The 144,179-nt window shown below is 35.9% G+C and overlaps 4 protein-coding genes across 4 annotated transcripts; 2 read left to right on the forward strand and 2 right to left on the reverse strand.

Annotated features, from left to right (window-relative positions):
* Nucleotides 1–29,988: 29,988 nt before the first annotated feature.
* On the reverse strand, nucleotides 29,989–32,173 carry LOC128870490 (tigger transposable element-derived protein 4-like). The gene is made up of 2 exons (XM_054113168.1): nucleotides 30,380–32,173; nucleotides 29,989–30,322 (listed from the first exon to the last, which is right to left on the reverse strand). The coding sequence occupies exon 1, from the start codon at nucleotides 31,656–31,658 to the stop codon at nucleotides 30,537–30,539; it is 1,122 nt and encodes a 373-aa protein (XP_053969143.1). The 5' UTR covers nucleotides 31,659–32,173; the 3' UTR covers nucleotides 29,989–30,322; nucleotides 30,380–30,536.
* Nucleotides 32,174–44,837: 12,664 nt separating this feature from the next.
* Nucleotides 44,838–84,365, reverse strand: LOC128870491 (voltage-dependent calcium channel type D subunit alpha-1-like). Its single transcript, XM_054113169.1, has 5 exons — nucleotides 84,161–84,365; nucleotides 83,084–83,409; nucleotides 82,892–82,950; nucleotides 82,401–82,527; nucleotides 44,838–46,016 (listed from the first exon to the last, which is right to left on the reverse strand). Exons 1-5 carry the CDS (start codon nucleotides 84,257–84,259, stop codon nucleotides 45,788–45,790), a joined length of 840 nt encoding a protein of 279 aa, XP_053969144.1. The 5' UTR covers nucleotides 84,260–84,365; the 3' UTR covers nucleotides 44,838–45,787.
* Nucleotides 84,366–121,513: 37,148 nt separating this feature from the next.
* LOC128870400 (uncharacterized) lies at nucleotides 121,514–125,071 on the forward strand. The gene has a single exon (XM_054113014.1). The coding sequence runs from the start codon at nucleotides 121,514–121,516 to the stop codon at nucleotides 125,069–125,071; it is 3,558 nt and encodes a 1,185-aa protein (XP_053968989.1).
* Nucleotides 125,072–126,965: 1,894 nt separating this feature from the next.
* LOC128870401 (uncharacterized) lies at nucleotides 126,966–128,006 on the forward strand. The gene has a single exon (XM_054113015.1). It carries the CDS (start codon nucleotides 126,966–126,968, stop codon nucleotides 128,004–128,006), a length of 1,041 nt encoding a protein of 346 aa, XP_053968990.1.
* Nucleotides 128,007–144,179: the final 16,173 nt, after the last annotated feature.

Genomic DNA, 144,179 nt, shown 5'->3' on the forward strand with positions numbered 1-144,179 from the left:
ACACGTTTTACGATTGCGCTAAACTATAATTACTAATGAACTTTTCTATATCAGTCATTTATTCGATTCGCAGTTTTATATGCACATATTCTGCGTTAGTTGAAAGTTTGTATGCGTAATTATATGCATGTGAATGTGTGTATGCGCGTTTGGCTTTCTGGACGGATATTAGAATGATATTTTCTCATCAATATAATTTGGATTTGATGAAAGAGATTAAATACATATGTACATATTTTCTGTTTTGATTGATTTACATACATAAAAATCAGGTCATATCCAGTATGAACTATTTTATACCGAAAAGAAATTTCCATTTATGAAATACAAAAAAAAACAGTATTTTAAAGAAATTTTAATTAAAATAAACTCAAAAATTTTACCAAACTTTCCTGGTTTGAATTGTACAATAAAAAAAAAAATGTGCAAGAAAAAAAATATGACTTCAGGACTTGAACCTGAATTAAATACGTGCCAAAAAACAAAGCGAATAATTCCGCCGACTTTAGCTTCTGCACCACAAATTAACTGCCGCGAGGCCTTCTTAATCGCAAATTTATTCGTTTCGCTGTGGGCATCAAATAAGTCGAATCCCTTAGTAATGTGGCGAAAAATCTTATAAAATCCCTTAGTAGTGTGGTAAGAGCAAAAAAAATCCGAATTTCTGTCCTAGCGTGGTAAGTAAATATAGACCACTAACGTGGTAAATATCTGCAATCCCCCACTAGTGAGGTAAGTTGAATTTGAAAATCCCTTAGTATGAATCTACAAATTAGTACTCGAAAAAAGCTCATTTAACATTTGCTCCTTCTCATTGCATTAACATTCTCTGGTGATAGTCTTCGCGAAACGAGTACGCCTCGAAATTCTATACGTTCCTGTCATTGAGACTTCTCTATACCTTAACGTTCTCTGTGCAAGCCGGAATGGAATTTCGAGGGGTACTCGTCTCGCGAAGACAATTTCACCACACACACATTTTTCAACAAAAATTAACAGTAAGGGGCTGAATTATGTAAATTTAGCAGGAGTCGATAAGAATTTGTTGGTGATTAGAAGCAAAGAATGTTAGGTAGCTTTTTGATATGACCTATATATTTGAATTTTCCAAATCATCCAAAATTATATACATATGTTGTGTCTGTCTGTCTGGTGTCTGTAAAACTTTGTTGAATCCCTTCAACTGAATCAAAATCCTCTATAGAAAACGCTTCATTACCAGGCGCACAGGAAGGTGGCATATGCAAATGTAAATTTGTGAATTTATATACATTTGCGCATATGTATATGTTGTGTGTATGTATGCTCACCAGCCACAGCTCAAAATAAAACGGTAAAACTTCTCAAGAAATCCAGCGCGCATTCATAGGCGCAGCGCACATTCATAGGCACAGCATTGTATGTACAGTAACCTTGACATGTTTACAGGCACCTACAAATGCTCTGATTTCATTCAGAGATTAAGTTTCTAACTTTGGAGATATATGCATAGGTTTTGTGCACTTTTTATCAATTCAAGAACTACATACGTAAAGTAATCTACTAATTAACTATTTGCCTACTATCAGTTAACATAAAATAATTGTTTCCAAATTTTCTCTTAGTATTAAAATGTTTGAATCAGACCTTTTTTTTAAGCAACTTGTTTTCTTCTGCAACTTACTGTATGCTCATGCGGGCACTTGACGCACAGCAGCTGCGGCTGTCGAGCATTTAGAAAGACATATTTACATACATATATTGATGCATACATATGTACGATGGCGCAGGCACTCGACTTGACAAAAATTCAAGATTTATCAAATATTGGTAAATAATTCTACGCGAAATATTCCAATATTGACTATTTTCGAATTGTCGAGAAAATTGACATATGGGCGGCTTGTTTTATGAATGAAAGTACTTGCTCTTAGAAGTAGGTATGAGCTCGAATTTATCAATGAATTTTTTGATGATGAGTTTTTGTTGTAATAGAATGATGGCCGCTACGCCTGCGTCTATGGCTTGTAGTCGCTAGGAATAGAATTTTAGCTTTGAACGACGTACGCATTTTGAGGAATAAAGTGAGTGCCCTGTGTGTGCGGTTGTATGCACATGCATATGTGTATATTAATAAGCATTGTTTTGCTTGAATTCAATTCACATATTTATATTTGCATATGCCATCTTCCTGTGTGCCTGGTAATGAAGCGTTTTGTATACAGAATTTTTTGATTTGTTTGAAGGGATATGGCACCAAGTGTACATACGCACATACAAATATGTACATGAATATTCAAAAGAAATTTTTAGTAGCATTTGTGAGGCAGGAATTTGATCATTAGGTTATTTACATGAAATATAAAGCGATGCTCGTGAGGTAGGTCATGTTGCTTCAGTGCACACATATGCGTGCAACACTATATTTAATAAAGATGCTATTGAACTTAGTTGTCCCATATATGCAAATACGTTTCTTTGAAGTTTTCCTTTATTTATTTTAACGTTTTATACTATCTAGAAAATGCATACATACAAATGTATGTATATAGGTTTGAACGTTTTATTTAAATGTGAGTATTAACAATGTGAGTTTTGATTGAGGAATTGATAAATTGTATATTTGGTTTTTCGCCCGAAATTGACCGCCTTCTACGCCAGTTGAAACACGACTCACTCGTTCGCCGTTGCTGTCAACCAGGGTTGCCAGAAACACGAGAGGCGGAGTAGGGATTACACCATTCCCACAACTCGGCCATCCTGCTGCGCGTTTGGCCCGAATGCGATGCTATCACCATCTAAAGATATTGACCATGGCTTCATATATTCAGCGCATGTAGTTGTCGTTTTTGGCCCGTCACCCAAGCCGATTTTTAATACATCGTACGTGCCATTTGATTTGATGCTTCTTACTTCGTATGGTCCGAGATATTTTGGTTTCAGCTTAAGACCCACCCCGAACTGAGTTCTTTTTATGGGCACCAGGTCCCCGCGGTTATATAACGATGCTGGTTTTCGTTTACGGTTAAACGATTTTCTGTTTTCTGCTTGCAGTTTCAGGATCTCCCTTTTCGCATTCTGTCTTAGCTCGTTTCTCTCGTCTTGAAAATGTAAAATCATTTCATCTTCGATGAGTTGCTTTAATTGTATGTCTTCTTTCTTTCGCATTTTTACCCCTATCATCAATTCAAAAGGCGTCGTTTTTGTACTCCTTGTGTATGTTGAGTTTACAGCTTGTTGTACTTTTTCGACGTGCTTGTACCATTTGGATGGGTCGTCTGCACTCAATTTTTCCAATACGGAGCTAATTACCGCATTTAACCGTTCGATCTGTCCATTCGCACGAGGTAACCCTGTGGTTATTGTGTGATGTTTTATACCTTCAGCTTCGCAGTAGTTTTGAAAGTCATCAGATGTAAAAGCTGCGCCCCGATCAGAGATTATATGGACTGGGTTACCAAATATCGCGTTCTGGATGTGTAACCTTTTAATTACCTCTTTCGCTGATGTCGTTTTAGTTGGATACAGCCAACAAAATTTTGTGAATCCATCAATCACTGCAAATATATGTTTGTAAAGCTTGCTTGTCGATTCCAATGGGCCAAGGAAGTCGACGTGGTACGTTTGGAGTGGTATTTCACCTTTCTGTAATATATGTAGCTCACCTTCCTGTTTACCTAGTTTTATGTTTGAAATAATGCAAAGTATGCAGTTGGCAATGTGACGTTGTATCTTTTCTTCGACTTTTGGTATATAGTAATCTTTGGTTATCAACTCCATAGTTTTCTTCACTGCAAAATGACCATTATCATGTGCTTTTCTGATAATTTCCCTTTGCATGTTGGTGGGCACAACAATTAATTCGTCGTCACCTACAAGCTTGTACAAAATGCCACCTTTCGTAAAATAGTCGTTGAAAATGGTTTTTTCGCGAAGAACATCTAAAATAACTTTGAGTTCATCATCTTGAAGTTGCGCGCGGCGCAATCTAACCAAAAATCATCCTTTATAGAAAAAACTGCGTAACGGCTAAGGGCATCAACGTGTCTCATCTGGGTGCTAGCTCGATGCTCTACTTCATAGTCGTATTCTTGGAGGAACAATATCCATCTAGCGACTCTGGTGCAAAGGTCTTTTTTGTCTAACGTCTTAGTGAAGGCATTGCAGTCGGTTACTAACTTGAAATGCAGACCTAGTAGATAAACGCGAAACTTTTTTAGAGCCTCTATAACTGTCAAAACTTCCAACTCATAGCTCGTGTACTTTCTTTCAGCCTCGGTTGTCTTCTTACTCATATAGTAAATAGGATGCAGATGCCCATCTTCAGGCAATTTTTGTAGTAACACAGCGCCATAACCGTCGATAGAGGCATCAGTATGAACTTCAGTTTGAAACTTTTAATTAAAAATGCTTAGAACCGGTTTTTCGCTTAGACATTTTTTTAGTGTTTGAAACGATTCGATTTCTCTGTCTTTCATTTCGAATTTTACATTTTGCTTCGTTAGGTCACTGAGCGGTTTTGCAATCACCGAGAAATTTCTAACAAATTTTCGAAAATATCCCGCAAGGCCCAAAAACCCCTGTAATTGTTTCAAATTTTGTGGTACTTTGTATTTTGTTACAGCTTCAATTTTCTCTGGCGATGGCGATAGCTTTTGATTTTCTACAACATGCCCTAAAAATGCTACTTTTGTTTTTAAAAATTGACACTTCTTAAAATTTATATCGAGTTAATAGTCCTTGCAAACTTGCATTACTTCTTCTAAATTTTTTAAAGCACTCTCTTCGTTTTGAGCAGGGATAATCACATCGTCCATATAAAGTAACACGGTACCTCTACGCACCAAGTCTCTAAAAATTGCATTTATATGCCTCTGGAAAACACTCGGAGAATTCGACAACCCGAAAGGCACTTTCAAAAATTGATACTGACCGTTGTGTGTTACGAAAGCTGTGTATTTACGACTAGACTCAGCTATGGGCACATGGAAAAACCCGTTTCGTAAGTCAATTGTAGAAAAAATTTTAGCATTTTGTAATTGGTCAAGTTGATCTTCAATTAAAGGTAAAGGAAAATGATCTTTTATCATCACTTTATTTAGTCTTCGAAAGTCGATACACAGTCTTGGCGTACCATCACGCTTCTTTACCAACACAACCGGACTACAAAATTCAGAATCCGAGGCTTCTATTATGCCATCACTTAACCACTGTTCCACCTGACTGTCTACAATGTGTTTTTCAGCTATAGGTAAACGTCGCGGCCTCGAAAATATTGGCTACTCATCTTTTAAAATAATTTTCATTTGAACATATGTAAATTTTTGTTTATTTGGTTGATAAGTTTTTACCATGTCGCGCACCTTTTGTTTTGATCCTATTTGGGCCATTTCACCGATATCACTTTCTTTTTCGTCCGCAGCTATGTCAATTTTCATGATAAAAAACTTTGAATTATCATCACTGTCATTTTCTAATATACTTTTTTGATATGCAACCCTTCACGATCTATCTTTACTTCAGCGTAAGCACAAAAGTTCTCTCCGATTATCACTTCACAATCCAGGAATTTTTAAGGTACAACCAAAAATTCTAATTCATATATTTCGCCGTCTATCTCAATTTTATATTTCAACGCACCCATTGGCTTTACTGCATTTTTAGTGTCACACTCACCGAAGCCATATAGTGAAATATTGCATTCCTTTAAATAAGGTTTATTCAACACATTATACACACTCTCAGTAATGAGGCTAAACTTACTCCCCGTATCAAATAATGCTATTAATTTTTTATCATTCATTATTACATCTTTGTTCATTATGCTTCGTTTTCCTGTAATAAGTCGTGTGTTTCGCTGAGCGTCTTTGTTTAAACTCTTATTGTTTGTGCAATTTTTAGCAATATGGCCATACTCATTACACTGAAAACACTTTTTCCCCTTTTCTCTACTCTCACAATTAACGCTTTTGTGGCCTTTCGCCCCGCAATTGTAGCATTTAAGTTCATTTATTTCGGTTTTGTTTACCATCCCCTTTTTTCCAATTTCTTTAGTATCGTCTGTTTTCACTTTTTCGCGTATTCCCTCATAACATCGAAGCTTTTCCTTAAATTCACGAATATTTTTGGCGCCATATAGAACTGTCTTACTCACACTCATATCGCGTATACCATCAATTACGTATTGAATCAAAGCATTTTCTTCAATGTTTCCCCTTGCTGCTAACTCTTTCATACCAAAAAAATATTCCTGCACGTTCTCCTCTCTTTTCATCTTTCTTTCTGTCAACTGCTTGTGCAAATGAGCGCTATTTACCACAGCCTGAAATTCATCTATTAATGCTTTTTTAACACACTTTTATTATGTCGGGTTGTATTTATGTATGTATGCATGTATGTATGTATGTATGTATGTATGTATGTATGTATGTATGTATGTATGTATGTATGTAACGGAATCTTTGAGCTTAATTTTCACTGACTTCTAAAAATCTGATTGACTTGAAATTTCGCACACCTATCAAGGACCGATGACAATGCAATAATTTGATAAAAGTTTTCCATTATCCTTATTAGGATTGCCAGGGTTAATATTTTATTTTTTTAACACACTTTTATTAGCTCGGGTTGTATGTATGAATGAATGTAACGGAATCTTTGAGCTTAATTTTCACGGGCTTCTAAAAATCTGATCGACTCGGAACACACAACATAGATGACTAGATGGGAAACTCTTTTTCTCGTGAGAGCGCTGAAAAATGTGCATTTTTTATAACATTTGCCAATATTGCCACACCGGTAGAAACATGAATTGGGTATTTTTTTAAACAAAAATTGGGAATTTTTAGTTTCCACACCACCATTGAGGTTAGTATTTAGTGTGCGGTTGTGTAATAGTATATTACTCGTAAACACCTATGTAGAGTAGAATGGGGTAAGATAGGTATGGGGGCACAATAGGTAGGTGGGGTTTTCGTCGCACTGTTTTTGCAGAGGTCACTCGTCTTATGTGAATTGAATACGTCGTGGGGAAAAACGTTCGCGACTGTCATTTCAGCCATCACCCTTGATTAGTTATCCTAGTTCTGGAGTCGTTTAGTTTTTTGTGAGCTTTTCTCCGACATAGCATTTTTTTTATTCTACGGTGCAGTGAATTTAATGTAAGTAAATATTTGTCAGGTGAGTTTTATTTTACGTAGAAAATAATGCTGAACACGAATAATGGGTTAGTTTTTTGATATTTTTGTTTTTAAAAAAAATATCGACACTAACATAGAACATGTGCTTGGGGGCACTATAGGTCAGCCGTCTGGGGGCATTATAGGTCACTACTTTTAATTGGATGAAATAAATTTTAATTGTTTTTGCAGCAAAATGGTGCGTAATTATGTGCGAAAAACGCCGAAACGAAGTGAAGAGGATGTAAAAAACGCAATCGCGGCAGTCCGAGATGGCGCTAGTGTTCGATCAGCCTCTAAACAATTTAAAATTCCGTTCGAAACATTACGTGCTCGCGTGACGAATTAAAGAAAAAATTCCTAACTTTTATAAAATGTGCAGTGTTCATACTCTATAAATAAAAGTTAAAACGTTAATTTCCAAGCCATGTACATTGTTCTTTTCCCCTCACATATAGTGACCTATCGTGCCCCCCGATTTTGAAAATATCGACAAAAAGTACCTTTGCCTTATTGAATGCAGCTTCCAAAATATTTAGCCAAACATAAGTCAGTATAACCAAAATGTTAGCAGATAAATAACCTTTCAAAATCTTGCTTATTTTTCAAAATCAATGCAAAAACACCGTAGCAAGAGCTCTCCAAAAAAAAAGACCTATCTTACCCCATTCTACTCTACATATACTAAAAATAAAAAATAGTTAAAAAAAAAAACTAAAAAACACGCTTTTTTGCTAATCGAACTAAAAAGTAGAAAATAAAAAATAGTTTAAAAAAACTAAAAAACACGCTTTTATTGCTAATCGAACTAAAAAGTAGAAAATAAATTTTAATGACAAAGGGACCTATAATGAAGTAATAGCAAATCGAACGACCAGTCATAGTCAACTACCTCAGAACAGAATTATAACAAAAATTAAGATACAAATAGAGTAATTCAAATTAGAGTTAAAAGCGTGGGGTGCATTTTGCTTCACTTTCATAACCCTCTGTACATTGGTAGTTGCCAATAGAATGATTGTAATATATTTACTATATCAAGCATCCCACGCTTTTAACTCTAATTTGAATTACTCTATTTGTATCTTAATTTTTGTTATAATTCTGTTCTGAGGTAGTTGACTATGACTGGTCGTTCGATTTGCTATTACTTCATTATAGGTCCCTTTGTCATTCAAATTTATTTTCTACTTTTTAGTTCGATTAGCAATAAAAGCGTGTTTTTTAGTTTTTTTAAACTATTTTTTATTCAGTTTACACCACGATGTGATTCCCCTTTCACTAAAAATGAACATTCTTGCTAAACCTTTCAGCGACTTCTTTGCGAACACAAATTTTTGAAATTCATCCCAACGCATGAGGGTAGCAGTTTCTTCGAATTCATTTACCCACACATCTATTGGCAATTTGTCAGTACCTTCAAACGGCCTTACTGAGTCTTCAATATCTCGAAAATTTATTGCAAACCGCGACATTTGCATTGGCATTTCATTTTCGTTAGCTTCACTTGCGCTTATACTTGCTTCTCGTTCGTCACAAATACGCCTTCTTTCCCGTCGTTCAGCAATTTTGTGAGCTTCTTTCCTACCTTCGTTGCCGTCGATAGAAAAAAAACAATCGTCGTTTCTCCTATTCCGCAATGTAGAACAAGCACGTTGTTCTGCGCCGCCGTAGCTGTTGGCTGCCTCGTCTTCGCTGCTAACGCCGTCGTCGTCATCGTCGTGATTTTCTGCATCGCTTGCTACGAGTAAGCGTCCCTTCTGCAAATTGTGAAATATGTGTAATTTCACATCAGCTACATTGTAGTCGATTCCTAAAACGTTGCAAATGGTTACTAGGTCACGTTCGTTCAAATTTGCATCCACGTATTGAGATTTAACTTCGAATTCCGCGCTGCCTTCGTTATAGGCGAAGCCACAGAACTCTCTAAGTCGTTGGCGGTTACTTCTGTCGCCTTCGCTTTCGAAAATATACTTATGCAGTGTCGTGATTTTGACCTTACTGCCACTGCGCAAGCTACTTTTAATTAAATCGCCGAGGCATGCCATTCTTTATCCTGGTTGAACCCCCAAAATATAGGTTTGAACGTTTTATTTAAATGTGAGTATTAACAATGTGAGTTTTGATTGAGGAATTGATAAATTGTATATTTGGTTTTTCGCCCGAAATTGACCGCCTTCTACGCCAGTTGAAACACGACTCACTCGTTCGCCGTTGCTGTCAACCAGGGTTGCCAGAAACACGAGAGGCGGAGTAGGGATTACACCATTCCCACATGTATATTATTATTCCCTGTAATAAAATGTAAATTGAAAAAAATTTGGTTTGCCAAAGGAGCAAATAAATGCATATTCAAATGTAAATGCATATGTCGATATACCAAAACACTTGTATGCTATGAATTAATTTCGACTCAAAAAATTAGTAAACATTTTCATCAAATTTGTTTAGTTTTAAATTTACTAAAACGCACATACCAAAATGTGAGAGGTAAATTAAATCAAAATATTAAAGTTACTTTGATTTGAAATGTTGGCACATATACCAAATATTCAATCATTTTTTCTTCATCACCTTTGTTTGAAAATACAGAAACCAAAAACTGAGCAGAGCCAATGTACTTGTACATAATTCACTGTAATCAGCTCTGTTAAGAACTTCCCTGCTGTCGAGTTAAGCGAGGTGAAATAGTGTTCGCGGTTTCACTTCGTTTTTGACAATTCACACTTTTCGTAGCTCGTGAGAATTCTCTATATTTGGCTTACACTTGCCCAAAGTATATGCAAACGAAAGAAGTACTTAAAACAAAACGTCAAAACAAATGTTCCATGCGCGAAGCACTCAAACTTTACAAAGCACAAAACCACTCCAGCACTAAACGCCGAATCTCTCCCCTCACCACCACCCGTTTTATCAAACAAATCACATGTTACTGATCTACCGAATATTTCAAACCCAGCTCAATCAAATTCTTCTCTACCCAATTATTCACCACAAACCAACTACAAAACTTAACTACCCTATAATGAACTAGTTTCCTCTTTTGCACCTGTTTCGCAAACTCTCTTACACACTCCCTTCAGCTTCGAAGCCACACTTGCAAACATCATTTCGCAAACCAACTCTTATCAAAACATAACTGATTCATGCACTCTGACTGCAATGCCAACCGACACCTCTTCTATTAACCTAGCAGAAAATATACCACATAATAATGTAAATAATAAAGAGCAAACCATGTCAGCTGACGACTCCCATTAAGCACAAACAACTCATCATAGCATATTTATTCTGTCTCAATTCCATTTTATATTCCTATATTCAAGATCTTACAAGGGAATATATACCGCTACTACAACAATTACACGCAAGTCGAACTTTTCGTGAAAGAACATTTACCTAGTTTCATCTCCCTTCAAGAGACGCACATTGTTCCGCATCAATACCAAAGCTACTTTCATAATCTGCCACAAAATGCAACCAAGAAGTAGGGTATTGCAGTTTTGATAAAGAAATCCATACCCCACAGACAACTCTCTCTTACTTCAAATATAGCCACAATTGCAATAGAAATCTCAGTACCATGACAAAACCATGACACTGCCACCACCATGCTTTACAGTCGGAGTCAGATTCCTAGGATCCATGGCGGTGTTTGATTTTCTCAATATTTTGGCTTTGCCGTCGTATCCAAATATGTTGTATTTGGACTCATCAGTGAATAAAACTAGTTTCCAAATTCTATTCTCTTATTAAGGTGCTATCTTGCAAACTCCAGACGAAGCTTTCGGTTTTTCTCGCTTATAAGGGGCTTCTTGCGAGAAGTTCTGCAGCTGTAACCTTCATCTTTAAGGGCCCTGATTATTGTACGTGGGTGGACAACAATTTGATACCTCTCGGCTACCTCCTGGGCCAAATCAGTAGCATGTATTTTCGGATTCTGATTCCCTGCTTTGAAAATAAAGGATACATATGTATCTCCGGTTGAGCTTCTTGGGCGGGCCACTATGCGGCTTACTCTCTAGAGAATTGGATGTTTCAAAGTTTTTACAAAACAGTAACAGTTTGAACCCTAGACTTGCTTAAATGCAATAAATCAGTTATTTCACCAAAGTTTCTTATTACTTCTGTACTCAACAACTAATTTTATCAAATCAGTAGAGATTTCTTTCCGGAGCGACATTATTCCGATCGTACACTTTTTCAAAAGATAGAATGCGATAAATTTTAAGCAGAATGCAAAGTCGAACCACAAAATAAAACGATCGGTACTTTCGATTTAATTTTTCGCAGAAAAGAAGAGCAAAATAAGTGTCTTAATAGGTATAACGTATGTACACTTTTATCAGTGTATTTTTTTGGTTTTTCGTGAATAACTCTTAAAGTAAATACTGAAAATAATGCTCTTTTTTTACATTTGTTATATAATTTTACTTAAAACAAAACTGCATCATTACATTTCTATTAAATGCTTTAGATCGGAATAAATTAAGAAAAAAGTGGTCGTACGGAGAGTTTTGTCCGCAACTGTATGTACTATGGGCAAGTTAATACCCTCAGTTAATACCCTACTCTGGTAAGCCGCATAACGGCAAATATTATATGTACAAAAAGTTAGAGTAAACAATAGTTTTAAAGCTAGCATAAGCACAAATTGGAGGATGATGAAATAAGCTCACAGGCTTAGGCAGTAGTGAAATATTTACAGTAAACATAAACAATTATTTGTTAAGGATAGAATTACAATAAGCAATACTTCTTAAAGCTAGCATAAGCACTAATTGGATGATGAAATAAGCTCATCCAATAGTGAAATATTTACTGTAAACATGAACAATTATTTGTTAAGGATAGAATTACAATAAGCAATACTTTTTAAAGCTAGCATAAACACAAATTTATAAACATAAACAATTATTTGTCAAGTACTTTTTAAAGCTAGCATAAGCACAAGTTGGAGGATGATGAAATAAGCTCATCCAGTAGTGAAATATTTACAGTAAACATAAATAATTATTTTAAGGATAGAGTAAGCAAAAATTTTGTATACAAGAAATAATGAAAGAATAAAATCACCACTTCAAGTTTGAGTTTGAGATCAAGCGTTGCATTTTTATTTTTAACGCTCACGCGAGTTACATATACAAACAGTTACATTGACTTCAAAGCCAATGTACCTGATAAATTCGAAGAATTTTTAAATAAAATTGACAATAGCAGTAACCAAATATCGATTTCCGGCACACGTCGCAATTCACAAACTTTCCAGAGAATAAACAATTTTTTATTAATACATAATCAGCAATTTTTAGCAAGTAAGCAAATATGTACACATATGAACCTTAAGTGAAATAATAAAATCTGTATATGTTGCACTTCCGCTCCCATACTGTAAATGCAATACTAAATAATATTAATTTATTATTTTTCGGTCGCAATTCTGAGAATTGCAACCGTTTCAAAAAGTAACTTGAAATGTATTAAGAAAATAATAAATTTTAACAAATATTGTCAAATTCGCATTTATTGCATTTCCGTTCCCATTACGAAAATGCAATGTTGAATTACCCTATAAAAACACAAATGTAAATAGTTTTAAGTCAGTCTTGTTCCTCCCGTTCATCGGAGTAGTTGTTGAATTAAATAAATAAATAAAATAAACGGAAACAAATTTAGTTTTTTTTTAACGCGAGTTAACGGCTAAAAACGTAAATCGCGCGTTACAACATTAATGGGCGATCCTGCCAGGAGTCATCAACTGTAAGCGAATACCTCGTGCGAGAGGGCATACGGTCGGTGAAAATAAAAATAAGTACCCCACGAATCGGGCGAAAAAATAACACAATATATTTTGCGGAAAAAATAAAAAGTAGACCGATTCATGAAATTGATCAAGAGATGAGTATTTTACGACAAGGATCAAAATCCCTAATAGATTATTATAATGAGGTAAACCGTAAATTAACTCTACTAATTAATAAGACCAAATGACGCATGGTACTAATTCAGAAATAACAAACCAACTAAATATTAAGAATCGCGAAACTGCTTTGAGGACATCCTCCACTTAACCAGATACTTTTCACATTGGCTCCAGCCGATTTACCAAACGCTTTGGCTAAGGCTCAGGAGCTTCAGTCAAATCAAATGCGATCAGAATTTGCATTGCACTTTTCTAGAGCTCGAAACCAGGGAAATAATGTTAATGGAAATTAAAAATAATTTTAGAGGTGATCAAAAAATGGTGTTCCAAAATAATTTGAGATATCCGCAAGTAAGACAGAATACAAATGTAAATTTCTCAAAGCCAGAACCCATGGATACTTCATCTGGTAATGCTCCTGTGGAGCAACGAGGGATGTTTGCAAGACCACAACAGGGTAATGCTTTCTCTGGTTTAATCCACCGATAAAAAGAAATGATATTACAAACTTTAGTGGTCAACCACCTGCAAAGGCTCAGAGAATCAATAATATTAGTGAAAATCATTTTTTAGGTCAAACTTCCACCTCCCCTACATATTCCGGACAGATCTGCAAACCGGAAAAGTAATGAGGATACTAATAGATACCGGTGCTACTAGTTGTTATATTATATTAGAAAGGGAGTGTATGACAATGGACAGGAATTAGCAATTAAGAAGAGGGTAAGGACTATTCATGGTTCGACCGTCATTGATTTGTGCCATAACGTACATCTATTGTTATGTATGGAAAGATTTTATGAAATAGATAATTTAGAAAGTGATTTCTTGATAGGAGTTAATTTTTTGAAGAAGATTAGAGCTAAGATTGATATGGAAAAAGAGTTAATTAATTATGGGAACGAATATTCAGAAAAATTACGGTTTTAAGTCGCAATGAGGATGGTTGTATAGGAAAATCCAGAACGATATTGAAATCTTTGGGACACGGAAGTCCTAAAGCGCCCGCCGAAGGTAATACCGGCAATACAAAAGGAAAAAACGAAAATTCAAAGAAGGAATGCTTTGGAAATACAAAAGTTATCGTGGGACAAAATTGTCTTATGACGCCAGCTGATGAGTGAGGAAGAAACCTCTAAAGCGCCCGCTGAAGATCATTCCAGCAATATGTTAAATAATTTTGAAGTTGAAAATTTGGAAATGAGGAATAAATTTTCTAAGAAATATGAAAAAAATATTGGTGAAAGTGAAGGTTTTAATATTCCTCTATTGAGAAAGGATATTATTAGAATTATAAAGGAAACACATAAGAACATTGACATGGATTTGCCTTTCAGGACAGACATAAAAGCGGAAATTAGAACTGAGGGTGACAAACCCATATGGTCGAAGCAGTGTCCGTATCCTGTGTCTGTAAATGATTTTGTTAATGAGGAAATTGGAAATTTACTAAAAAAGGGTGTAATAAGGAATAGCAAAAGTCCTTATAATTCTCCTGTTTGGGTTGTTTCCGAAAAAGGGAATGAACGAGGATGGAAGTCCTAAACTAAGGTTGGTCATAGATTTTAAAAAATTAAATGAAAAAACAATATCAGATAGATACCCCATGCCTAATTCTGAGGTGATACTTTCGAATTTGGGGGAATCCAAATATTATTCAACAATTGATTTAGAGTCAGGATTTCATCAGATTTTAATGCAGGAAGGTGATATTGAAAAAACGGCTTATTCAGTTAAAAATGGGAAATATGAGTACTTACGGATGCCATTTGGGCTAAGGAATGCCCCTAGTATATTTCAGAGAGCAATGAATGATATTTTACGTGAATATATCGGTAAATTTTGCCAAGTGTATATTGATGATATTATAATATTTTCGAAGACATTAACAGAACATATTCAGCAGTTAAAACAAATAGTTGAAAGATTAAGGGAGGCTCATATGAAAATATCTCTTGAAAAATCAAGGTTTATAAAAACAGAAGTTGAATTTTTGGGATACGTAGTATCTCATAAGGTTGTTAAAACAGACCCAAAAAAAAGTGGAAGCAATAAAAAATTATCCCATACCTAAAACTTTACGACAATTAAGGGGTTTTTTGGGATTGACAGGATATTACAGGAAATTTATTCAAGATTACGATACAATAGCTAAGCCACTGACAAAGCACTTAAAAGGAATAAAAAATAGTTTAAAAAAACTAAAAAACACGCTTTTATTGCTAATCGAACTAAAAAGTAGAAAATAAATTTTAATGACAAAGGGACCTATAATGAAGTAATAGCAAATCGAACGATCAGTCATAGTCAACTACCTCAGAACAGAATTATAACAAAAATTAAGATACAAATAGAGTAATTCAAATTAGAGTTAAAAGCGTGGGATGCTTGATATAGTAAATATATTACAATCATTCTATTGGCAACTACCAATGTACAGAGGGTTATGAAAGTGAAGCAAAATGCACCCCACGCTTTTAACTTAAAAAGACAAGGTTTGATCTTGACCAAGAAGGTATAGCCGCTTGTGAAAGGTTAAAGGATGTATTATGCCAATGCATTGAATTATCGCAACCTGATTTTAATGAAAAATTAATTTTAAATACCGACGCTTCAAGTGTAGCTGTTGGGCTGTATTATCACAACGAGGAAAGCCCATAACATTTATTTCAAAGACTTTGAATTCAACCGAGCAGAATTATGCAACCAATGAAAAGGAGCTTTATGCTATTGTTTGGGCATTGAAAACATTGCGACATTACCTTTATGCAGTAAAAGATTTAGAAATTTATACGGACCACCATCCGCTATCGTTTGCGATATCTGAAAGAAACCCTAATGTTAAAATGAAAAGATGGAGGGCATTTATTGAAGAATTTTCGCCAAGAATAATCTATAAACCCGGAGCAACAAATGTGGTAGCAGATGCACTATCGAGACAGCAGTTAAATAATTTAACAGAATCGAATAATGAAATTTCAGAATCTGATGATTCATTTGCGAATACACAGCATTCAGCCGAGAGCAGTGATGAAATTTCAATTAGGGAAACTAACAAGCCATGGAATCACTTTAAACAGCAAATATTAATAAATCAAGGTGCAAAAATTACTACCCAAGAAAGAGTTTTAATCTCCAGTAACACTAGATTTTTAATAGAATATGGTAAACCAGAAAATATAATACCTGTTCTTTCTGAACAATTAAATCCAAAATTGGTTACAGGAAGTGGCATATGAAATAAAAACCGTATTGATGGATACTTTTCCGGTAACGAAATTTTTACGTGTGAAGTGTTTTCCAATTGATGTCACGAATAGAGAGGACCAGGGTAATATTATAAAGCAAACAAATGGTCGGGCGCATAGAAATTATAGGGATCAGGGATCAATACTATTGGCCCCAAATGGTGAAGCAATTCAAGCAATATGTTAGAAATTGTCAGGTATGTAATAAGAATAAATACGATAGACAACCCAAAAAGGTACCAATTGGAAGGGCACCAATTCCAGAGAAAGAAGGTGAACAAGTTCATGTTGACATATTTTACGCTCAAAAACTGAAATTTTTAACTTTGATTGACTCTTATTCTAAGTTCTTGATAGTTAAGCATAATGAAGATAAGACAAATTTAATCGAAAAGATTTTGGAAGCTTTACAGGTATTTCCGGAAGTAAAGAGAATTACAGTGGACAATGAACCAAGTTTTGCATCGGCACAATTTAGATCATTTGCTAATAGATGTAATATTGAAATATATTATTGCGATCCAAGACATTCAATAACTAATGGTCAGGTAGAAAGAGTGCATTCTATTCTCATTGAAATAGGAAGATGTTTAAAGGAGGAATTGAATTTAATAAGTGATTTAGAATCCATCATTAGAGCAGCTCAGCAATACAATAAAACTATTCATTCGACAATTAAAGAAAACCCGTATGGGGTGCTTTACAATAAAAAACCACATGAAAATATAAAAGATAAATTAAAATCGGCACAGGAAGTAGGTACATAATAAAAGACGAAAAGAAAAAAATTATACTCCATGTCAGACAGTACATGAGAAAGTTATAGGTGAAAGGAATAAATTAAAACCGAAATATAGGAGACAAAAAGTAAAAGAAGATAGGGGAAATAAAATAATAAATCCGAAATGCGACAGAATAATTCACAAGGATAATATTAAATCTTAATATTTACAGAATGAGATTGGTGCTATTTGTGGCATTCATATCTTTTGGGATGACGGACATTATTGATTATACAAGGGAAGACTATGTTTTAATAGAAGACGGAGATGTTTTATTATATGAAGATTATGGGGATATTTTCCACATTGTAAATATAACTTATTTTACGAGCTTATTGGAAGAAATGAAACAACAAATGTACAATAGGAATGAATATATTCATGTAAATGGAAGTAAAACAATGCGTACGGATTTTGACGTAAATGAAATTGAATTGGAACACCGGATCATGATGATTTAGTATTAATAACCAATAAATTAAATGAATTAGTGGAAAATAGTATTGTAATAAACAGTATACCACAAATTCACAGATGTTTAAAGCTATTACGCATTTAACTGAGAGGGTTAAAGAGTTACAAGGAAATGCACATATTAGAATGATGAGTAAGCGTAGAAATAGTTATATCATTAATGAATTACAGAATTTAATACAAACTATAACTTTTGCAAAGGTAGGAATTTTGAATCCTGCTATTCTGCACATTGATGAGATAAGAAATATTATATAACACGGCATGAACACGGACGAATAACGATTACAGACTTAATAGATGATTCACAGTTTAAAGTAATTCAAAATAAAGAATTAATTGTAATATATATAAAATATCCAAAGGTATTGTATGATTGTAAATTTTATGAAGTCCGGGCTATAGCGCAGAGAGATGGTAAATTGATAATTGAGGATAAAATAGCGAAGTGTGGAAATGATTATGTAAATGTAAAAGAATGTAAAGAAGAAATAAAAAATACATGTTGTAAAATTGAAGAAAGGAAATCTTGTTTGTCGAAAATTTTGAATAAAGCAAGAACCAAAGGCAAAAAAATTAAAAGAGAAAAATGAAGAAATAGAAGAAATAAAACAGGGGGCCATATTAGTTTCTGGAACGCATGTAATTGAAGAACACACATTAGATGGAGTTTATTTAATATATTAGTTTTTAAGAATTATACTATAATTGATAATGTTACATACGAAAATATTGATGAAAAAATTTGGAATTAAGTAAAAATTAATTATATTAATAACTTTGAAATAACTGAGTATGTTGAATCTACAAATGAATACTTAAAATTTGAAAATTCTAATGTATTAAATAAAATAAAACAGGAAATTCAGGAAAACCCGTTTTGGTGGTCACTTACCACAGTATTGATAGTGTCATTGTCTTTTATACAGTTTATAAATTAATAAAGAAAATATATGTTAAAAAAGCATTAAGAACTAAAAATATAAAAGAAATGATAATGAGTGATATTGATTTGACGATTCAGAATATCACCGATATATATTAAAGCTAGCAGAAGCACAAATTGGAGGATGATGAAATAAGCTCATCCAGTAGTGAAATATTTACAGTAAACATAAACAATTATTTGTTAAGGATAGAGTAACAGTAAACAATACTTTTTAAAGCTAGCATAAGCACAAATTGGAGGATGATGAGATAAGCTCATCCAGTAGTGAGATATTTACAGTAAACATAAACAATTATTTGTTAAGGATAGAGCAGGCCCGTCGAGAGGGGCGGGGATCGGGTACTTTTTCCCCCGGGCCCGGAGTTCTCAGAGGGGCCCGGACTCGAGATTATACGTATTTATATGAATTAGACATTATTGGAAAGGGCCCGCATTTGCAATTTTCCCCCGGGGCCCGGAAATGCTCTCTACGGCCCTGGGATAGAGTAAGCAAAAATTTTGTATAAAAGAAATAATGAAAGAATAAAATCACCACTTCAAGTTTGAGTTTGGGATCAAGCGTTGCATTTTTATTTTTAACGCTCACGCGCGTTACAACATTAATTTGCATACGCACTGCAGCAACCATGACCTATCTCACGACACATCACCTTATCAAATGTACATTTGAATATGCATTTACATATTTGTTCCTTTGGAAAACGAAATTTTTTTCAATTTGCATTTTATTGCAGGGAACTATATATGTATGCATTTTCTAGATAGTATACAACTTTGAAATTTAAAATAAAGGAAAACTTCAAAGAAACGTATAGGGTTTTTCAGTAAGAGCGCTTCAACTTTTGAACTTTTTTGAATAAAACACAAACGGTTTGACTTTTTTAACTATTTTTTTTTTTTATTATCGAGTTTGAACATATACATTTAAGTATGAAATTCGATTTCTTTTGCATGACCACCGCGTGCACGTTTTACGAAGTCCAATCGTTGAACCCAATTTTCGACCACTCTTTTACATAAATCGGCCGAAATTCCAGCAATTTCGCGTTCAATATTGGCTCTGAGCTCACAAATCGTCGCCGGCTTGTTACTGTAGACCAATGACTTCACATAACCCCAAAACGGGACGGCTTGTTAAATGGACCGTAAAATGGCCGTAATGCTCTTAAAGTAGCAGCAACAGAACGATTATTTTCATAAAAAATTTGCACGATTTGCAATCGTTGCTCAAGTGTGTAGCGTTCCATGATGAAATGTATACTAATGGAGTTTACAAATGACAAGCGAAAAATAAAAAATATTGCGTCGTTCGCCCTCCCTATCGGAAAAAAGTTGAAGCGCACCTATTGAATAACCCTATATTTGCGTATATGGGAAAACTAAGCTCAGTTACATCTTTAATAAATATAGTGTTGCACGCATATGTATGCACTGAAGCAGCCATTACCTACCTCACGAGCTTCGCCTTATGTATGTATATATGTATATATTTCATGCAATAATTAGGGAGTAAATATCCGAATGATCGAATTCCTGCGTAACAAATGCTCAAATAATTCTATTTTGCAAATGCGTGTACATATGATATTTGAATGAGCGTATGCACACTTGATACGCTAGCCTATGTACATATTTGTATTCTGAACTTCCAGCAAACCAATCCCAGCAAGAAGAGTGGCGGTCACGTTACCCTTCACGTAACCGCCACGCGTGGCCGTTAAACGGTCACTAACCACACCTCTTTACAATCACGTTGTTAAGAGCGTTGGGAAAATCGTGCCAAAAACTTTGTGTACGTGTGATTTTCTATCCCTTTCATACATATGGATTCGTTTCAGTGCCAGTTTCATATGAACGTAGCGACGAAGAAAATAACTTTTAGGCCAGCGCCGGCAGCATAGCGCGATAGCCAAAATCCTTGGTCGAATCACGAAAAAAAATTTTTTTATAAGTTCGTGCGGTTTTTTTTCGAAATTTGAAACTTTATTGACGTAAAATGGTTACAAATTTAATATTCAAAATATTGTCCATCGCTTACTACTACTTTTTCCCATCTTTCTGGCAATTCACGGATTCCCTTTGTGAAAAATTCGGTCGGTTTTGCCGCAATCCACGAATCGATCCATTTTTTGACTTCATCGTAATTACGGAAGTGCTGGTCAGCCAGGCCATGTTGCATCGATCGGAAGAGATAGTAATCGGATGGCGCAAGGTCTGGACTATACGGCGGGTGGGGTAGGACATCCCATTTGAGCGTTTCTAAATATGTTTTGACCACTTGTGCAACATGTGGCCGAGCATTGTCATGTTGCAAAATAACTTTGTCGTGTCTATCGGCGTATTGCGGCCGTTTTTCTCGCAGTGCTCGGCTCAAACGCATCAATTGTCGTCGGTAGACATCCCCCGTAATCGTTTCATTCGGTTTCAGTAGCTCATAATACACAACACCCAGCTGGTCCCACCAGATACACAGCATAACCTTCAGGCCATGAATATTCTGCGCCGACGTCGATGTTGAAGCATGGCCAGGGTATCCATACGTTGCCCGACGATTTGGATTGTCGTAATGGACCCACTTTTCATCGCCAGTCACAATTCGATGCAAAAAACCCTTTCTTTTGTGCCGTTGAAGCAGTTGTTCGCATGCCATAAAACGGCGTTCAACGTCTCTTGGCTTCAATTCATACGGCACCCAATGGCCTACCTTTCGGATCATTCCCATGGCTTTTAAACGTTTGGAAATGGTTGATTGATCAACTCCCAAAGTTTTTGCAACCTCTTCTTGCGTTTGAGCCGGATCTTGATCGAGCAATTCCTCCAATTCGGTATCCATGAACTTTGGCGGCGCACCCTCGCGTTCTTCGTCTTCCAAGCCAAAATCACCACTTTTAAAGCGTGCAAACCACTTCTGGCACGTTCGCTCAGATAGAGCATGCTCACCATAAACTTCCACCAAGATACGATGACTTTCGGCTGCTTTTTTCTTCATATTAAAATAATGAAGAAGAATTCCCCGCAAAAACACATTATTTGGCACGAAATTCGACATTTTCAAGTGTGGTAAAAATATTGTTGTTTACGCTTCAAATAAAAAACTTATACTGACGTTTGTGCCTTACGACAGTAGCTCTCCAATGAATGTTTGGAAATGTGGATCGATGGAATAATAATCAAGTTACGCCATCTGTTGTAAAACCGCACGAACTTATAAATAGACCTATTACATTTATTTTATTTTGTTTTATGATATGTTTATGAGGAGATTTTTTTCATGGCAGAAATACACTCGGTGTTTTGCCATTGCCTGCTGATGGGCGACCGCTATTAGAAAAATGTTTTTATTAATTTTGCTTTCACCGAGATTCGAACTGACGTTCTCTTTGTGAATTCTGAATAGTAGTCACGCACCAACCCATTCGGCTACGGCGTTTGTTTACTTTGACTGATGCAAAAATGAGGAAAAATATATGAATGAAGTTTGCTTACTGCTTACACATTTTCCAAAGGTGACGGAGAATAAAAAAAAAAGTCGATTTTCAAACAAATACGAGTGCATATGTGTTTGTAACATACAAAAAAGTGTAATTGTGTTAGAGTTTCGGTCACGCAGGTTTTGCTGGGATGCTTATTTGTATACACATATGCATGTACATACAACCGCACACACGGGCCACTCACTTCATTCCTGTAAATGCGTATGTCGTTCAAAGCTGAAATTCTATGCCTAAAGCACAAAATTCATTAATAAGCGCAGCCGTACCGGCCATCATTCTGGTTGCCATGGTGGTGAACAGCTTAAAATAGTCGCGGCGGTGCTGAACAGTTTCAACAAAAACTTATCATCAAAAAATTCATTGATAAATTCGAGCTCATATTTATACGAGCAAAGTACTTTCATTCATAAAATGAGCCGCCCATATGCCAATTTTCTTGAAAGTTACTGTACACATTTCAAGGTTACTGTACATTCAAAGCAACAATCAATTCTATAGAGAATTTTGATTTGGTTGAAGGGAATTCAACAAAGTTTTACAGAAGATGCCTTATACAGACATAATATATGTACATATAAGTTATGTTGCCATACACCACTACACTTCCCAACGTCGCACCCTGTGATCACATTGCACTACACGTGAGTTCATTGCTCCAATTAAAGTTCACACAAGAACTTTCGCTGACGCGACACACGCGCAAGCGATCAATTGCAATATCCAATGCTTGGGAATTGCAAGGCCAGCATATTGGCCAACACGCGCAACCCAACGATTGCGAAATACCAGCAAGTGGTGGGAACTGCAACGTTGGCGAATTAGCTTAGGTTAAGAAGTTAGTTGGTAAGAATTATAATTTGTAAAGCTCAGTTAGAATCAGAACCGCAACTAGTGCGGAATAAAAATTATATGTGAACAATTGAAATCGCGTTTTTTATGTTATCGGTGAACAGTTGGTTCGCCGCAACTTTAATTTTTTGGAAGCCCCTATCGGTCAGGCCTTAAGTGGTGCCCGAGCAGCCTGGTATAAAAAACATACCACGGAACCTAAGCCTGTACGTGTCCGCCCGCAGGCACCCGTTCGTTTAGTGTATTGCAAATGAATCCCTAGTAGTGACAAACAAAACGAAAAAATTCATGCAGTCGGAACGGGTTTAAACTAAGTAAATTTAGTGATAATAAAAAATAAAAAAAATAAAAAAAATAAAAAAAAAAAATCATCATAAACTTTTAAATAAAACGCGTTATTTGGTGTGAAGAATAGAACTATTCAATATAAACGCAGTGCGTTCTAATCTAACTAAACAATTGAAAAATCAACTTTAAGAAAAAAATCGGCATAGGCAGTTGCTGTAACATAAAGTGCTAATTGAACTAAATTATACGTGGTTTGCCACAAATGAATTGAAGCAAGAAATTTGAATAGAATTTTCGTTAAAAATTAAGCTTTGTTGGAATGCCAGTTGGTGCTTGTAAAATCAGTCAAACATCCTTTGTCAAGTGCAATACTTAGCTGTGTGTGTGCGTGCTTTTGTGCATATTTGCCAATTCAACAGCAAATTTCATGTAAAAGAAATCAAGTTCGGAAAAAAAGGAAAAGTTAATTGCATTGATTTATTTTGCATACCAAAAATCAAAAAAAAAAAAAAAAAAAACCAATTTTGACTGAACTCCGAATTTGGAAACATTTGGTCTCGCCGTTTTTGCAAGAAGCCAATGGAATATTGGTTTGTGTAAGTTTACAAATCTATTCTATCAAAATATTTCTATTTTCAGGAAAAATGAACTCCGACGAGATTTCGAGGTCCCTCACAGAGCTGAATGGCGCTCTGAATGCCATTCTTTCTAAGGTAAAGAAGTTGAAGAGCGTCTCAATAGGGTGGAAGCAACGAACAGAGATGACTCCTTGCAAGGCCTTACACAGGACCTGGAAAGAATAGAGAGGAAATGATCGCCGGTAGTTGTACGCATAAGAACAAGGAATCAATTTTTAAAAAATTGTACAGCTAGTTGGCATTTTGTCTTAATTAACTTTCGTGAAATGTTGAGCAACAACAACTTTTTGCGGACCATCAATTTACCTTTATTTTTGTTGAGCAGAAATAATTGTGTTAAGTAGATTTTTCGTTTGCCATTTTCGGAATTTCGAAACTATTTGTCTTTACAACACCAGCAAATAGTTTTTGAATTGACTGGCAAACAAAATTTTTTTTTTTTTTTTTTTTTCTCTAACCTAAAATTGTTGGAAAATTACAAAAAAGTACTATTAAATTAAATTCAAAATCATTTTTGTAGCAATTAAAGCTTTACGTTGAATTTAAATCCAAATCATTTTTGAAATATTTGAAGCTTTCTGCTGAAGTAGCTCAAGCACGTAAAAACTATGCGTAGCGTACTTTATTTTTCTAACTTCAAATTGTTGAAAAATTACAAAAAAGTACTATAAAATTTAATTCAAAATCAAATTTGAAGTATTTGCGTTGCTGTTTTTGGAAATAGCTATTTTTCTCACTTAATGCTAGAAAATTTATAAATCTTTTTTCAAATCATTATAAATTTTTTTTTTTGCAAAATTTTCTGTGCAAAATTTTTGAATCGTGTTTTGCAAAATTGTGGAATTCTTGCGCTTAATTTCAATGTTAAGCCATTTGAATTTTTTTATGATAAAATTTAGTTTTTTGCACTCTGGAAATTATGCAATTTAAAAATTTGAGACATTTCTGCTCGGCTCAGAAAAATCTTTCGAGAGCCTTTAAAAATATTCAATAAGTCTGTCAAAAATATTTGACAAGTCTTTCAAAATATTTGCTCAGCATTCAAAAATATTTGAGAAGCCTTTCAAAAATATTCGAGGAACCCGAGTAGCTCAGACTATGGTAGAAGATTTGAGGGATCCGGATAGGATTTGCGACATAATATGGGGAGAACATAAAAGGGCTCACCGCAATGCCACAGAGAATAAGAAACAACTCCTGGAGAAATACTACTTTCCCAGAATGAACAGTATAATCAAAGGATATGTCTCGTCCTGCGAAACTTGTAAGGTCAGTAAATACGATAGGCATCCGAATGCACCAGAGCTGCAAAAAACACCAATCCCATCACGTCCTTGTGAGATAATCCATTTGGACATTTTCGAAATTCAAGGGGAGAAATTCCTCAGTGTTATCGACAAATTCTCAAAATTTGTGAAACTTTTCCATTTACGTAACAAGTCCACTTTGCACCTTAAGGACAAAATAATAAAACTCCTACACTATTTTACAACACCTGATATTCTCGTGACCGACAACGAGCGCGGTTTAATTAGTCCAATTATCCAGAACCTGTTAGACTCTTTAGGAATAAAATTGTATCGCACACCATCCCAAAGAAGCGAAGTGAATGGTCAGGTAGAAAGACTCCACTCTACCTTAATTGAAATAATTAGATGCCTGAAGATAGACAACCCAAAGTTAAGGACAAAAGAATTAGTTAACATAGCAGTGGATCGATACAATAATTCAATTCACTCGGTTATAAACCAAAAACCTAGTGAAATATTTTTCAATCGAGCAAAATCCTCTAACTATCAGGAGCTGTTAGAAAAAAGTAGAAAAACTAATAAATATTTGAAAGCCTTGCTGACAAAAAAGCAGCTAGACCAGATCAAACGTCACAATAAGAAAAGATCTCTTCCGGAGCGTTATGACGAAAACGATGTCATATACGTGAAGGACAAGCAGATTAAGGGAAAGCAAAAACCCGTGTATAAAAAAGAAATTGTTGCAAAAGACAATAAAGTATCAGTCACCACGCTAAGTGGCAAGAAAATACATAAAACTCACATAAAAAATGTGAAACGCAGGAATACATATCCTAGCACTTAAACAAAAAAAAAAAAAATAAAACAAACAAAAAAAAAAACATTAAAATAAAAAATAATAAAGAATTATACTGAAATAAACTAAAATAAGAAAGAAAACTTGGTACTAAGGGGTAGTTAATCTAACAAGAGCGGGCTTGTAAGTGGGACAAATCGCGCCTTAACCGGATAACGCGATTCTCCATAGCTGGTTCGAGAAATGATAACACCTCTAGTCCAAAACAAAAGGAAATGGTCATTACTACAAGAGCGGGCTTGTTAGTGGGATGAATCGTGCCCTAGTAGGCTCGTAGTGCCATCGAATTTGACAAATGGCTACACTACTTCCAAACGGGATTCTGGCGATCTCTCCGTAGCTGGTTCGAGAACAGTATGGCCCTCTGTCCTAAACAAAATTTAAAATGCCTCCCTCGCCTAATCCGTTGGAGAAGAAAGAAAAAAAAACAAAATTTAAAATGCCTCCCTCGCCTAATCCGTTGGAGAAGAAAGAAAAAAAACAAAATTTAAAATGCCTCCCTCGCCTAATCCGTTGGAGAAGAAAGAAAAAAAACAAAATTTAAAATGCCTCCCTCGCCTAATCCGTTGGAGAAGAAAGAAAAAAAACAAAATTTAAAATGCCTCCCTCGCCTAATCCGTTGGAGAAGAAAGAAAAAAACAAAATTTAAAATGCCTCCCTCGCCTAATCCGTTGGAGAAGAAAGAAAAAAAAAAAAAAAAATTTAAAATACCTCCCTCGCCTAATCCGTTGGAGAAGAAAGAAAAAAAAAAAAAACAAAATTTAAAATGCCTCCCTCGCCTAATCCGTTGGAGAAGAAAGAAAAAAAAAAAAAAGAAATAAAATTTTATTTTTTTATTTATTTTTTTTTCCCTAATTTTTTGTTCCTTTTTATTTCTATTTATGAAAATTTTTGTAATAACAAATAAAGTAAATTTAAACAAATTTTTCTTTTTAATCTTTCCTACTAATCATAATAAAAAAATCGTTTTATCCAAACAAAAAAAATATACAAAAAGAACATAACTTGTAAACCACTAACACACTAACAAAATAATATCGCAGGAAAAGCTAAAATCCCAAACCAGGATAGTAACACTAGTTTAATGATATTCAATCTAATTCTGAGAATTCCGCTTACTAATAATACCTTCCTACTATCAACAACATTTTTCGCTTTTTACGAAATACCTTCTTAGAATCTAACAACTACTAACTTACTAACTAATATACATTAAATTAGAATTAACATCTTGCGTTGCAGATTCCCACTGCTGGCAAATGCCATCAGCGGTCTGAACATCTTCAATTACAAGGCTCCGATCGTAACAATCCAAAATGGAAACGGGTGGATCATTGGCGGGTCATTCAAACTGGTGCACGTCATCAATCTGCAACAATATGCTACAACCTTGAGGCAAATGGAAAACTTAACAAACCGAATTGAGGACCAGATATTAACACAGCACTACATCAATCAAACGCTAGAACGACTTCATGAACTAATGGGCAACACAGGTAGAGCAAGAAATACTCGATCTATTGACTGGCTAGGCTCAGCGTGGAAATGGATAGCAGGATCACCTGACGCAACGGATTGGAGCAATATCCTGCACAGTCAAAATCAGATAATTCAGAATAGCAACCATCAGTACATCAGTATTGGAAAAAATCAACGAGGTCGTGGATCGCACGAATAACGTGGCAAAGGAAACAGAAATCATGGAACTCAGACAAAACGCACTTCACAACATTTTTCTTCTTCGCGAGGATGTAAACGAAATGGTGCGGGGATGTCAGTTGGCAAAGAATGGAATTGTCAACACCAACCTACTGGATATGGACGAAGTTAACCAAATTCTATCAGAAATAGAAACGCTCCCATATCAGAATATAATAGAAGCAATCGAATATGGCCAACCGTCGGTACTGACTAACGGGACACTTCTCCTCTACGTCCTTTCAATGCCAAAAGTAACAACTAAGAAATATAATCTCCTGGTTACTCGCGCTGGAATCTATGGAGGTAAGCAACTAAATCTCCCTTTTGGAAGAGACGTACGGTCTAACGAAGAATTGCCTGGTAATCAGCTCGTCCACGGTATGTAAATCAGAATCCTTGATTAAACTGGAAGAAAGCAGTTGCCTACCGCGACTCCTAAAAGGTGGAGAAGCCAACTGCGAATTCATCAGACAGAATGGGTCACAAATAGAACTGATAAACGAGAACACCGTGTTTATATCAAACTTCCAAGGAGTAATCAAAAATAGCAATGCCTCTATTACGGTAAATGGCACCTACGTAATCCAATTAAATAACGAAACAGTCACCATTGGTGACCAAGTATTTTCTAGTTATGAAACTATTACCGCACAGGCCCTTCCAGCAGTACTATCAAAGGTGAAGAGCCATACAATGAAGGTCAACCTAGAATACGTCCACGATCTGACCATGGAAAACATAAGGTATCTTGGGTACGTTAATGAAAAGGTAAATTTCTCTCTCGCTTCAGAAATCCTCTCGATATGCGCAATTGTTCTTATTGCCGCCATGCTGTGGAGATGTTACAATAGAAAGCTAGACCTTCCGCCAGTTGAAATCCCGACTCATTGGTCAGATAACACTAACAACAGCAAAATCATTAGAGGAAGATCTGCTCCTGAAATCCATCGCCTGGACAATAGCCTGCCAGCCACACCAGTCAGTATCAACATGTCGCCAGGAAACTGTAATTACTCTCTACAACATTTTACCCCCTCGCAATTTTCGTCTTTTGATCTGCGAGACGCAGATCTTTAAAGGGGGAGGAGTTATGTTGCCATACACCACTACACTTCCCAACGTCGCACCCTGTGATCACATTGCACTACACGTGAGTTCATTGCTCCAATTAAAGTTCACACAAGAACTTTCGCTGACGCGACACACGCGCAAGCGATCAATTGCAATATCCAATGCTTGGGAATTGCAAGACCAGCATATTGGCCAACACGCGCAACCCAACGATTGCGAAATACCAGCAAGTGGTGGGAACTGCAACGTTGGCGAATTAGCTTAGGTTAAGAAGTTAGTTGGTAAGAATTATAATTTGTAAAGCTCAGTTAGAATCAGAACCGCAACTAGTGCGGAATAAAAATTATATGTGAACAATTGAAATCGCGTTTTTTATGTTATCGGTGAACAGTTGGTTCACCGCAACTTTAATTTTTTGGAAGCCCCTATCGGTCAGGGCTTAAGTTATATTTGTATAGTTTGCTCTTTCTAACTCACTATTGAACTTAGCATAAGTATTTGTTTTCTGTGATAAAGTGCCTGTAGCTAGCCTCTAGCGTTAACATTCTTTCTTCCTTCATACAAATGAATTTTACTCAACTGCTGTTTAATTTGACCAGTTGAGTATATTTCTGTTAATTTTTGGTGGAAAATATGTCTGTGATGAACTACGCGCTCAAAAGGATAACCCTTAAAATTCCATGCGTTCCCGTCATTGTGACTTCTCTATACGTTAACGTTCTCTGCGGAGAGCTATTGCGAACGAAAGGCGTAGCAGACGGCTACAAAGTTTCAGAGGGGAACGTAAATTCATAGAGAAGGCGCAGTCCCGGCCCGTTCCTCTTTGTGGGCTCTAACAAAACACGGGTAAGATATTTAACTCAGAAATTACTTCACCACAAGTTAACAGTAGGAAATTAATTAATATGGCTGACGGAGAGAAATGAGAGGAAGAGAATGATACGCAAGTGTGGAAAATGTAGTTTACATTAGCTTACATTTGCTTGCGTACAGAATTTATTTGTTCATTTGATATGTCCATATGATTTGTATGCATGTTTACAGATTTGTTCTTTTTGGTTTTTTTATGAAAATTTCGCGCAATTTCATGTATGTGTCAAGGAAAGCTCGTCCTCAATTTCCCTTTCAAGGCGCAGCGAGTTTCTATGCGTAACCCTGCGATTCCAAAATCGACTGATTCTTTTCTTTTTCTCTACCTCGCACCGAACCACACTCGACGACAGCGCTACAACGCTGTAGTCGCGCTTTAACAGTCCTTCTTCAAGCGACAAAATGTAAATAACCAATCACAACACAATTAGTGGCTGATGCAATATTACAGTCGAACTTCCATATAGTGAATTCGCACGGGACCTGAAAATCACTTCACTATATAGAAACTTCATTATAAAGAAACATTGATTTTTTATGTAATTTTATTTAAAATAATCAGTGAGTTTGGTTTGAATTACAGTCTTCCATTTTTCATTTTCAATAAAAGCTTCCAAATCATGTAGAGAGTTGAAAACATTAATCGGCACGTCATTCCTCATTTCCACAAAGGCTCTAATTACGCTAATGGATGAAGCAGCTTGTATCAACGTAGGTAATGCCTCCTCAGTTTCTGCCAATTCTTCAACGGTCAAATCGTGTTCATCGTTATCTGAAATAATATTTACATATTAAATTTTTGTTTGACTATAAAAAGATAAATGCTTACCAGGTTCAGCTGGAACTCCGCGACTTTCAAAAATGCTGTTGAGAATATCTTCTTCGGATGGTTTGTCCCAAGTCTGCACACCATTATCAACATTTACGTAGTCATCAAACGATGCTTCGATATTTGCTACTTTTTTGAATGAAGACTGTAAAGCGGCCTAATCCGATATTAAAAGAAGGTCCTCTTCATCCCAATGCTCAAATGGAATCTGCATAACATCTTTTGAAAATCCAGCCTTTTTAAAACAGTTGGCAACTGTTTCCGGTTTAACATAGACACTCCATATATTGCTAAGATTTCGAACTGCTTGCAGCAAGTCTATGGCCATAACAGAATTTCCCTCATCCACTTGAGTCAATATATTCGTTAAAATTCGTTTTCTGTAATGTTGTTTCATGTTGTAGATAATGCCTTGGTCCATTGGTTGCAGTAACGAAGTCATGCTGGGAGGAAAATAAGCGAGATGAATGTTTCTCAACTTGTCTCTTACATCTTTAGGGTGGGCAGTGCAGTTATCAACAAAAAACAACACCTTTCTGTTTTGATCACAAAATTTTTTGTCGAGTTTTACAATCCATTTCGTAAAAATCTCACTGGTCATCCATGCTTTTTTGTTAAACTCATAATCGACACCTAAAGATTTTATTCCCTTGAAGTACCTCGGATTTTTGGCCTTTCCGATTACCAGCAATTTTAGCTTTTCTGATCCAGTCATATTGCTTCCCACCAGGACAGTTATTCTCTCCTTGCTTTGCTTCCCACCAAAGCATTTTTCATTTTTGAATGCCAGTGTTTTAGTTGGCAAGCATTTGAAAAACAAAGCAGTCTCGTCGGCATTAAAAATGTCGTTAATGTTGTAATTTTCAATTAATTTCGGTAAGACGTTCGTCACCCATTCATCACGGTTTTCTATGTTGGTGTCAGCACTTTCCCCGCATAATGTCTTTTGAATAACGCCATGCCGACTTTTGAACTTGTCTAACCAACCTGTACTTGCCTCAAATTCGTGGTGTCCTAGTGCTTCCGCAAAATCTTTGGCCTTTTGCTTCAATAATGGTCCAGATAAAGGGAGATTCTTACCACGTGCAACGAGTAACCATTTCAGCATTGCTTCGTCAATATCCTCAAAATGACAAGGTCGAAGTCTTTTGCGTTTGGTATTTACTGCCACATCCTCCGCATTTTTTAAAATCACTTCCTTATTTTTTAAAATATTTGATAAAGTGCTGGGAAGAACTCCGAATTCATTGGCAATATCTTTTTTTTTTCTTTCCTTCATTAACTTTGTTAATCATTAATAACTTTTTTTCAAGCGAAATGCTGCTTCGATGCATCATTTTAACTTCAATCACGGAATAAAACTGTAATAGCTCAGCTCTTTCTGCTTTAATTTCCACATCTAACTGTAATTTTTTGCAACAGAAAACTTTTGAAAAAATTCACTATATGGAGACAAAAACTTAGGACGCTTGAATTTCCAGCTGTAAAATTTGTTCATTATATAGAAAACTTCACTATATAGAAATTCATTATAAGGAGACAAAAATACACCGAAAGTAGAACGAAAAAGCAGTGTCTTCGAAACCAGTTCATTATAAGGAGAGCTTCATTATATGGAAGTTCACTGTAGAGAAGTTCGACTGTACTAATGTGATGAAATTATGATTCTGACGAAATACCCAAAACAGAATACTCATACACTCACGCATACAGCACGCAGCAACACGTGCATACAGTGCGTGCATACAGCACGCTCCGACATATGCATGTTTATATACATATCATAAAAATCAAATATCCTAAGACCAAAAGTGACTTAGAAAGAGCAAATCATCCAAAAATATATACATACATACAAAAATATAATCAAATCATTCATAGAGAACTGATTCATTGCCAGGCACTCAGGAAGATAGCATATGCAAATACAAATATGTGAATTTCGCATATAAGTATATGTACATACAGATATGCTGTGTATATGTATGTGCACTTCCCACAGCAAAATAATATTACGACTCCCAAAAACTTCTGAAGAAATCCAGCGCACATTCATGGGGCACAGCATTGTATGTACAGTAACCTTCAAATATGTGTAGTAACCTTCAAATACCCTGATTTCAGAGTAAGTTTCTAACCTTGCAGATATATGCATATGTGTGTTTTTGTACACTTCTTATCAATTGAAGAACTACATACGTAAAGTAATATACTAATTAACTATTTACCTACTATCAGAGAACATAAAATAATTATTTCGAAATTTACTTCTAGTATTGAAATGTCCGACACAGAACTTTTTTATAAGCTACTTATCTTGTTTTCTGCAAGTTACTGTATGCTCATGCGCACACTTTACGAAAAGCAGCTGCGGTTGTCGAGCATTTAGAAAGACATATTTACATACATATATTGGTGCATACATATGTACCGAGCAGCGGGCACTCGACTTGACAAAAATTCAAGATTTACCAAATATTGGCAAATAATTCAACGCGAAATATTCCGATATTGAATGGACGAGAAAATTGACATATGGGCGGCACGTTTTATGAATGAAAGTACATTGCTCGTAGAAATATGAGCTCGAACTTATCAATGAATTGGTTTTGGTTGTACTTTTTAATATTTGAAACTGTTCAGCGCCGACGCGGGTAAATAATCATGGCCGCTACAGCTGCACTTATGAATGCATACGAGTATGCATACAATGTCCCAACATACATATGTATTCATATAAGCATATGATTTAGAAGATTTTTTATGTTAGGAATATGTTTGCATAGGTTTGTCAATTTGCTATTGAATTTTTCATATGTACATAGATATGCATATGAGCTGTGTTATGAGGCAGGTCAAGATTTTTTTCTGCCCACATGAATATGGATGGTAGATGTTATATGTATTCAACACTTTGTAGTATATGAATATACTTAATAATGTAAAATGTACAATATATTGTTGAATACTAACCCTTGATGTAAATGAATGGTTTACAAAGTTACTTTTTATGGGAGTATTTTAAAATAATTTGGATAATACACTTAATCTCAATACAATTTAGTTCATTAGATACTTAAAACTTCACATTCATACATGCATATACTTAGAATTAATGTATTAATCTCACAAGAAATAATCCATTTGCGCATGAAAATGCCGACGGCAAATAAGCATGAAAGAAATATGTACCACAAGCCTGCTGTTATTTTTTTTTTACCTAACAACAAATCATGGCATTTTACATCTCAATGCAAACGCTATACTTAATTCGGTTGACTACGCTCCGCTATGTTAATTCTCTTCTGTTAACTTTTCGAAGGCCGTGGTGAAATAAAAAAATTTACGTTCTCTGGCAGAGGTACGTTTCAGAGGCAGAGGTAGCAGCAGCGTATGTGACGGCAGCGGAGGCGTTAGCAGCAGCATTCGATGTTATCTGAAGACGAGGGACATCAGTATAACCAGAGAATGTTAATGCAATGAGAAGGAGCAAATGTTAAACGAGCTTCTTTCGAGTTCTAATTTGTAGATTCACAATAAGGTCATTTCAAATTCAACTTTGCTCACGAGTGGCGAATTGCAGATATTTACCACGCGAGTGACGCGAGTGGAGGGTTTCTATATTTACTTACCACGCTAGGACAGAAATTCAGATTTTTTCTGCGTTTACCAAACTACTGAGGAAGTTCATAAGATTTTTCGGCACACTACTAAGGAAATCGAAGCGAATAAATTAAGAAGCCCGCGCGGCAGTTAGTTTGTGGTGCAGAAGCTAAAGTCGGCGGAGTTATTCGTTTTGTTTTTTGGCACGTATTTAATTCAGGTTCAAGTACTCTATGTACTATGTACGTATATATACCCACTTTATGTCCTAGCATATATGAATACATACATACATATATACCTACTTGCCTTCTAAACTTCCTACAAAATAATTGTATTCATATGTTACTACATCCATGCACGTTCATACATTCAAGCATACATATACATATGCGCGAGCACAGCGCTCCCTTCTTGCTTCCGTGTACTTTTGTCTTTCACCAGTCGATATTCCTAATATTGCACTTACAAAAACACAATACTTTGATAGACGCATATTTCAATTTCATTCATAAAACAAGCCCATATGCCAATTTTCGCGACCATTCGAAAATAGTCAATATTGGAATATTTCGCGTGGAATTATTTGCCAATATTTGATAAATCTTGAATTTTTGTCTTGTCGAGTGGCCGCGGCTCCGTATGTATGTATGCACCCTTATATGTATGTAAATATGTCTTCTAACTGTTCGACCAGAGAATGTTAATGCAATGAGAAGGAGCAAATGTTAAATGAGCTTTTTTCGAGTTCTAATTTGTAGATTCAAACTAAGGTAATTTCAAATTCAACTTTCCTCACGAGTGGGGAATTGCAGATATTTACCACGCGAGTGACGCGAGTGGAGGGTTTCTATATTTACTTACCACGCTAGGACAAGAATTCAGATTTTTTCTGCGTTTACCAAACTACTGAGGAATTTCATAAGATTTTTGGGCACACTACTAAGGAAATCGACTTATTTCATGCCCACAGCGAAGCGAATAAATTTGCGATTAAGAAGCCCGCGCGACAGTTAATTTGTGGTGCAGAAGCTAAAGTCGGCGGAATATTCGTTTTGTTTTTTGGCCCGTACATATGTAATTCAGGTTCAAGTCCTGAAGTCATATTTTTTTTCTTGCACATTTTTTTTTTACAATTCAAACCAGGAAAGTTTGGTAAAATTTTTGAGTTTATTTTAATTAAAATTTCCTTAAAATACTGTTTTTTTTGTATTTCATAAATGGAAATTTCTTTTCGGTATAAAATAGTTCATACAGGATATGACCTGATTTTTATATAAATGAATCAAAACAGAAAATATGTACATATGTCTATCTATTTCATCAAATCCAAATTATATTGATGAGAAAATATCATTCTAATATCCGTCCAGAAAGCCAAACGCGCATACACATATACATATGCATATAATTACGCATACAAACTTTCAACTAACGCAGAATATGTGCATATAAAACTGCGAATCGAATAAATGACTGATATAGAAAAGTTCATTAGTAATTGTAGATTAGCGCAATCGTGAAAGACGTGTTGTGTATGCGGTACATAGTTTCATGTTTGACTCAGGTTCAAGTCCTCTACACACTTTTCTTTGTTCGATATTTTCATTTAATTTTTTGTATTTGGTTTAATTAGAATTGATTTAAAATAGTGTATTCAGGTTTTTCTAATACCTGTTATTTAGAAATTTATTTTCTATATAACATTATTCATACTTTTGAATTAATTTATATGTAAAACAGCCATAAAGGCAATCATATGAATATGCATTCCTATATTTTATCTCTTCAGTCAAATCTGAACTACTTACATACGATGCTTTCCATTTCAATTCAACCGGGCTATTCGGGTCATGTTCTTCGATTTCGATGTAACTTAAATATGTTGCTCTCTGGTCGAAATAATGAGACACGTATTTTTTTGTTCGCCCGAAAAAATTTTTTTTCAAGAGTTATCGGCAATTTTGTTTTTCGCCTCAAACTCGATTTTTTTAATTATATAAGAAAAAATTTTTTTTAAATGCCCATAACTTAGTCAAAAATGAACCGATTTTAATAATTCTGGGTTCAAAATGATCGTAATTACTTGCACAAGCGACTTCATGTAGAAACAATTGCAAAAAAGTAGTTGAAAATTTTTTATTTAGCAAAAAAGAAAAAAAATTGAAATTTTTTCAAAATTCAGTATTTCAAAAAGTGTATTTTTTTTTTTTTTATAACTTTTTCCAAATCAAAAAAACATCTCAAACTTTAATTGAGCTGCATGCCTAGTAGCTAAAATGAGTTGTTTTTGAGTAATGAATTTTTGAGTAAACACCCTGTTTCGCACTTTTTGTTTTTTGCAAAATAAAAAATTTTCAACTACTTTTTTGCAACTATTTCTAAATGAAGTCGCTCGTGTAAGTAATTACGATTATTTTGAACCCAGAATCATTCAAATCGGCTTATTTTTGACTAAGTTATGAGCAATTAAAAAAAATTTTCTTATATAGATTCTTTCCATTTCAATTCAAAAGGGCTATTCGGGACATGTTCTTCGATTTCGATGTAACTCAAATATGTTGCTCTCTGGTCAAAATAATGAGACACGTATTTTTTTGTTCGCCCGAAAAAAATTTTTTTCAAGAGTTATCGGCAATTTTGTTTTTCGCCTCAAACTCGATTTTTTTTAATTATATAAGAAAAAATTTTTTTTAAATGCCCATAACTTAGTCAAAAATGAACCGATTTTAATAATTTTGGGTTCAAAATGATCGTCATTACTTACACGAGTGATTTCATGTAGAAATAGTTGCAAAAAAGTAGTTGAAAATTTTTTATTTTGCAAAAAACAAAAAGTGCGAAACAGGGTGTTTACTCAAAAATTCATTACTCAAAAACAACTCATTTTAGCTACTAGGCATGCAGCTCAATTAAAGTTTGAGATGTTTTTTTGATTTGGAAAAAGTTATAAAAAAAAAAAAAATACACTTTTTGAAATATTGAATTTTGAAAAAATTTCAATTTTTTTTCTTTTTTGCTAAATAAAAAATTTTCAACTACTTTTTTGCAATTGTTTCTACATGAAGTCGCTTGTGCAAGTAATTACGATCATTTTGAACCCAGAATTATTAAAATCGGTTCATTTTTGACTAAGTTATGGGCATTTAAAAAAAATTTTTTCTTATATAATTAAAAAAATCGAGTTTGAGGCGAAAAACAAAATTGCCGATAACTCTTGAAAAAAAATTTTTTCGGGCGAACAAAAAAATACGTGTCTCATTATTTCGACCAGAGAGCAACATATTTAAGTTACATCGAAATCGAAGAACATGACCCGAATAGCCCGGTTGAATTGAAATGGAAAGCATCATACACATATTGATGAGAAAATATTATAATATCCATGGATGCATCCAGAAAGCCGAACACGCATACACGCATATGTATAACAATATATACAAATCTTCAACGAACGCAAAATGTATTCATATAAAAAACAACAACTGCGACCGTCTTCTAGTCCGTCAGTGAAAAGATGGGATATGTATACCCTATGAGCAAAAAGAACCGGGAAGGTGATGTTGACTGTTTTCTTCGATCGGGCCAGACAGTCAATAAAGAATATTATTCATCCGTTTTGAAGCCTTTGAGAGATGCTGTATGTTGCAAACGGCCGGAAATGTGAGCACACAATTCTTGGATTTTGCGAGATAATAACGTGCCATCGCACCGATCAAACAGTTCAAAGAGAATACGTCGAAGGAGCTGAAGGCCATGTCGGCCTGCCGGGGGTGTTTGGAGGACTGGGTTAAACGGTGGCACATGTGTGTTTCTTCAGACCTGTCATATTTTGAAGGAGATAATATAAATTTGCCTTAAATTTAATTTTGTTTTGTTTAATTTAAACATTCCCGATACTTTCTGATCATAAGGTACATATATGCGGCTTTGCGGACAGCAATGTGTGATTCGCTGGAAGTCGCATTAACTCGCGACTGTCGCACAGTTAGAAGACATATTTACATACATATAAGGGTGCATACATACATACGGAGCCGCGGCCACTCGACATGACAAAAATTTAAGATTTATCAAATATTGGCAAATAATTCCACGCGAAATATTCCAATATTGACTATTTTCGAATGGTCGCGAAAATTGGCATATGGGCGGCTCGTTTTATGAATGAAATTGAAATATGAGCTCGAAATTATGAATGAAGTTGTTTTTGTTCTAAATTGTTCAGCGCCGTCGCTGATAGAATCATGGCCGCTGCGACTGCGTCTACGAATGTATTTTGTTTTTGTAATCGCTAAGCTTAGATTTTAGCTTTGGGCGACATGCGCATGTGTGGTATGTGTTTTTGTTGTGTTCTAGAACATTTTAGAATGTGTGGTGGCAAAGCGGCCATCGCGTTGCGCTTGCTGTTGCATTTGCGTCTATCAAAGTATTGTGTTTTTGTAAGTGCAATATTAGGAATATCGACTGGTGAAAGACAAAAGTACACGGAAGCAAGAAGTCAGCGCTGTGCTCGCGCATAAATGCATGAATGTATAAACGAATCCATATGTATGAAAAGGATAGAAAATCACACGTACACAAAGTTTTTGGCACGATTTTCCCAACGCTTTTAACAACGTGATTGTAAAGGGGCGTGGTTAGTGAGAGTTTAACGGCCACGCGTGGCGGTTACGTGAAGGGTAACGTGACCGCCACTCTTCTTGCTGGGGCTATTCTGATAATGAGCATGTATTAGAGACTAATAAAATGCTTGTAAATGTGTTGGAATTTTTGTCAAAAGTGCTCAGCTCTGTCTTGTAGGGTCGTTCACTAGTGCGTATGTGTATTTGATTTCGTGTAAGAATGTGATGTGCTGTGACATGTGTACTACATAAGTCAAGGTTATTTGGGCATACTTGCATATGTGATATGATGTTCTTGCGCTTGTGCATTATTGTTTTTCATATACAAATGTACATACATACATATGTATGTAAATGCTGTCGAATACATAAACTATAAATTGACATACAATATAAAATAAGTGTTGATTTATCTTAAACCGTTCTTTTTTTCTGAATGCAAATACCTCCTATTGACATGTACATACATATTATGTACTTATGTAATATATATTATCATATACCATCATTTATTTACATATAAAGTATACGTTCATTTATGTACATATGTGTGTAATGAAAAACTTCATGAATTACTTTCAGAACTTTATTAAAATTTATTCGCGTCGCGCGCATGCACAAAACCTTTTGTTCACAACGCAGGGCAGAAATAAACGCTCTGCGTATTTATCCTCCTCACGTGACTCGCCATCAATTCTCGATGCAAATTTTTTTTCTTTTCGTTTTAAAATTTTTTTTTTTAAGGGGTTATACGCAGTTATGAAGCAAATAAAAGACGGGTTGTCAAGGATTTATCCTGAAGAAACTTCAGAATATTTTAATTTGAAAATTTTTGGCGGTTATAAAAGCATCCTTCAAGAACGTAACAAAATTTTTTATTTATCGCGCTGCAGGCGATTTCTGGAACCTCCTTTAAAAAAAGGCGATTTACGGTGTACATCGTAACTCAGGATTGGATTATCTGAAATCAAAAAACCAAACAAATTTTGTTAATATATTAGATTATCTAGTAATTAATCGTTCGGCTAATCAAAATAGTGAATTTTCACAAAATGGCAGCTTTTAAAAGAAATGATTTCGATTTTTACGTTAAAACTTCGCCGTAAATTGATTATAAAATGGAAAATAAGTATCAGATTTACAAAAGGAACGATTAATTACTAGAAAATGTATCTTTAAAGATTGAGTTAAAACGGTTGACCGATCAAACAAACGAGATATCGTGTACACCGACTTGAAAAATGCCGTTTTGAAAAAACACGTTTAAAGTTTCAATACCTACCTTAAAACGTGCCGAGGCATCTCAACATATTTAGGTATAACTCCGAAAGTATTGCTTAGATCTACTTCAAATTTCGTGCGTATTCTTTTGAATATATGTACATTACAAAAATGCAATAAAAAATCGATTTTTTTGAAAGTCATAACCGCGTATAACCCCTTAATGTAATCGTAAAAAAATTTGTAATAAATTTTATGTATCCGCTTATCATTTCAAAAGTAACAAAATGGTAAAAAAATAAGCAGTCGAAGAAATAAACGCACCGCCTATTTTTCCTCGCCACATGTTAGACTCGAGTTCAATTCCCGGCGCAAACTTTTTTTATAAATTTTTTTGTTTTAAATCGTTCTTTTTTTAATGTAATTGAAAAAAAAAATTATGTAATAAATTTTACGTATTCGCTTATTATTTCAAAAATACGAAAATAGTAAAAATTTAATTGGTTTAATGTCGAGGTGAGAAATGTGTTGTGTATTGAGGTGAAAGATGTGTGGTGTTTCTAATTTTTGTGTCGGCAAAAGTCAGTGAGGTGTCTATAAACTCGGTGTGCTAAATTTCCTTATTACAAATCTTTCAAATCTCAATTGTACTAAAAAAAGCTCACAGTAACATTTGCACCTTCTCATTGCATTAACATTCTCTGGTAGTACGCCTAGACATGTCTTTCATGCTTGCGCTAATCTATAATGGTTAATTTATCTTTCTAAATCGGTCATTTATTGGATTTGCTGTTTTATATGCATACATTTTGCGTTCGTTGAAAGTTTGTATGCATATTTATATATGTACATATGTACATATGTGTGTATGCGCGTTTGGCTTTCTGAACGGATATTAGAATGATATTTTGTCATCAATATAGCTTAGATTTGATTAAAGAGATTAAATATTCGCATGTTTATATCTAGATATTTCCTTTTTGATTTATATAAAATCAGTTCATATCCAGTATGAACTATTTTATACAGAAAATAAATTTTCTAAATATCAAATTCCAAAAAACCTAAAACAGTATTTCAAACCAATTATAATTAAATTAAGCTCAACAATTTTACCAAACTGAAATGTAAAACTGAAATAGTGCAAGGAAAAACGTATGACTATTCAGGACTTGAACCTGGACTAAATACGCGCATCATCATACAAACAATACCGCCGAGTTTAGCAACTGCGCCATGAATTGACTGCTTACGCATATTTCCCAATCGCAAATTCATTCGCTTCGCTGTGGGCATGAAATAAGTAGAATCCCTTCTTCTTCTTCTTAATTGGCGCTATAACCGCTTACGCGATTTTGGCCGAGTTTAGCAAAGCGCGCCAGTCGTTTCTTTCTCGTGCTAACCGGCGCCAGTTGGACACACCAAGTGAAGCCAAGTCCTTCTCCACCTGATCTTTCCAACGCAGAGGAGGCCGCCCCCTTCCTCTGCTACCACCAGCTGGTACCGCATCGAATACTTTCAAAGCCGGAGCGTTTGTATCCATTCGGACGACATGACCCAGCCAACGTAGCCGCTGGATCTTTATTCGCTGCGCTATGTCTATGTCGTCGTAAAGCTCATACAGCTCATCGTTCCATCGCCTGCGATATTCGCCATTGCCAACGTGCAAAGGTCCAAAAATCTTACGCAGAATCTTTCTCTCGAACACTCCAAGCGTCGCTTCATCGGATGTTGTCATCGTCCACGCTTCTGCGCCATACGTTAGGACGGGCATGATGAGAGTCTTGTAGAGTGTTAGTTTTGTTCGTCGAGAGAGGACTTTACTGCTCAGTTGCCTACTTAGTCCAAAGTAGCACTTGTTGGCAAGAGAGATTCTACGTTGGATTTCAAGGCTGACATTGTTATCGGTGTTAATGCTGGTTCCTAAATAGACGAAGTCTTTTACAACCTCGAAATTATAACTGTCTACAGTGACGTGGGTGCCGATACGCGAGTGCGACGACTGTTTGTTTGAAGACAGGAGGTACTTCGTTTTGTCCTCGTTCACCACCAGACCCATTCGCTTTGCCTCTTTGTCCAGTTTGGAGAAGGCAGAACTAACAGCGCGGTTGTTAAGGCAGATTATGTCAATATCATCGGCATACGCCAACAATTGTACGCTCTTATAAAAAATTGTGCCTGAGCGATTAAGTTCTGCGGCTCGTACGATGCTCTCCAACATCAGGTTAAAGAAGTCACACGACAGCGAGTCACCCTGTCTGAAACCTCGTTTGGTATCAAACGGCTCGGAGAGGTCCTTCCCAATTCTGACGGCGCTGCTGGGGTTGAGCAACGTCATCTTACATAGCCGTATTAGTTTTGCGGCGATACCAAATTCAGACATCGCGGCATACAGGTAACTCCTTTCCGTACTGTCGAATGCAGCTTTGAAGTCGACGAAAAGATGGTGTGTGTCGATTCTCCTTTCATGGGTCTTTTCCAAGATTTGGCGTATTGAGAATATTTGGTCGATGGTAGACCTTCCAGGTCTGAAGCCACACTGATAAGGCCCAATCAGTTGGTTGACGGTGGGCTTCAGCCTTTCACACAATACGCTCACTAGAACCTTATAGGCGATAGTTAGAAGACTAATCCCGCGGTAATTGGCACAAATTACAGGATCGCCCTTCTTATGGATTGGGCAGAGTACACTTAAATTCCAATCGGCAGGCATGCTTTCATCCGACCATATTTTGCATAGAAGCTGATGCATGCACCTTACCAGCTCCTCGCCGCCATGTTTGAATAGCTCACCCGGCAGTCCGTCGGCGCCCGCGGCTTTGTTGTTCTTTAGCCGCGTTATCGCTATTCTCACCTCGTCATGATCGGGCAGCGGAACGACAATTCCGTCGTCAACGATTGGGGTATCGGGATCTTCACTTTCTCGGTGACATGCGCAGCTGTCACTGTTTAATAAGTTCGAGAAGTGTTCCCTCCATAATTTAAGATTGCTCTGTACGTTAGTCACCAGTTCGCCGTCTTTGTTCTTACAGGAAAACGCCCCGGTCTTAAAACCTTCTGTAAGCCGCCGAACTTTCTGGTAGAATTTTCGGGCGTTGTTCCTGTTGGCCAGCATCTCAAGCTCTTCGCACTCACGTATTTCGGCCTCTCGTTTCTTCTTTCGGATAATACGTCTCTCTTCCTTTTTCAGCTCTCTGTAGCGATCCCACATGGCTCGCGTTGCGCCCGATCGCAGCGTGGCTCTATAGGCGGCATCCTTTCTTTCTGCGGCAGCATGACATTCCTCGTCGTACCAATTGTTTTTTCGGGCTCGCCGGAATCCGATTTCTTCTTCGGCGGCGGTACGTAGAGAACGAGAAATGTTGCTCCATTGTTCGTGGATGCCGGTTTGTTGGGCAGTACTCTCTGAGAGCAGGAGTGAGAGTCGAGTGGCGAATCTTCTGGCTGTCTGTTGTGATTGCAGCTTTTCGATGTCGAACATTCTTTGCGTAGGTAGATGCACGTTTTTTGCTGCACAGAGGCGTGTGCGCAGTTTGGCTGCAACAAGGTAGTGATCCGAGTCGATGTTGGGTCCTCGGATCGTACGTACATCTAATATACTAGAAGCGTGTCTTCCATCTATCACAACATGATCGATCTGGTTTCGTGTTTTTCGATCAGGCGACAGCCAGGTGGCTTGGTGAATCTTCTTATGCTGGAATCTGGTGCTGCAGACTACCATGTTTCGGGCCCCGGCGAAGTCGATCAGCCTCTGTCCGTTACCGGATGTTTCGTTGTGCAGGCTGAATTTTCCGACTTTGAGACCAAAAATTCCCTCCTTGCCCACCCTGGCGTTGAAGTCGCCAAGCACGATTTTTATGTCGTGGCGGGGGCAGCGCTCATAGGAGCGTTCCAGGCGCTCATAGAAAGAATCTTTGGTCGCATCGTCCTTCTCTTCCGTCGGGGCGTGGGCGCAAATTAGCGATATGTTAAAAAAACGGGCTTTGATGCGGATTGTTGCGAGACGCTCGTCCACCGGAGTGAACGACAGTACTTGGCGACGAAGTCTCTCTCCCACAACAAATCCGACACCGAATTTGCGCTCCTTTACATGGCAGCTGTAGTAGACGTCGCAAGGTCCTATGGTTTTCTTACCTTGCCCCGTCCATCGCATCTCTTGGATGGCAGTGATGTCAGCCTTTACTCTCACGAGGACATCAACCAGCCGGGCAGAGGCACCTTCCCCATTAAGGGACCGGACATTCCAGGTGCATGCCCTCAAATCATATTCTTTATTTCGTTTGCAGGGGTCGTCATCAGCAAAGGGAGGTCTCATCCGAGACTTTTTCAAACTTTTCATGGGGGGGGGATTTTTAAGTGGCGGGTCCCAAACCCAACGCACAACCAGCTATCCTGGAATGTTTCGCCTTCTCACGTTAGCTCACTCCCAAACGGGTGTTCGGAAGCTACCCAGAGGATACGTGGGCTAATCCCGGCCGTTGTGAGCTGCTTGAACCATATGCAGAAGAATCGTCCTGGCCATTCCCAAGTGAATGGCGATCAGTAACTTTCCCCACTTGCGTGGACTTCTACACATGGAACCATCCTCCGAATCCCTTAGTAGAATCCTTTAGTATTGTGGTAAAAAATCTTGTGAAATCCCTTACTAGTGTGGTAAACGCAAAAAATCTGAATTCCTGTACAAGCGTGGTAAGTAAATATAGAAACCCTGCACTAGCGTGGTAAATATCTGCAATCCTCCACTAGTGTGGTAAGTTGAATTTGAAAATCCCTTACAAATTAGTACTCGAAAAAAAGTTATTTAACATTTGCTCCTTCTCATTCCATTAACATTCTCTGGTATAACTGCTGGAAGCAGAAAAAGTTGGCACAGTTGTTGTCATTGAATTAATCGTTTTGGCAGCGCGTAATACACAGCCAGTATTAGCATCAGCACATATAGGCACATTAACAGCCTCAGGATTTACTGCAGTAAAACAGTTCTTAAATAATCTCTTTATAGAGAGAAGCTCCGTTTGTAATTTATCAACCTTTCCGAATAGCACTTGTTTATCATCATAAAGAGATCGCAGCAGAGAAAGCACAGGAACATTCTCTGCCCTAAGCCCAGCTAATTCTTTCACTAACAGAATGCGACACAAAGTATTCGCAAGGATGATAGATCACCAGGTTTGCTATTTTGCTATGGTGAAAACGAAAATTGTGAGGGGAACTTTGGCTGCCACATCACTTGGGGATACGGCAGCCGAATTCTGCATGATCATTTCACATGCATTCACACACTCGTCCAATCAGTCATTGTTCAGATAGCCACGAAGAAACATCAGTGAAGATTGTTTTGATTTGTTTTCGTATATCACTAACACAATTTTTTTGCCAGCCGTAATCCGGACGATAATTTCACATACTCGCCCAATCAGTCATAGTTCAGACGGCAACAAAGTGTCATTGGTCAATTTTTTCCGTACAACACCAACACAATTTCAGTTTTTTTATAAACACACTTCTAGTGATGTTAGCCAAACTGCTGATTCTGTCAAGTTCGATCAGATACTGTCTGTTAAAGATCTCACCTTTAAAATCTTTTGCCCATGCGGCATGTACATGTATGTATATGTATGTATATTTATTTATCCATAAATGTTAATAACAATAGATGCCCTTTATTCATTATTTATTCAATGAAATTTACCGTCCACAAGTGGATATTCCAAGTAATATACTTACAAAAACAAAATACCTTCATAGGCGCAGAAGCAGCAGCCTGCACAGAGCGATGGCCGCTTTACCGCTAAGAATTCTAAAATATTCTTCAATACAACAGAAACTATTTCGTTCATAAGCGCAAGCATAAAACGAGTTCACCACATCATCCCTCACATTCCCAAAATATTTGGTGAACAGTCAATTTTTGTCGTGGCAAGGGCCCACATCACGTACATATATACTTGAATGTATATCAGAAGTCGACAAAGCTTATTTGTACGGGCAGTACACTCAACACACGTATTTTTACGCCGTTAAAATCAGTTGTTGTTCGAGAGTCTTTCATTTTGTTTAAGGAGCTCTTTCCAATACTTAGCAGCATTCCCTCTTCCTGGGCTGATGAACAGCTGATAGTCGAAATGGTGTGCTGCCAGAAGTAAGGCACCAAAGATAACTGACGAAAGCAGTGCAAATGTCGGGATCTAAATATTTATAATTATTTGTTTTAAAATAAATTCAATTGAAGCGTAATATTTTAAATTAAAATGTGTTTTTAGATTTTTCCAAAGCCTCTTATAGCCTTTTCGGCTTCTACTTTCAATTCGTCTTGTGTACATAATATGAATACATTTTACATACCATACATGTAACCTAATTGAAAACTGTGTGTTTGTTTATATCTGTAAATTTATATACATACATATGTATGTGCAAATAATTTATGGTTGAAAATTTAATGGTTGAATTTGAGTTTGAGATATTTTACAAACATACTGTTGTTACTCAATGATTGCTTTTATAAGATCCGTAGATCCTTGGCACCAGGTTCATGTCCTGGGATCGTCATTTCCGTACATTCACGTTTTATTTTTTATTTTAATTTTAGTTTTTTGGCGACTATTTTTTTTTTTAAATCTTTATAAAACGTACAAACGTTAATTTTACTTACGTTGTTAAATTACACGGTGCAACACTGAAAATACACCTGATAAATTACACACTGTAGGTTGTTTATATGGTCGAATAATGCATACAAATATTTTTGTTACCCTCCAATTTTTATTTATTTATAAAAAACCATTTTTTCAGACTTTGCGCGGTAATCTACGGATATCTCAGTCATTTTTTTACCGATTTTCAATATTTTATATGTTTTGAAAAGGATATTGTCAGACCTTTCAAACGATGTACAACAAGTAATTATTCAAGCTAGTTAGTTCTGATTTTTATTTGATTAAACCTGGAGAAAGTGCTTTTTTGACGTGATAACGTCTTATAATTCGATTTAACAGGCTGCACGCACGAAAAAATGAGTCGTTACCTTGCTCATTAGTGTTACCTTGCTCATATGTCGTTACCTTGCTCATTGCCGTTACCTTGCTCATTGTCTTTACCTTGCTCATTGCATTGAATGAACTGCAAGCGAAAGCGCGGAACGAACGACAAAGCAAACAAAGCAAACGAAGGGCAACGTTCGACATCTTGCTCTCTCCTACTTAAGTGAGCGTATATATGTATGTATATGCGCATATGTACATATATAAATTCACGTATTTGTATTTGCCTTCTTATTGATTATTATAAACTTGATTTACTTGAAGAATTTAAAATAAAACCAAGTTTGTTAATAATACCTGTTGTTTTAATGTTATTATTATTAATTTTTTTATTATATATGAAGGAAAAAATGTATGGTAATATTTACCATATACCTTATAAGATATGTTGTATACTAATATATGTATATAAACATGCATATACATATACAATTTCGCGCAATTTTCACAAAGAATAAATCTATATGTAAAGATGCATACAAATCATATGGACATATCAAATATACGAATCTATTCCGTACGCAAGCAAATGTAAGCTAATGTGCTTGAACTGCAAGCGAGAGCGCGGAACGAACGACAAAGAGCACAATCGGTCCCCGCGTTCGGCAACGTTCGACATCTGGCTCTGTCCTACTTGAGTGAGCATATATATGTATGTATATGTATGTATATGCGCATTTGTATATAAATTCACATAAGTACTTGTATTTGCATATGCCTTCTTCCTATGTGCATGGTAATGAACCAATTCTCTGTTGAGAATAAACGATGATAGGAAAAATAGGAAATGAAAGGGAGTGTTTCAAGTGTAATGTGTCTTGAGAAAGTCAAATCGACGATGATGCCTCTAAGTGTTGTTGACTTATTAACGTCTGATGCACAATCGAAATTGAAGATATCTTTCATGAATTTGATAAATGTTTCGTCATTTTTCATGTTTGTGTAAATGTAACTTAACCTATTCCATTGCAATTTCATTTACCTCCTCCTCTATATCCAATATCTATCAAACAAATAAAATTAAAATTTTGTTTTGAAAATTGCAACCATTCCATCAATATTTTCTTATGACGTTGTCACGTTAAACTATCGTCAGTAAACCGACTTTACAGACAACCTCTTTTTTTATCATTTTTGTAATTTTAACAATTTTTTATTGCATAATTTTACAGCAAAATTAAAGATGTTTGTTAATATTCTTTGAGTGCATTTATTAACGAAGAAATTAATGTATTACTGTCAATAATCGGACAAAAATTGCGTAAACTACGCTAGTTTTTCGTTAATAGAAAATATGGGCCATCATGTGTATTGCAGTGTGTACAATGTATTGGTTTGGCAAAGGTAGCAGTCTTCTGGTCTGTGAATGACTTGATGATGCCAAGTCATTGGGCTCGAAAATGGCAAACGATCTTGAAAACACTGACTAGATTTCCACTTTTTTAGTGATATGGAGCACGTGGAACATATATATTCTGGCTCATACCAGCGACTTTCACTATAATTGCGCGCAAAGTGAAGATTGTATGCTTCAACCATGATAGTATTTGTTTTTAATTCACGGCGATGTTGTTTATCAACAAATAAACCGCAAAGGTAGCACAAATTATTGCGTTTGTCACACATCTTTAACTAACTTATAAACAATTTTAACAAAAAAACACACTTGAGAAAAACGCGATTTTGGAAGAAGGAGATAAAAAGGCACTGCCAACCAAAGACTGGTCTAATAGCTGTTTCAGACTAAGGTGCGTAACATGAATATTTAATCTTTACTCCAAAAATATGTAGGTACTCTGTAAAAATAAATGAATATATGGAATAATACCGTTATTCTTCTTAGTATCAATAAACAACAACTTTTCATCGTGGTGTTTTTGTGTTTGTTTGTACCGTTACTTTGAGCACGAGTCAGAGCAATTCGTTACTACTTTTGCCGTTTCATAACTATAGAACGCATTAGGAATTGAAGCTTTAAAGTGCATTTATGTGTTCGCTTTTAATTTAAATCGTTTTTTAAGTAAATAAATATCAATATGCCAAGCGGTTCAAAACTTACCGAATTAGAGAGAGGTAAAATTACTGCGTGGGAGGAGGAGCGTCCCTGCGCCTCAGAAATCGCGCGAAAATTATGTCGCAAAATTATGTAGAAACAAGTAAACCTTTCATTTGTAACTTATGATAAATTGTCATTGTCAAACATTTATTGTCAATACATAAAGAATGCAGTGATTTTTCCAAGTAACTAATCATTAAAGACAAAAACTATGGTTCCACAAATGGATAGATATTCAAGGCATTTTTTTCTATTAACGAAAAACTAGCATAGTTTACGCAATTTTTGTCCGATTATTGAAAGTAATATATTAATTTCTTCGTTAATAAATGCACTCAAAGAATATTAACAAACATCTTTAATTTTGTTGTAAAATTATGCAATAAAAAATTGTTAAAATTAAAAAAATGATAAAAAAAGCACTTTCTCCAGGTTTAATCAAATAAAAATCAGAACTAACTAGTTTCAATAATTACGTGTTGTACATCATTTGAAAGGTATGACAATATCCTTTTCAAAACATATAAAATATTGAAAATCGGTGAAAAAATGACTGAGATATCCGTAGATTACCGCGCAAAGTCTGAAAAAATGGTTTTTTATAAATAAATAAAAATTGGAGGGTACAAAAAATATAACAAAAATATTTTTATGCATTATTCGACCATATAAACAACCTACAGTGTGTAATTTGTCAGGTGTATTTCGTTGTTTTTCTTTGTAGCACAGTGTTATTTATTAAAATATATGCATTTATGTTGATCACATACATATGCATAAGTACCAAACTGAATTGTAAAACTGAAATAGTGCAAGGAAAAACGTATGACTATTCAGGACTTGAACCTGGACTAAATACGCGCATCATCATACAAACAATACCGCCGAGTTTAGCAACTGCGCCATGAATTGACTGCTTACGCATATTTCCCAATCGCAAATTCATTCGCTTCGCTGTGGGAATGAAATAAGTAGAATCCCTTAGTATTGTGGTAAAAAATCTTATGAAATCCCTTACTAGTGTGGTAAACGCAAAAAATCTGAATTCCTGTACTAGCGTGGTAAGTAAATATAGAAACCCTGCACTAGCGTTGTAAATATCTGCAATCCTCCACTAGTGTGGTAAGTTGAATTTGAAAATCCCTTACAAATTAGTACTCGAAAAAACGTTATTTAACATTTGCTCCTTCTCATTCCATTAACATTCTCTGGTATAACTGCTGGAAGCAGAAAAAGTTGGCACAGTTGTTGTCATTGAATTAATCGTGTTGGCAGCGCGTAATACACAGCCAGTATTAGCATCAGCACAAATAGGCACATTAACAGCCTCAGGATTTACTGCAGTAAAACAGTTCTTAAATAATCTCTTTATAGAGAGAAGCTCCATTTGTAATTTATCAACCCTTCCGAATAGCACTTGTTTATCATCATAAAGAGATCGCAGCAGAGAAAGCACACGAACATTCTCTGCCCTAAGCCCAGCTAATTCTTTCACTAACAGAATGCGACACAAAGTATTCGCAAGGATGATAGATCACCAGGTTAACTATTTTGCTATGGTGAAAACGAAAATTGTGAGGGGAACTTTGGCTGCCACATCACTTGGGGATACGGCAGCCGAATTCTGCATGATCATTTCACATGCATTCACACACTCGTCCAATCAGTCATTGTTCAGATAGCCACGAAGAAACATCAGTGAAGATTGTTTTGATTTGTTTTCGTATATCACTAACACAATTTTTTTGCCAGCCGTAATCCGGACGATAATTTCACATACTCGCCCAATCAGTCATAGTTCAGACGGCAACGAAGTGTCATTGGTCAATTTTTTCTATTAACGAAAAACTAGCGTAGTTTACGCAATTTTTGTCCGATTATTGAAAGTAATATATTAATTTCTTCGTTAATAAATGCACTCAAAGAATATTAACAAACATCTTTAATTTTGTTGTAAAATTATGCAATAAAAAATTGTTAAAATTAAAAAAATGATAAAGAAAAGCACTTTCTCCAGGTTTAATCAAATAAAAATCACAACTAACTAGTTTCAATAATTGCTTGTTGTACATCATTTGAAAGGTCTGACAATATCCTTTTCAAAACATATAAAATATTGAAAATCGGTGAAAAAATGACTGAGATATCCGTAGATTACCGCGCAAAGTCTGAAAAAACGGTTTTTTATAAATAAATAAAAATTGGAGGGTACAAAAAATATAACAAAAATATTTTTATGCATTATTCGACCATATAAACAACCTACAGTGTGTAATTTGTCAGGTGTATTTCGTTGTTTTTTTTGTAGCACAGTGTTATTTATTAAAATAGATGCATTTATGTTGATCACATACATATGCATAAGTACCAAACTGAATTGTAAAACTGAAATAGTGCAAGGAAAAACGTATGACTATTCAGGACTTGAACCTGGACTAAATACGCGCATCATCATACAAACAATACCGCCGAGTTTAGCAACTGCGCCATGAATTGACTGCTTACGCATATTTCCCAATCGCAAATTCATTCGCTTCGCTGTGGGCATGAAATAAGTAGAATCCCTTAGTATTGTGGTAAAAAATCTTATGAAATCCCTTACTAGTGTGGTAAACGCAAAAAATCTGAATTCCTGTACTAGCGTGGTAAGTAAATATAGAAACCCTGCACTAGCGTGGTAAATATCTGCAATCCTCCACTAGTGTGGTAAGTTGAATTTGAAAATCCCTTACAAATTAGTACTCGAAAAAAAGTTATTTAACATTTGCTCCTTCTCATTCCATTAACATTCTCTGGTATAACTGCTGGAAGCAGAAAAAGTTGGCACAGTTGTTGTCATTGAATTAATCGTGTTGGCAGCGCGTAATACGCAGCCAGTATTAGCATCAGCACAAATAGGCACATTAACAGCCTCAGGATTTACTGCAGTAAAACAGTTCTTAAATAATCTCTTTATAGAGAGAAGCTCCATTTGTAATTTATCAACCCTTCCGAATAGCACTTGTTTATCATCATAAAGAGATCGCAGCAGAGAAAGCACACGAACATTCTCTGCCCTAAGCCCAGCTAATTCTTTCACTAACAGAATGCGACACAAAGTATTCGCAAGGATGATAGATCACCAGGTTTGCTATTTTGCTATGGTGAAAACGAAAATTGTGAGGGGAACTTTGGCTGCCACATCACTTGGGGATACGGTAGCCGAATTCTGCATGATCATTTCACATGCATTCACACACTCGTCCAATCAGTCATTGTTCAGATAGCCACGAAGAAACATCAGTGAAGATTGTTTTGATTTGTTTTCGTATATCACTAACACAATTTTTTTGCCAGCCGTAATCCGGACGATAATTTCACATACTCGCCCAATCAGTCATAGTTCAGACGGCAACGAAGTGTCATTGGTCAATTTTTTCTATTAACGAAAAACTAGCGTAGTTTACGCAATTTTTGTCCGATTATTGAAAGTAATATATTAATTTCTTCGTTAATAAATGCACTCAAAGAATATTAACAAACATCTTTAATTTTGTTGTAAAATTATGCAATAAAAAATTGTTAAAATTAAAAAAATGATAAAGAAAAGCACTTTCTCCAGGTTTAATCAAATAAAAATCACAACTAACTAGTTTCAATAATTGCTTGTTGTACATCATTTGAAAGGTCTGACAATATCCTTTTCAAAACATATAAAATATTGAAAATCGGTGAAAAAATGACTGAGATATCCGTAGATTACCGCGCAAAGTCTGAAAAAACGGTTTTTTATAAATAAATAAAAATTGGAGGGTACAAAAAATATAACAAAAATATTTTTATGCATTATTCGACCATATAAACAACCTACAGTGTGTAATTTGTCAGGTGTATTTCGTTGTTTTTTTTTGTAGCACAGTGTTATTTATTAAAATATATGCATTTATGTTGATCACATACATATGCATAAGTACCAAACTGAATTGTAAAACTGAAATAGTGCAAGGAAAAACGTATGACTATTCAGGACTTGAACCTGGACTAAATACGCGCATCATCATACAAACAATACCGCCGAGTTTAGCAACTGCGCCATGAATTGACTGCTTACGCATATTTCCCAACCGCAAATTCATTCCCTTCGCTGTGGGCAGGAAATAAGTAGAATCCCTTAGTATTGTGGTAAAAAATCTTATGAAATCCCTTACTAGTGTGGTAAACGCAAAAAATCTGAATTCCTGTACTAGCGTGGTAAGTAAATATAGAAACCCTGCACTAGCGTGGTAAATATCTGCAATCCTCCACTAGTGTGGTAAGTTGAATTTGAAAATCCCTTACAAATTAGTACTCGAAAAAACGTTATTTAACATTTGCTCCTTCTCATTCCATTAACATTCTCTGGTATAACTGCTGGAAGCAGAAAAAGTTGGCACAGTTGTTGCCATTGAATTAATCGTGTTGGCAGCGCGTAATACACAGCCAGTATTAGCATCAGCACAAATAGGCACATTAACAGCCTCAGGATTTACTGCAGTAAAACAGTTCTTAAATAATCTCTTTATAGAGAGAAGCTCCATTTGTAACTTATCAACCCTTCCGAATAGCACTTGTTTATCATCATAAAGAGATCGCAGCAGAGAAAGCACACGAACATTCTCTGCCCTAAGCCCAGCTAATTCTTTCACTAACAGAATGCGACACAAAGTATTCGCAAGGATGATAGATCACCAGGTTAACTATTTTGCTATGGTGAAAACGAAAATTGTGAGGGGAACTTTGGCTGCCACATCACTTGGGGATACGGCAGCCGAATTCTGCATGATCATTTCACATGCATTCACACACTCGTCCAATCAGTCATTGTTCAGATAGCCACGAAGAAACATCAGTGAAGATTGTTTTGATTTGTTTTCGTATATCACTAACACAATTTTTTTGCCAGCCGTAATCCGGACGATAATTTCACATACTCGCCCAATCAGTCATAGTTCAGACGGCAACGAAGTGTCATTGGTCAATTTTTTCTATTAACGAAAAACTAGCGTAGTTTACGCAATTTTTGTCCGATTATTGAAAGTAATATATTAATTTCTTCGTTAATAAATGCACTCAAAGAATATTAACAAACATCTTTAATTTTGTTGTAAAATTATGCAATAAAAAATTGTTAAAATTAAAAAAATGATAAAGAAAAGCACTTTCTCCAGGTTTAATCAAATAAAAATCACAACTAACTAGTTTCAATAATTGCTTGTTGTACATCATTTGAAAGGTCTGACAATATCCTTTTCAAAACATATAAAATATTGAAAATCGGTGAAAAAATGACTGAGATATCCGTAGATTACCGCGCAAAGTCTGAAAAAAACGGTTTTTTATAAATAAATAAAAATTGGAGGGTACAAAAAATATAACAAAAATATTTTTATGCATTATTCGACCATATAAACAACCTACAGTGTGTAATTTGTCAGGTGTATTTCGTTGTTTTTTTTTGTAGCACAGTGTTATTTATTAAAATATATGCATTTATGTTGATCACATACATATGCATAAGTACCAAACTGAATTGTAAAACTGAAATAGTGCAAGGAAAAACGTATGCCTATTCAGGACTTGAACCTGGACTAAATACGCGCATCATCATACAAACAATACCGCCGAGTTTAGCAACTGCGCCATGAATTGACTGCTTACGCATATTTCCCAATCGCAAATTCATTCGCTTCGCTGTGGGCATGAAATAAGTAGAATCCCTTAGTATTGTGGTAAAAAATCTTATGAAATCCCTTACTAGTGTGGTAAACGCAAAAAATCTGAATTCCTGTACTAGCGTGGTAAGTAAATATAGAAACCCTGCACTAGCGTTGTAAATATCTGCAATCCTCCACTAGTGTGGTAAGTTGAATTTGAAAATCCCTTACAAATTAGTACTCGAAAAAACGTTATTTAACATTTGCTCCTTCTCATTCCATTAACATTCTCTGGTATAACTGCTGGAAGCAGAAAAAGTTGGCACAGTTGTTGTCATTGAATTAATCGTGTTGGCAGCGCGTAATACACAGCCAGTATTAGCATCAGCACAAATAGGCACATTAACAGCCTCAGGATTTACTGCAGTAAAACAGTTCTTAAATAATCTCTTTATAGAGAGAAGCTCCATTTGTAATTTATCAACCCTTCCGAATAGCACTTGTTTATCATCATAAAGAGATCGCAGCAGAGAAAGCACACGAACATTCTCTGCCCTAAGCCCAGCTAATTCTTTCACTAACAGAATGCGACACAAAGTATTCGCAAGGATGATAGATCACCAGGTTTGCTATTTTGCTATGGTGAAAACGAAAATTGTGAGGGGAACTTTGGCTGCCACATCACTTGGGGATACGGTAGCCGAATTCTGCATGATCATTTCACATGCATTCACACACTCGTCCAATCAGTCATTGTTCAGATAGCCACGAAGAAACATCAGTGAAGATTGTTTTGATTTGTTTTCGTATATCACTAACACAATTTTTTTGCCAGCCGTAATCCGGACGATAATTTCACATACTCGCCCAATCAGTCATAGTTCAGACGGCAACGAAGTGTCATTGGTCAATTTTTTCTATTAACGAAAAACTAGCGTAGTTTACGCAATTTTTGTCCGATTATTGAAAGTAATATATTAATTTCTTCGTTAATAAATGCACTCAAAGAATATTAACAAACATCTTTAATTTTGTTGTAAAATTATGCAATAAAAAATTGTTAAAATTAAAAAAATGATAAAGAAAAGCACTTTCTCCAGGTTTAATCAAATAAAAATCACAACTAACTAGTTTCAATAATTGCTTGTTGTACATCATTTGAAAGGTCTGACAATATCCTTTTCAAAACATATAAAATATTGAAAATCGGTGAAAAAATGACTGAGATATCCGTAGATTACCGCGCAAAGTCTGAAAAAACGGTTTTTTATAAATAAATAAAAATTGGAGGGTACAAAAAATATAACAAAAATATTTGTATGCATTATTCGACCATATAAACAACCTACAGTGTGTAATTTGTCAGGTGTATTTCGTTGTTTTTTTTGTAGCACAGTGTTATTTATTAAAATAGATGCATTTATGTTGATCACATACATATGCATAAGTACCAAACTGAATTGTAAAACTGAAATAGTGCAAGGAAAAACGTATGACTATTCAGGACTTGAACCTGGACTAAATACGCGCATCATCATACAAACAATACCGCCGAGTTTAGCAACTGCGCCATGAATTGACTGCTTACGCATATTTCCCAATCGCAAATTCATTCGCTTCGCTGTGGGCATGAAATAAGTAGAATCCCTTAGTATTGTGGTAAAAAATCTTATGAAATCCCTTACTAGTGTGGTAAACGCAAAAAATCTGAATTCCTGTACTAGCGTGGTAAGTAAATATAGAAACCCTGCACTAGCGTGGTAAATATCTGCAATCCTCCACTAGTGTGGTAAGTTGAATTTGAAAATCCCTTACAAATTAGTACTCGAAAAAAAGTTATTTAACATTTGCTCCTTCTCATTCCATTAACATTCTCTGGTATAACTGCTGGAAGCAGAAAAAGTTGGCACAGTTGTTGTCATTGAATTAATCGTGTTGGCAGCGCGTAATACGCAGCCAGTATTAGCATCAGCACAAATAGGCACATTAACAGCCTCAGGATTTACTGCAGTAAAACAGTTCTTAAATAATCTCTTTATAGAGAGAAGCTCCATTTGTAATTTATCAACCCTTCCGAATAGCACTTGTTTATCATCATAAAGAGATCGCAGCAGAGAAAGCACACGAACATTCTCTGCCCTAAGCCCAGCTAATTCTTTCACTAACAGAATGCGACACAAAGTATTCGCAAGGATGATAGATCACCAGGTTTGCTATTTTGCTATGGTGAAAACGAAAATTGTGAGGGGAACTTTGGCTGCCACATCACTTGGGGATACGGTAGCCGAATTCTGCATGATCATTTCACATGCATTCACACACTCGTCCAATCAGTCATTGTTCAGATAGCCACGAAGAAACATCAGTGAAGATTGTTTTGATTTGTTTTCGTATATCACTAACACAATTTTTTTGCCAGCCGTAATCCGGACGATAATTTCACATACTCGCCCAATCAGTCATAGTTCAGACGGCAACGAAGTGTCATTGGTCAATTTTTTCTATTAACGAAAAACTAGCGTAGTTTACGCAATTTTTGTCCGATTATTGAAAGTAATATATTAATTTCTTCGTTAATAAATGCACTCAAAGAATATTAACAAACATCTTTAATTTTGTTGTAAAATTATGCAATAAAAAATTGTTAAAATTAAAAAAATGATAAAGAAAAGCACTTTCTCCAGGTTTAATCAAATAAAAATCACAACTAACTAGTTTCAATAATTGCTTGTTGTACATCATTTGAAAGGTCTGACAATATCCTTTTCAAAACATATAAAATATTGAAAATCGGTGAAAAAATGACTGAGATATCCGTAGATTACCGCGCAAAGTCTGAAAAAACGGTTTTTTATAAATAAATAAAAATTGGAGGGTACAAAAAATATAACAAAAATATTTTTATGCATTATTCGACCATATAAACAACCTACAGTGTGTAATTTGTCAGGTGTATTTCGTTGTTTTTTTTTGTAGCACAGTGTTATTTACTAAAATATATGCATTTATGTTGATCACATACATATGCATAAGTACCAAACTGAATTGTAAAACTGAAATAGTGCAAGGAAAAACGTATGACTATTCAGGACTTGAACCTGGACTAAATACGCGCATCATCATACAAACAATACCGCCGAGTTTAGCAACTGCGCCATGAATTGACTGCTTACGCATATTTCCCAACCGCAAATTCATTCCCTTCGCTGTGGGCAGGAAATAAGTAGAATCCCTTAGTATTGTGGTAAAAAATCTTATGAAATCCCTTACTAGTGTGGTAAACGCAAAAAATCTGAATTCCTGTACTAGCGTGGTAAGTAAATATAGAAACCCTGCACTAGCGTGGTAAATATCTGCAATCCTCCACTAGTGTGGTAAGTTGAATTTGAAAATCCCTTACAAATTAGTACTCGAAAAAACGTTATTTAACATTTGCTCCTTCTCATTCCATTAACATTCTCTGGTATAACTGCTGGAAGCAGAAAAAGTTGGCACAGTTGTTGCCATTGAATTAATCGTGTTGGCAGCGCGTAATACACAGCCAGTATTAGCATCAGCACAAATAGGCACATTAACAGCCTCAGGATTTACTGCAGTAAAACAGTTCTTAAATAATCTCTTTATAGAGAGAAGCTCCATTTGTAACTTATCAACCCTTCCGAATAGCACTTGTTTATCATCATAAAGAGATCGCAGCAGAGAAAGCACACGAACATTCTCTGCCCTAAGCCCAGCTAATTCTTTCACTAACAGAATGCGACACAAAGTATTCGCAAGGATGATAGATCACCAGGTTAACTATTTTGCTATGGTGAAAACGAAAATTGTGAGGGGAACTTTGGCTGCCACATCACTTGGGGATACGGCAGCCGAATTCTGCATGATCATTTCACATGCATTCACACACTCGTCCAATCAGTCATTGTTCAGATAGCCACGAAGAAACATCAGTGAAGATTGTTTTGATTTGTTTTCGTATATCACTAACACAATTTTTTTGCCAGCCGTAATCCGGACGATAATTTCACATACTCGCCCAATCAGTCATAGTTCAGACGGCAACGAAGTGTCATTGGTCAATTTTTTCTATTAACGAAAAACTAGCGTAGTTTACGCAATTTTTGTCCGATTATTGAAAGTAATATATTAATTTCTTCGTTAATAAATGCACTCAAAGAATATTAACAAACATCTTTAATTTTGTTGTAAAATTATGCAATAAAAAATTGTTAAAATTAAAAAAATGATAAAGAAAAGCACTTTCTCCAGGTTTAATCAAATAAAAATCACAACTAACTAGTTTCAATAATTGCTTGTTGTACATCATTTGAAAGGTCTGACAATATCCTTTTCAAAACATATAAAATATTGAAAATCGGTGAAAAAATGACTGAGATATCCGTAGATTACCGCGCAAAGTCTGAAAAAAACGGTTTTTTATAAATAAATAAAAATTGGAGGGTACAAAAAATATAACAAAAATATTTTTATGCATTATTCGACCATATAAACAACCTACAGTGTGTAATTTGTCAGGTGTATTTCGTTGTTTTTTTTTGTAGCACAGTGTTATTTATTAAAATATATGCATTTATGTTGATCACATACATATGCATAAGTACCAAACTGAATTGTAAAACTGAAATAGTGCAAGGAAAAACGTATGCCTATTCAGGACTTGAACCTGGACTAAATACGCGCATCATCATACAAACAATACCGCCGAGTTTAGCAACTGCGCCATGAATTGACTGCTTACGCATATTTCCCAATCGCAAATTCATTCGCTTCGCTGTGGGCATGAAATAAGTAGAATCCCTTAGTATTGTGGTAAAAAATCTTATGAAATCCCTTACTAGTGTGGTAAACGCAAAAAATCTGAATTCCTGTACTAGCGTGGTAAGTAAATATAGAAACCCTGCACTAGCGTTGTAAATATCTGCAATCCTCCACTAGTGTGGTAAGTTGAATTTGAAAATCCCTTACAAATTAGTACTCGAAAAAACGTTATTTAACATTTGCTCCTTCTCATTCCATTAACATTCTCTGGTATAACTGCTGGAAGCAGAAAAAGTTGGCACAGTTGTTGTCATTGAATTAATCGTGTTGGCAGCGCGTAATACACAGCCAGTATTAGCATCAGCACAAATAGGCACATTAACAGCCTCAGGATTTACTGCAGTAAAACAGTTCTTAAATAATCTCTTTATAGAGAGAAGCTCCATTTGTAATTTATCAACCCTTCCGAATAGCACTTGTTTATCATCATAAAGAGATCGCAGCAGAGAAAGCACACGAACATTCTCTGCCCTAAGCCCAGCTAATTCTTTCACTAACAGAATGCGACACAAAGTATTCGCAAGGATGATAGATCACCAGGTTTGCTATTTTGCTATGGTGAAAACGAAAATTGTGAGGGGAACTTTGGCTGCCACATCACTTGGGGATACGGTAGCCGAATTCTGCATGATCATTTCACATGCATTCACACACTCGTCCAATCAGTCATTGTTCAGATAGCCACGAAGAAACATCAGTGAAGATTGTTTTGATTTGTTTTCGTATATCACTAACACAATTTTTTTGCCAGCCGTAATCCGGACGATAATTTCACATACTCGCCCAATCAGTCATAGTTCAGACGGCAACGAAGTGTCATTGGTCAATTTTTTCTATTAACGAAAAACTAGCGTAGTTTACGCAATTTTTGTCCGATTATTGAAAGTAATATATTAATTTCTTCGTTAATAAATGCACTCAAAGAATATTAACAAACATCTTTAATTTTGTTGTAAAATTATGCAATAAAAAATTGTTAAAATTAAAAAAATGATAAAGAAAAGCACTTTCTCCAGGTTTAATCAAATAAAAATCACAACTAACTAGTTTCAATAATTGCTTGTTGTACATCATTTGAAAGGTCTGACAATATCCTTTTCAAAACATATAAAATATTGAAAATCGGTGAAAAAATGACTGAGATATCCGTAGATTACCGCGCAAAGTCTGAAAAAACGGTTTTTTATAAATAAATAAAAATTGGAGGGTACAAAAAATATAACAAAAATATTTGTATGCATTATTCGACCATATAAACAACCTACAGTGTGTAATTTGTCAGGTGTATTTCGTTGTTTTTTTTGTAGCACAGTGTTATTTATTAAAATAGATGCATTTATGTTGATCACATACATATGCATAAGTACCAAACTGAATTGTAAAACTGAAATAGTGCAAGGAAAAACGTATGACTATTCAGGACTTGAACCTGGACTAAATACGCGCATCATCATACAAACAATACCGCCGAGTTTAGCAACTGCGCCATGAATTGACTGCTTACGCATATTTCCCAATCGCAAATTCATTCGCTTCGCTGTGGGCATGAAATAAGTAGAATCCCTTAGTATTGTGGTAAAAAATCTTATGAAATCCCTTACTAGTGTGGTAAACGCAAAAAATCTGAATTCCTGTACTAGCGTGGTAAGTAAATATAGAAACCCTGCACTAGCGTGGTAAATATCTGCAATCCTCCACTAGTGTGGTAAGTTGAATTTGAAAATCCCTTACAAATTAGTACTCGAAAAAAAGTTATTTAACATTTGCTCCTTCTCATTCCATTAACATTCTCTGGTATAACTGCTGGAAGCAGAAAAAGTTGGCACAGTTGTTGTCATTGAATTAATCGTGTTGGCAGCGCGTAATACGCAGCCAGTATTAGCATCAGCACAAATAGGCACATTAACAGCCTCAGGATTTACTGCAGTAAAACAGTTCTTAAATAATCTCTTTATAGAGAGAAGCTCCATTTGTAATTTATCAACCCTTCCGAATAGCACTTGTTTATCATCATAAAGAGATCGCAGCAGAGAAAGCACACGAACATTCTCTGCCCTAAGCCCAGCTAATTCTTTCACTAACAGAATGCGACACAAAGTATTCGCAAGGATGATAGATCACCAGGTTTGCTATTTTGCTATGGTGAAAACGAAAATTGTGAGGGGAACTTTGGCTGCCACATCACTTGGGGATACGGTAGCCGAATTCTGCATGATCATTTCACATGCATTCACACACTCGTCCAATCAGTCATTGTTCAGATAGCCACGAAGAAACATCAGTGAAGATTGTTTTGATTTGTTTTCGTATATCACTAACACAATTTTTTTGCCAGCCGTAATCCGGACGATAATTTCACATACTCGCCCAATCAGTCATAGTTCAGACGGCAACGAAGTGTCATTGGTCAATTTTTTCTATTAACGAAAAACTAGCGTAGTTTACGCAATTTTTGTCCGATTATTGAAAGTAATATATTAATTTCTTCGTTAATAAATGCACTCAAAGAATATTAACAAACATCTTTAATTTTGTTGTAAAATTATGCAATAAAAAATTGTTAAAATTAAAAAAATGATAAAGAAAAGCACTTTCTCCAGGTTTAATCAAATAAAAATCACAACTAACTAGTTTCAATAATTGCTTGTTGTACATCATTTGAAAGGTCTGACAATATCCTTTTCAAAACATATAAAATATTGAAAATCGGTGAAAAAATGACTGAGATATCCGTAGATTACCGCGCAAAGTCTGAAAAAACGGTTTTTTATAAATAAATAAAAATTGGAGGGTACAAAAAATATAACAAAAATATTTTTATGCATTATTCGACCATATAAACAACCTACAGTGTGTAATTTGTCAGGTGTATTTCGTTGTTTTTTTTTGTAGCACAGTGTTATTTATTAAAATATATGCATTTATGTTGATCACATACATATGCATAAGTACCAAACTGAATTGTAAAACTGAAATAGTGCAAGGAAAAACGTATGACTATTCAGGACTTGAACCTGGACTAAATACGCGCATCATCATACAAACAATACCGCCGAGTTTAGCAACTGCGCCATGAATTGACTGCTTACGCATATTTCCCAACCGCAAATTCATTCCCTTCGCTGTGGGCAGGAAATAAGTAGAATCCCTTAGTATTGTGGTAAAAAATCTTATGAAATCCCTTACTAGTGTGGTAAACGCAAAAAATCTGAATTCCTGTACTAGCGTGGTAAGTAAATATAGAAACCCTGCACTAGCGTGGTAAATATCTGCAATCCTCCACTAGTGTGGTAAGTTGAATTTGAAAATCCCTTACAAATTAGTACTCGAAAAAACGTTATTTAACATTTGCTCCTTCTCATTCCATTAACATTCTCTGGTATAACTGCTGGAAGCAGAAAAAGTTGGCACAGTTGTTGCCATTGAATTAATCGTGTTGGCAGCGCGTAATACACAGCCAGTATTAGCATCAGCACAAATAGGCACATTAACAGCCTCAGGATTTACTGCAGTAAAACAGTTCTTAAATAATCTCTTTATAGAGAGAAGCTCCATTTGTAACTTATCAACCCTTCCGAATAGCACTTGTTTATCATCATAAAGAGATCGCAGCAGAGAAAGCACACGAACATTCTCTGCCCTAAGCCCAGCTAATTCTTTCACTAACAGAATGCGACACAAAGTATTCGCAAGGATGATAGATCACCAGGTTAACTATTTTGCTATGGTGAAAACGAAAATTGTGAGGGGAACTTTGGCTGCCACATCACTTGGGGATACGGCAGCCGAATTCTGCATGATCATTTCACATGCATTCACACACTCGTCCAATCAGTCATTGTTCAGATAGCCACGAAGAAACATCAGTGAAGATTGTTTTGATTTGTTTTCGTATATCACTAACACAATTTTTTTGCCAGCCGTAATCCGGACGATAATTTCACATACTCGCCCAATCAGTCATAGTTCAGACGGCAACGAAGTGTCATTGGTCAATTTTTTCTATTAACGAAAAACTAGCGTAGTTTACGCAATTTTTGTCCGATTATTGAAAGTAATATATTAATTTCTTCGTTAATAAATGCACTCAAAGAATATTAGCAAACATCTTTAATTTTGTTGTAAAATTATGCAATAAAAAATTGTTAAAATTAAAAAAATGATAAAGAAAAGCACTTTCTCCAGGTTTAATCAAATAAAAATCACAACTAACTAGTTTCAATAATTGCTTGTTGTACATCATTTGAAAGGTCTGACAATATCCTTTTCAAAACATATAAAATATTGAAAATCGGTGAAAAAATGACTGAGATATCCGTAGATTACCGCGCAAAGTCTGAAAAAACGGTTTTTTATAAATAAATAAAAATTGGAGGGTACAAAAAATATAACAAAAATATTTTTATGCATTATTCGACCATATAAACAACCTACAGTGTGTAATTTGTCAGGTGTATTTCGTTGTTTTTTTTTGTAGCACAGTGTTATTTATTAAAATATATGCATTTATGTTGATCACATACATATGCATAAGTACCAAACTGAATTGTAAAACTGAAATAGTGCAAGGAAAAACGTATGCCTATTCAGGACTTGAACCTGGACTAAATACGCGCATCATCATACAAACAATACCGCCGAGTTTAGCAACTGCGCCATGAATTGACTGCTTACGCATATTTCCCAATCGCAAATTCATTCGCTTCGCTGTGGGCATGAAATAAGTAGAATCCCTTAGTATTGTGGTAAAAAATCTTATGAAATCCCTTACTAGTGTGGTAAACGCAAAAAATCTGAATTCCTGTACTAGCGTGGTAAGTAAATATAGAAACCCTGCACTAGCGTTGTAAATATCTGCAATCCTCCACTAGTGTGGTAAGTTGAATTTGAAAATCCCTTACAAATTAGTACTCGAAAAAACGTTATTTAACATTTGCTCCTTCTCATTCCATTAACATTCTCTGGTATAACTGCTGGAAGCAGAAAAAGTTGGCACAGTTGTTGTCATTGAATTAATCGTGTTGGCAGCGCGTAATACACAGCCAGTATTAGCATCAGCACAAATAGGCACATTAACAGCCTCAGGATTTACTGCAGTAAAACAGTTCTTAAATAATCTCTTTATAGAGAGAAGCTCCATTTGTAATTTATCAACCCTTCCGAATAGCACTTGTTTATCATCATAAAGAGATCGCAGCAGAGAAAGCACACGAACATTCTCTGCCCTAAGCCCAGCTAATTCTTTCACTAACAGAATGCGACACAAAGTATTCGCAAGGATGATAGATCACCAGGTTTGCTATTTTGCTATGGTGAAAACGAAAATTGTGAGGGGAACTTTGGCTGCCACATCACTTGGGGATACGGTAGCCGAATTCTGCATGATCATTTCACATGCATTCACACACTCGTCCAATCAGTCATTGTTCAGATAGCCACGAAGAAACATCAGTGAAGATTGTTTTGATTTGTTTTCGTATATCACTAACACAATTTTTTTGCCAGCCGTAATCCGGACGATAATTTCACATACTCGCCCAATCAGTCATAGTTCAGACGGCAACGAAGTGTCATTGGTCAATTTTTTCTATTAACGAAAAACTAGCGTAGTTTACGCAATTTTTGTCCGATTATTGAAAGTAATATATTAATTTCTTCGTTAATAAATGCACTCAAAGAATATTAACAAACATCTTTAATTTTGTTGTAAAATTATGCAATAAAAAATTGTTAAAATTAAAAAAATGATAAAGAAAAGCACTTTCTCCAGGTTTAATCAAATAAAAATCACAACTAACTAGTTTCAATAATTGCTTGTTGTACATCATTTGAAAGGTCTGACAATATCCTTTTCAAAACATATAAAATATTGAAAATCGGTGAAAAAATGACTGAGATATCCGTAGATTACCGCGCAAAGTCTGAAAAAACGGTTTTTTATAAATAAATAAAAATTGGAGGGTACAAAAAATATAACAAAAATATTTTTATGCATTATTCGACCATATAAACAACCTACAGTGTGTAATTTGTCAGGTGTATTTCGTTGTTTTTTTTGTAGCACAGTGTTATTTATTAAAATAGATGCATTTATGTTGATCACATACATATGCATAAGTACCAAACTGAATTGTAAAACTGAAATAGTGCAAGGAAAAACGTATGACTATTCAGGACTTGAACCTGGACTAAATACGCGCATCATCATACAAACAATACCGCCGAGTTTAGCAACTGCGCCATGAATTGACTGCTTACGCATATTTCCCAATCGCAAATTCATTCGCTTCGCTGTGGGCATGAAATAAGTAGAATCCCTTAGTATTGTGGTAAAAAATCTTATGAAATCCCTTACTAGTGTGGTAAACGCAAAAAATCTGAATTCCTGTACTAGCGTGGTAAGTAAATATAGAAACCCTGCACTAGCGTGGTAAATATCTGCAATCCTCCACTAGTGTGGTAAGTTGAATTTGAAAATCCCTTACAAATTAGTACTCGAAAAAAAGTTATTTAACATTTGCTCCTTCTCATTCCATTAACATTCTCTGGTATAACTGCTGGAAGCAGAAAAAGTTGGCACAGTTGTTGTCATTGAATTAATCGTGTTGGCAGCGCGTAATACGCAGCCAGTATTAGCATCAGCACAAATAGGCACATTAACAGCCTCAGGATTTACTGCAGTAAAACAGTTCTTAAATAATCTCTTTATAGAGAGAAGCTCCATTTGTAATTTATCAACCCTTCCGAATAGCACTTGTTTATCATCATAAAGAGATCGCAGCAGAGAAAGCACACGAACATTCTCTGCCCTAAGCCCAGCTAATTCTTTCACTAACAGAATGCGACACAAAGTATTCGCAAGGATGATAGATCACCAGGTTTGCTATTTTGCTATGGTGAAAACGAAAATTGTGAGGGGAACTTTGGCTGCCACATCACTTGGGGATACGGTAGCCGAATTCTGCATGATCATTTCACATGCATTCACACACTCGTCCAATCAGTCATTGTTCAGATAGCCACGAAGAAACATCAGTGAAGATTGTTTTGATTTGTTTTCGTATATCACTAACACAATTTTTTTGCCAGCCGTAATCCGGACGATAATTTCACATACTCGCCCAATCAGTCATAGTTCAGACGGCAACGAAGTGTCATTGGTCAATTTTTTCTATTAACGAAAAACTAGCGTAGTTTACGCAATTTTTGTCCGATTATTGAAAGTAATATATTAATTTCTTCGTTAATAAATGCACTCAAAGAATATTAACAAACATCTTTAATTTTGTTGTAAAATTATGCAATAAAAAATTGTTAAAATTAAAAAAATGATAAAGAAAAGCACTTTCTCCAGGTTTAATCAAATAAAAATCACAACTAACTAGTTTCAATAATTGCTTGTTGTACATCATTTGAAAGGTCTGACAATATCCTTTTCAAAACATATAAAATATTGAAAATCGGTGAAAAAATGACTGAGATATCCGTAGATTACCGCGCAAAGTCTGAAAAAACGGTTTTTTATAAATAAATAAAAATTGGAGGGTACAAAAAATATAACAAAAATATTTTTATGCATTATTCGACCATATAAACAACCTACAGTGTGTAATTTGTCAGGTGTATTTCGTTGTTTTTTTTTGTAGCACAGTGTTATTTACTAAAATATATGCATTTATGTTGATCACATACATATGCATAAGTACCAAACTGAATTGTAAAACTGAAATAGTGCAAGGAAAAACGTATGACTATTCAGGACTTGAACCTGGACTAAATACGCGCATCATCATACAAACAATACCGCCGAGTTTAGCAACTGCGCCATGAATTGACTGCTTACGCATATTTCCCAACCGCAAATTCATTCCCTTCGCTGTGGGCAGGAAATAAGTAGAATCCCTTAGTATTGTGGTAAAAAATCTTATGAAATCCCTTACTAGTGTGGTAAACGCAAAAAATCTGAATTCCTGTACTAGCGTGGTAAGTAAATATAGAAACCCTGCACTAGCGTGGTAAATATCTGCAATCCTCCACTAGTGTGGTAAGTTGAATTTGAAAATCCCTTACAAATTAGTACTCGAAAAAACGTTATTTAACATTTGCTCCTTCTCATTCCATTAACATTCTCTGGTATAACTGCTGGAAGCAGAAAAAGTTGGCACAGTTGTTGCCATTGAATTAATCGTGTTGGCAGCGCGTAATACACAGCCAGTATTAGCATCAGCACAAATAGGCACATTAACAGCCTCAGGATTTACTGCAGTAAAACAGTTCTTAAATAATCTCTTTATAGAGAGAAGCTCCATTTGTAACTTATCAACCCTTCCGAATAGCACTTGTTTATCATCATAAAGAGATCGCAGCAGAGAAAGCACACGAACATTCTCTGCCCTAAGCCCAGCTAATTCTTTCACTAACAGAATGCGACACAAAGTATTCGCAAGGATGATAGATCACCAGGTTAACTATTTTGCTATGGTGAAAACGAAAATTGTGAGGGGAACTTTGGCTGCCACATCACTTGGGGATACGGCAGCCGAATTCTGCATGATCATTTCACATGCATTCACACACTCGTCCAATCAGTCATTGTTCAGATAGCCACGAAGAAACATCAGTGAAGATTGTTTTGATTTGTTTTCGTATATCACTAACACAATTTTTTTGCCAGCCGTAATCCGGACGATAATTTCACATACTCGCCCAATCAGTCATAGTTCAGACGGCAACGAAGTGTCATTGGTCAATTTTTTCTATTAACGAAAAACTAGCGTAGTTTACGCAATTTTTGTCCGATTATTGAAAGTAATATATTAATTTCTTCGTTAATAAATGCACTCAAAGAATATTAACAAACATCTTTAATTTTGTTGTAAAATTATGCAATAAAAAATTGTTAAAATTAAAAAAATGATAAAGAAAAGCACTTTCTCCAGGTTTAATCAAATAAAAATCACAACTAACTAGTTTCAATAATTGCTTGTTGTACATCATTTGAAAGGTCTGACAATATCCTTTTCAAAACATATAAAATATTGAAAATCGGTGAAAAAATGACTGAGATATCCGTAGATTACCGCGCAAAGTCTGAAAAAAACGGTTTTTTATAAATAAATAAAAATTGGAGGGTACAAAAAATATAACAAAAATATTTTTATGCATTATTCGACCATATAAACAACCTACAGTGTGTAATTTGTCAGGTGTATTTCGTTGTTTTTTTTTGTAGCACAGTGTTATTTATTAAAATATATGCATTTATGTTGATCACATACATATGCATAAGTACCAAACTGAATTGTAAAACTGAAATAGTGCAAGGAAAAACGTATGCCTATTCAGGACTTGAACCTGGACTAAATACGCGCATCATCATACAAACAATACCGCCGAGTTTAGCAACTGCGCCATGAATTGACTGCTTACGCATATTTCCCAATCGCAAATTCATTCGCTTCGCTGTGGGCATGAAATAAGTAGAATCCCTTAGTATTGTGGTAAAAAATCTTATGAAATCCCTTACTAGTGTGGTAAACGCAAAAAATCTGAATTCCTGTACTAGCGTGGTAAGTAAATATAGAAACCCTGCACTAGCGTTGTAAATATCTGCAATCCTCCACTAGTGTGGTAAGTTGAATTTGAAAATCCCTTACAAATTAGTACTCGAAAAAACGTTATTTAACATTTGCTCCTTCTCATTCCATTAACATTCTCTGGTATAACTGCTGGAAGCAGAAAAAGTTGGCACAGTTGTTGTCATTGAATTAATCGTGTTGGCAGCGCGTAATACACAGCCAGTATTAGCATCAGCACAAATAGGCACATTAACAGCCTCAGGATTTACTGCAGTAAAACAGTTCTTAAATAATCTCTTTATAGAGAGAAGCTCCATTTGTAATTTATCAACCCTTCCGAATAGCACTTGTTTATCATCATAAAGAGATCGCAGCAGAGAAAGCACACGAACATTCTCTGCCCTAAGCCCAGCTAATTCTTTCACTAACAGAATGCGACACAAAGTATTCGCAAGGATGATAGATCACCAGGTTTGCTATTTTGCTATGGTGAAAACGAAAATTGTGAGGGGAACTTTGGCTGCCACATCACTTGGGGATACGGTAGCCGAATTCTGCATGATCATTTCACATGCATTCACACACTCGTCCAATCAGTCATTGTTCAGATAGCCACGAAGAAACATCAGTGAAGATTGTTTTGATTTGTTTTCGTATATCACTAACACAATTTTTTTGCCAGCCGTAATCCGGACGATAATTTCACATACTCGCCCAATCAGTCATAGTTCAGACGGCAACGAAGTGTCATTGGTCAATTTTTTCTATTAACGAAAAACTAGCGTAGTTTACGCAATTTTTGTCCGATTATTGAAAGTAATATATTAATTTCTTCGTTAATAAATGCACTCAAAGAATATTAACAAACATCTTTAATTTTGTTGTAAAATTATGCAATAAAAAATTGTTAAAATTAAAAAAATGATAAAGAAAAGCACTTTCTCCAGGTTTAATCAAATAAAAATCACAACTAACTAGTTTCAATAATTGCTTGTTGTACATCATTTGAAAGGTCTGACAATATCCTTTTCAAAACATATAAAATATTGAAAATCGGTGAAAAAATGACTGAGATATCCGTAGATTACCGCGCAAAGTCTGAAAAAACGGTTTTTTATAAATAAATAAAAATTGGAGGGTACAAAAAATATAACAAAAATATTTGTATGCATTATTCGACCATATAAACAACCTACAGTGTGTAATTTGTCAGGTGTATTTCGTTGTTTTTTTTTGTAGCACAGTGTTATTTATTAAAATATATGCATTTATGTTGATCACATACATATGCATAAGTACCAAACTGAATTGTAAAACTGAAATAGTGCAAGGAAAAACGTATGACTATTCAGGACTTGAACCTGGACTAAATACGCGCATCATCATACAAACAATACCGCCGAGTTTAGCAACTGCGCCATGAATTGACTGCTTACGCATATTTCCCAATCGCAAATTCATTCGCTTCGCTGTGGGCATGAAATAAGTAGAATCCCTTAGTATTGTGGTAAAAAATCTTATGAAATCCCTTACTAGTGTGGTAAACGCAAAAAATCTGAATTCCTGTACTAGCGTGGTAAGTAAATATAGAAACCCTGCACTAGCGTGGTAAATATCTGCAATCCTCCACTAGTGTGGTAAGTTGAATTTGAAAATCCCTTACAAATTAGTACTCAAAAAAAAGTTATTTAACATTTGCTCCTTCTCATTCCATTAACATTCTCTGGTATAACTGCTGGAAGCAGAAAAAGTTGGCACAGTTGTTGTCATTGAATTAATCGTGTTGGCAGCGCGTAATACACAGCCAGTATTAGCATCAGCACAAATAGGCACATTAACAGCCTCAGGATTTACTGCAGTAAAACAGTTCTTAAATAATCTCTTTATAGAGAGAAGCTCCATTTGTAACTTATCAACCCTTCCGAATAGCACTTGTTTATCATCATAAAGAGATCGCAGCAGAGAAAGCACACGAACATTCTCTGCCCTAAGCCCAGCTAATTCTTTCACTAACAGAATGCGACACAAAGTATTCGCAAGGATGATAGATCACCAGGTTTGCTATTTTGCTATGGTGAAAACGAAAATTGTGAGGTGAACCTTGGCTGCCACATCACTTGGGGATACGGCAGCCGAATTCTGCATGATCATTTCACATGCATTCACACACTCGTCCAATCAGTCATTGTTCAGATAGCCACGAAGAAACATCAGTGAAGATTGTTTTGATTTGTTTTCGTATATCACTAACACAATTTTTTTGCCAGCCGTAATCCGGACGATAATTTCACATACTCGCCCAATCAGTCATAGTTCAGACGGCAACGAAGTGTCATTGGTCAATTTTTTCTATTAACGAAAAACTAGCGTAGTTTACGCAATTTTTGTCCGATTATTGAAAGTAATATATTAATTTCTTCGTTAATAAATGCACTCAAAGAATATTAACAAACATCTTTAATTTTGTTGTAAAATTATGCAATAAAAAATTGTTAAAATTAAAAAAATGATAAAGAAAAGCACTTTCTCCAGGTTTAATCAAATAAAAATCACAACTAACTAGTTTCAATAATTGCTTGTTGTACATCATTTGAAAGGTCTGACAATATCCTTTTCAAAACATATAAAATATTGAAAATCGGTGAAAAAATGACTGAGATATCCGTAGATTACCGCGCAAAGTCTGAAAAAACGGTTTTTTATAAATAAATAAAAATTGGAGGGTACAAAAAATATAACAAAAATATTTTTATGCATTATTCGACCATATAAACAACCTACAGTGTGTAATTTGTCAGGTGTATTTCGTTGTTTTTTTTTGTAGCACAGTGTTATTTATTAAAATATATGCATTTATGTTGATCACATACATATGCATAAGTACCAAACTGAATTGTAAAACTGAAATAGTGCAAGGAAAAACGTATGACTATTCAGGACTTGAACCTGGACTAAATACGCGCATCATCATACAAACAATACCGCCGAGTTTAGCAACTGCGCCATGAATTGACTGCTTACGCATATTTCCCAATCGCAAATTCATTCGCTTCGCTGTGGGCATGAAATAAGTAGAATCCCTTAGTATTGTGGTAAAAAATCTTATGAAATCCCTTACTAGTGTGGTAAACGCAAAAAATCTGAATTCCTGTACTAGCGTGGTAAGTAAATATAGAAACCCTGCACTAGCGTGGTAAATATCTGCAATCCTCCACTAGTGTGGTAAGTTGAATTTGAAAATCCCTTACAAATTAGTACTCGAAAAAAAGTTATTTAACATTTGCTCCTTCTCATTCCATTAACATTCTCTGGTATAACTGCTGGAAGCAGAAAAAGTTGGCACAGTTGTTGTCATTGAATTAATCGTGTTGGCAGCGCGTAATACACAGCCAGTATTAGCATCAGCACAAATAGGCACATTAACAGCCTCAGGATTTACTGCAGTAAAACAGTTCTTAAATAATCTCTTTATAGAGAGAAGCTCCGTTTGTAACTTATCAACCCTTCCGAATAGCACTTGTTTATCATCATAAAGAGATCGCAGCAGAGAAAGCACACGAACATTCTCTGCCCTAAGCCCAGCTAATTCTTTCACTAACAGAATGCGACACAAAGTATTCGCAAGGATGATAGATCACCAGGTTTGCTATTTTGCTATGGTGAAAACGAAAATTGTGAGGGGAACTTTGGCTGCCACATCACTTGGGGATACGGCAGCCGAATTCTGCATGATCATTTCACATGCATTCACACACTCGTCCAATCAGTCATTGTTCAGATAGCCACGAAGAAACATCAGTGAAGATTGTTTTGATTTGTTTTCGTATATCACTAACACAATTTTTTTGCCAGCCGTAATCCGGACGATAATTTCACATACTCGCCCAATCAGTCATAGTTCAGACGGCAACGAAGTGTCATTGGTCAATTTTTTCTATTAACGAAAAACTAGCGTAGTTTACGCAATTTTTGTCCGATTATTGAAAGTAATATATTAATTTCTTCGTTAATAAATGCACTCAAAGAATATAAACAAACATCTTTAATTTTGTTGTAAAATTATGCAATAAAAAATTGTTAAAATTAAAAAAATGATAAAGAAAAGCACTTTCTCCAGGTTTAATCAAATAAAAATCACAACTAACTAGTTTCAATAATTGCTTGTTGTACATCATTTGAAAGGTCTGACAATATCCTTTTCAAAACATATAAAATATTGAAAATCGGTGAAAAAATGACTGAGATATCCGTAGATTACCGCGCAAAGTCTGAAAAAAACGGTTTTTTATAAATAAATAAAAATTGGAGGGTACAAAAAATATAACAAAAATATTTTTATGCATTATTCGACCATATAAACAACCTACAGTGTGTAATTTGTCAGGTGTATTTCGTTGTTTTTTTTTGTAGCACAGTGTTATTTATTAAAATATATGCATTTATGTTGATCACATACATATGCATAAGTACCAAACTGAATTGTAAAACTGAAATAGTGCAAGGAAAAACGTATGCCTATTCAGGACTTGAACCTGGACTAAATACGCGCATCATCATACAAACAATACCGCCGAGTTTAGCAACTGCGCCATGAATTGACTGCTTACGAATATTTCCCAATCGCAAATTCATTCGCTTCGCTGTGGGCATGAAATAAGTAGAATCCCTTAGTATTGTGGTAAAAAATCTTATGAAATCCCTTACTAGTGTGGTAAACGCAAAAAATCTGAATTCCTGTACTAGCGTGGTAAGTAAATATAGAAACCCTGCACTAGCGTGGTAAATATCTGCAATCCTCCACTAGTGTGGTAAGTTGAATTTGAAAATCCCTTACAAATTAGTACTCGAAAAAAAGTTATTTAACATTTGCTCCTTCTCATTCCATTAACATTCTCTGGTATAACTGCTGGAAGCAGAAAAAGTTGGCACAGTTGTTGTCATTGAATTAATCGTGTTGGCAGCGCGTAATACACAGCCAGTATTAGCATCAGCACAAATAGGCACATTAACAGCCTCAGGATTTACTGCAGTAAAACAGTTCTTAAATAATCTCTTTATAGAGAGAAGCTCCATTTGTAATTTATCAACCCTTCCGAATAGCACTTGTTTATCATCATAAAGAGATCGCAGCAGAGAAAGCACACGAACATTCTCTGCCCTAAGCCCAGCTAATTCTTTCACTAACAGAATGCGACACAAAGTACTCGCAAGGATGATAGATCACCAGGTTAACTATTTTGCTATGGTGAAAACGAAAATTGTGAGGGGAACTTTGGCTGCCACATCACTTGGGGATACGGTAGCCGAATTCTGCATGATCATTTCACATGCATTCACACACTCGTCCAATCAGTCATTGTTCAGATAGCCACGAAAAAACATCAGTGAAGATTGTTTTGATTTGTTTTCGTATATCACTAACACAATTTTTTTGCCAGCCGTAATCCGGACGATAATTTCACATACTCGCCCAATCAGTCATAGTTCAGACGGCAACGAAGTGTCATTGGTCAATTTTTTCTATTAACGAAAAACTAGCGTAGTTTACGCAATTTTTGTCCGATTATTGAAAGTAATATATTAATTTCTTCGTTAATAAATGCACTCAAAGAATATTAACAAACATCTTTAATTTTGTTGTAAAATTATGCAATAAAAAATTGTTAAAATAAAAAAAATGATAAAGAAAAGCACTTTCTCCAGGTTTAATCAAATAAAAATCACAACTAACTAGTTTCAATAATTGCTTGTTGTACATCATTTGAAAGGTCTGACAATATCCTTTTCAAAACATATAAAATATTGAAAATCGGTGGAAAAATGACTGAGATATCCGTAGATTACCGCGCAAAGTCTGAAAAAACGGTTTTTTATAAATAAATAAAAATTGGAGGGTACAAAAAATATAAAAAAAATATTTTTATGCATTATTCGACCATATAAACAACCTACAGTGTGTAATTTGTCAGGTGTATTTCGTTGTTTTTTTTTGTAGCACAGTGTTATTTATTAAAATATATGCATTTATGTTGATCACATACATATGCATAAGTACGAACATATATCCCATATATTGCTATATATTGCTGTGTATATATTGCTAACTTCGCAATATATGTAGAATTGTCGTGGGTTTGACAAATGGTGATATTTTTGCTGTGGCGAGTGGGTGCGTAATGAAACCTTTATTTTAACTACAACTAAAATATTGATATACACTTGCCAGTAAAAATATCCGTACACAAAGAAATTAAATCAACATATTAATATTCATTGTAAACAAAACAAAAAGCATTTTAAACTTTTATGAGAAATGTTTAGTCAGTCATTTTTCTACAATTTCTATATATTTTTTCCTAAGTACATCTTTAAAAATTAAATTTTACAAAACAAAAATAAAACACTTCACTTCTATGAAGCAGAAAAAGTTTCCGTACACATGAATACAGGGATTCCCCGCAGTTTGCAATAGCATATTCATACCAAATAACGGTTTTATTTTAGTTCGGAATTGATTTTGCTGTGACTAAATCACTTTGGAGTTATTTTAAAGTTTTTGTGCACAAGAAATAGCGACGGCCCTCAAAAACTAAGGAAATTAATGTTGGCGAGAGAAAAATTATCCTGAAACTTGGCATTAACGGAAGAAAACTAGTGGGGCGTAAGAGCAGTACTGCGCTCGAAAAAGAAAATCTTGTACCAACTGTGAAGTATGGCGGGGGAGGTGTGACTCTGCCTTATAGAGTCAATAATAGATCAATTTTCTTATTTAAATATTCAGCATGATAATGATCCCAAGCGTTCGACACATAATGTTAAGCTCTGATTGCTGTATAACACAAATCAGCAATGTTTAAAGATGTACTTAGGAAAAAATGTACAGAAATTTCAGAAAAAATACTCACTAAACATTTTTCATAAAAGTTTAAAATGTTTTAGTTTTTTTTTTCATTTCTTTGAGTGTGGATACTTTTACTGGCAAGTGTATATGTATATGTATACACATGTATATAATTGCGGGTACACCCTTTTTGGGTGTTCGGCCGAGCTTCTCCTCCTATTTGTGGCGTGCGTCTTGATGTTGTTCCACAAATGCAAGGGCCTATAGTTTCAAGCCGAATCCGAACGGCAGATATTTTTTATGAGGAGCGTGTCGAAAACAAATTTTTAACAACTCATTTAATACCGGCTGAAATTTTTTTTGTGTATTGTTGACATTTAGTAAAATAAAAAATAGTTAGCTGCGCCGTAGGGGGAGGAAAATACGTCAGCTGAAAGCAATGATACAATCTTGCTTCGGCTGACGGTCTTCCCACCGCTATAAACGCAGCTGACCATCAGTATTGTATTTTAAAAAATTATACAAAGAATTTCAATCGGCATAAAGTTGTTTAACTTTTTAATTTATTTTATTTAGTTTATTTAAAGCTCCTGTGGACATGGAAGTGGAATCCGTCATGTCGGAGGGTGACAATGCTGATGACATTCGCTCTGTACCGCGGTCCGTCATAAGCATCGGGTCGTTCTACGACAGGGCGGAGGAGGAGAGGCTTCTGGCCTTCGAAAGCGAGGACGCCGTCCTTGGGGTGATAGAGAGGATCCTGGAAGATGATTATTCTTCAGATAAATCTTCAACACTCTAAGGCGGCGTCCGCCAACCTACTAATCCACCTTGAGCAAGATAGAGCTGACATAGTCCTGATCCAGGAGCCGTGGCTGAGCACCAACGGCATTTCTGGGCTCAGGACGAAAAACTACAATCTGGTGGCGTAAAGCGGGACAGGTAAAGCAAGATCTTGCGTACTCATCAGAAAGGAACTTAACGCATTTATGTTGCCTAATTTCAGCAATGAGGTCATTGTAACGGTGTGCCTGGAGGGCCCTTCTGGGAAGCTATGGCTGAAGTCCGTCTACATGGCACATTATGACGAGGTGGAACCACCTCCGGTGCTGCTAAGGAAAACCCTGGCTGAAGCGAAACGCAGGAAAATCGGCGTTATTATAGGCACTGACGCGAACTCCCATCACACCTGCTGGGGAAGTTCAAACATCAATGCACGAGGTGAGTCACTTTTTGATTATATTCTAAACGAGGACTTGTTTATTTGTAACAGGGGTAAGGCCCCCACTTTCATTACCGCAGCCAGAGAGGAGGTGCTTGACCGCACTCTGGCTTCTTTTTTGCTGATAAAACTAATCTCCGATTGGAAAGTGCTAAATGCTCACTCCTTCTTGGACCGTAGGTATATTCCGTTCTCTCTCGCTGAAACTCGTCCAATAAGATCCACCTACAGGAACCTGAGGAGGACGGACTGGGATGCATACTACAGAAATTTACTGAACCTACTCCATAAAGCACCGGGAGAAAATCTAGATCTATCGGAAGAAGCGATCGACGAACTGGTGGAGACTTTCACCTCAGCTTGCAACAATGCACTGGAAACCTTTTGTTCAACAAAAGCTTTTCCCAGGAAGGAAAAACCACCTTAGTGGACAGCGGAGCTCTCTGAGCTTAGGGTCTCATGCAGACGCCTTTTCAATAGGGCTAAAAGAATAAGATCTCCCTCGGGTTGGGAGCTGTATAAGGCAGGGCTAGGAATATATAAGTCCGAAATTAGGAAAGCTAAGAGGGATTCTTGGAGAAGCTTCTGCGAGAGGGTAGAGGGCTGCCATGAGTCCTCACGGTTTAGACGAATACTCAGGAAGAGTTCTGCTCCCTTGGGGTACTTAAGAGACGAATTGGGACGTTGGGCGATGAGCAGCGAGGACTCACTAGAGTTACTTTCCATTTTCCGACGAGCCCAACAGCTAGCAGCACCGGCCTGGAAAGCAGTTCAACTTGCATTCGGGACCGGGGCTTGTTACTGGATAGGCGCCGCCTGGCTTGGGCCATTGACTCCTTTAGACCCTTCAAGTCGCCTGGTCGTGACGGCATCATTCCGGCAAAACTGCAAAAATCAGTGGAGGTATCATGCCGTTGGTTGAGTCCTATCTATGCGAGCTGCGTAGCCAGGGGATGCATACCGAGATCATGGAGGGCCGTGAGGGTTGTCTTTATACCCAAGGCAGGTAAAAGCTGGCATGTCTCCCCTAAGGACTTCAGGCCAATCAGTCTCTCATCTTTTTTGCTGACAACCTTTGAGAGACTGATTGACTTGCACACAATTGTGAAAGAGATTGAGGAGTATCTTTCTCAGAAGGAGCTTGCGGTGGGCGCCTTCCTCGACATTGAGGGGGCTTTTAACGACGTTCTCCCGGAGGCAATCATCAGGTCTCTGGGTAAACTGGGGGTCGAAACCGACCTGATCAGATTTATCTATAAAATACTTAGCGACAGAACTGTCGCGGCAGAATGGGGCGGCATCTCCATCCTCCGGCAGGTGAGTAGAGGCACTCAGCAACGTGGTGTTTTCTCGCCTCTCCTCTGGGACTTGCTGGAGGAGCTGGTGAAAGGGGGTTGCAGGGTGGTTGCCTACGCGGATGACGTCGCATTAATTGTTAGAGGAAAGTTTGTGGATACTCTGTACAACTTGATGCAGGGATATCTGAACGTAGTTGTTAGACGGGCAACGGATTGCGGCCTGTCGGTAAATCCTCTTAAGACGGAGTTCGCCCTATTTACGAGGAAACATAAAATACCCAGAGCTCAACTTCCCTCACTAGAGGGTGCTCCTCTGGTGCTTTCTGACAAGGTAAAGTACCTAGGTATTATCCTTGACAGCAAGCTTACATGGAAGTCCAATATTGAGGAAAGAGTGAGGAAGGCAACAATCGCCTTGTATGGATGCAAGGGCGCAATTGGTAAGAGATGGGGCTTTTCGCCTAGAGTTGTTTTCTGGCTTTATAAAGCCTACCCTGTTATAAGGATCATAGTCTGGTGGAACTCACTAGAGAAGACTCATTGGAGTCAGTGGGGTGCTTCGAACGACTCTTACTCTGGCGCTCAACGCAATGTTAAATGTGGTACCCGTAGACATCGCAGGCAGAATTGCCGCTACACGTGCCGCAATCAGAATGAGGGGCTGGAGCTATAAGCTCAACCTCACTTATGGGCACTCAAGCCTTCTTAGAAACTTTGAGTTCATCCCTCTGTCAACAGATCAGTGTATACCCTCGCTTCGTCCAACCGGAAACTTCTCCACTCGTATTCCATCAAGGGAAGAGTGGACGGGGGGCTAAACTTGGCGACACGGTCTGGTGAACTTTTTCACGGATGGATCGAGGTTGGGGGAGGAGTTTTTTTCGAAAAGCTCCCCATCAGACTCAAATTTAGGTTACCGGACCACTGCAGTGTGTTCCAGGCAGAGGTAGCCGCAATCAAGGAGGCAGCTGATTGGCTGCTCACATGCGTACTAACAGTCAGGAAAGTAAATATTTACTCCGAGAGCCAAGCGGCTCTTTGACATAAGCCTTATCTGGGTCCTTGGTCACAGCGACACTGCGGGAAACTGTGAGGCCGATGAGCTGGCCAGACAAGGGACATGTAAGGTGATCTCCCCGCGAAAGGAGAGAATTGGGATCCCCCTAAACTTGGCGACAGGGTCTGATGAACTTGTTCACGGATGGATCGAGGTTGGAAGGAAAGGTTGGCGGAGGAGTCTTTTGCGAGGAGCTCCCCATCAGACTCAAATTCAGGTTACCGGACCATTGCAGTGTGTTCCAGGCAGAGGTAGCCCCAATCAAGGAGGCAGCTGATTGGCTGCTCAAATGCGTACTAACAGTCAAGAAAGCAAATATTTACTCCGACAGCCAAGCGGCAATAAGGGCCCTCGGGTCTATGACGGTGCATTCGGAATTGGTCAAGGAATGCTTGACCTCGCTTTCTACTGCGTCCGAACTCTTTGACATCAGCCTCATCTGGGTTCCTGGTCACAGCGACATTGCGGGAAACTTTGAGGCGGATGAGCTGGCCAGACAAGGGACAAGTGAGGTGATTTCCCCGCGAAGGGAGAGAATTGGGATCCCCCTGACTACCTGCGGTCTGCTCCTGGAAAGATGGGCATCGCACCAACTCAGCGAGCGCTGGGCAAGTACACAAACGTGTAAGGTCGCGAACTCCTTCTGGCCACGTGTGGACTGGAGGCGCTCGGGCGAGCTTCTGACGTCGACAAAATATCAGCTCTCTAATCGCGTGGGTTCTCTCACAGGACACAATGCGCGAGGAATGTATGCTGTGAGACTTGGAATCACCTAGAGTCCTTTTTGCGCTGGATGTATGGAGGATGAGGTGGAATCATCTCAGCACCTTCTCCTCAGCTGCCCTGCTCTGGCTCCCACTTCTTTGCCACGCCTGCTGATATAGCTGGCGCTGACATTAAAAATCTGATGAATTTCATCAGCATCATAAAGCGGTTGACGCAAACATAGTCATCGTTCGTAATCCGCACGCTCCTAACCATCCCAGCAGCACCTCTCCCCGCCCTCTCCCTGCACCCCATCGATCTGTCTCTCTCACCTCACCCCCTTCATAATGGTATCACAAAGGACGAATTTTTCTTCGTCCAAGTGTGCCCATTCCTTGGGTAACCATACCAACCTAACCTAACCTAGCAGGAATGAATAAATTATTGCTCATGGTGCCTTTGATAGCCCCTCACATGAAGCCATAAATAGGGCTCTAGTTTGGAGAGGTTTTAATTGGTAGGTATACCAACTAGCTCGGGTAGCATAGCGGCAAATACATCGAGAGGGTGCCCGCAACGTGATATACTATCACCGCTAATGTGGAGGTGAGTAATAAACTCTTTATGGAATTAGACCGCAACGGTTTATCATTTGAAGGCTATACTGACAACATGGCCATAATATGTAAACAAATTCTCGTGTAGTACAGGGTGGGCCATATAGCGTTTGCTTTTTGGACCATCTATTTTTTTGAGAATGGTAACACAAATGACATGTCAAATGTATTCATAATTTACTTAAAGGTTTGACAAATGGGACGCTATACGCTTGAACAAAATTGGGAAATATTGAAAGCCTATTTCCAAAGTGGTGAGTCTTCTTCTTCTTTTCTGATTTTCACATCGGTGGTTACGTCAATAAGCAAAATTGTCGGATTTGGGGCTCAGAAAATCCACACGTTACTGTAGAGAAGCAAATGCATCCACAACGAGTCATTGTTTGGTGCGGTTTTTGGTCTGGCGGCATCATCGGGCCATTTTTTTTTCGAAAATGAGCGAGGAGCCGCGGTTACAGTAAATGGCGAGTGTTACCGTGACATGCTCAACGAGTTTTTGTTTCCAAAAATTGAAGAGGATGACATGGACGACATTTGGTTTCAACAGGACGATGCAATTTCTCACACTGCCAAATTTACACTCGAACTTTTGGCTACCGTTTTTGAAAACCGAATAATCAGCCGAAATTCCGATATCAATTGGCCACCTCGGAGCTGTAATTTAAGCCCGTTGGACTATTTTTGGGGGGGAGCCGTAAGGACAAATGCTATGCGAACCATCCAGAGACGACTGATGCCTTAAAACACGAAATCGAAGTAGCCATTCATAAAATTGGAGACTAAACAATCGAAAATGTGCTTAAAAATGGGGTTGATCGAATGACCTACTGTAAAGCCAGACATGGCAGTCATTTGAACGATATTATTTTTCATTCATAAGTGACAATGTTCAATTTTCAAAATAAAAAAAAGTTTGAAAAAATATTGATTAGTTTTTTTTTAAAGCCGATTCAAAAAACAAATTTTACAAGGCCCACCCTATAGAATTAAATTAGGGTAAAAACTAATTAAAAGGTGGTGTGTTAAGGTGGGACTGAACATAAATGCAGCGAAATCGACCATTGTAACATTCACAAAAAAATATAAACTCAAACAACTTAAGTAAATTTACTTAGATGGAATTGACATAAAAATACTAAGGGAAGTACAATTCTTAGGTTAAACATTTGACTAATCATTACTAACATTACACTAACAAAGATAACAAGAACTTGTGGTTATTGTGATATTTGAGCTCGGAGGAATACTTTGAATCCATGAAGGAGGCACAATAGATCTTTCAGGTCGCAGTGCTAAGCTAAATCTCTTAATAATAATAATAATATTAATATATACTATACTACTTATATTATTATATATATTTATCTTCTTGTTAGATTTTCTTCAGATACTGAAAAATATAGATATGTAAATGGGTATATCCATTAGCTATTTTTAAATTAAAATATGGCAGCGATAGATAAGTATTTGGCCTTCCATATTTTAAGATATCAAACAAGCAAAATATTTCATTGAATCACAAAATCACATAATTTAATGCCTTAGGTAACACATTTTAATGTAGGCTATTATTTTCATTAGCACACTTGTTTATATGAATAAAAACGCATGCAAAGGAGGGAGATTTAATATTTTTCAAGTTACCTGTTGGTGTTACTAAATATAAAGAACGAACTTCCACGTGGCATTGGCTTTTTAGTCTTCTTAATGCTGATTTCAGAAAGGCGCCGGGGTCGTGCAGTTGCTCGCGGTGTTACTTCGGAACGGGATTCTAAATATTGTTAATGAGGATTTGTATAAGAATGGGTAGGGTATAAAGCTTTTTAATAGAAAAGGGTTAGTAGGGAAAGCATGTCTGTGTATTGTGAATAAAAACTGTAATTAAATATTAACATATTTTGCATACATACATGTGCTAATATGCATAGTATAAGTTGTAATAATGACGTTGTTGTCAGGATATCCATCCAATAAAAAAGCCATTGTATATTTATACACACGAAAAAAACCCCATAATCCTAATCTAAATATTTATGTGTATATGTAGGTAAACTTATTTAGATAACTAATTAGCTTACAACTTATACATGGGTACCTGAGTTAATTTATACCTTAAAAGTGTTACGAATACTTACCATCATACTCTTCATGGCTAATTTCGTTATCTTCCTCTTCAGAAAAATTCTCATCATCTCTGGGCCGGCATTTTCGGTAAGCAAAAGATATCGAAATGGAAAAATGTGTTCCCAATTTTTATATAAACAATAATATTGCAGCATTTAATTTTAGAGTCAAATATATTTAAGCTAAGAAACAATTTTACTTACAATTTTTCCATATCTATACAATGTCCATTTACATCAATCTCCACATTCATATTTTCCTCGTCCTCACCTTCAATAGTTGGAGTCGGACTGTGTGACTTGTTATTTTTACCATCATCAATTTCTTCTTCTTTTTCTATGGTTGTTAAGGAATCTGCATCAGCAAGATTATCAACGGCGATGGCCAAAAAAACATTTAAAAGTATATAATTGCCGCAAATGAACAAAATTATAAAATATATGCAAGCCAATGCCCCGACTGTCTTTATTCCTCCATAAGCACGTATTCCATCATACATTACAAGATTCCAGTCTTCGCCAGTAAGAATCTAAAAGGAGTAATATGGCATATATGACCAGTGTAAAGATTATAATACACCTCTTTATATATTCGCGTTTTAGTTAACATTTGCTGACATATGTATCAAGGAATCGGCATTTTCCAACAACAGGAAACACAGAAATTTCTAGCAATAAATGTGTTAACTTTTTTCGTTATACATACATATGTGTATAATGGTGCTTGGGTTAGAAAATCACATTTCTCGAGACGATTCTATCACCAACAATTCCGCCCAATACAATTATACTTTCACGCACTGCATAGCAAGTACAATATCATTTAGTATTTAGGCGGTTAGTACTGACTTTTTTACTGGAGCGGTCACCCTTGACCTAATCTTTATTTTTGAAAGAATATAATAATTTTGTCTTTTTAGTGGTCCCAACGGCCGACGGCCTAATAGATCTTCTGTATTCTACTATATGTTTTAGAAGTAGTTAATACTAGTCCTATTGGCTGTAACTACTTCCTTAAATGTGTAACATCAGGTTCTATTTAACCTAGATATTCCCTGCCTCAGGTTGGGAATTGGTTGAAAGCCAAATTCTCTGATTAGAAGAAAATGTGTTTTATTTTTATTCAGCGAACAACAGACTTTGGTGGACTATTGCTCAGACAAACACGCGATATGTAAATATTTTACATTGAGAACGTAATTTCGTACACTTTTCACTTATCATTTATTCGAACTACATATGTGTTGTTTGCTATGGTAAAAGCTATACTGCCAATGTTACCTGAAATACTGTTAATAAACTTTGCCAAAAGCAGTCGAAATTCCAACGTGGTTTTTCTTCCTCAGGGTTGAAGTTAAACTTTCCTCCAAATACTTGCATACCCAAGAGAGCAAATATTACAATGAAAAGAAACAGTAACAGCAAAAGGGATGCGATTGACTGTATGGAGTTCAAAAGTGAAGCCACAAGGTTCGAAAGAGATCGCCAATACCTGGAATAAAAAATATTAAGACACATTTGACTAAAAGTTATTTGCTGGGTATATTTTCAAGTACTTATTTACTTATTTATTTACTACTTACTACTAACAAAACAATTAAGCTAAATTACAATTTTTCATGCTGACTACATACTAAGAAAATATCGTTATGAAATAGTTAAATTGAGTGTTGTAATAATTTAATTGAGCAGGAAAATATAATTTAGATAAGGTAGACCTAATAGGAGCATTGCAGGTATAATTGGTTCTGAACATATTCAAATATGTATAATGGATATTTATCACGTAAAGACCTGGTAGGGACCGAGAAGTTAATCATTTCTAAAATAGTGGAACAATCAATTTCACCCTTATAATATTATATTAAACAAAAAAGATAGCGACAAAATCGATATTCAAGTCTTTAAAATTAATTAGAGGTAGGCGGTGGGGCAGAGTCAGAGAAATTCAGGGAAGAGAGGGCAAGCTTAAGAAAGGCTTTTTGAACTCGTTCAATTCAGTATATAGAGAACTGGTGGCAAGGTCGCCAAATATAAACGGCATATTCCATTATATCATAGATCGAACAAATTATGTAAATAGCAACTTAACCCTAGAAGGGTACTGTGAGTAAAATTTACTCACATAAGGAATAGATTTGTTTGTAAATCTGCAGGTTGGCCACACTGAAAGTCAAGCCACTAGCAGTGCTTGGCCCACTCTGTCATTAGTCGGCTGCCGCAAGCATTTAATGGTGTTGTTTGATTTATCGCGCTCGTGGACAATTTAAAAAAAAGTTAATGAGTAAAATTTACTCATCGGTACCCTTTACGTACTAAATTGTGTGAGTCAAATTTATTTATCAGTAACTTACTACGTGTCTAAAAAATATATTTTGCTCATTTGTCGTTACCTTGCTCATTTGTCGTTACCTTGCTCATTGTCGTTACCTTGAATGAACTGCAAGTGAAAGCGCGGAACGAACGACAAAGCAAACAAAGCAAACGAACAGCAACGTTCGACATCTTGCTCTCTCCTACTTAAGTGAGCGTATATATGTATGTATATGCGCATATGCACATATATAAATTCACGTATTTGTATTTGCATATGCCTTCTTATTGATTACACAGGCCAACAACCAAAAAACTTTTCCGATAATTTTAACTAATTACTTTGTAATTTGGTGTCCTGATTACGAAAAAAATTATTAAAAAGTTATATCACCCATCAATTTTTCACATTTTACAATTAAGTAAAAATAGAGTTTATGTACCAAAATGTATCGGATATATTTCACAGTCCTGCGAGGTACAGTTTCTAAAACAGCTATGGGTGTTTCTTGAAGGTTTTTTTATGCTGAAAACTAATATGACCTTGAAAATGCTCCAGCACGTCAGGATTTTTGGAAATTTGAGGTTAAATAGTAAAAAAAATGCAGATTTTGGCCATTTTTTTTAATTTTTTTTTGAGCAAGGTAAAGATTTTTTTAAATTTTCCACAACGGCATCGCAAAGTACTACTCTTTAGCTTTAAGGTCCATTTTTAAAAATATTTTTGCGATTAATATAAAAAAAGTTATACTATTTTGAATTCGCCCTTTACAGGGACGTTAGAGAGTTAGAAAGGTTGAATTTGCATATCTAAAAGTCTCCAATTCAAAAGAGAATAACTTTGTTTATATTAACCGTAAAAATATTTTAAAAAAAATAACTTAAAGCTAAAGAGTAGTACTTTGCGATGCCGTTGTGGAAAATTAATAAAAAACTTTTCTTGCTCAAAAAAAAATTAAAAAAAATGGTAAAAATCTGCATTTTTTTACTATTTAACCTCAAATTTCCAAAAATCCTGACGTGCTGGAGCATTTTCAAGGTCACATTCGTTTTCAGCATAAAAAAAACTTCAGGAAACACCCATAGCCGGCTTAGAAGCTGTAAAAAGGCGAGATTTTGCAGGCCTGTGTTATTATTAATTTGATTTACTTGAAGAATTTAAACTAAAACCAAGTTTGTTAATAATACCTGTTGTTTTAATGTTATTATATTAATTTTTTTATTATATATGAAGGAAAAAATGTATGGTAATATTTACCATATACCTTATAACATATGTTGTATACTAATCTATATATATAAAAATGAAGCCGAAAAAAAGTGTGCAATTGTCCGGGGTAATCTCAGCAACACATGTAAGGAAAACAATGAAGGTTTCACACATCGTTAGTGTTGCTTTGGCAAAGGTTTTAGTGAAGTTTGGTTGAAATCCGATAACGCGTGTGTGTGCGGTGCGTCGGTTAAGTGAGTGTGTTTTTGCTATTTGCCGCACGTATTTTTTGTACCACACGTAGCATTCATTAGAATTGAATACATTTTGGTCGTGTGTGTCTTGGCCGATTATTAGGAAATTTGGTATATATATTGTATATATTTTTCCACGGTGAAGGTTAGTATAATATGCTTATATTCCACTCGCCACCAGGTGGCGCTGCCGAAGGCCAAAACGAGGACCCGGGTAAACCAGGATGTGTTTTTACATTGTGGGTATCAAATCAAAGCTACTGATGAGTGCTTTAATACAGATTATTTTTTAGATCTCTGAATGATTATGGTCTCGAAATATAGCCGAAAAGGTGGACCAAGGTACCCTTGGATGTGTTTGTAAAATATGGGTATCAGATGGAAGCTGTTGATAAAAGCTTTTAAGTGAAGTAATTTTTAAAATGTTACATATACGCTTATTATATAAACATTAATCTGAAGTCAGTTATAGTGAAAAATTCATTGTATCATTGGTGATCGTTTCCTTAATTTTTTGCAGAAAGTTTATGCTAATATGACTGATCTCCGCTGTGTTCGGTTGTTTTTCTGGCTAGTTTGGTGTGTTTTCGGTGTGTTTTCCATTATTTTCCTTTTGGTATCCACCTCACAGAAGCTTTTGTTGTAATTTTTTATTACGTGTGCTGATTGCAAATACGATAGCTTATAAATAAACAAAAACAATCATGTCCCCCGGGGGGCCCCCTTTAGGGGATAATAGGTTTGCCTTATTATCGGCAAGCCCAGATCGCAAACGAAAAAAACATTTAAATATTACAAAAGACGTTTTTCCCACATTACCAGTGTTAAAAAAAGATAATCCTAAATATCTAGTGGCAAGTGCTGTATACTCTAATAAGCCGCTCAGCAAATATTCATGCTTTGCTGTTCACAAGGCTTTGAAGAACGTAAGCAATGATATTTTAAATATAGCTGAGTTAAGAGACGGAAACCTTCTTTTACTAGTAAAGAATAGTGGTGTCGCACACAAATTTATCTCTACTAAATACCTTTATGGCGTCTGCCAAGTGAATTTCGCCCTCCATAATAATTTGAACTCATCCAAAGGCACAATTTACGCTCCGTGTTTGAATGACATCCAGGAAAGTGAAATTATTGAAAATTTGAAAGTACAGGGTGTCACATCTGTATACAAGTTCCCAAAATATATTGATGGAAAGCCTTTTCCAAGCGGAGTTTTACTGCTAACATTCGATCTTTACCATCTGCCTGATAAAATCGAAGTGTCATGGTACACTACGAAAGTGCGACCGTACTACCCCAACCCAATGAGATGCAAAAACTGTCAACTTCTCGGACATATAGTGAAAAGATGTAATAAGACCCCTGTATGTGATAATTGCTCTCTCCTTCCTCATAACCCATCCCCTTGCACTCGCTCTTTATGTGCGAATTGCTCTGGAAATCATTCCGCATCAAGTAAATCATGTCCTAAATATATTCAAATGAAGCAAATCATTACCATTAAAACCGACAATAAGTGCTCCATGCGTGAAGCTATCCAAATACAGAGAAAACAAATTCCAAAAAAAATTGATGAAAACTCCACTACTTTTTCTGAAGTAGCAAAAAAGTCACTAAGCAAAAACAATCAAAACAACACCAGCGAACAAAATACACAAACAACAAAACCCACCACAAACAACATTACTGATAAACGAAACAATGTAAGCAAAGAAAACGCAGACAACAGCCAAAACACACCATACTCCAACAATTCACACATAGCCGAATCAGTCGATACTCCAACAATAACCAATACTCTCTCTTACGATTTCATCTCTCAAATAAATTGTCTCTCAGCAGACTTAATACCTCAACTTAATTCCTACCTCAGCTCCTCTGCTGCTTTCCCTCCCACGAATTCTGATACTGATACTAGTAATACAGTAGCAATGAATGAAAATGAAACATGAGAATACTACAGTGGAATCTTAATGGCCTTTTCAACAATTATCCAGGATTAAATTTATTAATTAAAGAATTTTCTCCCGAAATAATAGCACTACAAGAGACACATATTCCAGCCAGTAAATCAGCTTATCCCCCTAATAATTATGTGAGTTATTTCCATAACAGCTCACAAAATACTTACAGTAAACAAGGCATTGCCGTATTTGTAAAAAAATCAGTTATCCATAAGCAAATACCTTTCAACTCCAACATCCAATCGTTAGCTTTTGAACTCGACATTGGTTTTAAAGTAACAATAATAACGTGCTACATTCCTCCAAATCAAGATTTTAATAACAGGGATCTAAACAACATTATAGACCCTTTTTCAACCCCAATCATATTATTAGGAGACTTTAACGCGTGGAGCCCCCTTTGGGGCTCCGCCTCGGCCAACAAAAGAGGGACCATAATAGAAGACATAATCCTCTCCAAAAATTTAGTTGTCCTAAATGATTGTGCACCCACCCATTTTTCCACTCATAAAACCTTTTCCCACCCTGATATCATCCTATCTTCAGCATCCATAGCTCCTAAACTCTCATCCAAAACACTGGATGACTTGCACAATAGTGACCACTTCCCTATCATTTCCTCTCTTGCAATCCCGTTTTCCTACCAAGTCAAACCTGTTGCCAAATTCAGAACAGAAAAAGCAGATTGGCCAAAATTCTGCAACTCTTTATTATATCTGTCTAGAAATAAGCCACTGTCAACGAACATCAATGAAGAGGCATCTACCATCAAATCGATAATCCGATCAGCTGCTCACCTTTCCATACCACAAACAAACACAAAAAAGTTCTCTACCAAATTACCTTATTGGTCACAGCTTTTATCAATACTTAGAAATACGAAGAAAAAATTATGGTGTCAATACAAACGGAACAGAACTGACGAAAATTATGTAAATTACAAAAAAGCCAATGCTCTTTTCAGGCGAGAACTTAAATCCTCAAAACGACAATCTCTTGAAAAACTTACGTCGGAAATCACTCCGTCCTCTAGTCCAAAAAAGGATGGGCTGATTAAAAACACTTACATCGTCACTCCAACGAAACCACATCGCCTTCATTCATTCCCCAGAAGGCCCGATCTACGATCCCCAAATTATAGCCGATAAATTCGCAGGCACATGGTCAGACTACTCCCACTCATCAAATTTTAGTCCAGATTTTAATACGTTAAATGCAAACACCAAAAACGAAAACTATCGAAATCTCTCTCCTACACTCTCTGCTTCATGCGCTGATGCTCCTGTCACATTATTTGAATTTGACAGTACTATTTCCTTAATGAAAGGCAAAACACCAGGTGCAGACAAAATATCGTATCCTATTTTACGAAATATTCGCTTCGCTGTGAAATCAAGGCTTGTAAGATTATATAATCTGATTTTAGACCGAGGTATATACCCACAGGCATGGAAAACTGCTGGGATTATACCTATCCCAAAACCGAACAGACCCAATTCTCTGATTTCAAATTATAGACCAATTTCGCTATTACCTTGCATGTCAAAAGTACTAGAAAAGATAATCTCTCGGCGATTTGTGTGGTTTGCCGAACAGAATGATCTCATAAACCCACATCAGTTTGCTTTTCGGAAAGGTGTAAGCGTAATAGATCCTCTTCTATTATTTGATCATTTCATTACTAAAGCCCTATCGTCTAAAAATCACGTCTCAATACTTAGTTTAGACTTTGAAAAGGCATATGACAGAATTGGAGCGCATAGCGTATTACAAGAACTTAAACGTTGGAAAGTTGGTGAAAAAATATTCAATGTCGTAAAATCCTTCCTCTGCAATCGCAAATTTTTTGTTCGTGCAAATAATCAGAAATCAAAAATTGTTCCCCTTTTCAATGGTATCCCTCAAGGGTCGCCGTTATCAGTTATCCTGTTTACAATCGCGTTCAACGTAATTAGCCGGATAATTTCGTCATATACCCAAATTGAGCATTTCGTTTATGCCGATGACGTCCTTATTTTTTCGAAAATCAAAGACCTAACTATAATAAAAACCGCGTTCTCTAATATCTTGGAGGACTTAAACATTTGGTCAAAAATATCCGGAGCTAATCTGTCTGTTAACAAAAGCACATCTTTCCATATCTGCAGGAAACATAAATGCGTCTTCCCTACCCTTTCCCTTTTTAACTCTCCAATCCCCCATACTAATAGTTTAAAAATATTAGGCATTATATTTGATAAGAGATATACGTTCAAAGATCATTGTGGATATGTTAGACTAAGCTTATTCTCTACACTTAATATTGTAAAATACCTCTCATCTAAACATTGTCTAGTACACATAAGAACTCTTGTCAATATAACAAAAGCCATAATACTTTCTAAAATCGATTTCGGACTCGCAATATACGGACACTGCGCCAGAAGACATATCAAACGCCTACAAACACCATACCATGCTGCGGCCAGGAGAAGTATCCGCGCTTTCCCCACGTCTCCAATAAAGGTAATTTTAGCCGAAGCAGGACTGCCAGCTATTTCGCAAAGAACAATGAGCAACTCAATGATGCTAATCCCAAAAATGCTTCACTGCAGAAACAAGTTGCTGTTTTCATACGTTGAATCAGAATGGCTTCAAAAAGACAAGTCCAAGTCACCATCAGCAGTATCGCGCATTTTAAACTTATTCAAGAACCTCGACATTGTTTCTGTACCAACGCTCTCAGCAATCGAAACGCATCCGCAGTGGTTGGATCGTAGATCTAGCTTCATCACCACTTTATTAAAATATCCAAAATCCTCTACCAGCCCCAACAAATACAAACAACTCTATAACAAATTTGTTGAACCTCTTAGAGGTAACTGGGAGTTTATTTTTACAGACGGATCGAAGTCTGACACCAGCACTACGTTTGCAGTGACAAACGAGCTTGGTGGTTTGATTTCGGCCGCTGCAATGCCAACATATTGCTCGATATTTACAGCTGAAGCAGCTGCAATATTTGAAGCGGTACGGTTTGCCTCCAGTAGTGGAAATAAATATCTGATATGTAGTGATAGCAAATCCACATTCGAAGCCCTTGCTAACCACATCAACAACACCCCACTAATTGAAAAAATTCGCAAAGTACTTCTAAAGCATAAGGATACCATAAAAATTATGTGGATACCAGGTCACGCCGGTATTCGCGGGAACGAGAAAGCTGACGAACTTGCCAAAGAAGCTTCCAGACAACCGTTACATCTATCCGAACACTTCATCGATAAAGACATTAAGAAGCTCGTAAAAAAATATATTCAGAAATGTTTCGCTAGCGATTGGTGTAGCTATCATCACTGCTACAAAAATTACAACCCTAATGGGGAAACTCCGATATATCCATCTAATGTATCATGCGGCAAACTCAAAATATTTGTTCGCCTTAAAATTGGACACACACTCACCACACATGCACACCTTTTAAAAGGCTCCACAAAACAAACCTGCTCCTTTTGCGGCTCTACCGACAACACCGTTCTTCACCTTCTGGACGAATGTGCTGGACTCAAACAAATAAGAACCTCCATTTTTAACAATACCAAACCATCATCCTACCTAAAGCTTCGCGATATCGATAGTATTAACATCATTTATAAATTGATTTATCTGTGTAAGATACCTAATTAACCATTATTTTTTCTTGTATATATCATATTACTTTTAATATATGTATGTAAACAATCCTTGTTGGACATGGTACAAATGTTCGTTAGTGAATATACGGGCGTACATCTATGCGCTTAATCGTACATACGATGAGCGTATATATGTTACGCACACATGTGAGTACGAATGAACATGAGTACCATCAGTCATGCATTTGCCAATAACTTTAAATATTTTTAAATCCTATTAGACTATTTTTTCCTTTTAGCAATAAGCCGAAGGCCCTGGTAGCCAGCGCTGTAATATTATAAGTGTAATAATTACACTGCCCTGCATCGGTTTTGCGAATAAGATGGGACCTAGTGATACCGAAGGGAATTTTCGCGCTAAGCACGAATCCGAGTTCAAAAATTTTCCATCACGTCAGGTTTTCGAGAAAAAGGGGGTTGAAACCCCTAAAAATAGCGTATTTGGCCATTTTTCAAAAATTGTGGAGCAGAACCCTGACGTGCTACGATCTTCGTTATTGTCAGTAATTGAAGGTTGAACTTTGCTCTTTGAAATAAGCCCAAACCCAAATTGTTCGCATGCACCCTTAGAGTAGGGGGTGTACTTATGTCTACGGGGGTAGAGAAAAAGATGAACATAGGAACTTATCTACACCCAAGATAAGATATAATGAAAAGTGCAGTGTTCCTAAGGTATTTAGTGTCGCTGATTACAAATCTGACGTCAAACATTCCATTTAAAAAGAAATAAAAAAAATCAAATTCAAATTTTCAAATCTAATACATCGTGTGACATACGACCGAAATTTTTAACACTTTCGTCCGCCATTTTGAATTTTGGGAATCTGACTAGATTTTTTTAAAGACGACCAGCGGAACGGGCGGGTTTTCGCTAGTATATGTATATAAACATGCATAAACATATACAATTTCGCGCAATTTTCAAAAAGAACAAATCTACATATATATAAAGATGCCTACAAGTCATATGGACATATCAAATATACGAATCTATTCCGTGCGCAAGCAAATGTAAGCTAATGCGCTTGAACTGCAAGCGAGAGCGCGGAACGAACGACAAAGAGCACAATCGGCCCCCGCGTTCGGCAACGTTCGACATCTGGCTCTGCCCTACTTGAGTGAGCATTTATATGTATGTATATGCGCATTTGTATATAAATTCACATAAGTACTTGTATTTGCATATGCCTTCTTCCTATGTGCATGGTAATGAACCATTTCTCTGTTGAGAATAGGACGATGATAGAAAAAGTAGGAAATGAAAGGGAGTGTTTCGAGTGTAAAGTGTCCTGAAAAAGGCAAATCGATGATGGTGCCTCTTAGTGTTGTTGACTTATTAACGTCTGATGCACAATCGAAATTGAAGATATCTTTCATGAATTTGATAAATCTTTCGTCATTTTTCACGTTTGTGTAAATGTAACTTGACCTATTCCATTGCAATTCCATTTACCTCCTCCTCTATATCCATACAAAATATCTTTCAAACAAATAAAATTAAAATTTTGTTTTGAAAATTGCAACCATTCCATCAATATTTTCTTATGACGTTGTCACGTTTAACTATCGTCTGTAAACCGACTTTACAGACAACCTCTTTTTTTTTGTATTATATAACTTTAAACGAGCAATTCTTGTATGCATATCTGCATTGATGTTATTATTACTCTTTTTTAATTGGATGTTATTATTATCTATTTTCATTGGTTCAACCGGACCCTGTCTAAATGGATTTGGGCGATTTGGTTTAGGGTGTGGTCGTTGGAAATTAACCATATTTGTAAATTGATTGAAGTTGTTATACCTTCCGTTATTAAAATTGTTATTTATTCCATTGCCTTTCCTGTGGCAAATTATTAAATTTGTTGCCTATAGTATATTCTAATGGTCTAATGCAATGCATGATTTTCAATATATTATTTAGATTACCTTCATTGTAAATTTTATCTAATAAAACTCCCTGCGTCATTTATTTTATTGTATTTATTAGCATGCTGTCCATGTTGCTTAACAACTCGTCCGATTTATATTTTATATCTTGTATCTCTATCATTAATTCACTTACATTAGCTACCTTGAGGTTTGCCACTTTCCTGTACAGTTGGCGAGGTTCTATATCAGGTCGGGAATGTTGATTATGACATTCTTCGCAAGCCCCTGTATAGAACGGTAGTAAATTGTTCTAACGACTTCCTTTTGTACGATTCCAGTGAATGTATGCAGGCTATTTATCGTTTTTATTAAGCTGTCTCTGTTGTTAACTTCTGTCATATTCCTTAATTCGAGGTACGCCTGTCTCATTGCCTCTAATTGTTGTTCTCTTCTTGCCAATTCCTCTATCAGTTCCACAGGAGCCACTTGAGGTTAATCTACCGCCATATTTCTTTGTTGATCAAATGCACGTTGTCTTCTTACATGAATTTTTGCAAAATTATTTAAGCAGTTTTTACTGCTTTTCGTGGTGATTCAATTTAATTGTTTGTGTTGTCTATATACATATATATATGTTTTTTTTAATGTTCGCTTTACTTTGGTGGTGTCTGGCTTGAGAATTTCACTACTAAATTTTCACAGCACCAAAAATTTTAAAAATTCGTCACTTCACTTTGGTGGTGTTTGGCTTGTTAAATTTACTATTAAGCTTTCACTGCACCAAAACTTATTTGTACAAATTGAACGTGGTTCGTATCACGGGATCCTTTCTTTTCACGTGATAACGTCTTATAATTCGATTTAGCCGGCTGCACGCACGAAAAAATGTGTCGTTACCTTGCTCATTTGTCGTTACCTTGGTCATTTCCCGTTACCTTGCTCATTGTCTTTACCTTGAATGAACTGCAAGCGAAAGCGCGGAACGAACGACAAAGCAAACGAGCGGCAACGTTCGACATCTTGCTCTCTCCTACTTAAGTGAGCGTATATATGTATGTATATGCGCATATGTACATATATAAATTCACGTATTTGTATTTGCATATGCCTTCTTACTGATTATTATTAATTTGATTTACTTGAAGAATTTAAAATAAAACCAAGTTTGTTAATAATACCTGTTGTTTTAATGTTATTATTATTAATTTTTTTATTATATATGAAGGAAAAAATGTATGGTAATATTTACCATATACCTTATAAGATATGTTGTATACTAATATATGTATATAAACATGGATATACATATACAATTTCGCGCAATTTTCAAAAAGAACAAATCTATATGTAAAGATGCATACAAGTCATATGGACATATCAGTTATACGAATCTATTCCGTACGCAAGCAAATGTAAGCTAATGTGCTTGAACTGCAGCGAGAGCGCGGAACGAACGACAAAGAGCACAATCGGCCCCCGCGTTCGGCAACGTTCGATATCTGGCTCTGTCCTACTTGAGTGAGCATATATATGTATGTATATGCGCATTTGTATATAAATTCACATATTTGTATTTGCATATGCCTTCTTCCTGTGTGCATGGTAATGAACCATTTCTCTGTTGAGAATAGGACAATGATAGGAAATGAAAGGGAGTGTTTCGAGTGTAAAGTGTCTTGAAAAAGTCAAATCGTGGATGGTGCCTCTTAGTGTTGTTGACTTATTAACGTCTGATGCACAATCAAAATTGAAGATATCTTTCATGAATTTGATAAATGTTTCGTAATTTTTCACGTTTGTGTAAATGTAACTTGACCTATTCCATTGCAATTCCATTTACCTCCTCCTCTATATCCATACAAAATATCTATCAAACAAATAAAATTAAAATTTTGTTTTGAAAATTGCAACATTCCATCAATATTTTCTTATGCCGTTGTCACGTTAAACTATCGTCTGTAAACCGACTTTACAGACAACCTCTTTTTTTTCACTAGGATCCTACCGACTGCGCCAACCAAATTAGTAACCGACGCTCGAGCGTTTTTAAAAAATTAAGAAAGACACGTTGGGATCAGTTACCATATAGCGGTTGATTCAATCTGTCTTTTCTTTTATTTATATTAGTTTTACTTTAGACCTTAAAATGTATTACAATTTTACTTACTTAGCTTAAAGTTATTTTTGTTGGTTTGCATTTTCATTTTAACAAATATATGTATACTGATTTATGATTTTACTTTTATAATTTTAATTATTGTTAAATATAATAAAATGCTGATTAATTGCATTGAAAATATTCTATTGTGGAAAACACCGGAAATATGGAATTGGGTTACTGTCTGGTTTTATTAATTTGATTTAAAAGAGAGCAAAAGCAAAACGCAGAAAAGTATTGGTAAATTATTGGCTAATAGAAGAAGAACATATTAAATCATCTTGAATTGTCGGATCCTAGAAATTATAAAATTTGCGTGTGGATGTGGAGATTAATAACTACATTCTCGAATTGGTAACGCCAACAATTGTTAGTTGTTAATACAAAACGCGATTATGCCAAACGAGAGATTATCCGCTACGTTAATATTCCTTGCCTCAGGACAAAGCATATTTCACCACAGTCCTTTAATAGCGCTACGGTAATGGTCGCGAGCGGACATGAAATGTACTCTTTCACAATAGCCCAAATTATTAAATTTGAAAATTACTATATATACATGCATATATATGTTTTAAAGTTGCTGAAATCAAAGGAAATATGTGCTAATATGTGAAGAAAGGAGCATTGTGAGCAAAACAATGAATATGGACGCAAAATAAACTAAGTTCAAAAATATTAATTAATTTTACTTTGTCTTTTGTATCCATTATATTGTTTTTATAGTGAACTTAAACTTTAAACAGCAGTTGAGTAAAATTGATTTGTAAGCAGGAAGAAAGAATGTTACGAGGGGTGCCTTTTATATGTCGGGATTTGGCAACCCTTGTGTTGCAATCTGGCAACTGACAGCTGTATCGCAAAGTTTGACATTTTTTGGCTTTTACGTACTCAGAACGTTTTGAAATACCAGCGCTATTTGTGTTGTTTACAGTAACTTAGTTTCATCTCGGTCCAAAAATGGAATTAAATCGTGAACATTTTCGTACGATTATTTTTTACAACTTTCGACGTGGATTAACTCAGCAACAGTGCATGGATGAACTTAATTCATTTTTTGGCGATGAAGCTCCATCAGGGACCAGTGTTTATCGATGGTATGGTGAATTCAATCGTGGTCGTAGTTCACTCAAAGACGAATTTCGTGAAGGTCGTCCAAAATCAGTTGTTGTTCCGAAAACTATTGATGCTGTGCGCGAACTGATATTGCAAGAGCGTCATGTGACCTATCGTGATATTGAGGCAATCTTAGGCATTAGTGGGACCAGCATACATTCAATATTGCATAAACATTTGACTGTCAAAAAAATTTGTTCACGTTGGATCCCACACAATTTGTCAATCGCTCAAACAAAGGCTCGTGTCGATTAGTCGAAGGAAATGCTCAAAAAATACGATCGCGGGGCTTCGAAACACGTCTATGACATCGTGACAGGTGATGAATCATGGATTTATGCGTATGAGCCCGAAAGTAAACAGCAGTCGACTGTATGGGTGTTTCAAGATGAGCCAAATCCATCAAAAGTTTTTCGCGCACGAAGCACTTCCAAGCAAATGGTCGCCTGTTTTTTTGGAAAAACTGGACATGTCGCAACCGTACCACTAGAACAATGCAGAACAGTAAATTCTGAGGGGTACACAACCATTTGTTTGCCAGTTGTCTTCCAAGAAATTAGGAAAACCAATCGCCAAAGACGGATCACTCTTCACCAGGACAATGCGAGCTCTCACACATCGGCTCAAACAACTGCATTTTTGAGCACCCAAAACATCGAATTAATGATTCATCCGCCATATAGTCCTGACTTGGCACCGAATGACTTCTTTTTATTCCCGTACGTAAAAAACAAACTGAGAGGTCAACGTTTTTCGACACCTGAAGAAGTGGGTGCGGCATTCAGAATGCATGTTTTGGAGGTACCTCATTTAGAGTGGCAAAAGTGCTTCGACAATTGGTTCAAACGCATGCAAAAGTGTATAGATCTTCATGGAGAATATTTTTAAAAACAATAAAGTGATTTTCGATGATTAAACTTTTTTTTTGTTCTCTAATCCCGACACATAAAGGGCACCCCTCGTAACACTGTAGGCTAGCTACAGGCACTTTATCATAAAAAACAAATATGCTAAGTTCAATGTGACTTACAAGAGCAAAACATCCAAAATGATATGTACAAATGTATGTATGTGGTTGCATCTGTCATCATATCCTTCATAGAGAATTGCTTCATTACCAGGCACTCAGGAAGATGGCACATATGCGCCTGCGTGCACTTGCCACAGCAAAAATTCTCAAGGAATCCAGCGCACATAGGCACAGCATTGTGTCAAAAATTGTAAATTATGAAGAGTCAACCAAATTCCTTCATAATTTACTTAAGCAACTTTTTAGGTATTTACTATGAAGTAGTACATTATTATTCGATAAGTGAATTTTAATGTTCAACAGGAAAAGTTTGTAATAAATTTTAGAAATGAAAAATGCATATTAAGTATCGAAATGTCCGGGACAGAACTTTTTATAAGCCATTTGTTGCTGTCTTCTGCATTTTAATGTATGTACGCTTATGCGTGCACTTGACGAACAGTAGCTGCGGTTGTCGAGCATTTCGAATACATATTTACATACATATGTATGTATATGGGTGCAAACATACATATATACGTAGCCGCGACTATTCGACATGACAAAAATTCACGATTCACAAAATATTGGCAAATATTTCTTTAAGAAATTTTCCACTATTGACTATTTTGATTTAATATCTTCAATCTAAGCTGTGAATTTTATCATCCTTAAGAAAATTGGCATATAGGCGGCTCGTTTTATGAATGAAAGTATTTTGCTCCTAGAAATATGAGCTCAAACTTATGAATGAATTTGTTTTTGTTGTGCTGTACAATAGTTGAAACTGTTCACGGCCGCCGCGACTATTTTATTACAGGCTTACAGACTATTGCTTAGGTAGGAACTAAGACATTATGAAAAGAGTCTTATAAGTAAGGGAAATCAAAGACTACGGAAGAAGAATAAGCATTGACTTGAGCTAGCGTCCTCCTTAAAGGAGCATTCATTCCAGAAACAGTTTTAGCAATACCCATAAAACACAATTCATTACAACGAAAAATGCGTGAGCATACATTAAAATTAATTTTGTCGAGCAGATACGAATAATTTATTGAGCCCGCACAAATTTCGAAGGCAAAATACATCGACAATAGAACACGCCCTACTCTAAGGGCATTAGATTTATTACTAAGCAACTAGACCGATAAGACAGAATGGGAACATCTATTAATATAGGCTGCATGAAACGGTCTCCAAACGAGTACCGCGTGTTCTAACCTGGACCGAACTAAGGACGAGTGCAATAGTTTGAGAGTATAAGGATCAGAAAACGAAGAACTATTTCGACAAATAAAGGCTAACATTTTGAACGATTTAGAAAGAATAACGTTTATGTAAGTGGAGAAGTTGAGCTTGGAGTCAAAATAAACACCCAGGTCCTTTAACTCACTAATTGACTTTAGTGGCGAGTTCGAGATGTAGTAAGCTCTTGGAACAACATTAAAAACATTCGCATACGAAGTATAGTGACATTAATTAATGTTTAGGAACAAACGATTACGCACACACCAACTATATAAGTTTTTCAACTCACACTGGAAAGTGGATGAATTTGACACAGGGCCTATTATTGAGATAGGAAATTTACCACTTAAGAAATTGAGAGTGAAAGCCGAAACGCTCAATCTTCGCAATTAATATTGGATGAGAAATCTATATAGATCGCATCCATTTGGAAACTTCTTTGAAATGTTTCCAAACAGTCATCGGTAAAATCAGCTAAATTTCTTAATGTACATCTGCCCGGAATAAACCCATGTTGATTGGGACATAACAAATGTTTAACCGCAAAGTATATTTTCTCTTTGAGATATATTTGAGATATAATTGCCAATATTATTTTTATTGTCACTTTTAAAAATAGGCGTAATGAAAGTTAATTTCCAGTCTTCAATGAAAACTCCGGCGGAAAGTGGCAATTTGGAAATATGCTTTAAAGGCGTAATCAAAGCTTGGCAACTTTTAATTAGAATAACCGATACACCAACAACATTCGCACCAACTATTAACATTAGATGGAGTGATTATTATGAAATTATTATTGTCCATAAAACTCCAAGAAATATTGCCTAAATTAAAATCGCCTAAGACACAAAGTTGACTGTCACCTATGTACTTTCTCATATAGTGCTAGGATGTTGTCAATACGTGCCTTATATATGACATCAGAGCTGCCAGGCGGAATATAGGACACGCAAATATACAGCACAGCAAACGCGAATTGTAATTTTACGCAAAGTTGATCAAGAACGGAATCAGAACCCGATAGCAATAAAAAGAGTCACGAAGATTACTGCGTTTAGCAATAAGTACACCATCACCCCTACTAACACCAGTTTCATCTATCTGTCTTTTCGAAAAACGTCAAAGAGAGTTATGTCGAAGAACTCCGCATCAAAAAAATGTACATTTAGCCAAGTTTCAGGTTAGGAAAAAATAGTCATAATCCAATTGTGAACTCAAAATATAGACATGTGAAGATGTGGTATTTACTCCCGAAGTATTTTGATAATAAATGCTTATGTTGCGGGCTCCAGAAGTAGAAGGGTTTCTTACTTCGTCGGTTGAAGCTGACGACCTTTTTTCAAACTAATCAAATGGTCGGATAGAAACATTTGAAGGTCAAATATTTGATGCCACCAATTTATTGTACTGACATTCAGGAACTCCAAGCGTGAAGTTTATAAACTTAATATGCTTTGAATTTGTATCTTTCTTGAGAAACGTATAACATAAAATATTATTCCTATTTATAGCAGCATGTTTAGCAACATAGTCAATGATGCTATCTGTCTGAACGGAGGGTAAAAACAAAGAGATATGCACCCATTTATGACGAAGTACAACTCCAAGCTCAGTATTATCTTTAGTTCCAAATACACAACGCCTTTGTTTTTTATTACTGCGATTTTTATGCACAACTGTCCACTGTGCATTATTTGGCAGAGCATTGTTCGCAAATGTATCTTTTGGCATAACATTATTCGTCATAGCAGCAGCCAGAGAACGTTAATGTATAGAGAAGTCTAACGAGCTACGAATATTGTGAATTGTCAAAAATGAAGTCAAACCGCGAACACTTTTTCACTTCGCTCAACTCGACAGCGGTGAACTTCTTAACAGAGCTGATTACAGTGAATTATGCACAAGTACATTGGCTCCGCTCAGTTTTTGGTTTCTGTATGAAATCAAACTGACGAATGCCGACGGTATTTTGCAAAGAATTTGCTTGAGCATTTCTATGTTCCCTTCCCTTATTCACTTTATATTTTCAAACAAATACAATTATGAAATTATGCGCCAACATTCATCACTTTTTTTTGTTGATTTAATTTAAAAAGAAGAATTTAAACAAAATACAGTATAAAACGACCTCACAATTTGTTGTGTGCGTTTTTGTAAATTTGATGAAAATTTTTACTAATTTTTCGAGTCGAAATTAATTTTAGACAAGAATTCAAAGAGCATATTGGTATATTGATGAATATATATGTATATCAATATACATATGTATATATATCACATATATTATGTTAGTTATATATGTGCAAAAGTTCAATTGCATCTTCAATTCTTATAGTGTTACAAATGTATGTGCACACGCACTGCAGCAACAATGACTTATTTCACGACGCATTGCCTTATTATATTTATGTACATTTGAATATGCAGTTTTTGTTCCTTTGCCAAACGAAATTTTTTTCAATTTACATATGTATATTACAGAAAATATAGGACTATGAATAAGTTCGTTACGGTTTTACAACAGATGGCGTAACTTGATTATTATTCCATCGATCCACATTTCCAAACATTCATTGGAGAGCTACTGTCGTAAGGCACAAACGTCAGTATAAGTTTTTTATTTGAAGCGTAAACAACAATATTTTTACCACACTTGAAAATGTCGAATTTCGTGCCAAATAATGTGTTTTTGCGGGGAATTCTTCTTCATTATTTTAATATGAAGAAAAAAGCAGCCGAAAGTCATCGTATCTTGGTGGAAGTTTATGGTGAGCATGCTCTATCTGAGCGAACGTGCCAGAAGTGGTTTGCACGCTTTAAAAGTGGTGATTTTGGCTTGGAAGACGAAGAACGCGAGGGTGCGCCGCCAAAGTTCATGGATACCGAATTGGAGGAATTGCTCGATCAAGATCCGGCTCAAACGCAAGAAGAGGTTGCAAAAACTTTGGGAGTTGATCAATCAACCATTTCCAAACGTTTAAAAGCCATGGGAATGATCCGAAAGGTAGGCCATTGGGTGCCGTATGAATTGAAGCCAAGAGACGTTGAACGCCGTTTTATGGCATGCGAACAACTGCTTCAACGGCACAAAAGAAAGGGTTTTTTGCATCGAATTGTGACTGGCGATGAAAAGTGGGTTCATTACGACAATCCAAAACGTCGGGCAACGTATGGATACCCTGGCCATGCTTCAACATCGACGTCGGCGCAGAATATTCATGGCCTGAAGGTTATGCTGTGTATCTGGTGGGACCAGCTGGGTGTTGTGTATTATGAGCTACTGAAACCGAATGAAACGATTACGGGGGATGTCTACCGACGACAATTGATGCGTTTGAGCCGAGCACTGCGAGAAAAACGGCCGCAATACGCCGATAGACACGACAAAGTTATTTTGCAACATGACAATGCTCGGCCACACGTTGCACAAGTGGTCAAAACATACTTAGAAACGCTCAAATGGGATGTCCTACCCCACCCGCCGTATAGTCCAGACCTTGCGCCATCCGATTACTATCTCTTCCGATCGATGCAACATGGCCTGGCTGACCAGCACTTCCGTAATTACGATGAAGTCAAAAAATGGATCGATTCGTGGATTGCGGCAAAACCGACCGAATTTTTCACAAAGGGAATCCGTGAATTGGCAGAAAGATGGGAAAAAGTAGTAGTAAGCGATGGACAATATTTTGAATATTAAATTTGTAACCATTTTACGTCAATAAAGTTTCAAATTTCGAAAAAAACCGCACGAACTTATTCATAGTCCTATTAATTCATATATGTATGCATTTTATAGTTTGTATAAAACTTTGAAATTTTAAAGAAATAAAAGAAAACTTCAAAGAAACGTATTTGCATACATACATATATGGGACAACTAAGTTCTATTGCATGTTTAATAAATATAGTGTTGCACGCATATGTATGCACTGAAGCAACATGACCTACCTCACGAGCATCGCCTTATCATATTTCATGCAATAATTAGGGAGTAAATATTCGAATGATCGAATTCGTGCAAATGCTAAAACAACTTCTTCTGCATATGCATCGACGTATGTATTTGCATGTGCGTATATGCACACTTGATGCCTTAACTATGTACGTTCAATTGATCAAATCAAAAAATTCTGTATACAAAACGCTTCATTACCAGGCACACAGGAAGATGGCGAAATGGCGTGTTTGTTTCTTTTTTTTTTTTTTTAATTTAAAGCTACCGAAACTTAAGGTTAAAAAAAAAACTGTATTATTATACAAAAGAAGGTTAAAAAAGGCCACGCTGAGAAGATTTTAGTGCTAATGAATATTAGTTGGTTTTTATTAAATTTGATATGGGTATTTCCAAACTGGCGTGACGTGACATTTGTATGACTAAATGTCAAAAAAAAAATGCTCTACTTAACATTTTGAAACATTTTATATGAATAGTTGCATTGCAATAAAGGGCATTTTTTTTTAGTAAACAAGTTACCGAAATTTATTAACAACACTAAATAATATAAGCTAATATATAGGCTGGCGTGACGTTACAAAACACGGAAGTCCCCCTTATCTTGAATTTTGAAAAAGCATAATTCTTCGAATTTTGTAAAACTATTCGAGTGAAACTTTTTGTCAGGATATTTAAATATTTAAGGTTCACATTCCAATTTCCTATGTTAAAAAAATGGTTTCGGTTTTTGTTTACCACAAAAAGCCTCTGGCGTGACGTTACCTGACGTTATGTTACTGAAATTTACAATATATAAATTATTTTTTTTGTTGATATACCAATTTTTTCATTTTTTGTAGAAATTTCAAATAGAAGGGGTATATCTAGATATTCAATTCGGGTTAGCGCTGTGATTTTGATGTTTTGAGAAAATAAACCAAATAAATAAGGCACATAACTTTTGACGTTTAAAAATAAAACATGAATTTTATTTCAAAAATACGATTTTGTTTATTTAAATATTCCAAGTTAATTTTATTATTATACAGCGCTTTTATGTGAAAACGCAGTCTCGGCTGCTTTTATTTGCCTGTCTTCGCTGCTTGATAAATGATGAATTTTATGTATTCTATTAGCAAAACAGAAAACTCTTCTATTTGCTGTGTGGGAATGTAAACTAAGTTAACTCTAAATCATATATAATATTATCGAGTACATTGGTAAAAAGAAACTGCAGTATCCAAAATTATATTTTTCGGTTTTGTTACCTGCCAAACTTTTCGTTTTATCGTTGCTCCTGCCCCATCGACCGCACTTTTACCATGAGAAGTTGCAAAATAATTCCACTTTAAAACTTTGCAACCAAATTCAAAAACAAAATCTGGCAGGCTTCGCGCAATATACTTATTTTTAAACTGAGAGCTACTTCCATCCGAAAAAATATAAATATTTTGAAATTGCCCAAGTTCGTTTTTGATAATGTCTACAAGTTTTGTTAAAAAACAGCACACATCGAATTTATTGTGAGTGAGTTTGTGACTGATTATAGAGTACGATTTTACTTCGCCAACCAGCCAAGCAACGCAAGTGAAAATGGTAACTTGACGGTAGTTAAAGTGTGCGCTTTGCACATCATTTTGACAAGTTAACCTATAATTCTCTGCGAAGTCAATTTGAAGAATTAGATCGTCGGAGCTAATGTCATTTTTTTTGCTTTCGAAATAGTTTTGTTGGGAACGTTTAATAAAAAAGTGTCGTTTACACAAAGGTAACTGGGCATCTAGCTTGTACAAAAGATCAGACAAAGATCCTTCGGTGTATGTCAAAGCAATGCGGTCTTCAACTTTGCGCCAATGTTTCCATTTAACAGATTCATCCATCAGTGGCCAATATTTTAAGGGCACTAATTCATTTCTTACATCCTGAACACAATGTTTGCACTTGTTCATCATACATTTTTCGTTTTTAATGTTGCAACAAGCAGATTCGAGAAACTTTTCAAAGTTGGATGAAAAAGATTTTAAAAAATCCGCACTGCTTTCCAAAACAAATGCAAAATTGGCGTGATGCTTACAAACACACATATTATGTGGTATCTTGCATGATAGTTGCACATGTTTTGGTCGCAATTCGTAAAATGCAGACTTGCTAACAAAGTTAGTAGTTTTCTTCAATTTGTAGAGTTCGTACGACTCAGCAACAAATAGCACCATAAAACGCTTGGCCACTACTACCCCATCGACAATCAATGTGTCCTTTCTACCTGCGGCTTGGACACTAATATCATCTCTTGAGTAAAAGTCTACGACAAACTGTTTTTTTTTTCTTGTATTGCCGATAATGTACCATATTTTTTGTATAACAAATCAACAATATACCTTCTTTTCTGTGGGTTGGCCGGCAAAGCTGTTTTGGCTTTTTTTAATGCCTTTCCTATTGTTTGCCTGCATTTATAGGACTGATTGACTTCTGGGCTATATTCTTTGGCACATTCATTTTTCTTTCTCAGGCGAAATGCTTGTTGTCTTTTACAATTTTGTTTTCTTATTGCATCACTTTTATGCTTGCTGGATTCTTACCTTTTTCTGTACTTTGATGCCCTCTCTTTTGCTTTTAAACGGCTTCTCTCCAGCCTCAGGGGGTCAGTTTTTAGTTTTTCCCTATAGCACTTTGAGTATTTTTTACAGTTACTCGAAGAATCCATCTACATAAGACATGACTGAATTATAATTCAGAAAAAGCCATCACCAATCGAGAAAATTACTTACAATATGGCGTGACGTTACGAAACTTTGAAGCTCAATACGACAGAAATTCCTTGCTTAAATGGCGTAATTTTTAATTTAATTTGTAACCTTAATCAACTTTTATTAAAATACCAAATCATTTGCATCTACAATCGCCAGCGCAGTTATAATAAGACTAAATAGCATCTGTATGGCGTGACGTTATTGATGAATATCTTTTAAAAGTAAATGCAAAATTTACCGTTAATTAAAACGTCACTGCTCTTTTACATTGGTTTTACGCCTAGTTGTTGTTATTGCCAAATTGTAGCTATTAGGGTTGAATTGCAGAGTTACTCTTAGAAATTTAAACAGCAAAGAGAAAACGCTCTTGTAAATAAAAAAACTGATCACCAAGTGAACATGAAATTTGTGTTCCGATAACTGAAGAACGCAATTAAGGAAAATTTTGAATATTACTTTTATGATATATAAATAGTTTTCTTTAATAAATCACGCAATTTTTTTTGTTTGATCATAGTCTAGGTTTTCGGCTAAGGTAGACTTTTCTGTGGAAGTTCCCATATTTTGAAAGTGTGAATTTAATTTTTTGCTCCTTTTAAGGTTATGGAAGAATATTAAATGTCCCTCTCTCAACTCTTCTTAAGATTGAAAACTTTTTACACATTTTAAAAGGCGTTTGAATTTACTGAATGCGGATTAAAACCATAGAGGTGTAATCGTACATACATACACACAGCATATACATACATATGCGCATATGCATATAAATTCACATATTTAAATTTGCATATGCCATCTTTCGGTGTGCCTGATAATCAATCAATTCTCTATGAAGGATTTGATATGGTTGAAGGAATTCAACAAAGTTTTACAGAAGATGCCTTAGATAGACATAATATAGGTATGTGTATATTTTTGGGTAGTTTGTTCTTTCTAAGTCACTATTGAACCAGAGAATGTTAATGCAATGAGAAGGAGCAAATGTTAAATGAGTTTTTTTCGAGTACTAATTTGTAGATTCAAACTAAGGTAATTTCAAATTCAGCTTTGCTCACGAGTGGGGAATTGCAGATATTTACCACGCGAGTGGAGGGTTTCTATATTTACTTACCACGCTAGGACAGGAATTCAGATCTTTTCTGCGTTTACCAAACTACTGAGGAAGTTCATAAGATTTTTGGGCACACTACTAAGGAAATCGAAGCGAATAAATTTGCGATTAAGAAGGTCGCGCGGCAGTTAATTTGTGGTGCAGAAGCTTAAGTCGGCGGAATATTCGTTTTGTTTTTTGGCACGTACATATTTAATTCAGGTTCAAGTCCTGAAGTCATATTTTTTTTCTTCCACATTTTTTTTTACAATTCAAACCAGGAAAGTTTGGTAAAATTTTTGAGTTTTTTTAATTAAAATTTCTTTAAAATACTGTTTTTTTTGTATTTCATAAATGGAAATTTCTTTTCGGTATAACATAGTTCATACTGGATATGACCTGATTTTTATATAAATCAATCAAAACAGAAAATATGTACATACATATGTCTATAATCTATTTTATCAAATCCAAATTATATTGATGAGAAAATATCATTCTAATATCCGTCCAGAAAGGCAAACGGGCATAAACACATGCATATGCATATAATTACGCATACAAACTTTCAACTAACGCAGAATATGTGCATATAAAACTGCGAATCGAATAAATGAGTGATTTAGAAAATTTAACTAGTAATTATAGTTTAGCGCAATCGTAAAACGTGTTGTGTATGCAGTACATGATCCCATATTTGACTCAGGTTCAAATCCTGTGCACACTTTTCTTTGTTCGATATTTTTATTTAATTTTTTGTATTTGGTTTAATTAGAATTGATTTAAAATAATGTATTCAGGTTTTTCTAATACCTGTTATTTAGAAATTTATTTTCTATATAACATTATTCATACCTCTTTTGAATTGATTTATATGTAAAACAGCCATAAAGGCAATGCATATGAATATGCATTCATATATGTATGTATGTATTTAATCTCTTCAGTCAAATCTGAACTACTTATGTACATACACATATTGATGAGAAAATATTCTAATATCCAAGGATGCATCCAGAAAGCCAAACACGCATACACGCATATGTATACAAATATATACAAACCTTCAACGAACGCAAAATATATGCATATAAAAAACAAAACTGCGACCCTCTTCTTGTCTGTCAGTGAAAAGATGGGATATGTATACCCTATGAGCAAAAAGAACCGGGAAGGTGACGTTGACTGTTTTCTTCGATTGCCAAGGCATAGTCCACCATGAGTACCTTCCATCGGGCCAGACAGTCAATGAAGAATATTATTTATCCGTTTTGAAGCCTTTTAGAGATGATGTATGTTGCAAACGGCCGGAAATGTGAGCAAACAATTCTTGGATTTTGCATGATGATAACGTGCCATCGCACTGATCAAAGAGAATACAAATCGGCCTGCCGGGGGTGTTTGGAGGACTGGGTTAAACGTTGGCACATGTGTGTTGCTTGAGACGGGTCATATTTTGAAGGAGATAATATAAATTTGCCTTAAATTTAACTCTATTACGTTTTATTTAAACATTCCCGGCACTTTTTGATCATAGGGTACATATATGCGGCTTTGCGAACAGAAATGTGTGATTCGCTGGAATTGTTCAAGGAATCTAAGTCGCATTAACTCGCGACTGTCGAACAGTTGGAAGACATATTTACATACATATAAGGGTGCATACATACATACGGAGCCGCGGCCACTCGACATGACAAAAATTCAAGATTTATCAAATATTGGCAAATAATTCCACGAGAAATATTCCAATATTGACTATTTTCGAATGGTCGCGAAAATTGGCATATGGGCGGCTCGTTTTATAAATGAAATTGAAATATGAGCTCTAACTTATGAATAAACTTCTTGGTTTTGTTCTAAATTGTTCAGCGCCGTCGCTGATAGAATCATGGCCGCTGCGACTGCGTCTACGAATGTATTTTGTTTTTGTAGTCGCTAGGCTTAGATTTTAGCTTTGGGCGACATGCGCATGTGAGGTATGTGTTTTTGTTGTGTTCTAGAACATTTTAGAATGTGTGGTGGCAAAGAGGCCATCGCGTTGCGCTTGCTGTTGCTTTTGCGTCTATCAAAGTATTGTGTTTTTGTAAGTATAATATTAGGAATATCGACTGGTGAAAGACAAAAGTACACGGAAGCAAGAAGGGAGCGCTGTGCTCGCGCATATATGCATGAATGTATGAACGTGCATGGATGTTGTAACATATGAATACAATTATTTTGTAGGAAGTTTAGAAGGCAAGTAGGTATACTCGTATATGTATGTATATATGCTAGGACATAAAGTGGGTATATATACATACATAGAGCAGAATTATTTTTGCACTTGTTCGGAAGAAACTCGTTCACTTGTGCGTATGTGTATTTGATTTCTTGTAAGAATGTGATGTGCTGTGACATGTGTACATATGTACATAAGTCAAGATTATTTGGGCATACTTGCATATGTGATATGATGTTCTTGCGCTTGTGCATTATTGTTTTTCATATACAAATGTTCATACATACATATGTATGTAAACGCTGTCGAATACATAAACTATAAATTGACATACAATATAAAATAAGTGTTGATTTATCTTAAACCATTATTTTTTTCTGAATGCAAATACCTCCTATTGACATGTACATACATATTATGTACTTATGTATATTATCATATACCATCATTTATTTACATATAAAGTATACGTTCATTTATGTACATATGTGTGTAATGAAAAACTTCATGAATTACTTTCAGAACTTTATTAAAATTTATTCGCGTCGCGCGCATGCACAAAACCTTTTGTTCACAACGCAGGCGCAGAAATAAACGCTCTGCGTATTTATCCTCCCCACGTGACTCGCCATCAATTGCAAATTTTTTTTTTTCGTTTTTAAATTTTAATAATGTTTTAATGTAATCTGAAAAAAATTTGTAATAAATTTTATGTATCCGCTTATCAATTCAAAAGTAACAAAATGGTAAAAAAATAAGCAGTCGAAGAAATAAACGCACCGCCTATTTTTCCTCGCCACATGTTAGACTCGAGTTCAATTCCCGGCGCAAACTGTTTTTTATTAATTTTTTTTTTTTTAATTCGTTTTTTTTTAATGTAATTGAAAAAAAATTTTGTGTAATAAATTTTACGTATTCGCTTATTATTTCAAAAATACGAAAATAGTAAAAATTTAATTGGTTTAATGTCGAGGTGAGAAATGTGTTGTGTGTTGAGGTGAGAAATGTGTTGTGTGTTGAGGTGAAAGATGTGTGGTGTTTCTAATTTTTGTGTGGGCAAAAGTCAGTGAGGTGTCTATAAACTCGGTGCTAAATTCCCTTACTTCAAATCTTTCAAATCTCAATTGTACTAAAAAAAGCTCACAGTAACATTTCCACCTTCTCATTGCATTAACATTCTCTGATTGAACTTAGCATATGTATTTGTTTTCTGTGATAAAGTGCCTGTAGCTAGCCTCTAGCGTTAACATTCTTTCTTCCTTCATACAAACGAATTTTACTTAACTGCTGTATAATTTGACGAGTTGAGTATATTTCTGTTAACTTTTGGTGGAAAATACATATGTCTGAGGTGAACTACGCGCGAGTTAAGGAATGTTTACTACGCCACTGCTGACGTCGCCACATAACATGTTATAACATGCAGCGAATGCATTATCGATACAAACAAACAATAGATAAGTATTAGTGAATAACATAAGCAATGCATAAGGACTGATAAACAACCTTAACAATAGATAAGTATTAGTAAATAACATAAGTAATGGATAAGGACTGATAAACAATTTTCCACTTCCACGTTTTCTCAACTAAATGCCAAAATCCTCGAAATATAGGAAAATAAAAAATCCACGGTCTTGGAGAAAGAAAAAAACTATTTTCTGAAAAAGCGAAACACTAAATAAAAAAAACGGTTCCTGGAAAAGGGAACAATATTAACAACTTCCGAAGAAATTGTTGTGACAGAAACGCACTAACACAACAGTTCCAACAACAAATCTTACAAATAACTACCCAACAACAGGAGCTTAATACTGTAAAGGAAAACAAAACAGTCTTCCACAATATCACCACCATTACAAAACATGAAGAAATCCCTCTAACAATAACAGACGCCAAAGATATCGATTTGGAGCTGTTCAAAGCTTTACCCAAGTTTGATGGGGATAAAAACTTTTATCGCTCATGGAGATCGCAAGTCTCGAAGTTTATGGATGACATCAAAGCGTTCACAGGACATCCTAGGTATTATAGCGCAGTAGGCATCTTCCGCACGAAAATTATAGAAACAGCAGCCGACACACTAAGCAATCATAGCACGAAATTTAACTTCTATTCGATTATAAATCGATTGGACTATACATTTGCGGACCAAAGACCTTTGTATGTGTTATTAGACGAGATGAAAAAGGTTAATCAAGGAAGAAATAATTTATCCGAATATAGCTGCGAAATTAATAAAGCACTTTATCTTGCGCTTTCAAAAATTGAAATGTTGTATGAACAAAACAGCGAAGCCATGAAGACATATGCTAACCGAGAAGCCGTTCGAACATTCATTATGGGACTGAATAGCAGATACACAAGTGGAACCTTGTACAGCCACAACCCAAAGGACTTAGAGCATTCATATGCTATTGCCAGCACAATCTACCACGACAACCATAACCAACAATTTGAAACTCAGCCAAGGCATGTCCAACAATCAAGAAGTCACTCGGGAGAAGAACGCTTCCCTCAACGAAATGAACGCCCCAGATATAATCCAGGGATACAAGTGCAACGCAACAATTTTACTCCGCACCACGACCGTATAAATAAACCAATACCTATGGAAATAGACAGCTCTAGGCAGTTTATACGTCCTACTCAACACCAACAGGGATACCAGAATCCATTCAAAAGGGAAAGAAATCCATCTTCACAAAACTTCAATCAACATAAGCAGCAGAGGGTCAAAGAAACGCATCAAACAGAGGCAGAATCAACTATATCTCACCTCGAAGAACAGTACGAAAGCGGAAGTACTTTTTTAGGCAAATAAACGGGCTGCCCTGCATTCAAATAAAGTGCGGTCTTACAGGCACACCCGTTACAATCTTAGTCGACACAGGATCAACAAGTAATTATATAAGTATCAACTGCAATATTGGTAAGTCAGTGCCTATTATACCTATAAAAGCAAAAACTATTCACAGATATTCTTTATTAAAATCTAATTAAGAAAATTATAACTTTGTATAGTCATCACTTGCCATTTTTTGAGATTGATGAGCTACAAGAATTTGATATAATACTAAGTGAACAAGGACTTTGAACTATAAAAGGAGCATTCCATGGTTCGTATGGGACAGATCGTACGAATTTTTACAGTTTACGACCTTAATTATAGACAAACCATAACTTTTTAAAACGAGTTATTTAGTGCACTAATACTGTGTGGTAGTTTTCAAAACGAAACCTATAAACGTGCTTTAAAATATTTGCATATCTTTGCAAAATCAAAAAAAAAATTATATGTTCGTACGGGACAGCTCCAGTCTACCACTACTCTGAGTTATAGTGAATTAAGTGAAATTTTAGCGAAACTAATAATATTAACAAGAAAACGAAAATGACATTTGATTGTGATTGTATTAGAGTTTATTAACACAACAAAAACATTTATAACATATTTAGTTTAAATGACTTATAGTGTAAAAATGAAAATATTCGTACGGGACAAATTGTGTTCGTACGGGACGCGTACGAAATTCAGCTCTTAAATTTTGATTTAAACGTTCTCTAAAGGGAAAATTTGATGCTGTTGTTATCTTGAGCATGGCTTTTAGCTTTAACAAGTCTTTTTATATTGCCACCGACTCCGTCTACAACTCCCTTACCATGGGAAGTGGCAAAATACTTCCATTCAAATTGTTTGCAATATCTTTCAGAGAGATATACCAATAACGATACCATATAACGATTTTTGAATTCAGAAGAAGGACCATCACTCCATATAACTTCTTTAATTCTTTCGCCATGATCTGCTGCAAAAATTGTATCATACAAATCTGTCACGAAGGCGAATATACTGTCTCTATCTTTTTGCTTTGTATCAGAGCATATCACAAAAATTTGACATTGTGCCATGAAAAATGAAGCAGCGGTAAAAAGAGTAACACTTTCCCTGCTCCATAAAGCTGACTGTTTTGATATGCGCAAGAATAAGACATAGCAAAATCAATTTGAAGTATTCTTGCATGTTCATTATTTTTATCGCTTTGGAATGCTTGTGCTTGCACTCTTTTTATATTTATGTGATACATGACATATGGCAAGTCGGATATAAGGTTTTCGTGTAACTCTCCACAACTGATTTCTTCTGTCTTCAGTTTTACTCGTTGATATTTCTCATTTTTTTCATGGCTTATAAATTATATTTTTTCCTGGGTCATAAGGTATTACTATTTTACTTCCATTTTTACATGTATCGCACACACTTCTCCAACAGCTTGAATCAAGGGCCGTATCACAGAGAATGTTGCTCCAGTAGGAGCTATTGTAGCTTATTTTCAAACACTTCAATTTTAGAATAAAATTCTTGTGAATCATGCATTTGCACTGTTCTGATGGCGTGCCTTTTAATAACAAAACATTTTTCGGTCGTAGTGCACAAAATCTAGAAAACTCTATTTTTATGTTCGGAAACTCTTCCTTAAATATATAAAAAGCTTCTTTTAAAAATAAGGTGAGGTAGTGCTTTTGTAATGTAAGTTTTTTACCGTTAGTCCAACAGACCATTGTGTCGTTCATGCCCGGGCATGTATAAACAATGTCTGGACGAAAGTAAAAACCTTTCACCATTTTGGTGGTTTCGTCATCGTTAATTGGTTCATTTATAGATTTATTTCTAACGTTATCAATACTAAGTCCAAGTTTTTTTGCCACACCCGCTACAACAGCCTTTGTTTTAGTGGGTGAACTGGGTAGACTTCGCATACATTTCTCTACAGCCTTAGCATACGTTTGCTTACATTTGTATGGAAAACATTCAGATTCGCAATCGCCAACAATATTTGGACCAGCCTCCCTGTCTTGGGTTTGGATCAACTTTTTGGCTCTTTGGACTCACTTTTTTTCTTTTTCGTACTTCTTCCTTTTCTATATTTCTTCCTGGGTCATGGCTTAAGTTTTTCTTTTCCTCCACTGTTTCACTCTTTCTTTTTCGTTGTTTTTGAAATCTGGACCTTTTTTTCGTTTCTCGTCTCTCCATTTTTTATAACGTGACACGCTATGGTTGTTATTATTTTCACTAATTTTCTCCATTTTTTAGTTAAAAGAAAAACTTATATGCCGTGTTCGTACGGGACAAAATTTAATGACTGAATATTGAACTTATTTGCGATGCAAACTGAAATCAATGCTTTACAAGTAAAAAGAGCACCAGTAGTTTGCTTTAAATGTAAAGTAATTGAAACAAATAAGTTACTCGGATGAGCACAAAAATAACTGTACAGTGTTAAGCGCGTTCGTACGGGACATCATCGAACCATTTTTTTAAAAGAGCATATCTGCGTTGTTCATAAATAAACTTTTTTTTAATATTACGTTTCAAAACATACAAGTGTGTTCTTTTAACACCAATTATCAGTTTCACGCTATATGCCACACATAATGAGAACTAAGCGCTTAAACTTGACCAAATTTCGATAGAAGAAAACAAAATTTTTATGAGTTGTTTTTGTTGTAAAAAAAGATACTTCAAACAGAGGTCAAGTAAAAGGTCGATGTTTATAATGAAGATTGATATATTTTAAATACACTAACACTAATATAGTCATCCGGAAATGCAATTTGTTCGGCGGTTGAAATTTACCATTTTCCATGGAATGCTCCAAAAGCAGAAATAAATTTATTGGGAGCTTGAAAATGAACAAAAAATAAATTACACAATAAATAATACAGAATATGAGGATGACATTAGGGAAATAATGAGAAAAAAAAATGACGAAATTAGTGAAAACTTACCGTTTACCACAACTATCCAAGCAACTATTAGAACGAATAATGAAGATCCTATATGGACTAAACAGTACCCTTTTCCCATGTCACATAATGATTTTGTGAATACAGAAATCCAGAAACTTTTCGATAATCAGATAATTCAACCAAGTAAAAGTCCATACAACTCTCCGATTTGGACAGTCCCAAAAAAGGTCATGGATGAAAACGGGAAACCCAAAAGAGGGATAGTTGTAGATTAACGCACAAACAATAACAGGCAGATAGCCTATCCCAGACGTAAATATGACTTTTCAAAATTTATGGAAAGCAAAAATATTATCTACTACAGATTTGGAAAGAGGATTCCACCAAATACTAATAAAAGAATCAGACAGAGAGAAAACCGCGTTTTCGGTAAACGGCGATAAGTATGAATTTATCAGAATGCCATTTGGGCTTAAGAAAGCACCCTCAATATTTCAACGATGCGCAGATGATATTCTCCGCCAGTACATTGGAAAATTTGCATACGTATACATAGATGACGTGTTAATATTGTATGTTCTACCTGACCCGAAGAACATGTAGAGCATATAAGAACTATTGTAAACGCTTTGCATAACGCCAATATGAAAATCTCTAACGAAAAATCACACTTCTCTCAGAACTCTGTCGAATACTTAGGACATATAATAAAACACAATAGAATAACAGTGGACCCAAAGAAAATCCGAACAATAAAAGAATATCCTATCCCAAAGACATTAAAAGAACTTGATCATTCCTAGGGCTAGCTAGCTACTACAGGAAGTTTATTCAAAATTTTGCGTCAATCACTAAACCATTGACCATACATTTACGCGGCGACAATGGTATAGTAAGTAGAAACAAAAGTGCGAAAGTAGAAGTTAAATTAGATGAGGCAGCTCTGGAAGCTATCGAGAAAATCAAGAATGCGCTTCAAGCTCAAATAGAACTTTATCAACCTGACTTCACGAAACCTTTTGACGTTACTACAGATACCAGCAATTTCGCTATAGGCGTAGTGGCGTAAAACAGATAACCTATCGCTTTTGTATCACGAACACTCAATAAAACAGAACAAAATTACAGTACCAAAGAAAAGGAACTTCTAGCCATTGTATGGGCCCTACAGAAATTAAGAAATTACTCATATGGAATTGCTAATTTAACAATACATACAGATCACCAATCTTTAATTTACTCTATTTCTGAAAATAATCCGAATAACAAACTAAAAAAATGGAAGAATTTAATAGAAGAGTATGGTGCGAAATTAATATACAAAGCAGGACATCAGAATGTAGTCGCTGATGGTGATTGCTCAGAACACTCAACAGAAAGCTCAAGCTGTGGATAGCGTAAGAGGGTCAAACAACCTTTAAACTCTTTCCGCAACCGAATTATACCAATTCACGACGCAAATAAAGACGAAATTGTGTCACAGACTATCTTTGCAAATAATACACGACATATAATCTATTATAAAAATAAAGAGACCCTAATTTATAGTTTAAAATCAATTATGCAACCAGGAGTAACAAATGCTCTAAAATTAGATGAAGATATTTTATTTCATTTCAAAAACGATATCAACTCAATTTTTCCACATGTAAAATTGTTGTAGTCCAAACACAAGTTCAAGACGTAACTGATCCGAACGAATAAAGACAGATTATCATACAAACTCACAAAAGAGCGCATAGGAATTATAAAAACAACATACAGGAAATTCTTACTCAGTATTTTTGGCCTTCTATTCGAGAAATGTGTAAAAAGGAAGCAATAAACTGCGAAGTATGTTTACAAAATAAATACGAGAGGTACCCTAACAAACAACCAATAGGTAAAACCCCAATACCAACACACGTAGGCGAATATATACAAATGGATCCCCTACAAGACAGTGCTGAGTACTCTCGCCAAAAATTCCAACACATTGACAAATATTTTATTAGTCTCTAATACATGCGCATTGACAAATTGAAAAATATTGTCGAATGAGCAAAAGAGATAACTAAATGTGAAACTCTTTTTCTCGTGAAATCGCTGTTGAAATGCTCCTTTTTATACTATTTTATTCGTCAGTAATGCCACAACGGGAGAAATATTGATTGGGTTTTTTTAAAACAAAAATTGGGAATTTACAGTTTCCTTATTTTCATTGATGTAGATACATATAAGTATAAAAAAAAGCACACTCAGTATAAAATACATAAATAAGCAAAAAATTAAAAAAAACATACATATTTACATACAAAAACCAACACTAAGTATTCAATAGAATTACATGTATTCAAAATGTATTCAGGAAAGTGTGATTGAATTTGACAGTGGTCTCATAAAAATTATATTATAACCGAAAAAACATATTATATAATATTTTAAAACAATTAATTATATGTATTACATTTAAATCGGGACATTTTTCCTTTAACGTAAAAACGAACTGTTTTCGTCAATTATTTTTTGTGCTCTATTTCTGGCAGCACGCCATTCCGACTATTAGTTGTTCCCAGGAATTGGCAATACTAAGAAATATTGAAAGGAATTTCTAGGCGCGCTTTCAAACAAAAAGCGCATCTAGTTATCCATAATTGTAAAAATTTTCCTCGTGGAAGGGGGTTGTGCTTATTCTGATATTATTTAAAATATTGCCGCAGTGAAAAGTGGATTGTGAATAAATCGAGTGTAAATCAGGTATGCATATTCAAATTCTAACCAAATGTGATTTTATCGTGGTTTCATAAGCAGTTTGGTAAAATAAGCATTTTTAACGTTCTACGTTTCCGGATTTATATCCGGCCATGGACTGTCACTTCAGCAGTATTCTCCGTATATGTATGGAGAATGCTTATGCTGCTACAACAAAAACAACAACGACGTGTGAAGTTGCAGTTTTGTGGCTGCTCTGAAGAAATTGTGATATTTTGTTCAAAATAGTGAAAATTGCGATAAAATAATATTTTCATAAAAAGTAAAAATAATAAATATAATAATATAAAAATAAATAATAATAATAAAGAAATAATAAAAATTTTCTTTTTTTTAGAAGATTATACATTAAATAAAAGCGGCAATTTGTCATCAATGAAAATATAACGTGAACTTTAAATAAGGTATTGTAAATTACTAATATAAACTTAAGTAGTTAAATACTAACTAACAAAAATTTTCTTTTTTTCAGATCATACACGAAATAAATTTGTCTACAATCAAAATTTAAGTTTCAACAACAAAAGTGCATTGACTGACTTACTGCAAACATTGAAGAAGGTTGGGGTTGAAGGAATACCTTTAGCCGCTAAAACTCTTTTAGGTACTAGTCGAGAAACAGTAGATATTGTAACAATAGCAGGAGGTGAGTTACTTTTTTGGGAATTCAGTTTTTGTTTAAATCAAAAAATTTTGAATATTTGAAAGATGTAGATAAGGTTTATATAGACGTTGGAATTGATGGTCTGAAAGTATTTAAAAGCTCGAATCAAACATTATGGCCAATTTTAGGTTCTGTTGTAGGTTTTCCTAAAGAGGATCCTTTCATCATTGGATGCTTTTCAAGCATGGGTAAGCCCCACAATATTGATGCATTTTTGAAGCAATTTTGTGAGGAAATAATATTTTTAAGAGAGAATGGATTGAAGGTAGGCCCTAATGAAACATTAAAACAATTTGAAATTAGGGCTTTCACCTGTGAATCTCCAGCTCGTGCCTTTGTAACGAGCGTTAAATCGCATACCGGCAGAAATAGTTGTCCAACGTGCATATGCGAAAATCAGTATAGCCAAAGAAGAGTTAGCTTTTCTAAAACAGTAGGCCAACTAAGAACAGATGACTCTTTTAAAAATAGATAAGATGTAGGTTATCATAGTTTGGAGTATAGGCAACATGCAAGTTTGTTAGAATCTGCAAATATCGGCATGGTTTCACAATTTCCCTTGGATCCAATGCATTTAGTAGATTTAGGTATAGTGAAAAAAATACTCCAATTGCTTATTAAAAGGGGCAATGTAACAAAAATGAATGCGAAATTGGATTACCTCTCAAGTTTTGTTCCTTCGGAGTTTTACAGAATATCCAGGAATCTTGATGAAATAGGCAATTAAAGTCTACGGAATTTAGATAATTTTTATTATATACGGGAATATTTGTTTTAAAAGATTGCATATCAGACGATTTGTGCTACCATTTTACTTTATTGCATGCTGAAATTCGACTTCTTTCTTGTGAAAAGTCTTATAAGGTAGAATTGAATGTCGCAAATGAAATTTTGAAAGAATTTATAAAGTTTTTTGGGGATTTATATTTAACCTCACCAAAAAAAAACAAATTGGTATGTTAGTATATATGTACAGTATATAGATACTTAAGTTTATATTATCATAAGCCGAAGGCACTGGCAGCCAGCGCTTAGTACTTACGTGTGACAGTTATTTATAATTGTTACCCTTGTAAAAATAAATAAATAAATAGATGTAACCAAAAAAAAAATATTATATATTAATATATTAGTAGAAAAACTTTAAATCTTTAAATCTGTAAATATGTAATATAAAATTTGAAAATTTTTAGTTTGTAAACAAGAAATGAAAAAAAATATATGTTATTAGAATAAATTTAAATATGTTAATATATAATATAAAATTTTAAAATACTTAGTTTGTAAACAATAAATGAGTATAATAATATAAATGTAATTTCGTTTGTGCTGATGAGTTTGTGATGACAACAATGAGGAGTTTAGGCCATTTGTGCTGATGAGTTTGTGATGACAACAATGAGGAGTTTAGGCCATTTGTGCTGAGGAGTTTGTGATGACAACAATGAGGAGTTTAGGCCATTTGTACTGATGAGTTTGTGATGACAACAATGAGGAGTTTAGTATGCCTTTAGAGCAGGGCCGATATATTTTTCAGTTATAAGAAATTGCTATTGGTAAAAGAGAGATTGAATATCACACCGACAAGGGGAAACTATCAGAACTTTCCCATGGCTAGAACAAAAATGTGTAGTTGGATGAGGATAGTTATGATGAGAATGTGAGTGCTTATATGATAGTCAGCTGTCTTGTAGGGGACATATTCCACATGAATAACAACATATACATTAGTTCCACATGTAAAGTAAACTGCCCCGAATACATTAAAGAAATACTCACACGTATATACTCTAACACGAAATATTTAATGACAGATAATGAGAATGTGTTTAATGGACATACAACTAAATCAGTATACGACAGACTACATATAAGTACAACACTCAGTCACACCAGTACACCACTCAACGACGAACGTTCAAGTTGAACGCATACACAGTACACTAATTGAACTATCAACAGCTCTAGCACAGGAAAATCATACGGCACCGGGAGAAGAACTATTTAACGCCGTGAAGCAGTACAACAGGATTCATTCCACCACAGGGTTTAAACCTGAGGAAGTGTTTTTTTTTATTTCCATTATAAATTACGATCTGTTAATATTAACAATAAGTAATTGGTGTTAGGGTTTGGAATTAAAATGTCCCTTCCCTTTGAAAGAGAACATTATTGTCTTTGGTGGTGTTCGGAGCCGCGGATGATCTGCCCTAATGCACCCGCAAATAAACAGTAGCTTGCAAGCACATATGTACGTACATACAGAGGTGGGCACATACATATTTTTCTTATCTATCGCTATGTTGTGCCGGTACATAGAAATTTATGTAATTATCATGTTTTTTATTTCTGTTATTCCTTGAAATCCGTTCTTCGTTGTTCTGCAAAAATATGTCACACAGCAAGTAAGTTAGGCAGTCTTGTACAAATATTTGAAAATAAATAGTCGAATAAAAGGGCAAAGGAATCGTTTTTCTTTTAACATAACGCTACTAAAAAGGCTTAGCTAGCTTTAACATTGGTGACCCCGACGTGATAATATAACGCGCTTTCCGGTATTTTTTAAATCCGTTATTAAAAACGTACAGTTGTGCCTGCCGCGCACTGATATAATTTCGACTCTCGTTTGCCAAGGTCTAATTCTTCGTCATGCAAGGGGAAGATATAGATCGAGCAGCCTTTCTAAGACTGAAAACCAAGGCTATTTTCAACAGATTGGAGCGCTTAATCAAAGAGTTGGCCTCAGACAAGCTGCACAGTATGGACGAGTACAGTATTTCGGCAACGCTAGAATCTCTGGTCGAATTGAAATCCAACTTTTCTGTCGCACATACAAGCTTAGAGGAATTAGATTTTGACTCCATAGCCAGCGATTTGCCAAGCCACTTCGATGCTGCTCTAATCAACCTTAGGGCTAGCTTGCAACGCGAGATAGGTAAACGTAGTACCTCTCAACATTGCTCCACGTTCAGGATGAACTCCAGTGAAGCCCAATTAATCGTCGTGAACGCCAATAGTTCACGTCTACCATTACTAACGCTGCCTAAATTTTGTGGGGCCTACACTGAGTGGACAAATTTCTATTCGCTGTTCACGTCAATTATCGACAAGGACAGCGACCTCACAAACATCGACAAACTACAACATTTGTGTTCCTGTTTGAGTGGCGCTGCCCTCGAAACCGTGCGGTCACTGGAAATAAGCAATGATAATTATAAAACTGCTTTAGAACTTTTGCAGAAGCGTTTCGATAACAAACGTCTTATATTTCAGGCACACGTCAGGGAGATATTTGGGCTGAGCAAGGTGGATTCAAACGTAGGCATGCTCCGAAAGCTGACAGTCAAGGTCACTTCACACATTCGTGCATTACAGTCGCTCGCATCTAACGAGAAAATTGCAGACTGCATCATCGTACAAATGATTCTCCAGAAACTTGACAAAACGACGCAGGCCAAATGGGAGGAAACCTCTTCGATCAGCGAGCTGCCATCCTGGGATCAATTGACTGCATTCTTGGAAAGGCGCTGCCGAATGCTTGAGAATGTTGAGCATGCTGTTCAAGCACAGACTGGTCAGGCGTTAAGGCATAGCAAAAACGACAGTATTAGTCAAAGGAAAACGTTTGTCGCCTCCAAAGGCTCAACACGTGTTTGTGTATTTTGTGGAGCACCCGAGCATGCAATTTATAGTTGTCAACTTTTCGCAAATTTAGATCCGAACTCGCGCCTGGGGGAAGTTAAGAAGCTTGCACTTTGTCTTAACTGCCTCAAGGCTGGCCATCAAATGCGGGACTGCAAATCCGGATCGTGCCGCACCTGCCAGTCGAAACACCACACGCTCCTGCATTTTAACCGCTCAACTGCTTCGTTAACCGATAGTCAAGCCGATGCTTCATCGGTGGCCACAATTCGATCCAGTGCTATGACTGCATCGATATCTGCTTCGCTTAATGCCCCCGTGTCTCCTTCTGATGCTGTGCTCCTAGCTACTGCCGTCATTCTTGTAAAAAATTGTGCTGGAATCTTCGTGTCCTGTCGCGCTCTTTTAGATTCTGGTTCCCAGTTGCACTTCGTCACAACTCGCTTCGCAAATCAACTTCAGCTATTCAAAACAAAAGCTTCTGCTACAGTCTCTGGAATTGGAGATGCCAACTTCCCAACGGAAGGTTACTCACTCGATCTCGTACTTAAGTCGCGGACTTCAGATTTTTCAACAAGCATCACTGCCCTTGTTGTGAAAACCATCACCGACAATCAGCCTGGCTGCTCCGTGAGCACCAACGAGTGGAATGTTCCGTCGAATATACCACTAGCCGATCCTGGGTTCAACTTACCTCAGCGTATTGATCTGCTCATCGGAGCAGGACTGTTCTTCGATCTACTTTGTGTGGGTCAGATACGCTTAGGATCTGGTTTACCACTACTTCAGAAAACTCGTCTCGGATGGGTGCTATCTGGAGGTGGGCAACAAACTCCAAACCTGTCATCATTCGTCGTGAGGCAGAAATCCTCCAGTGGTCTCATTCCCAGCACTCGGCTGGACTATTTAGTACGTCGGTTTTGGGAGATCGAGCACATTTTCGAACCGATCTCTAAGGCCTCCCAAGAAGATCTTGACTGCGAAGCCCACTTCCAGGGAAATTATTTTCGATTGCCATCAGGTGAATACTCTGTTCGTCTGCCCATAAAACGCAGCATGGATGCCCTAGGAGACTCCTATTTACAAGCTCGTCAACGCTTTCAAGGTCTGGAACGAAAATTCGCCCGTAACCCTGATCTAAAGGCAGAATACAGTAAGTTTATTAAGGAATATCTGGACCTCAACCACATGTCGCTGGTTTCCAACGAGGTTGTACAACAATGCAAGTACTTCCTGCCACATCATTGCGTTATCAAGGATGACAGTAGTACAACAAAATTGAGGGTGGATTTTGATGGATCTGCAACCACTACCTCAGGTTTTTCGTTAAATGACCTACTCATGGTAGGCCCAACTATTCAACCGAAGCTTTTTCATATTCTCATTAGATTTCGTACTTTTCCTATAGCACTTACTGCAGACATCTGTAAGATGTATAGGTGTGTTCGCGTCACTCCACCGGACAACATGCTCCAATGTATTTTGTGGCGAGAATCTCCACAAGAAGACTTTCGCATCTATAAGCTCGACACGGTGACGTATGGAACTAAGCCTGCAGCGTTTCTAGCCATCCGAGCCATGCACCAACTCGCAGCAGACGAATCCGCGACTTATCCCATTGGAGCAGAAGCGGTACTTCGGGACTTCTATGTAGATGACCTGATAACTGGAGGCGATTCAATGGCAGAAGTACTCAACATTAAACTGCAAACAACTAGCCTTCTTACCCGAGGAAGCTTCAAGTTACGCAAATGGTGCTCTAATAGTCCTGAGATCCTTCGTGATATTCCTGACGTAGACAAGGAGAAGTTTCTTAAGTTTGACGATGGCAGTGACATCACCAAAGCACTGGGGCTTGTGGACCCGCACAAGGACAAATTGCTATTTTCATTTGTACCACAAAGAGAACTCGGAAAAAACTCCAAACGCTCTGCGTTGTCTACACTAGCTCGATGTTACGATCCCCTTGGACTAATGGGGCCCACGCTGACCAAGGCGAAGATTCTTCTTCAACGAATGTGGAGAGATAAGCTCGAGTGGGATGAGAGTCTGCCACAATCGTTAGACACTGCTTGGTCTGCTTTTTGCACTGGATTTGCAGACATGCAGTATCTATCATTTCCTCGTTACGTTTTTCAGTCTGAAGCCATTAGAGAAATCCATGCATTTTGCGATGCAAGCCTTGAAGCTTATGGGACTTGTGTTTACACGCGATCAACCAAGGACAACAACATACAAGTTCACCTATTATGTTCAAAGGCCCGTGTCTCTCCACTAAAGACCGTCACCATACCCAAGCTGGAACTCTGTGCAGCAACATTGCTCGCACAGCTAATGGATTCCTCCACCGTCCTTTCGTGGCTGCGAGAAGAACCGTCAAGGTTTAACGTTTTTGTCGCCAATCGGGTTTCCACCATACATCAACTGACAGAGGGCATGCAATGGCACTATGTTCCTACAGCAATGAACCCGGCTGACATTTTATCGAAGGGAGCTACACCCCGGGAACTTCTAGGATCGAAACTTTGGATGCACGGCCCACCCTTTTTGCTAATAGGACTATGAATAAGTTCGTGCGGTTTTTTTTCGAAATTTGAAACTTTATTGACGTAAAATGGTTACAAATTTAATATTCAAAATATTGTCCATCGCTTACTACTACTTTTTCCCATCTTTCTGGCAATTCACGGATTCCCTTTGTGAAAAATTCGGTCGGTTTTGCCGCAATCCACGAATCGATCCATTTTTTGACTTCATCGTAATTACGGAAGTGCTGGTCAGCCAGGCCATGTTGCATCGATCGGAAGAGATAGTAATCGGATGGCGCAAGGTCTGGACTATACGGCGGGTGGGGTAGGACATCCCATTTGAGCGTTTCTAAGTATGTTTTGACCACTTGTGCAACATGTGGCCGAGCATTGTCATGTTGCAAAATAACTTTGTCGTGTCTATCGGCGTATTGCGGCCGTTTTTCTCGCAGTGCTCGGCTCAAACGCATCAATTGTCGTCGGTAGACATCCCCCGTAATCGTTTCATTCGGTTTCAGTAGCTCATAATACACAACACCCAGCTGGTCCCACCAGATACACAGCATAACCTTCAGGCCATGAATATTCTGCGCCGACGTCGATGTTGAAGCATGGCCAGGGTATCCATACGTTGCCCGACGTTTTGGATTGTCGTAATGGACCCACTTTTCATCGCCAGTCACAATTCGATGCAAAAAACCCTTTCTTTTGTGCCGTTGAAGCAGTTGTTCGCATGCCATAAAACGGCGTTCAACGTCTCTTGGCTTCAATTCATACGGCACCCAATGGCCTACCTTTCGGATCATTCCCATGGCTTTTAAACGTTTGGAAATGGTTGATTGATCAACTCCCAAAGTTTTTGCAACCTCTTCTTGCGTTTGAGCCGGATCTTGATCGAGCAATTCCTCCAATTCGGTATCCATGAACTTTGGCGGCGCACCCTCGCGTTCTTCGTCTTCCAAGCCAAAATCACCACTTTTAAAGCGTGCAAACCACTTCTGGCACGTTCGCTCAGATAGAGCATGCTCACCATAAACTTCCACCAAGATACGATGACTTTCGGCTGCTTTTTTCTTCATATTAAAATAATGAAGAAGAATTCCCCGCAAAAACACATTATTTGGCACGAAATTCGACATTTTCAAGTGTGGTAAAAATATTGTTGTTTACGCTTCAAATAAAAAACTTATACTGACGTTTGTGCCTTACGACAGTAGCTCTACAATGAATGTTTGGAAATGTGGATCGATGGAATAATAATCAAGTTACGCCATCTGTTGTAAAACCGCACGAACTTATTCATAGTCCTATTAGAAGCGGAGGACAACTGGCCACGCATGTGCTCACCACAACCAAAACTTCCCGAAATTCGACAAAGGGTTTTGCTTTCTGCAAATAATCATATAGACATTTCCCTTTCATTCAAATACATTAACTCATTCGAAACAATGCAGCGAATTTTTGGGTATGTCAGCAAATTTATTAACATCAAAAAATCGCCAAGGTCATCGCAACTTAAGGCTAAAGACATTCATCAGGGAACTCAACTTCTTATTCGCATAGTACAAAGAGGGCAATTGTGGCTGGAGTACACTGTATTGCAAGCCAATAAATGCGTCACTAATTCGAGCAGCATTGCCTCGTTATCGCCATTCCTTGATGACTTCGGAATTATTAGAGTCGGTGGACGATTAAAAAATTCGATGCTTAGCTTTTCATCGCGCCATCCATGCATTCTACCGAAGGATCATCCACTGACGTACGCAATAATCACCTATTTTCATCGTAAGCATCACCATGCAGGTCCTCAAGCTTTACTCGCCTTTATTCGTATGCAGTTTTGGCCAATAGGTGGCAGGAAAACAACAGCTCGCGTTCTACAAAAATGCATTATCTGCCTCAAATCAAGACCGAGACTCGTCGAGCACATAATGGCTGATCTGCCCAAGGAACGCATTCAGGCTTCGCGGCCCTTCATAGTCACCGGTGTGGATTACTGCGGCCCGTTTTATTACAAGCCTGAAGTGCGCAACAAATCGCCACAAAAATGCTATGTTAGCGTGTTCATATGCTTCGCTACAAAGGCTGTTTGGATGGAGTTGGTAAGAGACCTTTCAACGGGTGCATTTATTGACGCATTAAAAAGATTCATAGCCACGCGTGGAATACCAAGATGTATCTGTTCTGACAATGCAACGAATTTTGTAGGCGCTAAGAACGAGCTTAAGGAACTACGAGACTTAGTTCTCAGTGAAAAACACCGCAGCAAACTTCACAACTTTTGCCTCAGTAATGGGTTCGATTGGCGCTTCATTCCCCCTCGCTCCCCGCACTTTGGCGGTTTGTGGGAAGCAGCCGTAAAGACAGCCAAGCAACATTTCTATCGTTCCGCTAGCTCATCAATTCTTGGGTTTGATGAATTGCGTACATTGGTATGTGAAATCTGTGCTGTGATTAATTCGCGTCCTCTAACCCCTCTTTCAGAAAATCCAGAGGATTTGGATGTCCTAACACCAGGGCATTTTTTGATTGGTGGTCCTATGACAGCTCTTCCTGAATCGGATCTCACGGCGCTAAATTACTCGCGACTTGATCGATGGCAACGTGTAACATATATACAACAAGTCTTTTGGAGGCGGTGGACTCAAGAGTATCTCACTCTTCTCCAGCAACGCGCAAAATGGCTTACGCCTCAAGCCAATATTCAAGTCAATGATGTCGTGTGCATAAAGGAAGAAAATTCACCGCCCTTGAAGTGGCCTCTAGCACGAGTAATTGAAGTTATCCCTGGAGCAGATGGTGCCGTACGAGTGGCACTTTTGCGAACATCTAGTGGCATAAAGCGTCGAGCCGTAAACAAACTGTGTGTTCTCCCGGTAAGGGATTCTGTTGAAAGCCGTGACCTTTCAACGGGGGGAGGATGTTCGGAGCCGCGGATGATCTGCCCTAATGCACCCGCAAATAAACAGTAGCTTGCAAGCACATATGTACGTACATACAGAGGTGGGCACATACATATTTTTCTTATCTATCGCTATGTTGTGCCGGTACATAGAAATTTATGTAATTATCATGTTTTTTATTTCTGTTATTCCTTGAAATCCGTTCTTCGTTGTTCTGCATAAATATGTCACACAGCAAGTAAGTTAGGCAGTCTTGTACAAACATTTGAAAATAAATAGTCGAATAAAAGGGCAAAGGAATCGTTTTTCTTTTAACATAACGCTACTAAAAAGGCTTAGCTAGCTCTAACAGGTGGTATTTAGTTACAATTTTACTAATACATAGTTTTCTATAATTTTATATTATTATATTTTATTTTATATTACAGTACGAGCAAGATCTGTGGGTTTTTTGCGGTTTATTCTTCTTGGTTTAAGTTCCCTTTCCGGTATCAGTCTCATCTCTTGGTTTTTGTGCTCTAATAGTCGCAAGATGTGCTTACTGCTGCTTCTTTTTACTGCTTCAGTGACAGTGTCTATGCCGAGGTCGCGGTGAATATCGTCATTTTTTATGTACCAATTTGCGTTTGTGATTGTCCTTAGCATCTTAGATTGACTTCTCTGAATGATTTGTGGGTTTGATTTACTGGCAGTCCCCCAAATTTCTAGTCCGTAGGTCCATGTCGGTCTGATTATTGATTTGTATGTCATTTGTTTATTAAATAAGCTTAGAGTTGATTGTTTTCCTAGTAGCCAGTAGAGTTGCCGGAATTTGTTTTTCATCTCGTTTCTCTTGTTCAGAATGTGTTTTTTCCATGTGAGTTTTGAGTCAATCGTTATGCCTAAGCATTTTGCACTTGAGTGTATTTTTATGTCTTCCACGATAATTTGGATTGGATAGCATGCAGATTTTCTCTTCGCGTATATTTAATCTTGTGTTTTGTCTTTATTGACCTCAATGCCCCATTTTTCAAACCATTGTGTTGTAGCTGATAGCGTATCTTGCAGTGTTTTTGTTGCTGCTTCTTCATTGTGGTTAGCTGACATTAAAACTGTGTCGTCTGCAAATGTAGCTATCATTGATCCTCGAGTAGTTGGCGTTGGTATATCTGCTGTGTATACTAAGTATAGTATGGGGCCCAGTACGCTTCCTTGAGGTACTCCAGCAGACGCCGTCAAGATAACAGAGCACTCATCGTCATATTTTATGAAGAAGTGTCTATCAGTCAAGTAGCTTTTAAGGATATTAAATATGTTAAGTGGTAAAATGGTTTTTAGCTTATATAGAAGTCCTTTGAGCCATACTCTGTCAAAAGCTTTCGCTATGTCCAAATACACGGCAATGCAATATTTCTTCTTATCGAAGTCGTCTGTAATTTTGTTTACTACTCTGTGAATCTGTTACACAGTTGATAGCGTCTTTTTGTTTTAGAATCGGTTTAATTCTGTCAAGCAGTATTTTCTCAAACAATTTAGAGAGAATGGGCAGCAAGCTAATTGGTCTGTACGAGCTAGCAACAGAGCCGTTCTTGTTTGGCTTGGGGATCGCTATAACTTGTGCAACTTTCCGTACTTTTGGGAAGTATTGTAACCTACCTAATTATCCCGTTGAAGAGGTCTCATATGTATTTTATTATAGTATCGGGTAGTTCCTTTAGTATTTTTTCATTTACTTGGTCGTATCCCGGTGTCTTTTTGTCTTTAAGTTTCTTTGTATAATATTTGATTCCTTCTTTTGTCGTGTTTTGTATTGTGTGGTCTGCATTCTCAATTGTGTTCGGCAGCTCAATGTCTTTATTATCCATGCTATTTGTAAATATTGTTTTAAAGTGGTCAGCTAATGTTTCAGCCTTTTCTTTGCTTGTTCTAGCTCATGCGTTGGAATTTGTTTTTATTGGAGGCTTATGTATGGTTTGCTTTCCATAGGGAATAGTTGGTAGCTGTAGTTGTTTCGAGGCTGCTAAGGCACTTCTTCAGTTGATTGTCATCATATTCTTGGAGAATTTTTTTCAGTTCGTTTGATGATTTGTTTAGTTTAGTTGTATCGGCTGGGTGTTTGGAGCGTTGCCAGTCTTTCCTGAGTTTGCGTTTTTGTTTGATTTTGCCTAAAATAAAAGCAGGGATTTTCTTTGTTATTAAAGTGTCTAATATTTGTGTCGATTGTGTTACTGCTTTTATTATGTTATCGTTTAAGTATACGATTGCATTGTCCAGTTCGGAGGAGGATTTCAAAGAGACTCGAGTTTCCATGTTTTCTTTTATGACATCACGAAATATATTCCAGTTCGTCTTATGGTTATATAGCGAGGTGATGGTTTTTCTAACAGGTCTACCCTGGAGCGTTATTATTATATTAATGGTGAGTGGTCTGATGATAAGTCAAGGCATGATTTTATTGCAATGTTTTCATAAGTCAGGTTTTTCATAATACAGAAGTCGATTAAGTCAGGAAGTTTTTTAGTGTCAGTTGGCCAATACGTCGGTTCTCCTGTGCTTAATATGCTGTTGTTATTTGCCTTAATGGCCTCATATAGGTGTCTTCCTTTCGTGGTGGTTATCCTAGATCCCCATGTTACGTGCTTAGCCTTGTAGTCTCCCCCTGCTGGGTATCGATTTCCAACTGATTTAAGATAATCAATGTATTGGTGTTTTGTATTATTATACTTGGGTGGACAATAAACAGCTGATATATTTATTGGGCCAGTCAAAGTGTTGATGCAGACTGTAGTCGCCTGTATATGCTCTACTTTATAACCATCCATTTCTACGCATTTTATTGCTCTTTGGTTTTTTTTTTGAGTGTTTTTTAACAGAGAGAAACACCCCGAGATAAAGGATATTTTAATCGACAAACAGGATAAACTCCTGCTATATCATAACAAAAACAGACACACAATTACGTACAAAAAAGGTGATTTCATATACGTAAAAACCGATAGAAGAAATAAATTAGCAACGAAATAAAATAAACACAAAGTAAAAGAAGATCGTGGGGACACAATTTTAACAGCAAGAGGGAAAGTTATACACAAAGGCAATATTAGAAAACAAGCAAAATGTGCAGTCGCAATAATATTTTTCTTACTTTTGAAAATTGCTATCATTGACTAAATAACTGATTTGAATAACAAAAAATATGTGCTAACAGAGACAGATCCATCCTTTTTATTTGAGAATTCAGAATATTTGTACCACATAGCTAACCTGAGTACAATTCTAGCACCATACGAAACAATAATAAGAAACAGGTACACAATAGATGAAAATCAGGAAGGAACTTTATTAATAAACAGGATAGAAACCTTGAAATCGCAACTTATATCAACCTCACATAGAGCTAAGAGATCGTTAAATTTCTTAGGTTCGTTCTTAAAATTTATAACTGGAACACCAGACCACGACAACCTAATAGAAATTAAGACAGGACTCAATGAACTTATTAAAAACAACAAAAGATAAATTCTCAATTTGAAAAAATCTTAGAAACCTTAGATCTTAAATCAATAACAGAAATAATAATAATAAACGAAGTCTATCAAGAACTTGTAGCCATCACAAATACAATCAAATTTTCAAAAAATGGAAATTTTTATTCAGGCACTTTAAATTTAAATGATATTGAAGAAATAATTACAAATGAACAATTTGATACACCCATAATAAATATATTAGAATATGCAGATATACATATTTGTCTATACCAAACCTGCGTAATAACTATTTATAAATATCCACTTATAACAAACAAATGTAAATTGTGTAATATAACACCACTAATGTATAGACATGGAAAAATAGTTACTGACAAACATATTGGTGAATGTAACAACAAATATACTAGAGTAGATAAATGTAGAAACTATGTAGGAATGAATATATGTATGTCAACAACTGTCAGATGATAATTGGTTTATACCACTTTTGGAAAATAAGGAAGCTAAATGTAACATCATTCAAGAAAACAATAAACCTATGTTAGTATTAGATCACGGTAATATCATCACAGATGGAAAACATACGTGGAATGGATATACAAGTAAAGAACCGAAACTTATCCAATTTAACATATCCACAAACATCGACGAAAAAACATACCTCAACCATCAAGAAGAAACAAAAAACGCAATCCATTCTCACACTAACGAACAATTAGAGATCCTAAAAAATTTAACTTCTGAGTCAGATTACAAATCTACGAATATACAAAAAATGTACAAATACACTATGCCTTTAGAAGAACATCCGATAAAGTTCACACTGTATAGCATTCTCAGCCTAGTAACTCCCGCACTCCTTGTGTACTCTTCGGCCAAAATAAGTACTCTTCGGCCAATAAAGCAGGAAGAAAATAGGAGAAAACTCACTAACGAAATATACGAAGCGGAATTGATCCGCCTTAGAACACAACAACAGTAAAAAGTGAGGACACTTTATCTTAACAAGGAGGGACGTCACCAAATAACACGTTATAACATGCAGCGAATGCATTATCTATGCAAACAGTATCAGACAGCAACCAAAACGGAATTTTCCACAAACAAACAATAGATAAGTATTAGTAAATAACATAAGCAATGGATAAGGACTGATAAACAATTTTCCACGGAAAATCTGCCGCCGCATCCTAGTATCATAAATAGCCCTAAGTATACAAAATGTAGAGCAGTATAGAATTTCTATTAATAAAGAAAGCACGTGACTGTGCAGCATATTTCTTTACTCTATTCTATTCAAATAGAATAACTCGCGCAATTGACACACAGCAGCTGTGGTTGTCGAGCATTTAGAAGACATATTACATACATATGTAACAGACATATTTACATAAATACATAACTCGAATTTCAATTATTCTATTTGTATCTTAATTTTTGTTATAATTCTGTTCTGAGGTAGTTCACTATGACTGATCGTTCGATTTGCTATTACTTCATTATAGGTCCCTTTGTCATTAAAATTTATTTTCTACTTTTTAGCTCGATTAGCAATAAAAGCGTGTTTTTCAGTTCTTTTAAACTATTTTTTACTTGTACTGGACAATAGCTGATAGTGTTCGGCGGCGCCACGACTATTTTAGATTGTTCAGCACCATGGTAACTAGAATGAAGGCCATTACTACTGCGCCTATGAATGCATTTTGTTCTTGTAGTCGCTAGGTATACAATTTTAGCTTTGAACGATATACGCATTTAGAGGAATAAAGTGAGTGGCCTATATTAATAAGCATTGTTTTGCTGGAAGTTCAGAACACAAATATGTACGTACAATAGGCTAGGGTATCAAGTGTGCATATGCACATATAAATATATACATGCATATGCAAAAGAGAAACGTTTGAACATTTGTTAGGCAGGCATTCGATCATTCCGGTATTTACTCCCTAATTAATGTATATAAATATGATAAGCTGATGAGTCGTGAGATAGGTCATGCAGTGCGTATGCACATATGTATGTAACACTATAAGAATTGAAGATGCAATTGAACTTTTGCACAAACATAATTAATATAATATATACATATATATATATATATTGATATACATATATGTAGGTACATATGTACATATATGTACATATATATATCTCAATATACCTAAACATTTGTATGCTCTATGAATTCTCATCTAAAATTAATTTCGACTCGAAAAATTAGTTAAAATTTTCATCAAATTTGTATGAAGTTTTAAATTTACTACATCGCACACAAAAAATTGTGATGTCGTTTTATAATGTATTTTATTTAAATTAAATCGACAAACATTAAAATCACTTTGATTTGAAATGTTGGCGCATATTATTCAAATATACATAAATATACATTGGCGGCCGTCGTAGCCGAATGGGTTGCTGCGTGATTACCATTCGGAATTCACAGAGAGAACGTTGGTTCGAATCTCGGTGAGACTAAAATTAATAAAAACATTTTTCTAATAGCGGTCGCCCCTCGGCAGGCAATGGCAAACCTCTGAGTGCATTTCTGCCATGAAAGCTTCTTATAAAAATATCTGCCATTCGGAGTCGGCTTGCAACTGTAGGTCCAACCATTTGTGGAACAGCATCAAGACGTACACCACAAATAGGAGGAGGAGCTCGGTCAAACACCCAAAAAGGGTGTACGTGCGAATTATATATATAATATATATACACATATATATGTATTAGGAAGGGTCGATTTGTGGGGAGGCAAAAAAATCGCCCATTGCTCTGTGAAAATCATATTCTAGGGATCAAAATAAGAAACTTTGCCGAAGGAACCATGCCTCTAAAACGAATTCTGATGTCCCCCAATTTGGGTCGAGCTTTTTAGTTTCTTTTCTATAACTCACTTAAATTAATTTTTTCATTTGCATATGTTCTGAATAAATAAATTTCTTAAGGGAAAATATAGATATTATTATAAATAAGTAATAAATATTATTATAAATAAATAAAAATAAAGAAAAAACATAGCCATTTAGCTGATTTTTTCATGTAAAGGCCAAAAATGGTGATATTTTTAAATTGGGGGACATCAGAATTCGTTTTAGAGGTATGGTTCCTTCGGCAAAGTTTCTTATTTTGATCCCTAGAATACGATTTTCACAGAGCAATGAGCGATTTTTAAATCGACCCTCCCTAATATGTATGTAACTTTGATTGTACATTTAAGTTTGTTTGAAAATATAAATTGAATAAAATTACCTTTATCAAGGGAACATAAAAACGCACAAGCAAATTCCTTGCAAAATGCCGTCGGCTATTCGTCAATTTTATTTCCTACAGAAGTCAGAAACTGTGCAGAGCCGCCTCCCGGCGGTTGTTGGACCTCATTTTTGACAATTCAAAATATTCGCAGCTCTATACATTAACATTCTCTGAGCAGGAGTTAGTAGAACCAGAGAATGTTAATGAGATGAGAAGGCGCAAATGTTACTGTTCACTTTTTTTAGAACAATTGAGATTTGAAAGGTTTTAGGCGATTTTAGAACATCGACTTTATAGACACCACACTGAGTTTTCCACAAAAAAATTGGAAACACCACACATCTTGCACCTCAACACACAACACATCTCTCACCTCGACATTAAATCAATTAAATTTGTACTATAATCTTATTTTTGAAATAATAAAATAATAAGCGAATACGTATTATTTATTGCATAATTTTTTTTCGATTATTTAAAACAAAAAATTAATTTAAAAAAAAATTGGCGCCGGGAATTGATATCGAGTCTAACATGTGGCGAGGAAAAATACGCGGTGCGTTTATTTCTGCGACTGCCTTTTTTTACTATTTTGTTACTTTTGAATTACAATTTATTACAATTTTTTTTTTCAATTACTTTAAAGAAAAAAATTTAAGTAGAAAAAAAACAAAAATTTGATGCCGGTAATTCATGTGAAGTCATACATACATGTGGTAGGGATAAAGGTTGCGTGCGTTGTGAAATAAAGCTGTGGATATCTTACGTGCGACGGTGATAAGTTTTAATACATTTTCTGAAAAGTAATTCATTACGTTTTTCGTTACATGCGCAAATGAATGTACATACTATGTATTTACTTAATGAGAGTATATAACAATACCAAATATAATACATACATATGTATATATGTGCATGTAAATAGGATTTATTTGTGTCTACAAATAAAATAATGGTTTAAGATACTTACATAAATCAACACTTATTTTATGTTGTATTTCAATTTATAGTTTATGTATTCGACGGCAAATCACATACATATGTATATGAAAATCAATATTGCCAAGGGCAACAACAACTTCCTTTCATATGTACATATGTATGTATGCCCAAATAATCTTCACTTATTTATTCACATGTCACAGCACATCACATTCCTATAAGAAATCAAATACACATTCGCACTAGTGAGCGAATTTCTTCCTAACAAGTGCAAAAACAGTTCTGCTCTAAATTCTATGTAGGTGTGTATGTACAATATATACATACATATACCCACTTTAAGTCCTAGCATACATAAATAAATTCATATGTACATATGTAACTACAAACATGCACGTTCCTACAGACATACACATAGTAGAAAAAGTCTGCGTTCACCTATACAAATATTCTTTGCATTAGAAAAAGTTCAAAACAATAAATATTTCAGACATTTTTTTAATGAGTTTTATTTAGTTCACTTAAACGTAACTATCACACATATTTCGCTACCAATAACAAAATCAAATTTAAAATGAGATCACATAAAATTAAAAAGGCCATTCAAACTAAACGGAAAAAGTTTGCGTTCACTTCAATAATAATAAAATAAAAGGCTTAAGATCATAGGAATGTTTTAAAATGAATAGCTAGTTGGATATCCACGCCTTTTTATGACTTCTAGAAGGCGTCTTTTCATTGATCCAACTAGTTTGGCTATTATTTCTGGACTTATGGCTTCCCATTCCTCTTTAAGCGCGTTCTTAAGCATTTCCTTGCTAGTTATTATACGCTCTCGTTTTTTTTTCCTAGAACGTCCCATAAGTGCTCAATGGGGTTAAGGTCAGGTGATTGTGGGGGTGTGCGAAGTTGTTTTGGAACATTATACAACAACCACAACCTAACAATCTCTGCTGTGTGTTTCGGGTCGTTGTCCTGTTGGAAAACAAATCTTTCACCGAGTCCCAGTTTGATTGCACTTTCTTTCCAATTCGTTTTTAAAATATCGAGATAATCATGTCTGTTCATTATCGACTCAATAAACTGTATATTTCCAACGCCCGAACTAGCCATACACCCCCATATCATGGCACCTCCTCCCCTATGCTTTACCGTAGGTACCAGATTTTGCTTTCCAAGTGCCGTTCCGTTTTTCCTCCAAATAATTTTACGACCTTTTATCCCGAAAATGCAAAACTTGCTCTCATCTGAAAAAATCACACTATTCCAACACTCTGGTGGCTTGTTTACGTATTACTTGGCGAAAGCCATCCGCTTAAGTCGATTTACTCGCGATATGAAGGGTTTTTTTCGGGCCACTCTGCCGTGAAATCCGATTCTTTTTCGAATTTTTCTTACTGTATCTGGATGTACTTTCTTTTGGTATTTTACTTCTATGTCTTTTGAAATTCGGCTTGCTGTTAGTCGTGGATTAGAATTCACAAGAATAGTTATGTTGCGTTCTTCTCTTTCCGTCAGTTTTTTTGGACGCCCAGAACGAGGCTTAGACTCCAAACAATTCGTTTGCTTGAAGTTGTTTATCACTCTTTGGACCGAGGAGTATTGCCTCCCAGCAATTTTCGCGATTTCCCGATAGCTCATACTATTTTGCCACAAGCTTACAATGATTTTCCTTTCACCAATATCTATTTCTTTTCGCCTTTGGTCCATAGTAACAAAAAATGTATTTCTAATATCAATTTTTCCCTCTTTAGATTTGTTCTTAACCGCGTCAACTACATGAATGATTTAAAATTAAATTTAACGTAATTGCCATGCAAATAATCGTCACTATTCGAAATGAACGCACACTTTTTCTGCTCAGCCTATTTAAGAAACTGTACTACAATCCCGTTATCTGAACACGACGCAGCTCAAACTCCAAAAAATTTTGTTCATACCCTCTACGAATAATTTTCTTTGAAATAAGTGAAAAGAAATAACTGAGAGTTTTAAGATAAACACGTTAAATTATTTTAATACTTTATAACAGTGGGTGAACGCAGACTTTTTCTACCATGTGTACATCCATGTGCGTGCGAGCACAGCACTCCCTTCTTGTTTCCACATACTTTTGTCATCCACCAGTCGATATTCCGAATATTGAACTTACGAAAGCAAAATAGCGATGGCTGCTTTACCACTACTAGTCCAGTCAAAAGAGACAAAAAAAATAGCCAACTAAGTAATTTTAGGAGTATGCGAGTTTATGGTTTTATTATGTAAAACCCATCACTGTGAACTTAAATTTGAGTTTTCGGGGTCGGGGGTTGTGTCCCGCGGCCGCCATCTTGGAAATAAGGGTGCAACTGGTTTTTGCGATTATCTCGTGAATTTCGAAAGTTACAAAAATTTTGTAAAATACTTTTTTGTAGATAATAATGTTATCTACAACTTTCATTCAAAACTTTTTATTGTAAAATTAATAATAAAAAAGTTATAAACAAAATTACGCGAAAAATTAAGGGATGAATTGTTTTAAAGCGTAATAACCTTTTTTTTATTGATTTTATGGAAAATATACATCAGAGCTTTTTTATAGAGCATTCTTTTGTGAACATTTTTGTCTATAAGTTTTTTCCGCTATCTTTATTTAGTCGTATGATTTTGAGCTGCTAAGCGGAGCAACCAATACATTAGCGAAGCGCGTACATGATTACACAGGCCGACAAAATTTAACCAACATTCGGACCCAGAAACCAGACTATATATTTCCGAAGGTTTATGATGCGCTGAATCCAAATCTGGCCTCAGAATTGCCCTATCAGCTCTGGTTTTCGAGATATCCTAACCTAAAAGTGCAAAAAACACCATTTTTGCCCATATTTGAGGTTATGTAGCCTTGCAGATGTTTTCTTTCAACAAAATTAAAGGATGACATCTTTAAATACAAGCCTTCTTTTTTCAAATGGCGTTCTGTTTGCTCAAATATCATTTTTTTTCGCAGAGATATCGCATTTTGAAATTTTCATGTTTCGAAATTTTCCTACACCTGAAAATCGATTAAGATAACATAGACATGATATAGTCGATTACTAGTTTTCTTGAATTGAGTCTTATTTTTCTTAAAATTTTGTCTCACACCATAAGTGTGCTGACTCACCACACCTCTACACTATCTAACCTTTGGGTACCGAGTCACACACAGCCCTAACCCCTAGAAACCACCCCTATCATACCGCGAGCAGGCTTACCCACAAACTCCATATATTTCAGGCCCTCAAACCCAAGAAAATTAGTAATCGACTATATCATGTCTATGTTATCTTAATCGATTTTCAGGTGTAGGAAAATTTCGTAACTTTCGAAATTCACGAGATAATCGCAAAAACCAGTTGCGCCCTTATTTCCAAGATGGCGGCCGCGGGACACAACCCCCGACCCCGAAAACTCAAACTTAAGTTCACAGTGATGGGCTTTACATAATAAAACCATAAACTCGCATACTCCTAAAATTACTAAGTTAAATCTTCTTTTGACTGGACTACTACGCATTCTAAAATGTTCTAGAACACAACAAAAACAGCGCACTCATTTCATGCCTCAATATGCGTATGTCGTCCACACCCAAAATCTAAGGGTGCGTGCATGTCAGAGATGCGATAAGCGATAAGAGCGTCGATAAGAGCGAAGCGTAGAAAATTAATGCATGTATTTTAATAGAAGTGTGCATGTCGGAGCAGCGCGCTAACTCACTCTTCGCTCGCTATCATCGATAAGAGCGTAGAAATTGTAGGCTAGTAATTTCTTCGCTATTATCGATGATGGACACAGAAGATTTTATAAGTGCAGTATTTTTAAAACCTGCAATTTGGGATCAAAAAGATCCAAATCACCACAACAGGTTCATTTTGGATAAATTGTGGCAAAGTATTGCAGCTGACACATGAACTGGTTAATAAATCAATACCTAATTATATTGAATGTAACACTGAAAACACCACGGCTAGATGTGATGACAATGCACAAAACAATGTATATCCGATTTAGATTCACAATATTCTAAATGTTTAAAATATTTCATTTTTTTTTTTGTTATTTACCATTGAATATGTTAATTTTTCTCCAATAAAATTATTCGTACGTATGTACCTTATTGTAAGCATCAATCGCTCCTCTTGCAAGATTAGTCTGTTGTGGCAGTTTTGCCAATTATGCTGCAGTCGATCCGAAATTTGAGACAGAATATAATCGAATGTATTGCTTGTCATTCTCATATATTCGAAAAACTTTTTTGGATCCTGCCTCAAACTATTATAGAGATGGTGAAATTCTCCGAGTTCTAGTCTTGCTTAGTTTATAGGATGCGCCGAAAACTGACGTTTTTCCTTTACAGTATTATGTAGATGATAATATGCAGCATTAGACGTCAACAACAACATATTTTCTTCCTCTGAATCACTCATTATTATAAATATTATAGCTCTTCACTTTTCAAAACTTAAATTGCAAATGCAACTAACGCTCTTATCGCAGCTCTGTTTTATACACCACACAAAACTAAAGCTCGACGCTATGCTTTTGTCGCTGCTCTTATCGACGCTCTTATCGCTTATCGCATCTCTGACATGCACGCACCCTAAGCCTAGCGACTACAAAAACCAAATACATATGTACATTCGTAAACGCAGTCGCAGCGGTCATGATTCTTTTAGTCAATATTGGAATATTTCGCGTAGAATTTTTTGCCTATAATTGGTAAATCTTGAATTTTTGTCATGTCGGTGGCCGTGACTACGTATAAATGTTAGGAGTGGGATTATTTTCGAATAATATTCGAATAAACATTATTCGAATAAAACGAATAATACTATTCGTTTCAAATAATTCGAATAGTTGATTATTCGAATACCTTACTATTCGAATACCTCACTATTCGAATACCACCTCACTATTCGAATGCCTTACTATTCGAATACCTCACTATTCGAATACATTACTATTCGAATATCTCACTATTCGAATACCTTACTATTCGAATACCTTACTATTCGAATACCTCACTATATATTTGTTAGCAAAAAAGTACTTGTGTAATACAATTTTTTATTTGTATGTAATGGTAAATAAAGGCGATATTTCGGCTGTGTAAGAAACGAAACTTTTTTCGCCTTAACTCTTACAAAATATCGCCCGAAAACTGGTCGCAATCAAACTATAAATATATTTTATGTAAACAACTTACCTGTTATTGTAAATCCATAGGAATCCAATGCCCTTGAAGTCCAACCATCTGTGGTCAGAGCTATATGAGTCTCAACCTTCCCAATGATACTTTGAGCTTTGACTAATTCATCAGAGTACAAAGCCTCAATTCGTTTTCGAATGGTTTTCCGACAAGGAACTTTTTACCCTGGCTCCAAAACACTCATTAACGATCAAAATCCTTCATTTTCAACAAAGGATGTCGGCAGCATATACATTGTTAACATTTTCGTTAACGCCTGGGTAATTAGTTCTTGGCGGTCTTGGGTAATACTTGTGGAACTGCTGGTTGAAGTACTAACCCGTGACTGTCGCTTCCGGTTTGGAGGCAAAATTTCTTCTGAATCATCTGTAGCACGGCTGCTCGAAGGTTCCGGTTGATTATCAACTCCATAACTGAGTTTATGCTTAAAGTTATAATGGTTCCATAAACAAGTGGTGGATCCCACACGTTTCAGCATATCACCACAATAATTGCAGGAGGCCTCACCAGTATTTTCCACGATTGTAAAATGTTGCCAAACTTTGCTTCTGGGCATTATTATTATTTTTTTTATTTGTCTTGATTGATGATTAGATTGGCTGAACGCTCTTGCTTGAGATTCTTGATTGTTAATGAGTGATCTAAGGGCGGGATTTAAAGAAATACAAAGGAAATATGTATACATAAGCGATCGAAATTCCCCCAACTAAACTCAACCCAAAGAAAAGTTTGCCTGAAATGTCCATCTATATATTTCTCATCGCCAGTTACCTAAGCGTATGCATGGTCGTAGGACTGTCTGCACTCGTTTATCGGGCTTAGGTCAGTCAGTAGCAGGTAGAGTATGTGAGTATGTATATGTATGTGCATATAATAGTACTGCGAAAAGCAAAAAACCTAAAAGAAAATAATTTCACGCCTCAAGCAAGAGTAGTCCGCTAATCTAAGTAAATATTTACCAAAATATGAAACAAAAACAAAGCGCCGACACAATAAAAAGTAGGTAGTATTTTCATTTAATCTAATATAAGCCTTTGCGTGGTTTTTGAATTTGCATACATAGGTACATGCACTTGTACAGAAACCGATTAGTAGTCCGCTAATGTAAGTAAATATTTACCAAAAATATTCGAATAGTGAAGTATTCGAATAGTGATGTATTCGAATAGTAAGGTATTCGAATAGTAAGGTATTCGAATAGTGAGGTATTCGAATAGTGAGGTATTCGAATAGTGAGGTATTCGAATAAACGAATAAAAAATTCGAATAAATATTATTCGAATTACGAATACCTCTCGAATAAAAGATTTTATTATTCGAATAATTTTTATTCGAATAGTCCCACCACTAATACATGTTTGCACCCTTATATGTACATACTTATGTCTTCTCACCGCTCGACAGCCTCTAGTGCCTTTGAATGCCAGTTAGATTCCTTGAGCAATTTCAGCGAATCACATGTTTCTCTGCGGTAAAGCCGCATATGTGTGTATATTCACGTTCATATACGTATACCCTATGATCAGAAAGTACCAGGAATGTTTAAGTAAAACCAAACAGAGTAAAATTCAGGCCAGTTTATTTTATCTCCTTCAAGCAACACACATGTCCAAGGTTTAACCCAGTCCTCCATGCACCCCTGGTAGGCCGACGAAGGGATGGCCTTAAGCTCCTTCGTCGCATTCTCTTTGATCTCCTCTATCGACTGAAATCTCCTTCCGCGAAGTGGTAACTTCAACTTGGGGAAGAAAAAGAAGTCGCACGGGGTCATATTAGATGAACACGGTGCTTGCACGATGGGATTTAGTTGGTGTAGGTTTGTTATATTTATTAGAATATTGGAAACCCACATTTGATATGTTTTCCTTGAGCCTGTGAGATTGGTATTGTGTTGCCTAGTATGCAGGCGTGACAATCTGCAGAAATGGTTTCCAGGTTAATGCCAAGTTTGGCCCCGATCCGTTAAAACCTTGGCTGTATTCAGAATATGCTCTTTACCCGTTGTCATTGAGTTAACCGCGTAGGCTCAGTGGATTTAATTCTGACTAATACCGATCTGGCTCTGAACACAATTCTTCATAAGAGATTGTGTCAACCCTCGCATGGCTTCCCTGTTTGCACAGATAACCATGGGATCAACAATAACGCATAGTAAAAATGACGGCTCTGGTGGCTAAAACTAAAGCATGGAACACTTTAATACAAATGAAAAAAAAAATAAAAAATAGTTTAAAAAAACTAAAAAACACGCTTTTATTGCTAATCGAGCTAAAAAGTAGAAAGTAAATTTTATTGGCAAAGGGACCTATAATGAAGTAATAGCAAATCGAACGATCAGTCATAGTGAACTACCTCAGAACAGAATTATAACAAAAACTAAGATACAAATAGAATAATTCAAATTAGAATTAAAAGCGTGGGATGCTTGATATAGTAAATATTACAATCATTCTATTGGCAACTACCTATGTTCAGAGGGTTATGAAAGTGAAGCAAAATGCATCCCACGCTTTTAACTCTAATTTGAATTATTCTATTTGTATCTTAATTTTTGTTATAATTCTGTTCTGAGGTAGTTGACTATGACTGATCGTTCGATTTGCTATTACTTCATAATAGGTCCCTTTGTCATTAAAATTTATTTTCTACTTTTTAGTTCGATTAGCAATAAAAGCGTGTTTTTTAGTTTTTTTAAACTATTTTTTATTTTCTACTTTTTAGTTCGATTAGCAAAAAAGCGTGTTTTTTAGTTTTTTTTTTTTAACTATTTTTTATTATGAATGAAAATTATTGTTATCATTGCAGTCAGTGAATAAATGATTCGATATATTCGTGTTATATTTAATTCCTTTCTTATCGACTGTGAGTCTAAAGCTATACAGTTATCGGCCGTGACAGTTAAATTCATCTTACTTTTTGCCCACAGTAAAAAAAAGAAAATATTAATCCTGGCAATCCCAATAAGGATAATGGAAAACTTTTATCAAATTATTGCATTGTCATCGGTCCTTGATAGGTGTGCAAAATTTCAAGTCGATCAGATTTTTAGAAGCCAGTGAAAACTAAGCTCAAAGATTCCGTTACATACATACATACATACATACATACAACCCGAGCTAATAAAAGTGTGTTAAAAATAAACGAAACAAGAGAAATAAATGAAATGGAATAGCAAAATATGCTTGCTCACGGTTGGCTGCCACGGATAGACACGCCGAGCCGGAGAGCCACAAAGCATTTCGAAGATTGGCTCATCCGCTAATATGGCGGCAGAGAAAAATTTTGGAAAACGAAAATCTCGTTTAACAAGCTGGGCGAAAAAGTAAGTGCCCTCATGAACATGGTAAA

The sequence above is a fragment of the Anastrepha ludens genome, chromosome X, assembly GCF_028408465.1.
Source record: "Anastrepha ludens isolate Willacy chromosome X, idAnaLude1.1, whole genome shotgun sequence".
Classification (NCBI taxonomy): Eukaryota; Metazoa; Arthropoda; class Insecta; order Diptera; family Tephritidae; genus Anastrepha; species Anastrepha ludens.

Coding starts and splice junctions, on each gene's coding strand:
- LOC128870400 (XM_054113014.1), top strand. CDS start 121,514: ATGCAAGGGGAAGATATAGATCGAGCAGCCTTTCTAAGACTGAAAACC.
- LOC128870490 (XM_054113168.1), bottom strand. CDS start 31,658: ATGAAGGAAAGAAAAAAAAAAGATATTGCCAATGAATTCGGAGTTCTT.
- LOC128870491 (XM_054113169.1), bottom strand. CDS start 84,259: ATGCAAGTATTTGGAGGAAAGTTTAACTTCAACCCTGAGGAAGAAAAA. Junction 83,410..84,160: donor GTTTATTAACAGTATTTCAG/GTAACATTGGCA, acceptor TACTCCTTTTAG/ATTCTTACTGGCGAAGACTG. Junction 82,528..82,891: donor TAGCCATGAAGAGTATGATG/GTAAGTATTCGT, acceptor AACAATATTTAG/AATCCCGTTCCGAAGTAACA.
- LOC128870401 (XM_054113015.1), top strand. CDS start 126,966: ATGGCTGATCTGCCCAAGGAACGCATTCAGGCTTCGCGGCCCTTCATA.